This window comes from Cetorhinus maximus, chromosome 22, assembly GCF_964194155.1.
Source record: "Cetorhinus maximus chromosome 22, sCetMax3.hap1.1, whole genome shotgun sequence".
NCBI lineage: Eukaryota > Metazoa > Chordata > Chondrichthyes > Lamniformes > Cetorhinidae > Cetorhinus > Cetorhinus maximus.
The window spans coordinates 61,181,721-61,325,899 of NC_135900.1; the positions used below are offsets into that span (position 1 = coordinate 61,181,721).

Below are 144,179 nucleotides of genomic sequence, written 5' to 3' on the forward strand. Positions count from 1 at the left end.
TGGAAGGTTTGCGAAGAACCAAATCTAACCAGGGAATAATCTCTACTTTGAATTTATGGCTGCCCAGATTCAGAGAACTTTTAAGGTCAGAAGAGTACTGTTTGCTGCTAAAAGGGACGCTCAGGGATAATGTTATATTTTGCTATGAAAAGTACTACAGAAGTAAGGTGAGATTTATTCTAAAGGTTACTTTGTTCACTTATTTGTAAAGTATTAATTAGCCCAACACTCAAGTATTGGGATGTATATTTAGCAGCAAGATTACTGTTTTTGATCACATAACAAGCAGATTTGTTATTTTGGCTCCAGGTCACGCTATGGTAGGATGCGATATTGAACAATAAAAGTAAACATGATCATAATGCATAATACACTTGTATATAAAAACTAGTTTCGGTTGAATGGAGACATGATCTGCTTATGGGAAACTGCCTTTTGTCCTGAGCCTAAAAGCCAAGTTTTAAGTGTTGGGACAGTTCAAATGGTAGCATTTATACAGATGAATCTGGCAATTAATAATCATCACTTCTTTAGCTATTTTACTTTCAAGTCATCACTTCTCTATCTCATTTACAACATAACACTACCACTTAGGGTTGCCAGCTGTGATTAAGTGCATTCTTGGCGGTTTCATTACATAACTTGCCCCCACTCCAGCATTAGTCGGTCAACATATCCATCTTTGTGACACACGGCCTTCCTACAACAATTGGAAAGCAAAAAAACTCATTACCCAATTGGATGATGCTCAACTGTCAGGCAAACAGGCTCCATCCCGCACCCCCCCAACCACCAAACATATCTGGTAAAGAGAAATGTTTATAGAAAATGACCAAAAAAAATCCAGTGTCCTGGAGATTCACCTTTAATTCCTGGAGACTCCAGGCCAATCCTGGAGGGTTGGCAACTTAGTACCACCTCTTAATTCTTACTTCCTCCCTCACTCAATTCAATATTCTCAGCCTCGTTCTGACCCCTCCTTAAACATATGCACTCCTTCACATCATTATCTTGTTCCTTCATCAATTGTAGCCTTTCCAACTCCTTGATGTGCTTGCTTCACAGTGCCCCTCTTAGTGACCTTCAAATACTAGCACTTCCCACTTTTTTCATACTATTGACTCTAGTATCTCAGCCTCCCATCACTATCCTACACCACTCCCTTGCACCAATTTTCTTGTGTTTTGTGCACTTGAGGGAGTAAAACCATGACAACTTCCCTACCCCGCCCCCACATCACATTTTCGACATAGTTCGAGACCTTTACATCAGCTCTCACTTTGAAAACCAGCAATATAGACAGCAGCATCAGAGCCAGTCCACAATGCTACACTGCTAAAGTTTTGAACAACCACTGAGAACAAAAACATTAAAATGTTCTTATATTTTATAATGAAACAACCCTCCCAAAATATTCACTTTAAAAAGTTATCCATGTAACAGAGATCCTGAGCCTAAAAGGTCTTTTGCCTTTCCCAAGTGCAGAGGGAGGAAGGGGAAGGGGGAGGGGAGATGTTTAGTTATAATGCTCCAGCCTTCATGAGGTGTGGGGCAGGTTTAATATGTCAACGGGTCTTTTCCTGCCCACTAATTTTGTATGTTCAGAAATAGAAGCTTTGAAAATAGCAAGTGCTGTACTCTCTGGATATGTTAATATTTGGGAATTCAGTTTGGAAATTGGGACAGGATTGAAACTATGAGTAAAATTCCATCAGCTGGGGGTTAGCTGGGTCTTTCGGATGGGAGAGCAAAGCCATCTGTCCTATTGATGCCTTCATTGTTTGTTCCACATACAGAAGATAGATACACTTCCTTTCTGGTGTAGCTGGAAGGAGTGTAGAAATAACACAGCAGTGCCAGTACCTTCCTCCAGAAATTAATCTGCAAAACTAAAATCTTGCCAAGAGCTGGCACCTTCTGTTCACTGGTGTAACCCCATTTCAAATTGGAAACCAAACTGCAAGAATTTCTAAGCCATTCATTGCATTCAATTTAAAGGTGATCAAATTTATGAAATTCAAGCTTTTTTAAAGGAAAAAAACACTTGGCCAATCCAGAAATTGCCTATACAAAACAAAATATTGTGCAAAAGATTTATAATTCAGGTATCATTTTCACTGGCAAACCACATTCAACATTCGAACAATTCAAAACTTGAAATGGGAGAAACAGGATTCTCTTGTAAATTAAGTACAGATGTTTCTTAAAAAATAATTAACGATAGTAAAACTCAGATGGCCTTAAGTTATAAAAATGTTTATGGTACAAATTAAGTTTGCCTGTGTGCAATCCACTGTTTTATTTCAGCAACATTTTATATATATATATATATATATAAAAAAAAGTCATCAACAGAAAATCTTTTATTTATTTTTACTGAATTCTTAAACAGAGGCCGTTAACATCAGAACAGACCATTTCACGAGGCCAAAACATTTACCAAGTTTGGCAAAATACTTGACACAGCTTTGAGGTGATAGAATGTCCTTCAGCAGCACCAACCAAATACATGGACTGTTCTGAGGATCTCATTTTCAAAGTACAAGCCAGTGTCTGATGAGGAAAAGGCACTTAAGTTCAGTGAAAATCTGGAATTATTACATTGATCTTTTGACAACGGCTATGAAGCAAATCAATTTTTTCCTCTTTTTTTGCCCTGCCCCTCCTTAAGCTTCTAACGAGGTGAAGGATTAACTGCAAAAAGCATAGTTGCAAAATCAAAAATGGGGAGGCAGTTTATATACGTGTATACATATATCTATATAAAAAAGCTCAAATACATTTGGTAATTTACCACATCATGCGGACAGCCCTTAACCATTGAATACAGCATCAGTCAGAAACCAATACATTTTAAGACTGCGAAATAAAGCAAGCAAGGACTTAGAAACATAAATATTTTCAAGCTTATACCAAACAACCTTCATTTTACAAAAGATGTAATTTACAATGAAAGTGGGTCATTATGACAATTAGGATTTCTACTTTTCTGAACTGGAAAGCCAAATCAGGCAAGCCTAGAGTGGAGCCACATAAAACTTGAGAAAGTGCTATTCATCAAGTGCTGCACCAAAGAAACTAATGATTTCACACCACTGTGAAAAAAGCAAGTGCAGATTTGGCTAACAGAAATAATTTCTTTAACACTCTTTCCACAATTTCTGTACAAGAAAACAAAAAGCAACAAAAAAAAACAAAACTGATGCGTTTTCAGTAAGGTAATAAAAATGCTTTCATTCTGATGGCTTGAATTGTGTAGTACAGCACAGCCCATTAAAAATCAACATCTTTCACATACCAAGCTATTTGTATTCAGTACAATGTAAATCAAGTGCGAGACTAACCATACAAAAGACAAAAAAAATCAAAACCATGCATCCTATTCAGCTGAAAGAGGTTCAAGAGCAATCCCCTACTTTTTATATTCCAGAATAGCTTGTTAATATATGCAAATCATGTCTTTTATACTTCCCATCAGGATGAGAGATGGGGAGAGAGTAAATTTAGCAGGTAGTCAGTTACTGATCATTTAGAGGTTTTAAGCATACATGATAAATACTCTTGTAGTAAACACCACCTGAGGCAGAAAATAGCTGGCTTGTTAGATGGATCTTGAAAGGGCTTCACTGTGTTATATATATGTTGTTTAACAGATTAAGAACACTATTATTGACAATGTCGGCACATTCTTTCATTGTAAACCCCAACTTAAATGGGACTACACACATTCATCTTTTTCCACCCCCACCTCCCAAAAAGGCATATGACACAACAGCACAAATAGTAAATACAACAGACACATTTTCCCAACAAGCTAATGCAGTGTTATGAGTAATTATGAAACCTACTGTATGCTTTAGTGAGTTTGCAAACACATGCCTCAACAATTTTTCAACTACACCATTATGGATTTTGAGGTGGTGCTGCCACATTCCCTGGATCCTGCTGAGGTGGTTCTGGTGGAGCATGCCAGCTGGTTTCCTTGTACACGAACCATGCATTTCCACACCACAGGATCAGGTTGAGGAAACCAAACACCTGCAAAGGAGAAACAAAACATATAAAATTTCATCAACTGAAGTGGTGCAGAATGGGCCATAACTCAGCCTAAGGATGCTTAAAAGCTTTTTCTGTGAAAGAAAAAGATGCTTTGCAAGCCACCATAGGCTCCTGATCAGGAGTCATGGGAGAAGAATCAATGACTATGTGGTCCTCAGGGCTAAAGTGGAGTACAAAAGAACAAAAGAAAACTCCAGTAGCCTCTAGATCTCAGGACACCAAACAAGAAAGTCCAAAGTCCTGCCAACACTGAGGAATCTACATGACCCTGCATGTTGGGAATCTCATCTTCCACAAGTTAGGCTTCAAGCATTCTCTTTGTCAAAAGGCCGAGAGCCCCAAACCCTGGACATAGTTGAACAAGATGAGGCACTACTTCCCTCCCCCAATGCCTGGTGCCTGTGGCACCACACCTCTCCCAGGCAGAGAGATGGAGGGCTTGTGACATCAGGAGAAATACACTTCCTATAGACTGTATCCATGGTTAATTCTGGATGACACGGAGTGGTGTCTCTTCCTCAGCTTGTGCCAACCAGTGTTGACTGACATGAAGTACAAATGGTGAGGGGGTTACAACTTGCTTTCAGCTGGCAACGAACCTCCTGTTCCCAGCACCAACAGGATTTTTGTTCCATTTCGATACATTCATGGGATATGGGTATCACTCGCTAGGCAATCATTTGTTGAAAATCCCTAATTGCCCTTAAGGTGGTGGTGAGCTACCACCTTGAACTGCTGCAGTCCATGTTGTGTAGGTACACCCTGGTGCTGTTAGGAAGGGAGTTCCAGGATTTTGACCCAGAGATGATAAAGTCACGATAGTGTGGGGCTTGGTGGGGAATTTACAGGTGGTGGTCCCATGGGTTTCTGCCCTTGTCCTTCTGAGCAGTAGAGGTTGCAGGTTTGGAAGGTACTGTCAAAAGGAACCTGAGCAAGTTTCCACAGTGCATCTTGCAGATGGTACACAATGCTGCCACCATTAGTAGGTGGTGGACAGAGTGCATGTTTAAGATGGTGGATGGGATGCCGATCAAGCGGGCTGCTTTGTCCTGAATGGTGTCAAACTTAGTGTTGAGGGAGCTGCACTCATCCAGGCAAGAGTATTCCATCACACTCCTGACTTGTGCCATGTAGATGATGGACAGGCTTTGGGGAGTCGGGAGGTGAGTTACTCGCCACGGGACTCTCAGCCTCTGACCTGCTCTTGTAGCTATACTATTTATGTGGCTTGTCCAGTTTAGTTTCTGGTCAGTGGTAAACTCCAGTACATTGATCGTTTGGTGGTAGGGGATTCAACTACGATAATAACATTTAATGTCAAGCAGAGATGGTCACTGCCTGGTACTCGTGTGTCATGAATGTTACTTGCCATTCATCAGCCCAAGCCTGAATGCTGTCGAGCTCTTGCGGCATGCAAACATTGACTGTTTCAGTATCTGAGGAATTAAGTGATACTGAACACTGTAATCAATAACACCCCCACTTGACCTAATGATGGAAGGATGGTCATTGATGCAGTGAAGATGGTTGGGCCTAGGGCACTGCCCTGAGGAACTCGTGATGATACCCTGGGGTTGAGATGATTGGCTTCCAACAATCACAATCATCTTACATGCTAGATAGGACTTTAACCCATGGAGAGTTTCACCCACTGATTCCCAATAATTTCAATTTTATGACTGAAACCCCACACAGCCAAACGCTGCTTCGATGTCAAGAGCAGTCACTCTCGTCTTAACTCTGGACTTCAGATCTTTTGTCCATGTTTTAACAAAGGCTGCAATGAGGCCAGGAGCCAAATGATTCTGGCGGAACCCAACCTCAGCTCAACGAGCAGGTTATTGCTATGTAAGTGCCAAGTGATAGCACTGTTGATATCACCTCCACTTTGCTGATGATCGAGTGTAGACTGATGGATCAGTAATTGGATAGATTGGATTTGACTTTTTTTTTGTGGACTGCCCAGGTATGCGCTACCCACAAAAAAAAAGGACAAATCCAATCTGGCTAACCTTCCTCTATCAGGTAGATGCCAGCAACGTTAATTGTACAGGGTCAGCTTGTTCGAGGTCACAAGGCTTCAGTAGTGTGGTCAGGTTGTTGTCAGGAATCTCAGCCTTTGCTGTATCTAGTGCCTTCAGCCATTTCTTGATATTATATGAACCAAATTAGCTGAAGACTGGCGTGTGTGATGTAGGGGACCTCAGGAGGTTGAGAAGATTCATACACTCAGCACTCCTGGCTGAAGATGGTTGCCAAATGCCCGATTTTTGCAATCCCCATCATTGAGGGTAGGTATGTTCGTGAAACCACCTCCTGCTCCTCAGTTGTTTAATTGTGCATCATTGACAACTGGATGTGGTAGGACTGCAAAGCTTTGATCTGATCTTGGCTCTGCATATCATATGCTGCTTTTGTTGTTCATTGTTTGTAATCCTGAGTTGTTGCTTCACCAGGTTGGTACCTCTTTTTTTAAAATTATATATATGACTGCCCAGTGGCACTCCTTGCACATTGTCCTCCACTCCTCATTGAACCAGGGTTGGGCCCTTGGCTTAATGATGAGGGTGTGGGATATGCCGGGCCATGGGGTTATAGTTGAACACAATTTTAATGCTCTTCATGGCTCACAGATCCTCATGAACGCCCAGTTTTGAACTACTAGATCTGATCAGAATCTATCCCATTTAACATGGTGGTACAGCCACACAACTCAATCGAGGGTGTCCTTGGTGTGAATACAGGCTTTAACTCCACAAGGACTGTGCAGTAGTCATTCCTACCAATACTGTCATGGACAGATGAATTGACATCAAGTAGACTGGCGAGAGCAAGGTCAAGTAGGTTTTGCCCTCATGTAGATTCTCTCAGCGTCCATCAAAGGCCAAATGTGGTAGCTATGTCCTTCAGGACTCTGCAAGCTCAGTCAGTAGTGGTGCTACTGAGCCACTCTTGGTGATTAGAATTGAAGTTTCCTACACTGAGTACATTCTGTTCCGTTACTACAACTCAGTTTCTTCCAAGTAGTGTGTGTTCAACATGGAGCAACACTGATTCAACAGCTGAGGGAAACGCTAAGTGGTAATCAGCAAGTTTCCTTGACCATGTTTGACCTGATGCCATGAGACTTCTTCACATAAATGTCAGGTAATGACAATGCAAAAACAAGGGAGTATCTAATCATCTCCCCTTGACATTCAATGGCATTACCATCGCTGAATCTCCAAATATCAACATCCTGGGGGTTACCATTGACCAGAAACTGAACTGGACCAGCCATATAAATACTGTGGCTACAAGGGCAGGGGTCAGAAGGTGGCAATTCTGCAGTGAGTAACTCACCTCCTGACTCCCCAAAGCCTGTCCACCACCTACAAGGTGCAAGTCAGGAATGTGATGGAATACTCTCCACTTGACTGGCTGAGTTCAGCTCCAGTTACACTTGAAGCTCGACACTATTCAAAACAAAGCAGCCCGCTTGATTAGCCCCCCATCCACAAACATTTATTCCCTCCACCACTGACGCACAGTAGCGGCAGTGTGTACCATTATCAAGATGCACTGCAGGAACTCACTAAGCCTCCTTAGACAGCACCTTCCAAACCCACGACCACTACCATCTAGAAGGACAAAGATAGCAGGTGTAAATGAACACCTTTATCTTCAAGCTCCCTCCAAGACACATACCAAGGTGACTTGCAACTATATGACCATTCCTTCACTGTCACTAGTTGGTAGCCAAACAGTTACTTTATGGGAGAAGTAACCTAGCGGTTATATTACTGGACTAGTAATCCAATAATGATCCGGAGGGCTAAGTCACTGGGTCAAAATCCTGGAACTCCCTAACAGCACTGTGGGGGTACCTACACCACACGGACTGCAGTGGCTCAAGGTGGCTCACCAACACCTTCAAGGGCAATTAGGAATGGCAACTAATGCTGACCCTGCCAGCAATGTTCACGTATCATGAAAGGATTAAAAAGAATTTGTGGGTTGGAGACAAAATTAAGGAGATCCAGGCCCACTCTTCCCCTAGCTGTATACCCCTGCACTCCACATCTGGTGATTTGTCCTGCTGATGGGCCAAGTCATTCTTGGGGATGGAAGAGTTTGGAACATTGGCTGAAAGCTAGGATTCGGTGCGTATAATTATGTCTGGCTGTTTCTGTCCCAACTTTGGCACCTGTTCCTGGATGCTGTTAGAGGACTTGGCAAGGTGGACTAGGCAGAGTGTACCTTTGTTGTGTCTGGTGTCTTGGTTGATGCCAGGCGGTCCATCTGGCTTTATTGTCATTAGACATTTTTGTAGTGGCTTGATAAGCCAGTTTGGAGGGCAGTTAAAAGTGAACCACAATGATGAGAGTGTTGAGCCAGACCAGATAAAGACAGCAGATTTCCTTTCCTAAAGGACATTAGTGAGCCAGATGAATTTTTACAATAATCCAATAATTTGATGATCACCGTTACTGAGATAAGGTTTTTATTTTTGATTTATTTAATTAATTGAATTTAAACCCCATAGCTGCTATATTGGGACTTAGCCCTCATCTCCGGATTATTGGATTACTAGTCCAGTAATATAACTGCTAGGTTACTTCTCCCATAAAGTAACTGTTTGGCTACCAACTAGTAGTAATGCCTCTTATATGAACGTGGTGAAGGTCTGCAGCCCTGTTAAGTGGGATCTGCTCTTGCAATGGATCTAGTTCTTCCGCAGTGCTCCCAGGCCCTGAAAATGTCATGGTGCAAAACTATATACTAATTTGTCACATGGCCAGAACACATGATATGCTGGAGGCATCTGCTGTGAGTAATAGTTACAGCAGAATCCCACAGCCCTCAGGGTGCAGAGCCAGACATAACCAATAGGATTTGAAAATAGTATTTTTGAAGTTTTCAGATTGAAAGGCACACCCAAAGATTTTTAAGTGCACAATAGGAGCAACACAACAAACCGGTATTACAAACAAGTGAAGGGACATCGCATATGAAGTGCCGCAAAAAAATTATCCCAAAGTGCTTCTCCTTCCACTACCCCCTCCAACCCCATGTGCGCACCAATAATTTTCTTAGCCTATGCATCATTTAAGCCTTAACACAATGTCGAATTTAAATGCAATGACATTCAACCAATTACTGCGGAGAAATAATTTAACCACAAGATAGACAGAGATAGAGGATTAAATAAAGCCAAGTGCACATACCACAGAAACATTCAAGCTTCCCATGCCAGACACGCCTGCTGAAGAACATTCTGCCAATCCAGTGCAAACTGCAACACTTTTTATGATGGTTTCTGGATTTGTAGAGTATTTGAGATCAGTGAGGCCTTTCCCCCAAGCTGAAGAGGAGACCAACCACAAGAAGGCAAAAATAACTGTCACAACGAAGTCCTGGAAAACAATGAGGAAATAAAAGTACAATTCAAAACACTGAAAAAACATTGACCTCAAACTTTCCACGATGTGGTTTATTCACAGAAGAGATGTGATGAAACAAAGTGTCAGTGTTCTCATCTTAAATAAATGCAGCTTTCACAAAGATAATAAAAGACAAAAGGAGATGAACCCATTGTATATACCCTGGATCGATTCTGGGACTTAATTTCTGCTCATGAAGGATGGCACCAGAACTGAGAGGTTATACATATTAGGAAAGATTGAAGAGGCTGAGGCTTTTATCTCCAGATAAAGGCAACTGAGGGGTGACCTGAAAGGAGATCTTTAAAATGATGAAAAGATTAGATAGGGGATTACGTTGAGAAAATGTTCTAATTGTGGCAGGCACAAAATCTAAGGACCATAAATATAATATAGTCACTAAGAAATCCAATAGGCACTTGAGGAAAAAAACCTCTTCACCAAAGGAGTGGTTAGAATACGGAACCTGCTACCACAGGGCATGGTTGAGGCCAATATAGGGGAGGTTTAATGAGAGAGAAAGAAATAAATATTAAACGTTAGGCTGACACATGAGGTGGAGGGGGCTTGGAAGGAGGCTGAGTGGCACATAGAATTTTCAGCATAGAAATAGGCAATGCAATAATGAACAGATAAAGATTTTAGCCCATTTGCTAAACTTAATCTAGGTCACCCAGTAACTAACTGGCAGCTATAGACTGAAATTAAAGACTGGGTTTGCCACAACACTTTCATTACCATAAGAAAACCACAGGAAATCCCAGAACATGTGTATTTGCAAAACAGAGAACCACAATTAAATCAAACAGATGAGACCTTTCTCAGTCTAGCTTTAATTGGTGGTCCAGGGAAAAGTGAGGGACGCAGGAAAGGAAAGTACTGATAAACACAAAGCCTTTCCTCACTATCAATCTAGTAGCCAAATGGCAGATTATAAACCAGTTTGCAGCCCAAAAGTGATCAATTCTTACTGCCTGAGCCATAGTGACCGTACAAATATATTGAAACATTCTTTTGTGTGCATCATTTAAATCTGTTGGACATGGTCATTCATAATTAATTTCTGGTTGATCCCATACGTATGCAAGAATAAACAGTTTAAAAAGTCAACATCTGGGGAAGGGAAAGGATACTGTGCCAGTCTAAGCTTTTGGGAAAGGATAACTAGAAAGTCTTTTGAATGGGGTATTGAATGTTTGGTGGCTGATCAAAAATAATCAGACACGTTTGTTGCTTGCCTTACACAGTTCAAGCCTCAGCGCAGGCAACTGCTAGGTAAACAAGTCCACAGTAGTTCCACACATGGCTTGAGAACTTTTGTTTCATCCCCTTCAGTTCACTTTCTTTTCCCTCTCACTCTTCACAAAACAGAGTCAACTTTGGTTCAACTTTCGATTGGTCAAAATGCCACACCAAGCCATGCAGCCAATTATTCTACTGCCCTACTGTCGAAAGGATTTTATACAGTAAATGGGAGACGCAGTAGGAAAGATAGATCAGCCAACCTGCAAATTGAATTTATATAGTGCCTTTAATGTAGTAAAGTGATGCTTTCAGTAGCATTAAGGAAAAGTGACCAAAGGTTTGGTTGGAGAGATAAATTTTGAGAGCTTTAAAGGAAAAGAGAGGTCGAGGCGGAGGGCTTTACAGAGGGACTTCTAGGGCTTAGCACCTGGGCAGTTGAAGACATGGCTGCCGATGACGGAGCCAAGCAGTGATGGCCTAACCATTCAACTGGTAACTTGGGGTCAGGGTGTGGATAAATTCAAGATCTCTCAAGAATTTAGCCATAGCTGCAGTGGGGAAAGAGTTAAGTTTCCAGCCCTCACTACCAAAACCTAGACATCTTGGGGGGAAAAAAGGATAGGGAATTTGTACTATTAATTTCACCCATACCTTTACCAAATAATACATCTGAATTAAGAAATAGTCATATTATAAACCACTCCATACAGGCCAAAATAAGCACTTTTCATCTCTACCCTGCACCATACAGCAGTTAAGAGATTTCTGCAACTACTGACATTGTCTATGATCACATACAGACAAATGCAACTTGCTCCAGCAGTGTCACTTCATATTTGAGACCCAGCAATTGAAGCAACATTCTAGTTGAAAACTGCAGCAATCTCCCTCCCAGATGGGATACAGAAGTAACGAGTATCACCAGGGAAATGGAACATCAACACTGCACATAAAAGGTGGTGGAAAAAGACCCCCACATGCTGGAAATCAAATAAACAAAAATAGAAAAAATGCTGCACTCAGCTTGTCAGACAGCAGATGCGGCAAACATATAGGAGTTAACTTTTGGGTTGTGGACCCTTAGACAAAGCTTGAGGTCATTACAAACAAACAGCGTTTAAAGAGGGACAAACAAAAGGGAAGACGGTGAGAAATATAACACACGCACACAGAATGAAATGTAAACTGTTTAAGTGGAACACAGGAGATGGTGAAATGGAATAAGTTATATAGGCACAATATAGGCATATTGAGAGAAATTTAAAAAATATACCAAGACATTTATATAGTCAGTACGTGTGAATAATTTGAGGTAGTCGGCAGTTGGAAATGGAAACATGAGAAACTAACAATGTGAAAAGTACTCCAGCAGCCCAGAAAAATACATCAGGGAAAGCAAGTCGAGGGAAGGGAGCAGAACAATGTGCCCCATGCTGACGTCACAGTGTGCCACAGGTGTGAGCCATCAATTTCACAGCATATGGTTGTCACAGCTTTTAAGTCATTTTCGTGAGCAAAGTTTCAAATAAAATAACATGCTCCACACAACCAGCCACTCAGACAAGTTGATTGATACACACCGCCACAGGTAAAAGTTGCTTCATCAGAAAGCATGGTGACCACCTTGTTCGCTTTGATAATCTGCAAGCAGAGTTACTGCTCTCCTCACCCTTAGTATAATTATAATTAAATCCTCCCCTTCACCTCCTCCACTCCAGTTCCTGTTACAAACACGTTTTATGAAAAGGATTCCTGGGACACGAGGCCCTGGAGGCTACGTACACTGGTAGTAAATTAAAGCACACTGTTTCACAGCTGTGAGCACCAAATCACACTGACATACAACTGGTACAATGTTTCCAGCCTACCGAGCGGCTTCCCTTCTACAACGCTATTTTTGCTGGCTTCCAGAGAGCCACACATATGAACAAGTAATTTAGGAACACCCCATGAGCATAGCCTGGAAAAATACCAGATGGAAACAGATCAACCAACAATGCCTCAGCTACTTGGAAGATTTTAGTAGAACAAATTCAGTAATTACATAATAGATCCCATGAGATAAATTAGTATATCCTGAAAAGACACAACTTACCACAATTCAAATTCATCCTTTTATTTGTGCAGCAGGAAATAAAATGACAAGCCATTTTAAAATTTAAGAACCTTTCTACCCACTTTGATTCAATCATGAATGGGAATAGTAATTTAAATTTGTGAAAACTACAGGCATTAAAACAAGCAGTTCTTTAAAAATATATAACAATGGAAGATGCTCATCGCCAACATATTTGAAATATAAAATATCTCCTGGATAAATACTTGGAAGGAAAATATGCATCAGGCTATTAGGAAATTTCTGGTAGTGTATAAAAGAGATTAGCAGGGGTGAGGCTCCCCAACAATAAAGATTTAGAAATAATAAATCAGCTTTAATCTTTGAATCTTGTTCACTAAATATCACAGTGCACCATGAATACTACATTATGCATTGTAATCAAACTATTCAAATTTTTAAATGCACTTGCTACATAAGGGACTCATCTTGACAAGCTCTTCAAAATTAGATTACTTCTTGAAATGGGATTTTTCTTCTTAAATTGAATATATTTTGATCTCATTGAATGGTCGAGCAGACTCAATGGGTTGAATGGCCTACTTCTGCTCCTATGTCTTATGGTCTTATATTTGAATTGAGTGAAACATACAGCAAGCCCACTATACAGAGCTAATTAATGGCTGACAGCACGTAATTGCACCTTCCTATTCATGGCAACAGAGAACGACAGAGTCGTGTTGAATTTCATGTCAATATGACAAGTGGGTAAAGAGAAGACAGCTACAAGTTTCTTTTAATAGAAGGTCCACCCCTTCCAGCCCCAATCACAATATTTTTGTCCCTCCTCAGTTAGCACTGACATCTGTGCTGTAAGGTTCTGGAATTTAGCTGCCAAGGCAGAGGTCTGAAACCACTGGAATACTCATTTCAACATCAGCAATTAAATCTCCCTAATGCTGTGAAAATTTAGATCCCTGCTTGATCACAACACGAAGTTTATAGACACCATACTCCCAAGTGCCCATTTACAGGGAGGGGTCAGACTTGGCAAGTTATGGTACATCTTGGCTCATTCCATGTATGTAATTTGGGGAAAGGCATAACGAATAAGAGTCGAACAAAAAAAGCCACAAATCATCTACAAGTGCGTATAGGTAGTCAAACGGACCACCAAATATACAACACTGCTGATGTACAGTAAACCGTTTATTTCTGTGTCAAAGCCTATTATGGAATATCGGTTGAAATTAGGACTGAGCTCTGACACTAAACAAGCTCTTGATGTGCCATAAGACAGACAAATGCATAATAGAGATTTCTCAACATCACAATATGCTTTGAAGTATTTGCCCCTCCCCCTCGATTGATTTGCCCCTGATGGTTTATAGGTGGTAAGGACTAAAAGCACTCTAATCTGTGTCAAAAGCTACAACTCGATCACCTTCTAACTGTTATAATGATGTGTACAGTCACCCACTTGCTAGTTTCATGAAAATATTGCCTCAAGTTACTTACAATCATTGGCCCACGGCTGCCGTCACGGTAGACATGGAGGTACCCGATGTACAGAACAAGGGCGGCCATACAGTAGAGAAAGGCTAACACTCCGATTGCAACAAAAAACTCAGCAGAGGATGATAAATCTCCAACTAGGTAGGTATCTTCAGTTTGATTGCAGGCATTCTTGGGGACAATCAAAATATTGTTCAACCTGGAAAATATCAAATCCAATAATTACTTTTACACAGGAGTTATGCTTGTTTGTTCCCGCTTATCAAAATTTCTCCTCAAAAACACTGAACTGTGTAGTCATCCTCCCCAGTAAATGTGAAAGCTAGACTTGTCCAACCTGCGGCCCATGGGCTGAAGTCCCCTCTATGTGGCCCCTGGACAACTGTTAAAATTCCAGTAAGAGGGATCAGTGAGTTTGAACATTTCTGCAGGGCACTGCCCCACCAATCACAGCCTGCTTCTCTTCCATGTTTGCTGCTGATAGGCTCACTCGGCTAGCCACTGTGAGTTTGTGAAGATAGAGAGCTTTTAGAGCGTGCGAGGCCTCTGCTCAACACATGGCTCCAGCCGCTCTCACCGCCCCCCCAGGGTGTCCCTGGTTCACTCCGTGTGCCCCCAGCCATCCCCTCGGCAGGCACCTGCTTGCGGACACCGCTAGGCCTCAAGCCTTGCTCCAGGTCTCTTCTGCTCTCATCGCACTTACCACAAGCCAAACCAAGCGAGTGAGCAAGGGGATGCTGAAGGAGAGAGGGAGGGAGGCTGAGGGAGAGAGGCGGGGTGCATGCATGCATAAGAGAGGGTGGGTGGGGGGGGTGTTTGCATGTGCCTGGGTCTGGCTCGCTCCCAGTCTCGGGGTTCTTATTCACACTCACCCCCACAGACAAACAGGCACTCTCACAGGGGAGTGAGTGACACCCTGAGAATGGGAGTGAGCTGGATACACACACCCACCCTTTCACTCTCTAATGGTTGTCTTTATTTATTACTTATTTCTTTTAATTATCAATTTATTGTTGACTTTTTTTGCTCAGCAAGTTGTTTCTTTTCACACATCAGGCTTTTTTTTGAAATTCACGTAATTAATGTTGTGTCGAACCTCACCTTTCCAAAATTTGGTCATCGCCATCACCCCCCACCCCAAGCGAGAGAAAAATTGAAATGTGGCACCGCACGCAAAAAGATTGGACAAGCCTGGTGAAAACCATTGTTAATACCAAAACTGTTCTGCAACACTCAACAACAAAATGCTGTTACTAATGGGACCAGACTACCACGTTTCTTCCCTGTCTACATAGAAACAAGGAGTAGGCCATTCGGCCCTTCGAGCCTGCTCTGCCATTCATTATGATCATGGCTGATCATCCAACTCAATAGCCTGCTACCGCTTTCTCCCCATACCCTTTGATCCTTTTTGCCCCAATGTTGTGTCAAACCTCATCTCCCGTGATAGGCTGTTCCACTTATTTGCCCAGCCAGCATATAGAGGAAGGGTCTTGTCCTGGGACAGGATTGGTGGTTGTTTTTTTTTTTAAATGCACAATAAACTCGACTGCAAAGTGCAACAGACTCAAACTTTCTCTTAAAATTTTTGGAAGCTTCCATTTAATTGAAGCATTGGGACATAGAATGACAGCTAAAAGACATGGAAAGTTGACAAATTGAACTTGTTCATTAAACAGCAAAACTATGAAGCTAATTTAGGAAATGCAAAGTCATGTTCTGCACCAGTTCAAAGTTACAAAACTAATAGTATCAATAGTGTCAAGTGAAATTTTATTTCTAACAACAAAGCCCAAAATACTAACCTAAATGGGTATTGGAACATTGCAGTAAATCGATGAGTGGAATTAGCGTTCTTGCATTTCATACCCAATGCAGTTCTGCCACTGAATCCACCACATGTTGCAAATCCAAAAATTGCAAATATCTGCATTAAAAAAAAAATCCATTAAGTGATGACAGGTTTTAATTTGTCGGCAACATTTTTTAAAATAAAGAGTGGTTCTTTGTTGGTTGTTCAAATTATAATCCTCTGGTTAGCTTTTAAACGAGAGTATGTGTGTCATTTACAACTTGGAGTGTTGCTGGTAGCCCAAGAAGAACCCATCCACACCAACACGAGGAACGTGCCGGAAAGTGTGCTGAGGGCATATTCTTAGCTCAGTAAATTTTTTTGTTGTCTCATCCAGGCAAGTGGTGGGTATCCATCACTCTCTTGATTTGTGCCTTGTAGGTGGTGAACAGGCTTTGGGAGTCAGGTGGAATGTTACTCATCACAGGATTCCTAGCCCCTGACCTGCTCTTGTAGCCACAGTATTTATATGGCTAGTCCAGTTCAGTTTCTGGTCAATGGTGACCCTAGGACGTTGATAGTGGGGGATTCAGTGATGGTAATGCCATTGAACATCAAGGGGCGATGGTTGGATTCTCTCTTGTTGGAGATGGTCATTGCCTGACACTTGTGTGATGCGAATGTTATTTGCCACTTGTCAGCCCAAGCCTGGATATTGTCCAGGTCTTGCTGCATTTGGACATGGACTGCTTCAGCGTCTGAAGAGTCTTGAATGGTGCTAAACATTGTGCAATCATCCAGTGATGTCCTGGAGCTGAGATGATTGACCTCCAACAACCACAACCATCTTCCTTTGTGCTAGGTATGACTCCAACCAGTGGAGAGTTTTCCCCCCCGATTCCCACTGACTCCAGTTTTTCTAGGGCTCCTTGCTGCCACACGGTCAAATGCGGCCTTGATGTCAAGGCCGTCTCTCTCACCTCACCTCGGGAGTCAGCTCTTTTGTCCATGTTTAAACTAAGGCTGTAATGAGGTCAGGAGCTGAGTGGCCCTGGCAGAACCCAAATTGGGCACCAGTGAGCAGGTTATTGCTAAGCAAGTGCTGCTTGATAGCACTGTTGATGACCCCTTCCATTACTTTACTGATGGTGGAGAGTAGACTGATTGGGCGGTAATTGGCCGGGTTGGATTTGTCCTGCTTTTTGTGTACAGGACATACCTGGGCAATTTTCCACATAGCTGGATAGATGCCAGTGCTGTAGCTTGGCTAGGGGCACAGCAAGTTCTGGAGCATGTCTATTGCCGGAATATTGTCAGGGCCCATAGCCTTTGCAGTATCTAGTGCCTTTAGCCGTTTCTTCATATCACGTGGAGTGAATTGAATTGGTTGAAGACTGTGATGCTGGGGACCTCCGGAGGAGGTTGAGATAGATCATCCACTCGGCACTTCTGGCTGAAGATTGTTGCAAATGCTTCAGCTTTATCTTTTGCACTGATGTGCTGGGCTCCTCCATCACTGAGGATGGGGATATTTGTGGAGCATCCTCCTCCAGTGAGTTGTTTAATTATCCACCATCATTCACAACTGGATGTGGCAGGACTGCAGAACTTAGATCTGATCCGTTGGTCGTGGGATCACTTAGCCCTGTCTATCATTTGCTGCTTATGCCGTTTGGCACGCAAGTAGTCCTATTTTATAGCTTCACCAGGTTGACACCTCATTTTTAGGTATGCCTGGTGCTGCTCCTGGCATGCTCTCCTGCACTCTTCATTAAACGAGGGTTGATCCCGTCTTGATGGTAATGCTAGAGTGGGGGATATGCCAAGCTATGAGCTTACAGATTGTGTTCGAGTACAATTCTGCTGATGGACGTCTCATGGATGCCCAGTCTTGAGTTGCTAGATCTGTTCGAAATCTATCCCATTTAGCACAGTGGTAGTGCCACATAGCATGATGGAGTGTACCCTCAATGTGAAGGTGGGACTTCGGCTCCACAATGACTGTGCGGTGGTCACTCCAACCGATACTGAGTGGACAGGTGGATCTGCAGTAGGCAGATTGGTGAGGATGAGGTCAAGTATATTTTTCCCTCACCACCTGTTGCAGACCCAGTTTAGCAGCTATGGACTCGGTCAGCAGTGGTGCTGGATATTGAAGTCCCCCACCCAGAGTACATTCTTTGCCCTTGCCACCATCAGCAGTTTGACCTGATGAGGCTTCATGGGGTCCGGAGTTGATGTTGAGGACTCCCAGTGCAACTCCCTCCCGACTGTATACCACTGTGCCACCACCTCTGCTGGATGGCGATGGTAAGAGTGCCTGGGACATTATCTCTAAGGTATGATTCCGTGAGGATGACTATGTCAGGCTGTTGCTTGACTGGTCTGTAAGACAGCTCTCCCAATTTTGGCACTAGCCCCCAGATGTTACAAAGGAGGACTTTGCAGGGTTGACAGGGCTGCGATTGCTGTTTCCGGTACCTAGGTCGATGCCGGGCGGTCCGTCCGGTTTCATTCCTTTTTTGTGGCTTTTTCTTTGTAGCGGTTTGTTACAGCTGAGTGGCTTGCTCGGTCATCTCAGAGCGCATTTAAGAATCAACCACATTGCTGTGGGTCTGGAGTCACATGTAGGCCAGACTAAAGGACATTAGTGAACCAGGTGGGTTTTAACAACAATCGACAATGGTATCATGGACTTTTAATTCCAGGTTTTTAAATTCCACCATCTGCCGTGGCGGGATTCGAACCCGAGTCCCTAGAGCATTACCCTGGGTCTCTGGAATACTAGCCCAGCGACAATACCACTATCACTTCCCCAACTTCTACTGTAATGGCAAAGTGAACCACATCAATAAAGGTGGCTCAATTACACTCATGGGGCTTTACCAAAAAAAAAGACTTGCATTTATAAAGCACTTTCCATGACCATTGGACCTTACAGCCAATGAAGTAATTTTGACGCATTGTCACTGTTGTAATGTAGGAAACACGGCAGCCAATATGCACAAAGCAGAAAGGAGTGCACTAGCAACTGAGCCACAGCTGATACTACCACGTGGTGAAAATACTGTACTTAAAACTTGAGGCAAGAAAAGGCCTCTCTTATGGTACAAGAGATTAGAATAATTAAATTGTACAGCCACTATAACATTTTTCCTCGAGTTTTATTGTCCGACACAGCTAGTGGGTTTTAATCACCAAGGCAGGAGCAAACCTTTCTACAGCCAAGGGAAATGTGTGACAAATATCTAGTTCATGTTAATATTTTAAAGGTAACTTTTAGCTCTGGGAAAATTGATGTTTAGCTGTAGAAAATGGGATAAATGCAACTAAAGCAGCTTGGAGTCTATTACACTTACAAAGTTTGGGGCCTTGGGAGTCTGAAGGGGTTAACAGCTGGAAAGGCAAGATCCTAAAACAGCAGGTCGGCTTACTTAGCTGGAGACAGGATGTCTACACCGCTTGCAAAGAAGTGCAGTGAAGAGAGATGTTTTGTTTTGGGAGTTAGAGTGAAATTAGTTTAAAAGCATCCAGTGAACCCTGAAAGGCTATGTTGTCATGGAGACGGGTGGAGCTTAAGAAGGTTCTCTGGTTTCAATTTATCTGAGTGTTCTGCAGCAGGGGCGGACGCTGCGTACTGAGAAGGTGCTGCTGTGAGCAAGCTCCAGGCAGTTAGGGCTCAGAAAAGCTCTGGGAGCTGTTCGGTGCAGCAGAGAGTTGCAGTTTGGACCTGGTATGGTTTACAGCTCACGGAGAACCCTGGAAGTTGTTTGGTGCAGTCAGGGGTCAGGAGAAGTCCTGGGGAACTGAGAAGATGGCGGATAGTCACTGGTTCAGTGCAGGTAGTTAGGGCTCAGAGAAGCCTTGGGAGCCATTTATAGCTCCGTGTAGCAAGGAGATTGGAGTTCGGAGAAACCAAGGGGCAGTGCCTGCTTAGTGAAGCTAGCGGTCTGCGAAAGAGTTGGAGGTGTGCCAGTAAGTGGAGGCAGGATTGCAGCTTTGTGAATCCATCAGAGCACAGTCTCAGAAGAAGAGGTTGAAACATCAGGAGGTGAGCAGTTCCTTGAGGCAGTCAGAGGTGGATAGCTTTTGAGGAAATTCAGAGGCTAGATCTTTGAAAGTGAAGAGTTGAAAATCCCTCATGGGGGAGACAGAGTTTTAACAAGATTTTGAGATTCACAGTGATCACTGATGTCTGGGTGGGTTGCTGAGAAATCAGAGGGATCAGTCTTGGTCACTTGCCACTTAATGTGCTGCGAGCAATGGAGGCTATTTTTAAAATATTTTTGGGGAATATTGTGTTATTCTGTGAAGAGGGCTGTGTGTGTCTGTGTGTATGATTTAATTAAGCTGGGCAGAGAGTAATAGGAGACGGGGGTCTAGAACAAGGGGTCACAGCCTCAGGATACAGGGTAGGCCATTTAGGACTGAGATGAGGAGAAATCTCTCTAGAGGATGGTGAACCTGTGGAATTCTCTACCATAGAAGGCTGGGGGGGGGGGGGGGGGGGGGGGACAAGTCACTGAATATATTTAAGTGAAGGAAATGGGTATGATTTCTTGACTCGAAAGGCTACAAGGGGTATGGGGAGAGAGCGGGGGTATAGCGTTGAGATAGAGGGTCAGCCATGATGATACTGAAATGCGGAGTAGGCTCGATGGACTGAATGATCTACACTGCTCCTATTTTCAATGTTTCTAGGTTGTCTGGGCAGTTTTAAACATAAAAAGGATAAGAGGTGTTAGGTTTGAGGTACAAGTGAATAGGTTAGATCTAACATTTGCATTTTTAGATAAGTGGAGAATTTGTTTGAATGTCAAAGGGAACTCAGAGGTAGCAATAAACATGTTTGCATCTTGTAGGAGTTCCATAGGTAAACAGAAGTGGTGATATTATATCTTATTGACCTGAAAGCAAAGACAAAATAGATTCAAAGATTTTATATTTGGAAGGATTTGAGTTTCAAAGAGACATGAGAACAATGAAACCCAAGATGAAAGGGGATAAAAGATATTTTAGAGTTACTGTAGTTGTGAACTATAGCTGGAGCTGAGTTGGGAGCTGTTAGCTTTGGGCTGGGAGAAGATGCTATTTGAATCAATTATCCAGTCAAGCCAGAGAAGTCTAGGGCTGCAAAAAAGCAGCTTTGTTCTGAAGTTTGGATTTCTACAGCAGAGTAGGAGAGAGTTCAGGGGTCATGTGGCATGTCTGTATTAAAGCTATAGCAGTTTGTTTTGGGTAATATTACTGGATTTTTATAGTTAAACATCTATAAGGGAGTGTTGCCTGGAAGGCGTTTACTTGTGGCTCTGACCAAGGAGAGTGTCTTTCTGAGGGAATGCTTTGTAAGATTAAGTTTAACTGTGCAACTGTAATCTTGAGTGTTTAAGTTTCCTTATTCTTGTTAATAAAACTTTTGCTTTTAATTTTTAGAATCCCAGAGATCAGTACATCCTCTTCTTGTTTTCAGAATACAAAAAAAGGGTTATGGCCCATTAAGTCAAGGCTCCCTCTGGGATTTGGTTTGTGCAGCAATTAACATCGGCTGTGGTCAGAACAGTGGTGTGATATGTTTGACCACAGTTCGCCTGTTAATTCATATTTGCCTCATGTTAATTATGAATGTTAGAGTATAAGCTAGGTATTGTAAATTACTTTACTTTTCTGACTTTGTATAGTAAAATTTATTTTGTTTGTTTAAAACCGTGGATTCTTGTGGCTTTATTCTCTTAGTGGGAACTGGGATTACAAACTTTGTCTACTTTAACCTGATTGTAACAAGTGGCAATTCAAAAAATAAAATTTATGATACCCAAGTTAATACAGTCACATCTTGATAATTCAGAAACCTTTCTGCACCAAAAGGAATTGCTCAATTCAAATTATCGGGTAATTTAATGTAAATAATACAGCAATGTGAGAATTCAGCGACAAAAAGGTTAAATTATCATAACTTAAATGGAGGAGGCTGTAATCATAACATACCAGGGTGAGGCGGTGGTGTAGTGGTATTGCCACTGGACTCGTAATCAAGAGACCCAAGGCAATGCTCTGGAGACCTGGGTTTGAATCCCAGCATGGCAAATGGTGAAGTCAGAATTCATAGAGTCATGGAAGTCTATAGCACAGAAAAAGGTCCTTTGGCCCATCGAGTCTGCGCCGGTCAAACAAGTACCTAATTATTCTAATCCCATTTTCCATGGCATTGCAAGTGCACATCCAAATGCTTCTTAAATGTTGCGAGAGTTTCTGCCTCTACCACCTTTTCAGGCAGTAAGTTCCAGATTCCTACCATCCTCTAGGTGAAAAAAATCTGCCCCTCATCCCCTCTAAACCTCCTGCCCCTTACCTTAAATCTATGCCCCCTGGTTATTGATCCCTCCACCAAGGGGAAAAGTTCCTTCCTGTCTACCCTATCTATGCCCCTCATAATTTTATACACCTCAATCATGTCCCCCCTCAATCTCCTCTGCTCCAGGGAAAATAACCCCAGTCTATCCAATCTCTTCTCATAACTAAAACTCTCCAGCCCAGGCAACATCCTGGTAAATCTCCTCTGCACTCTCTCGAGTACAATCACATCTTTCCTATAATGCAGATTCCAGAACTGCACGCAATACTCTAGAGCTGTGGCCTAACCAGCATTTTACACAGTTCCAGCATAACCTCCCTCAAATTCAAAATGTGACCAAAGTCAAATTTCAGATCAGAATTAATTCAATTCAACAAAAATCTGGAATTAAAAGACTAATGAAGACCATGAAACCATTGTTGATTGTCGCAAAATCCCATCTGGTTCACTAATGTCCTTGAGGGAAGGAAATCTGTTGTCCTTACCTGGTCTGGCCTACATGTGACTCCAGACCCAAAGGAATGTGGTTAACTCTTAAATGCCCTCTGAAGCAGCCTAGCAAGCCAATTAGTTATAGCAAACCGCCATGAAGTTTAAAAGGATCGACACTGGATGGGCCAGCTAGCATCAAAAACGACAATGGCAAACTCAGCCCTGTTGACTCGGCAAAGTCCTCCTTACTAGCATCTGGGGGCCAGTGCCAAAATTGGGAGAGCTGTCTCACAGACTAGTTAACCAACAGCCTGACATTGTCTGTAAGGTATGATTTCCTGAGTGTGACTATGTCCCAGACACCACCTTCACCACCCTTCGGTATGTCCTGTCGCACCAGCAGGACAAGACCAGAAGAGGTGGCGGCACTGTGGAAGGAGTTGCCCTGGGAGTCCTTAACTTCGACTCCGGAACCCATGAAATCTCATGGCATCAGGTCAAACATGGACAAGGAAACCTCTTGCTGATTACCATGTACCAGCCCCCACCCTCCCCCCATCCTCAGCTGATGAATCTGCTCTCCTCCATGTTGAACACTACTTGGAGGGGAGCACAGAGGGTGGCAAGGGCTCAGAATGTGCTCCTGGCACGGTAACAAGACTACAGGCCAAGGTGGCCAAGTCCTAAAGGACATAGCTGCTAGGCTGGGTCTGGAGAGGGGAAACATACCTGACCTCTTCCTCACAAACCTGCCTGCCGCAGATGCATCTGTCCATGACAGCATTGGTTGGAGTAACCACTGTACAGTCACTGTGGAGGCAAAGTCCCGTCTTCACATTGAGGGTACCCCTCCATCGTGTCGTGTGGCACTACCACCATGTTAAATGGGATACATTTCAAACAGATTTAGCAACTCAAGACTGAGCATCCATGAGGCGCTGTGGGTCATCAGCAGCAGGATTGTACTCAACCACAATCCATAACTTCATGGCCCGGCATATCCCCCACTCTACCATTACCACTAAGCTAGGGGATCAACCTGGTTGAATGAAGAGCGCACGAGGGCATGCAAGAACAGCACCAGGTATACCTAAAAATGCAGTGTCACTCTGGTGAAGCTATAACACAGGACTACTTGCATACCAAATAGCATAAGCAGCAAGTGATAGAGAGAGCTAAGCGATTCCACAACCAACGGATCAGATCCAAGCTCTGCAGTCCTGCCACATCCAGTCGTGAATGGTGGTGGACGATTAAACAACTCACTGAAGGAGGCGGCTCCACAAACATCCCCATCCTCAATGATGGGGGAGCCCAACACATCAGTGCAAATGCTTGAGTCTTATCTTTTGCAACTATCTTCAGCCATTGCCGAGTGGCATCTTGGCCTCCTCCTGAGATTCCCAGCATCACAGGTGCCAGTCTCCAGTCAAATCGATTCACTCCATGTGATATAAAGAAATGGTTGAAGGCACTGGATCCTGCCAAGGCTATAGGCCCTGACAACATTCCAGCAATAGTACTGAAGACCTGTGCTCCAGAACTTGCCGCGCTCCTAGCCAAGCTATTTCACTACAGCTACAACACTGGCATCTACCTGGCAATGTGGAAAACTGCCCAGGATGTCCCGTACACAAAAAGTAGGGCAAATCCAACCCAGCCAATTACTGCCCCATCAGTCTACTCTCGATCATCAGTAAAGTGACGTAAAGTGTCGTCGACGGTGGTATCGAGCGGCACTTATTCAGCAATAACCTGCTCCGTGACGCTCAGTTTGGGTTCTGCCAGGGCCACTCAGCTCCTGATCTCATTACAGCCTTGGTTCAAACATGGACAAAAGAGCAGTATTCCATATGTGAGGTGAGAGTGGCTGCCCTTGACATCAAGTTAGCTTTTGACCAAGTGTGGCAAAGTTCTCCACTGGTGGAGTCATACACATCACAAAGGAAGATGGTTGTGGTTGTTGGAGGTCAACCATCGCAGTTCCAGGACATCACTGCAAGAGTTCCTCAGGGTCATGTCCTAGGCCAAACCATCTTCAGCTGCTTCTTAAAGACCTTCCTTCTATAAGGTCAGAAGTGGGGATGTTTGATGATGCACCATGTTCAGCACCATTCGCGACTCCCTCAGAAACTGAAGCAGTCCATGTCCAAATGCAGCAAGAGCTGGACAATATCCAAGCTTGGGCTGACAAGTAACATTCACGCCACAAAACTGCCAGGCAATGACCATCTCCAACAAGAGAGAATCTAACCACCGCCCCTTGATGTTCAATGGCATTACCATCACTGAATCCCCCACTATCAACACACTGAGCATTACCATTGACCAGAAATTGAACTGGACTAGCCATATAAATACTGTGGCTACAAGAGCAGGTCAGAGGCTAGGAATCCTGCAGTGAGCAACTCACCTCCTGACTCCCCAAAGTCTGTCCACCATCTACAAGGCACAAGTGATGGAATATTTTCCACTTGCCTGGATGAGTGTAGCTCCAACAACACTCAAGAAGCTCGACACCAACCAGGACAAAGCAGTCCGCTTGACTAACACCCCATCCACAAATATTCACTTCCTCCACCACTGACGCACAGTGGCAGCAGTGTGCACCATCTACAACATGCACTGGAGGAACTCACCAAGCCTTCTTAGACAGTATCTTCCAAACCCACGAGCACTGCCACCTAGAAGGAACAAAAACAAAAATAGCTGGAAAAACTCAGCAGGTCTGACAGCATCTGTGGAGAGGAAGACAGTTAACGTTTCGAGTCCGTGTGACTCTTCATCAGAACTTTCTCGAAACGTTAACTGTCTTCCTGTCCGCAGATGCTGTCAGACCTGCTGAGTTTTTCCAGCTATTTTTGTTTTTGTTTCAGATTTCCAGCATCTGCAGTATTTTGCTTTTATGTTGCCATCTAGGACATTGGCAGCAGACACATGGGAACACCATCACCTGGAAGTTCCCCTCCAAGCCACTCACCACCCTAACTTGGAAATATAATTGCTGTTCCTTCACTGTCACTGGATCTAAATCCTGGAACTCCCTCCCTAACAGCACTGTGGGTGTACCTACACCACATGGAGTGCAGCAGTTCAAGAAAGCAGCTCACCACCACCTTCTCAAGGGAAGTAAATGCTGGCCTAGCCAGCGACATCCATATCCCATGAAGGAATAAAAAAAGATACCGATAGTGATATCAGTATTTCAATTCCCGGAATCATATATAGCTGAACCACCAATTAGAAAAGCTGAAAGTGATCAATACTTTATTACTAGTTTCACAAATTCTTTCACTCGTGGCAAAAGAAAGATCTCCAATCAAGGCAATCTCTGGTTTTCTGCAGGGCTCTCTGTTCAGGAGGAACAGGAGCAGGCACCAGCAAGCTCCGACCTTGATGTCAAGCACCCTTGAGCATTCCTCCCCATTTGCTACCACTGCTTCAAACGAGAAGCCATGATGCAATTCAAAGCATTGACTTCTCTCGGGGCTGGTGCATAAAGAGCTAAGAAGCAATGATCACTTCATGGTGACTGGAACTTTTACTTGTTAGTGGAAACCTCAGCTCATTAGCTACTATGTGTTCATTTGCTAACACTCAACTATCAGCTGCACTATATTGATGTCAGATTGAGCTCTCACCCTGGTACAGCAACCACAGAGCAAACTGCCTTTTCAAAACCATAAATTAATCTGCAGTTCACTCATCCGATTGATGCAGGAAGTGCGGAGGTGAGCAGATATAGATTACACAAATATAGTGTGCCATCTGTTCTGAGGGCTCAGACACCATTCCGCAACAGGATACAGAATATAGTTGATCAGAGCATTTCAGAACTATTACTTTACATTCCTGTCACCCTCCCAAATTTAAACCGTAAGGCGGATTTTTAAAATTTCCGTCATTATTTAAGAAGTGACTTCACAAAAGTACCAGTCCTTTAAATGAGCAAGTAGACACTCAAAATGTTGTCTCTACAACCATACTCACAACCGAGAGGACTGTATGAAAAAGGACTTCACCTTTGCTGATTGAGGCTGGGAAGAAGGGTAGGAGAGCCAGGTGCAGGGTTTCAACATTACGTTTAAAAGAAACCAATACCAATAATTAAGGAAAAGAAATGGCATTTTATCAAAAAGAGCAACTGAAGAAATGGCCAGTGATTCAAGGTGCTGACCACTGGGCTGATGGTTTATAAAGTCCTTGGTAAAGATTTGAGTGTGTTCATTTCTTTATCAAACTAATTACAAAGCAACTATATAAACTCCAACTAAGTGAACCCCAGGCTGAGAATCTAAGCTATGTAGCCAAAAGATCAGTTTCAATACTTGTCTTGGTTATCAGGCCACTTTTCACAATGCTCCAATACATCATGTTGCTGAAATGATGCGACTCCACATACTGCCACTCCCCAACTTCAATCCAGCCACAACGAGGAAAACTAAAATTGGCCCTTGTAGCTTCACTGAGCTTTTCACCTGTGCAGCAGATGGAGATATGGAAACACTGAGGAAAACACACAGAATCCCAGCTGTCAAAATTCCATGCACAGAAGGGCTCTGATTGGAGACTCAGGTGTAGATCAGCACTCAAGTACCAAAGTGAAGGACAGCTGCATCTCTGCCAAGAAACACTATGTGCAGCACCAAGAAAGTCAACCAACAACTGTGTCACTTGGGATGTTTTACACATCAAGGAAATAAAAGAACTTGTATTTGTACTGCACTCAGGACGGCACAAAGCTTTACACCAATGAAGTTCTTTTGAACTATAGTCAATGCTGTAATGGAGGAAACATGGCAGTCACTTTGCACACAGCAAGCTCCCACAATCAGTAATGTGATGAAGGTAATATATAAATACATGCTATTGATTTACCTCCTGCCCTCGTGATGTAAACAGATTTGACTGAATAAACTGGTGATCCTAACTCAAAAAACCATCACAAAGATACTAAATCCAGGATGGCAATGTAGAGATACTGTTTAAAATTTAAGACCTCAAAAATACACAACCTAAAATGCAACTGGTGCCATGGTTGCTAACAAACAATACTGGGGTCCTATGGTTAACCTAGTCCTCAAGTCAACCACTGACAACAACTTGCATTTATACAGCACCTTTTAAAAATATCCCAAGGTACTTCACAGGAGTATTAAAGCAACACTGAGCCACATGAGGCAATGTTAGGGCAAATGATCAAAAGCTTGGTCAAAGAGAAAGATTTTAAGCAGCATCTTAAAAGGAAGAGAGAAGGGGTCTAGGGATGGAATTCCAGAGGTTTGGGCCTAGGCACCTGAAGGCACAGCCACCAGCTGGAGCAATTATTTCAAGTTCAAAACAGTTAAAACAACAGCTATACTTAGGCAACAATAGCCCTCAAAAGTGAGAGGTAGTTAAAACTCTATCTGGATTGGACTTGGGTAGTAATATTAAAGCAGCCCAGGGCAAATTATTGATTTCCAATCTTTTCCATCTCTTCCTCAGGCTTCAGGAATCAGGGACAAAGTTTCCCATCTCTTCTACCCAACAGTGAGAATCATACACATCGAATTTCCACAGAGAGGTGGGTGGAGGAAGGAAAGAGGAGAGACATATCGGAAGTATATGTCAGGAATTACATTTGTCTGAACACCTGCAGTGGGGGAAAAACAAGGAGGAATATGAAGTTTAAAAAAAAATTGAAAAAAGACGACTGAGGGATGGCCTCATAGAGGTCTTTAAAATTAAGATTTTGATAGAACGAAGAAAATGTTTCCTCTTGTGGGAAGAACATAACTAGATGCCATCAATATAAAATAGTCACCAAGAAATCCAATAGGGAACTTAGAAGAAACTTTTTCATCCAAAGAGAATGTGGAACTCACTATCACAGGGAGTGGTTGAAGCCAATAGTATAGATGCATTTGAGGGAAAGCTAGTCAAGCATGAGGGAGAAGGGAATAGAGGATTACAGTGATAGGTTTAAATGAGAGAAGCTGAAAGGAGGCTCGAGTGGAGCATAAACTAGTATGAACTGGTTGGGCCAAATGGCCTGTTTCTGTTGCCATATATCCTATGTAAAAATAAATGTACAACGTTTAAATTTATGAAGGTTTTTTATAGAGTTAGCAACTTTCTTGTTGGAGGGTCAGTAACCAGAGGACACTGATTTCAGACGATTGCCGACAAAGCCAGCGGGGAGAAGAGTTTAAATATTTTTACTCAGCGAGCTGTAACGTCCTGGAATTCAAAGCAGATCTAATAGTAACTTTCAAACAGGAATTGAATATATTAAAAAGGAAAAAAAATTGCAGGGCTATAGAGAGTGCGCAGGGGAGTGTGATTGACTGCTGGCTCTTTTAGAGAGCTGGCACACACACACACACACACACACACACACACACACACACACACACACGATGGGCTGAATGGCCTCCTGTGCTCTCATTCAATGAAATACAAATTCAAGCTTCAAATTGTATCGGATTTGAGCACATGCTTTGGTCTTGAAGTAATTTTTGAAAATACTAAAACAATTACCAAACAGCTTAGATAGTAAATTTTGGTTTTTAACATTCACTGGGATTTTCACCAAATTTAATAATAAGGGGAAATTAGTCTGATTAATGAGCAGTAGATTTTTTTTTTCTTTTTTTTGAAATGGAAAGAATGTAGAACCTGGCTTTTTGAAAGTCAGGCAGTAGAAAATTTTAATGAGAAGTACGAAATGTGCAGATGGCTGGCGCAATTCTAAATTCTTGAGGTTTGAAGTTCAACAACTCAGTGATCCTCATGAGATAAAGAATAGAGTTTAATAAGTAGTGTTAAATGGTTGCTTTTGCAGCAAATTAATTAACAAAGTATTTATACCCAACGTAGATGGAAGGCCATTCATGCGAGTGGTCCAATATTAGTCTACAAGGGGCATTAATGCTTCCTAATGGAGTTTCTTGTCCAGAAGAATTGAGTTCTAGGGGTGCCAAAATGACAAAATGGAGGAAAAGATGAATTACAATGACATCACAAATCTACAAGTTTATTTTTAAACAATGGCATATTTAACTCTTTCGACTTGAGCAGTTGTAGGCTTGTGGACTGTGGTTATGAAAAGCAAATCTTAAGTAAGAAGTCACCTAACCCACAAAGAGACTACAAAACCAGAAGCTGTGCAAACTGCCACAGAGCTACCCACTTCAATTTTCACCCAAATGCAACACAAACAGGACAAGCAACTTGCCTGCAGCAGTTAGCAGTTATATCCACCAAGTCGACCACTAAGTCATCAAATGCGCTTTAGTCCGCAATTCAACGTGTCCTAACACCCACAACACTGCACACTATGCATCTGATGATTTATGCCAAGTAATCCAGTCTGTGCTTCCGCTGTCATTTAAAAAAAAATTCATTCACGGGATGTGGGCTTCGCTGGCTGGGCCAGCATTTATTGCCCATCCCTAGTTACCCTTGAGAAGATGTTGGTGAGCTGCCTTCTTGAACTGCTGCAGTCCATATGGTGTGGGTACACCCACAGTGCTGTTAGGGAGGGAGTTCCAGGATTTTGACCCTGCGACACTGACGGAACGGTGATATATTTCCAAATCAGGATCGTGAATGGCTTTGAAGGGAGCTTTCATGTGGTGGTTTGCCTATGCATCTACTACCCTTGTCCTTCTAGATGGCAGTGGTTGTGGGTTTGAAAGGTGCTATCTAAAGAACCTTGGTAAATTCCTGCAGTGCATCTTGTACACACTGCTGCTACTGTGCAACAGTGGTGGAGTGAATGTTTGTGGATGTGGTGCCAATCAAGCAGGCTGCTTTGTCCTGGATGGTGTCCAGCTTCTTGAGTATTGTGGGAGCTGCACTCATCAAGGCAAGTGGGGAGTATTCCATCACACTCCTGACTTGTGCCTTGTAGATGGTGGACAGGCTTTGGGGAGTCGGGAGGTGGGTTACTCATTGCACTATTCCTTGCTTCTGACCTGTTCTTGTAGCCACAGTATTTATATGGCTAGTCCAGTTCAGTTTCTGGTCAATGGTAACCACCAGGACGTTGATAGTAGGGGATTCAGTGATGGTAATGCATCAACATCAAGGGGCTTCGGTTGGATTCTCTCTTGTTAGGGATGGTCATTGTGTGACACTTGTGTGGTGCAAATGTTACTTGCCACTTGTCAGCCCAAGCCTGGGTATTGTCAAAGTCTTGCTACATTTGGACATGGACTGTTTCTGTATCTGAGGCGGCGTGAATGGTGCTGAACATCAGCGAACATCCCCACTTCTGACCTTATGATGGAAGGAAGGTCATTGATGAAGCAGCTGAAGATGGTTGGGCCGAGGATACTACCCTGAGGAACTCCTGCAGTGATGTCCTGGAGCTGAGATGACAGACTTCCAACAACCACAACCATCTTCCTTTGTGCTAGGTATGACTCTAACCAGTGGGAGTGTTTTCCCCGATTCCCACTGACTCCAGTTTTGCTAGGGCTCCTCGATGCCACACTCGGTCAAATGCTGACTTGATGTCAAGGGCAGACACTCTCACCTCACCTCGGGAGTTCAGCTGTTTTGTCCATGTTTGAACCAAAGGCTGTAATGAGGTCAGGAGCTGAGTGGCCCTGGCGCAACCCAAACTGGGCGCCAGTGAGCAGGTTATTTCTAAGCAAGTGCCACTTGATAGCACTGTTGATGACCCCTTCCATTACTTTACTGATGATGGAGTAGACTGATGGGGCAGTAATTGGCCAGGTTGGACTTGTCCTGCTTTTTGTGTACAGGACATAACTGGGCAATTTTCTACACTGCTGGGTAGATACCAATGTTGTAGCTGTACTGGAACAGCTTGGCTAGGGGCGCGGTATCATAACCCTCATCCGCAGCTGGAGAATGCCACTTCACATTTACATTGCCGAAACATCTACCAGTCAATCCATCAGTAGAATGAGACACTCGTTTTAACTTTGATTGGGTTCACAATTCTGCCATCAGGGTCAGGGAACTACACCATAACACCTCAACTCTCAGGAATAAAAGAGCACCAAGGCTCAGCTCACACAGGAATAACATCCTCACAGAATGACTGTTACCATGAAAGCCGGCATGGGCGAGCACTTTCAATAGAGGTTACCAGTGTAACAAACCTCTCCTGACATGTACTTCCCCTCACTCACCACCCTTGGGAATATATCGCCGTTCCTTCACCGTCATTGGGTCAAAATCCTGGAACTCCCTCCCTAACAGCACTGTGGGTGTACCTACACCACATGGACTGCAGCGGTTCAAGAAGGCAGCTCATCACCCCCTTCTCAAGGGCAATTAGGAATGGGCAATAAATGGGCCTAGCCGGCGCAGCACACACCCAGTGAATGAATAAAAAAAACTTTAACAAGCAAAAAAGGTTAATTTCAATAGTTATCAAACGTTCCACCAAATAAAGGGTTAACTTCACTAGAAAAGATTAGTTACATAAATAATGAAACGCTGAATTCACTAGTAAATGGTTAATTTCACTAGTAATCTAACATTTGACAGTGAAATCAAAGTTTATTTCATTAGTGATTCAGCATTCCACAAGATAGGTTAACTTCACTCGGAAGCACTCATTTCACTAGAAGCCTAACATTAATCCCGCTAATAAAGGATTAATTTCTCATTGATAAGCCAGCTTTTGTTTCGCATCTATCTGACTCTAAGATTAAGCAGAAAAGCTGCTCCCAATTCCCCTCCTTTCCTGCAGTGAGGAGTTTGCTCTAGGAACTGGCAGCGAGCCCCCGGGGGGCTGATCACATGTGGCAGAGCCGAGCAGGGCGCAGCCCATCCCCGGGTAGCCGCGGCTCCCCGCCCCGAGCCCCGGGCCCCGGGCCACTCACTCCGCCCCGAGCCCCGGGCCCCGAGCCCCGGGCCCCTCACTCAGCCCCGAGCCCCGAGCAGCCCCGGGCCCCTCACTCAGCCCCGAGCCCCGGGCCACTCACTCAGCCCCGAGCAGCCCCGAGCAGCCCCGAGCCCCGAGCAGCCCCGGGCCCCGAGCAGCCCCGGGCCCCTCACTCAGCCCCGAGCTCCGGGCCACTCACTCAGCCCCGAGCAGCCCCGAGCCCCGAGCAGCCCCGAGCCCCGAGCAGCCCCGGGCCCCGAGCAGCCCCGGGCCCCGAGCAGCCCCGGGCCCCTCACTCAGCCCCGAGCCCCGGGCCACTCACTCAGCCCCGAGCAGCCCCGAGCCCCGAGCAGCCCCGGGCCCCGAGCAGCCCCGGGCCCCTCACTCAGCCCCGGGCCCCTCACTCAGCCCCGAGCCCCGGGCCACTCAGCCCCGAGCTGGAGTTTGCAGCGACCGCACCTCCTTCTGCCGAGCTGACAGCGCCCAGCCCGGCCCGGCCCGGCCCGGCCCTTCTTTGCCATCAATTCATGAAAAGACGTGAAGCTGCAGCTCACCCACTCCAAGATTTTGATGAAGCCGATGGGCTCCTTCAGCGGCCCCAAGTCCAGCTGCCTCCCGGCCATCCCTGCAAAGGCAACGAGAGAGATTGGGAGTAAATGGGTGAGTAAATAACTGGCCAAGGGTGAAAGTTGTGCTCCGACTCCTACCTGTCCACCGCCTCCACTTCCTGTGTGCAACTGGGCGTCAAGTTCCTCCTGAGCAGCAGCTGCAACGGAGCAATGAAATGTCGGAGAGGGAACTCAACTTCCTGCTCACAGCTCCACACACAGGGACAAACACTGAGCAACAGGTAAACTCTGCAGCTATACACCAACAGGCAGCTGCTAAAGGAGACTGAGAATTAGAATAAAACAAACTGCTGACAAACCCATTTAAATATTTGAAATAAAAGAATTTGCATTTAATATTTTTCTTGATGTATATTAATGACCCAGACTTGGGTGTGCAGGGCACAGTTTCAGAATTTGCTTATGGCACAAAACTTGGAAGTATTTGAACTGTGAGGGATAATGATAGACTTCAAGGTAGGCCGACGGCAGCCTGTTGGTGTGGGCAGACACGTGGCAGGTGAAATAGAAACTGACTCAGGAGGTCTAGCAGCATCTGTGGAAAGAGAAACAGAGTTAACGTTTTGAGTCCGTATGACCCTTCTTCAGAGCTGAATAGAAGTGTAAATGTGATGAAATTTATACTGTTTGTGGGGTGGGGTGGGGTGTGGGGGGAGGTGGGGCAGGTGGAACTGAATAGAAAGCCAGCAATGGGTGGGGACAAAGGAGGGATTGACAAAGATGTCACGAACTAAAGGACAAAGGGATTGTTAATGGTAGTGGTTAGTGCCAAAAAAAGGTGCTGATCGTGGCATAAAGGTAAGAAAGCAGAATGTGATAATAGCAGAACAGGGGTAGCATTGTGTGAAAGAACAACATGGAACAAGTAACATGGCCTTGTAGGGGATGGGGGTGGTGGGAAAAAAAGGATAGAATATTGGATAGAAGGGGAGGGGGCAATTAAAAAGGGGAAAAAACCATGGATAAATGAATAAAAATAAAAAAGTGGATGAAAAATAAAAATGAATGTGGAAAATAGGGGGTGAGGATGGAGGAGAGAGTTCATGGTCTGAAGTTCTTGAACTCAATGTTAAGTCTGGAAGGCTGTAAAATACCTAATCGGAAGATGAGGTGCTGTTCCTCCAGTTTGCTTTGGGTTTCACTGGAACATTACAGCAGGCCAAGGATGGACATGTGGGCATGAGAGCAGGATGGTGTGTTGAAATGGCAAGCGACTGGATGGTCTGGGCCTTGTTATGCTATTATCACATTCTGCTTCCTTACCTTTATGCCACTATTAGCACCTTTTTTTTAGCACTAACCACTAAAATTAACACTCCCTTTGTCCTTTAGTTCATGACATCTTTGTCAAGCCCACCTTTGTCCCTGCCTATCGCTGGCCTTCTATCCAGCTCCACCTGCCCCACCCCCCCTTAAACAGTATAAATTTCATCACATTTCCACTTCTCTTCAGCTCTGAAGAAGGGTCATACGGACTCCAAATGTTAACTCTGTTTCTCTCTCCACAGATGCTGCTAGACCTCCTGAGTTTTTACAGCATTTTCTGCCTTTGTTTCAGATTTCCAGCATTGCAGTATTTTGCTTTTATCCACGTGGCAGGTGAAATTTGGTGCAGAGGATTGTGAAGTGGTACATTTTGCGGTTGACTTAAATGCCTTCTGAACAAGGGAAATTAGGGATGGGTCATAAATACTGGCCTGGCCAGTGATGCCCACATCCCATGAACAAATATAAAAGAAATGGCAAGCAAAACAAGGAGAGACAATGTAAAATAAAGGATACAACTCTAAAGGAGATACTTGAGCAGAGGGATCAGGAGGTATTTGTGTGTAAATCACTGAAGGTGGCAGGGCAGGTTGAGAAACTGGTTTGAAAAGGTATATGGGATCCTAGACTTTATAATAAAGGCATAGCATACAAAAAGGAAATTATAGAGAACTTTTTTAAAGTTCTAGTTTAGCCTCAACTGGATAATTGTGTCCAATTTGGGTACAATATTTTAGAGAAGGTGCAGAAAAGGTTTACAAGAATTGTTTCCAGTATGAGAAACTTCCACTATGTGGATAGATTGCAGAAGCTGGGGTTATTGTCCTTAGAGAAGGTTGAAAGGAGACTTGAAAGAAATGTTCAAAATCATGAAGGGTCTGGACAGAGTAGACACTGGGAAAAAGATCTCAACAGGAAAGGGGTCAAGAATCAGAGGACACCGATTTAAAGTGATTGGCAAAAGAACCAGTGTTGGTGTGAAAAAAAACATTTTTATGCAGCATGTGATTAAGATATGGAATGCACTGCCTGAGAGTGTGGTGAAGGCAGATACAATTAGGGTTTTCAAAAGGGAATTGGAGAAGTACCTGGAGAAAGAATTGCAGAGCTATGGGGAAAGGGAGGGAAGTGCAACTAGCTTAATGATCTCCTGCACTGTAAGATTCTAGAAACAAAGAAAAATAGAAGCAGAAGTACATCATTTGATCCCTCGAGCCTGCTCCGCCATCCAACACGACCATGGCTGATCCTCTATCTCAACGCCATACTCCCGCTCTCTCCCCATACCCCTTGATGCCCTTAGAGTCTAGAATTTATATAACTCCTTTCTGGCCTCATAATGTACCAGAGGATTTACAATCAATAAAGTACTTTTTGAAATGCAGTCACTTGAAACGTAAGAATCACTGTGACTAAATTTCATGTAGCAAAGTCCAACAAACAGCAGTGTGATAATGACCAGATAATCTGCTTTAGTGATGTTGGTTGAAGGATAAATATTAGCCACCAGATCATGGAGAACTTTCTCGCTCTCCTCCGAATAGTGCTGTGGGAACTTCTACGTCCAATTAAAAGTTTAATGCCTCATCAAAAGATGGCATTTCTGACATTGTTTCCTCAGTGGTATACTGAGGAACCTGGCTTTGTGCTCAAGTCTCTAGGGATGGGACTTGAATCCATAACTTCTGACTCAGAGGTGAGAGTGCTGCTACTGAACATAGGGACAGGAGTAGGCCTTTTAGGCCCTCAAGCTTGCCTGCTAAACAGGAAGATCACAGCTGACCTATAACCTAACTCCATATATCTTTGCTTTTGCCCCATATTCCTGAATAGGATGTATGTCTTATGGCACAATGAGTAGTGTCCCTCCCTCTGAGCCGGAAGCTCCAGGTTCGAGTCCCGCCCCAGGACTTGATAGCCCCCAGAAGGTGAATTTGTAATGTGGCCGAACAGGTTGATTATCAACCTGTAGACCCTCCCAATATGCCTCTGGCAGGTGATAGGAATGGGAGAGTTTCCTGGTCAGCCAGAACCATTAGGTGGCTGCAATGCAACAGCCTCCTCATGTTAAAAGACTCCATGTGCAAGCTCTTGCTATAGGCAGTACTCCATAGCAAATATCCTCCTTGCTTCAAGTGGCCGTGAGAGAGAGAGAGATATCATTGAATAACTTTGATTATTAATAATCTATTAAACACAGATTTAAGATTAATAATTGATCTAGCACTGATCATCATTTGCGGAAGAGAGTTCCAAACTTTCCCCATCTTTTGTGTAAATGTGTTTCCTAAATTCACCCCTGAAAGGACTGGCTCTAATTTTTAGCCTATACCCCCTCATCCTAGACTCCCCAGCCAGCATAAATAGTTCCTCTCAACATATCCTTGCAAACGTTGATCAAATCACCCCTTAACCTTCTAAATTCCAGGAATGCAACCCTAGTTTGTGTAATCTCTCCTTGTAATTTAACCCTTGGAGTAAAGGTAACATTCTGGTAAATACATGCTGCACTCACTCTGAAGCCAATATATCCTTCCTAAGGTGTGTTGCCCAGGACTACACTCAGCACCTCAGGTGTGTTATAATCAGGGCTTTGTATGGCCTTGTATCCTAGGTCTAAAAGGCCAGCATCCATTAGCCTTTTTGATTATTTTCTGCACCTGTTCATGACATTTTAATGGTCTACGTACATAGAGCTCCAAAGTCTCTGAACCTCTACTGTTTCTAGCCTTTCATCATTTAAAAAGTACTTGATCTTTTTAAGTCATTTTACCTTTTAAGTACAAAGTGGATGACCTCATTTTCCTGTTGAAATCCATTGGCCACAGTTTTACCCATTCGCTTCATCTATTAATAAGTCTTTGTAAGTTTATGCTTCCATCAACACTGCTTACAATGCCGCCTGTCTTTGTGTCATCTTGGATATGTGGCTTTCTATCCTATCATTTAAGTTATTAATAAACAGTCTGAATACTTGAGGCCCCAGCACAGATCCTTGTGGGACACCACAAGTCACATCCTGTCAATTAGAGTACCAGCTCATAAACCACTCAGTTAATTTCCTAAACTGGTCGATAATTTGCCTTCAATTCCATAAGCTTCAAGTTTAATCATCAGTCTTTTATGAACGTTGTCAAATAACGTTCTATGTTACGAGTATACTAATATTAGAAATCCCTTGTTCCCACACCATGATTCAGAATTACTTCTAGAATGGACTAGAAGTTCATTCAGATAACATCCATAGATATGCCCTTGTCCATTACTTTAGATACCTCCTCAAAAAGTTGTGAGGTTCATCAGGCATAACTTGGCTTTTACAAATTCATGCTGGCTCTCGCTGATCAGCTGAAAATATTCAAAGTGTTCATTCACTCAAACCATAATTATAGACCATGATAATTTCCCAACAACAAATGTTAGGCTAATTTGTCAAAATTACCTGGTTTCTTTCAGTCTTGAGTGACATCTTCAATTTTTCAGTTTAAAGGAGTGGTTTCCAAAATGAGAACATTTCATATGTTTATAGTTAGGGCATTGAAGGTCTTGTAGTGCATTGGGTATCACTGTACTTCTAAGCCAGAAGCTCTGGGTTCGAGTCCCACTCGTGGACTTGGCATGGCCAAGTACGTTGATTGTCAACCTGTAAATCCTTCTGATACACCTATGGTAGGTGAGAAGAGTGGGAGAGTTTCCTTGTCAGCAGAAGTGTGATAGCTGCAGCGCAATAGCATCCACACGTTAAGACTCCACGTGCAAGTTCTTGCCTTGCTTCGAGGGACTGCCAGAAAGAGTTAAGGCATCTGCAACATTGTCACCATTAGATCCTGCAACGGAAATCATCTGCTTCTGGGAATCTGTCACACTGAAGCATGTCAGATTAACAGATTAGCAGTGTGTCGGAATAGAAAGCAGCTGAGGAATGTATGTCAGGCAAGTCCAACATTTTATGGGGTTGGGTGAAATTGGATATCACTGGGGGAGAAAAAGAATCAGACATGGGGCATGGGTGGAATTTGGACATGCAGGAGAATCTCATTGAGTCCTGAACCTGAGTTTACTCTTGTAGATCTGGGCAATTTTATTCAGCAACAATTTTCGTGATTCAGAAAATATTGCTCTGCATCACTTTAAAGTGGGAAATGCCGCACATCTGCCCAGGTCAAGTACTGATGTACAAAGTAAGCCAAGGCACTTTGATGCCCTTGATTGTGTGTCAGGCTTAAGGAAATATTCGGTTTTAAATCTAATGAGGTGCTGTCACAATTTGCCCACTAACTTTAAAAGTATAGTACCAAGATCCAGCTTCCTTTGTTTATTTTACATTAGAAGCCCTCAATCCAATGACCAATTCATATGCCCATAGTTAGGTGATTCTATAACACCAGTGGTTCTTTGTACAGATAGTAATGGCTCTTTGCCAATCATTGGAATCTGCAAGCTTTGCATTCCAGCTTTTAAATGAGGGCCATTGCATGGAGCAAAATTGGTTATGGAGGCATAAAGACCTAGCCCTTCGCATCACTGTGAAAAGTATTTGTGTATTTCCATTAATTTTATTCTATGAATTTTTTCAGGTGTCCCCCACAAAGCCAACATTTTCTGTGTTACCAAAAGTACAGTAGCACTCAACACAAACATCTTGAGTTAGTGGATCAAAACCTCATTTAACACTGGCATTCAGACAATAAGTCATTGGTACAAGTTCACTCTGGAGTAATCCACTCATGTTGCAGAACAAGCAACTAGCAAGTTAAGAGATGGTAACCATTCCTCTGACAAATCTTATTTGATAAACCATGTCAGATAGTTTCCAACTTCAAAGTAGATACATCCCAACAATGAAGAGGAGGAAAGAAGCATCTATCTACAACACTAAAAAGAGATGGAAAGAAGAAATTGTTCATAAGATTTGATAATCTTTTCCCAGAACTAAACAAACTGGACTTGAGTTAGAGTATCCTTGTGGAATCCACTGGATCAGATGAAGTTCAAATTGTAGCCAGTAGTTGAGGCTTAAATATGTTTGGCAAATATCACCAAATGACATAGTACAATTCAACAGCTTCAGACAACAATCACCACATCCCTTTATATGCTGTAAGTTTCTTGCCTCCAATTGAGGCTGGTGTAATGTGCAGATTGTGCAACCTCCTGAAACGAATCTCCAGAAAATATAATGGCCAAGAAATTTTAAGATTTTGTTCAATGTTTATAACTTAATACACTTTCGTGACAAAAAAATTATTGGGAAAACTGTTGTAACTGAGGTATGAAACTAATTCCTAGCCAGTTCCTTGAAGGGGAGACCTAAGGAGATGTATACTTAGCTCACTATCTTCATTGCAAAATATCCTGAAGTTTTAGCAATCTCAAATTGGGACACACATCTATGAGGAAGTACTTTAAGAAACCCAAGTTAACTCCGATGGCTAGAGCATGATGCTTAATGTCAGCATTTAGGGGAGGTGGTGGCATAGTGGTTTTGTCACTGGACTGGTATTCCAGAGACCCAGGGTAATGCTCTGGGGACCCAGGTTCAGATCCACCACAGCAGATGATGAAATTTGAATTCAATAAAAATCTGGAATTAAAAATCTGATGACGACAATAATATCCTTTAGGGAAGGACTCCAATGTGGTTGACTCTTAAAATGTCCTCTGAGCAAGGGGAAATTAGGGATGGGGCAATAAATGTTGGCCTAGCCAGCGATGCCCACATCCTGTGAACGACTGAGTAGGTTTCTTACGTGTAAGCATGGAGGGAGCGAGCGAGAGGTTAATCTTTTGTTAACCTCTGCTTGAAAACTAACAGCAAGGGGAAATAAATCAATGTTACCAAACTAGCGCAAAAGGATGACCAAAAAGTTATTCCACCAGGATTAAAACCTGTTTGACGGCTTTATAAGACAGAGAATCTACAGGACTTCCTGATTATTGCTTAGGTTTACATCTATAAAGTGATAGCTCCTCCTCCAATTGGTTGACTAGCACCATTTTGTTCAGCACACAGCCAAGGTTCCTCTAATGGGGCATATGCAAAAGCCAACAAACAACACCTGGATGAACTGTGTCCGCCCAATATTCATGAGGCAGTAGTGAAGCAAAGTAATTCACCCATCACTGAAATGGCACTGGCATGTGAGACAGGCTACTTCCAGTGAGCATTAAATCAAGATTTAAAGGGTCAAGAGGGTGCCCAACTACCAGAATTCCATACAGGTGTATCAAGAAACACATGATCTGTCATACCCACTTTCCAATGTTTGAGCAACAGTGACCTATTCCTCCAAACAACTGCAAAACATGAAGCTTCCACTGCTCATGCACTACATTGTTATAAAGACTTGACAGTGGTAAACAGTCAAAAGCTTTGAAAAAAAAGAATGTTATTGGGAAAGAGATGTAGGGCAGAGCTCTTTCAGAGTTGGGTTAAATGACGGCCTCCTGCGCTTTAAATGCTATGCTGTGAAACCAATTTAAACAGGGAGAACTAATTTTCAAGCAGGCACTTTAAAAAAATGTGCATCACCATATTTCGGAATACTAAAGCATAGAATTTTGCAGTATATCAGGCCATTTGGCCCATCGTGCATGTGCTAGTTCTGAAAGAGGTATTCAATTAGGCCGACTCCCTTGCTGTTTCTCCATGGCCCATTTTTCACTTTCAAGCATATTCCCTTTTGAAATTTACAATTTAATCTGCTTCAACCACTCTTTCATATAGTGGAACCTAGATCATAATTCATCACATTAAAAAAATATTCTCATCTCGCTCTCTTTCCTCACCCTCCTCCACCCCAGTACTTTTGGCATCTATCTTAAATGTGTCCTCTGGTTATCAATTTTCCTGCCAATGGAAATGGTTTCTCCCAATGTACAGGAATCACGTTTGAATGTTTGAATCCAGCAACCCTCACTTAAAAGCTCGCATTTGCAGTCAGCAATGAAGCGAAGTGAAGATATTCCTCTGACCTCATAGAAAGCTGCTCAGAAAGATCTAGCTCTCTGTGGTCTGGCCTTCAGCTTTCCAGATGTTGAATTCAATCTGGTGCCAAGTGAAACGGGTCTCCAGGTGTCCAACAAGCGATGAAATCAAGCAGGGTAAACAGCCAATCACATTGAAGAGTTCTCAGACAAAAAAACCAGAAGTAAAATGCACTGATTATCCTTCATTTTAATTTATTTTTAACGAGAGCTAAATCAAGAGGCATACACATCAGAAGCGGAAATATCATTTAAAATGGAGTAAAAACAGATATTACACAAAACGTAATATTAGTTTTCTAAAGCCAGGGGAGATGTTCAGAAGTAATTATGGCTCGGTATGCCATTAAAAACCCATTCCAAAGGGAATGACACTGCTGGTAGTGGGATAGGGTTGTTGGGGGGTGGGGTGGGGGGGGGGGTGTTAAACAGTGATACTACAGCATAAAAAGGACAAGTTCTCGGTAGCTCAGTGATTTCTAAGAGATTGTCATCTGCGAAACATTAACAGCGGACACTGTGGAGGAGCAGGGAATTACTGACAGCAGCTTTCTGGATTTCTATGCTTAATTGAACGTGTGCAGACACCACACGTTGCTGTCAGTTTCACTTACGATGGCAAATGCAGAGTTTCACTATTATTTCAGCCATAAAATTTAGACGTTTTAACTTTTTAATTTGCCACCCAACCTCCAACTGTTCTTGCACATTGTACAAATAAAGCTCTCACGGCTAGCATTAATGTTGATCGTCCTATTGGTTTAGAAACTGAGTTTTTTTTCTTCGTCGTATGCCTCATTAGTATTTTATGTAATTTTAAACTGTTGATTTCTAGATTTATAGCTCTTCCCAGTTTTATATGGGCAACATGTCATGAATTTGAAAAAAAAGTTTTTAATTCAGCTAAGGTTTATTTCCCATTTTGACTGGGCTCTTAGAAGCTCCAATTCTTATCCAGCTCCATTCTACAGCACTGTACCCCTTAATCCTGTAGTCCCACTAGTTTTAATTCTGGAGAAGTATAATCTGATTAAATTAAAACAGAAAATACTGAAAACATTCGTCAGGTCTGGCAGTATCTGCAGAGAGAAACATTTCAAGGTAATGGAGCTGAAATGTTAGAATTGGGGAGCGGGAGGTGGAAGTCCCCCTGGAAGACTTTTCCCATTTCTGATGAAAGGTTCTCAACCTACAATGCTAACTCACTCCAGTTTTTTTTTTTGATTTTACTTGTTTCCCAACATCTGCAATGTTTTACTTTTGTAAAAATATGACTATTAAATTGTTGATTTATAAACAGATGTTATTTTTGAACGAAATGTAAATCCATTCGCTAATAAGGGACTGGCCTGGGTTTTGCACTTGCCACTGACCTCCAAGAAAGCTGCCAAAGATTCAATGTTTTTCTCCTCCCCCACCCACCCACCAATCCCAAAGGGAGTTGAAATCTGGCACCAAGTCAAGGCAATATCTTGGGCCAGAATTTTCTGGTCCTGCCACGGCAGGACCCGCCACAGGGGATGCAGTGAGCCAGCCAAAAGTCCATTGACTTTCAGCGGGACTGGAAGATCCCAGTGGCAGCTGGGGCTGGAAAATCCCAGCTTTGGTGTGCAGCAGCAGGAATGTCAATAAGCAGGTAAAGTATCAAAACACATCAAATTGTGCGCACACAGCAGACCATGAAGTTAGAATCACCTAATACCTTCACCTTTAAATTTTCAAATAGTGAAATAAATGGATAAATGAGGTTCTTTTAAACATATGGATTATGGAGATATTTGACAATCTGCAAATACATCAGCTTTTCAGGGCCAGGGATTGTGTGTTTAGCAGTAACTCTGAAGTTAGTACGCCATTAAAAACCTAGTTACACCTCAACAAGGTGCAACTTTTTCAAGGACTTTTACAGCGAGACCAACAGTGTAAAAATGCAAGTTTTTTGTTAAATCACAATTACCATGAAAATTTCAGTCTGTAGGAATCTCTACAGCACAACACATGGAGCAGCATAGACTCAGATAGAAACTTCTGGATTTCCATGTTATTCTGCTCATCTGTGGACTTCCAAAGTAGTTATCAGTTTCAATGACAGTGATCACTGACAGTTTCACCGTCATTACCACAGCAAAATCCAGGCTGTTTTTTTTTTAAGATAGAGCAGAGAAATGGGCATTATTTATGATCATTAATGAAACAGTCAATTAAGTCCAGTGACCAAGCAGCATACGTACTATTGCTTTTGTAACTAACCAGACAGTAATTGTTCACAACTGAACCCAATTTTAAGGACAATGCAGTCCATGATAACCTATAACTCATTAACTGAGGATAATAGTGCTCACTGTTATTAAGGGGTAAATCAGTCAGCAACTTCTGGAGTCCCCAAGCTCACAGTTAAACACAGAAGTCCTATTTGCCCTGCTCCTCCACAAGTTTTGCTACAGTGGTATCTTGTCAGAGACTCAGCTTTGAAATGGACCCGAGGACATGAAGTTGCTATTACTTAAGTTACACACTAGAAAATGTTAGAGTTGGTATATTTGTGTGAAAGTTATTTTTTAAATTGCATGTTAAGTCTTGCTGCCAACCAACCTGCCATTGAAAGTTTAATTTTACAAGTGCGAATTATCATATCTTTAGAACTTAATTGGAGTTTTTAAAAAACTTTTGGTCTCAGCTCTTAAACCTCTCCTCTATATTTCTCTTTCTTTACATGAGTTTACAATCAAGTTAGATATTTTGATGAGGCATGCAGTTGCTTGCCCTGTTCACATGCAACATCCCCTGTAGAGGGAGCCACACTAAATCAGATGCCTGGTGACAATTGTCGCTCAAAAGCCTGCAAATGTAGTGAATGGCAAGTGTAGTGAATGGCAAGTGCCGATCACTTGCCGCTGATTGCACAAATTGGATATTAATATCTGTATTTTGACTGAGCTTAATTCTTCTGCTAATGAAGAGGACATGATGCTTTTGTTTTATGGGACTTCACCTGAATTTCATTATGAAGACAGAAAACTGAATATTTCACTTGTGTTTTTAGAGAACATATGGCTCATAGTAAATCCAAACGTAACAGAGTTGTATTGACAGCAAGTAGAATTAAAAGTAGTGTTTTTACTATTGTCCAGAAGAGACCGATAGAATTTATAGAAGTCAAAAAACTTAAAAGTTCTTCAGCGATACATAACTGTCCATGAATTATAGATGCGGTAACATTGGTTTGCTGATCTAAAAGCAGTAAGCATACATTGTGTAAAAACAAAACCATAGAAATTTATTCAAAACTCCTCAGACATAATATACACCATGGAATATTCATGAAATCAAAGGATTATATTTTTAAAAATTTTAAAAGGAGCTATGCAGGACAACTAAGCTCCAAATGTAGGTGTGGAGTAAAACACTAAGGAATTGCAGATCAGTTTATACACATTAGTGGAAGGGCAGATGCTTAGAATTATACTGATGCAACCAATATCCCGACTAACCATGATTTAAAACTATATAGGAAACGGGTTGTCACAGAAATCTACAAGAATTCTTCAAGGATAGGCAAGAAGGTATTCAGTAATATTCCAGTTAAGAGCTTTAAATGGTTCATTCAACCGATACCAATTTTAACTACCAACACTGAAAATAGGGATAACAAAACCCACTTGGAAACCATCCCCAGTAAGAGATGTTTCTTGATCAGGTGAAGGTATGTTGCTTTGTTAATTAACTCATTTAAAAGGTGAGCAGCATCATCAGGTAGCTAACACAATTCAAAATAAAACGGCTTGCATCAATAATGCTACAACTCTTCAGGCCTGTTGGGCCTGTGGAAGAGTCCAAAATGAAACATAAAATGAAATATTTTGTTGGTATGCTGGAAGTTTTACTCACTTGATTATTATAACCACTGACATATACTTTTTTTTGTCTCTCAGGCAGTTTCTTCCTATGGTTATTCAACACTCAGATCAAGTTGGATTGCGAAGATTTATATCACTTATCCAATTCCATGACTTAACTTTGAAATTAATTAATCAAAACCTGAAACCAAAATTGTTGGCAAACTGTTGAACTCATTCTTCAAGATTACCTGATGCCAATAACGGATCTTCAAGGAGCATTAACTCCAAAGTTTTCATTTAACACAATTACTCACACATTAAATTCTTTAAATCTGAAGGGCAAAGATCGTAACATTCTTCAATTTGGAATAATCCAAACTGAACTACTTCATGTAAAGCGGTCCAGTTTGGAAACAGAAACTGGGCATTTAAAAGTCTTTTTTTAAAAAAACATTTTAAATGGTGGGTTTTTGTGTAAAACAAACTTAAAACAGTGTATGATCATTTTGAATGTTCCAGTGACAACCCATCATTTCACTTCCCCTATCATTTGATGTCAGAGTTGCTTTTGAACAGCTGGATAATATTCTTCACACTTTTCTTTCTGGTATCTGTGATCACTAGCAAATGATATTATTCATGCCTGTTCAAATTTGATGAACCATTTAAGATTAAATCATCTTGTCTGTAGCTTGAACCATAGCAAATGTACTTCTATGGTGGACAAAAACAAAACTAAATTTCAGGATCTAGTCCTCAAAGTTCTGCTCCAGTTATTTCACAGATGTATGGATTCAATACGTTCACTTGATATGTTAAAAAAGAATCCTATTGCATAGTCTAACAATCTGTTTTACTGTTCAGGTATATTGCTACATAAGGAATATCAAGAAACAGTAAAAGCAACACCCAGATCTGGGGACATGAAACAGTGGTACAGAATACAGGTAACATACAACATACCGCTGGTGCATACAACAGTCACAGGATTTGAATTTTCTATCGAAAACTACAACACGATGAAAGGTTTTAAAGGGTGATTCTACACTTGAATTATAAAATTTATATTTTTATTGCCTCCTCCCCTCATTGTAAGAAAAGTTAGGTTTACTTCAATGTTCTACTGGGATACTAATTGACTTAATCTAGAGACTTTTTTTAGGGTGATTAGCTGAATTTAAAATGCACTAAGGAAAAAGGCAAAACAAACTTGGCATCTCAAAGAAAGTGTCCTTCCCCATCTTGGAAGCATGAAGAAATAGAAGGCTGGACCTCAACAAGTGCAACGCAAGTCTAATCAAAATTAATGAATATACTTGACAAACTCCAAAGTCCTTCAACAATAAATTTATTTTTTATTCTTCCATCAAACTGCAAATTTAGTTGTGGTTAGATACTTTTCTTTCCTCAGTGTTTATGTTCTTTAAAAGCCTACATTTTTCAGCACACAAATAGGTCTATAAAAAGTGCACTATTAACTACCCATCCCCTCAAAATTTAAACACATTTGTGTGCAAAAAGATTTTGTTCACTATAATACCGAATGGTTGTACCATCACAACTGTATTCTTTCCTATTCAGCAAACTGTCTTAAGTCACAAACCAGAACAAAGTCTGTAATTATAAAATAGAACCCCATTAAGAGAAAAAAAAATTCATAAAATAGGAAGATTGAAAAGGAGTTTGGTATATATGTACACAAAATATATATTTAAATTACTTCCAATATTGGCCAACATTTTTCACTGTGAAGTAGGTTATCCAGTTCAAACACATGACCAACATTTGCACATCTTCATAATTTCTAGTTACCACTATTATACCCCACAATTTACATATTACAGCACAAGCAGCAGCTGTTCAAAGCAACACATTTTTAAAATTTGTGTACAGCAAGCGTTAGTTAAAAATGCAAACTGCACTAGATGATCAGGGTATGGTGGCTGTCATTTGCTGTTTTATGTGGTACAGCATTTTTATAAATTTTTTCAACTTTATAGGTAAATTTTAAAACAGCTATGATACATACATCTGTGCATTGAACCCGCAGCAGACTTGCCATCATTGTGTACATATATATATATATTTGACATGAACTTGAATTTATGGAAGGTCTCCCCATTCACTCGTCTGCAGCTGAGCATTTTCCCTCACTTCATCAAAGGTGTAGCTCTTTATAACTTTGCCATTCTTGAAAACCGTATGCAGCAGATCCTGTAAAAAAAAAAGTCAGATACAACAATAGCAGATTCCAAGTTAAGAAAAAAAAACGCTGCCTTTCGAAATGTGGATCAAACAATTATCAAAGGCAGAAACAGTCACAAGCTGGTAATGTACAAATTGCTATGTGTCTGAATCTTAAGGAACGAGAGACTCACTTCAATCAACTCTTCCTGACAGTGAGATTCAGTTGGTAGCATTCTCACCCCTTCTCGCACAAGGTTCTGATTGTGGTTTCAAGTTCCACTTCAGGACTTGTACTGACCAAATGCTGCACTATTGGAGATGCTGTCTTTTGGATGAGACATTAAACTGAGGGCCCATCTGCCCTCTCATGTGGGCATAAAAGATCCTATTTCAAAGAGCAGGGAGTTATCCCTGCCAATATTTATCCCTCAATCAACATCACAAAAACAGATTATCTAGTCATTGTCACATTGCTGTTTGTGGCAGCTCACTGTGTGCAATTGGCTGCCACGTTTCCTTCATCGCAACTGTGACTCCACTGCAAAAGTATTTCATTGGCTGAAAATTGCTGAGAAATCGAGTAGTTATGAAGGGCATTATATAAATGCAAGTTTTTCTTCTCACTAATGCTCCATCTAAACTCAGTTCTTATCCACTTTATTTGCACATTCTCTAACATGCAACACAAAGTTATGTCATTCTTGCAATACCTTCCTGTTCATTAGATTTTTAAAAATTTGTTCTCAGGACCTGAATATTGCTGTCAAGGCCCCATTAATCAATCACCGAGTCGCCAAAGTGGTGGCAGGGGACAGTTTGCTTGAACTGTTGCAATTCTTCATTTCACTCCTACAATTGTGCAAGGAATTACAGGACATTGACAAAGGAATAACGTATTCAAGTCAGATGTGAAACTTGGAGAGAGCTTGGGAGATTGTGTTTCCCTGACATTACTGCTCTCATTCTTCCTTCTCATTCCACATCTTTTCTAAGTTAACTGAGCATTAAGAATTCACCATGCCACTTCTTTGCAAGCTACTACCTTGCCATAGCCACTTCCTTATGGACAATTACGCTTTACTCTTGGTTGTGCATTAGCAGTACCTCACAGAAGGAATCTGTAATAACTTTACCACAGTCACAGTGGTCTTTGAAATGAAGCATACAGACAACTACTCTGTACTCTAACAGGTAAGCAGAACAGCAAAATGTTCAAGGGGATTTATTTACCCAGAATGAGCAATTTTGCAATAGTGATCACTAATTCTACTTGAAGGAGAAAACCAGATAGAGGCCTTCATAAGCACATTATCTGTTTAAAACCTTTTTGCAAATTTAGAAAGTTGTTTCTGAATAGGAGGAAGGAGGACTTATTGGTGGTTAGGTGTGTCCTGTGCTTGAAATGATGAAACCCCATCACTGGACACATCTACTAAAACAATCCACAGCCATGGAAGGGTCAAGCCATTGAGAAACTACAATGTTTGTCAAAGAGTAAAAGAGAAACTGCATCTGTGGAATTGCTAATTTTTTTAATGGCCCCTCCAAGGGACTAAAAAGTACACTTCTCAGCAAACTCTACATTGTTGTTGTGTAAACAAATAAGCCATAAACTTGCATCCAAACCTTTGCTAATGCAATGATGTGATCCATATGAATAGTCCGATGAATAGTCCTGCATTATAACATTTGTAATGCAACTTCACTGTGGATTTCACTGTGTCTGCCAAGCATTACTTAGGAGGGAGGTGATCTATGGCACTTTGAAAGCAATTAAATCAAATGCTTGTTCTTTTAAAACAGGTTTATAATTTTGTTAGATGCAGTGCAAAGAAACTCGATCATGTGTTTTCATTTTAAATGATCTAACAAAATACATTAGTAAGGAGCAGGACACAAAGTACATTTTAGAAAAGCTGACTTGTACGAAAGGAGGCTGGAATTTAAATCTGGAAAACATTTGAAAAATCTCAGTTAACAATATGTATATTCAAAGCAGAGTTAAATCGATTTTTGATAGACAAGGAAGTCAAGGGTTACAAGGGAGCTGACAGGAAGGTGAAGTTGGGGGTCACAATTGGATCAGCCATTATGCGGGACAGGTTTCAAGAGGCTGAATGGCTTACTCCTGCTCCTAGTTCTTGTAAGGAAAAGCAGAAGATTGTCAAAGCCAGGTTGGCTTTAAGATAAATATTAAGCTATCCAAGCAATCTTCAAGAGAGATGGAAAATAAACATCTAAAAGGTCTGCCTTTGAAGACTTTATAAAACAGGGTTTTTCTTGACAGTGATCAAGATGTCAACCATACACAAATCTACATATTGTAAGTTTGACACAAGCTTCCTTACACATTATTTTGTTGTGCCAATACTTAAGAGTGAAAATTCCCATTGTGAAGATTAATAATTGTGAAAACCTTAGCTATTCAGAGGTCTGGGCACCTATTCCCAAATTATATGTTAAGTAAGTAAAGTGCTTTGCTTGAGATCAATAGATTCAGAGTGTCCATTCAGATACCAACCATGTTCTATTTTTGAAAATAGCCTCTGTTCATCTTTTGTGACACTCACCAGGCTTCTAAATAAACCGACAATGTCTTGCTCTCTGGGTACTACTCTATGTGCACAGAGCTTTGTCAGACTTCCCAGCAATTGGATGAGGCAACATTTCCTGAAGAGGATCTCAGTTATTTTTGAAAGACAGACATTTCAAAGTTCATCAACAGGGGCACCTCCAAAATAACAGGGAAGCCTCCCACACTTAAAAAGCCACTAGAAACATCTTTTAATTTGCAGCAATGGGTTACCTTGAAAGTTTAGCCATAACTAAAAGAAAACCTGTTAGTTAAACAGCAAAGGCTTTAAACAGGAGCTTCTCCAAAATCAGAAGCAGCAAGGACAATGACGAATTCCTGCTCTAAACATGCATCCCGAACCACCATTCTTCTGTTGATGTGAAACATGTGTCTTTTCCCACTCATCATCCTAACCCTCTAACTACTGAACATTCCTAACTTCTCTCTCCTCAATTCCCACTCCTGTTGCTCCCTCACCTGCAAAACATTATGTTGTTCAAGCTTGCCACTAATGTACAGGCAAACAGGAAATTGCCTAAGGGCCATGACAATTCTTAGTTGGATACATTACTGCCCCAACATTCTTGCGATTCGTCCAGTCCTGCTCCTATTGATGTTCCTCCCTCAGTCCATCCCATTTTTGCTGGAAAGCTGGGGTCTCAGCTTTTCAACAGATATAATAATGATTTGAATGAAGGGGTTATAGATACAAGTATGCAGATAACACTATATTAGGAGGCACAAGAAATTAAGATGGGAGTAGGATGTTATGAACAGACACAGAGACTAAGTTAGTGAACCAAACTATGCCATGTGTGGGAGGGAAGTGTGAGGGCATCCAAATTAGAATATTCTCTTAATGGTGAAAGACCGGGGGGATCGGAGGAGTAAAAAGGTATCCATTTGTACCAATTACTCAAAAAGTAATCAAAATAGAATATTGACCTTTACCTTATGAAAAGTGAGCAAGAGATGCTTCAGTTGTATAGCACCTAGTTAAACTTCATTTGAAATAGTGTGTGCAGTTTTGGACATTAAACTTAGCAAAAACATGTTGAGTCTTGGAGGAGGTACTGCACAGATTCATCCGAAGGAGCTACAATGTTTAAGCGTGGTTTGTATTTTTGTGAATTTAGATTGTTGAGTTGATCTAATCAACAGAGAATTGAGAACAAATGAGTAAAACCTGAAAATTAAATGCAACAAAAACAGAAAATGTTGGAAAAACTCAGCAGGTCGAGCAGCATTTGTGGAGAAAGGAACAGAGTTAACGTTTCGAGTCCGTATGACCCTTTTTCAGGGTCTTCAAAATTAAATGGCTTGGTTCTAAGAGTGAACTTGGAGGAAAATGTAACTGGGCTAATTAGTAAGTTTACATACGACACTAAGGTTGGAAGAGTTGCAGATAGTGAAGAGGATTGTCAAAGGATACAACGGGATATAGATTGGTTGGAGACTTGGGCGGAGAAATGGCAGATGGAGTTTAATCTGGACAAATGCGAGGTAATGCATTTTGGAAGGTCTAATACAGGCAGGAATTATACAGTAAATGGCAGAACCCTTAAGTGCATTGACGGGCAGAAGGATCCGGGCGTACAGGTCCACAGGTCACTGAAAGTGGCAACGCAGGTGGATAAGGTAGTCAGGAAGGTGTATGGTATGCTTGCCTTCATTGGCAGGGGTATTGAGTATAAAAGCTGGGAAGTCATGTTGCAGCTGTATAGAACCTTGGTTAGGCCATACTTGGAATATTGCGTGCAATTCTGGTCGCCACATTACCAGAAGGATATGGAGGCATTGGAGAGGGTCCAGAGGAGGTTTACCAGGATGCTGCCTGGTCTGGAGGTTATTAGTTATGAGGAGAGGTTGGAGAAACTCGGATTGTTCTCACTAGAGCGACGGAGATTGAGAGGCGACTTGATAGAAGTTTACAAAATTATGAGTGGCATGGACAGAATAGATAGTCAGAAGCTTTTTCCCAGGGTGGAAGAGTCAATTACATGGGGACATAGATTTAAGGTAGAGGAGAAAACTATAGAAGAGATGTGCGGGGCAAGTTTTTTTACGCAGAGGGTAGTGAGTGTCTGGAATTCGCTGCCAGAGGAGGTGGTGGAAGCAGGTACGATAGAGGTGTTTAAGAGGCAGCTTGACAAATACATGAATAGGATGGGAATAGAGGGATACGGACCCTGGAAGTGCAAAATGTTTTAGTTGACGGGCAATATGATCGGCGCAAGCTTGGAGGGCCGAAGGGCCTGTTCCTGTGCTGTACTTTCTTTGTTCTTTGAAATCAAAAAGCATCTTCACACACATTCCCACCACCAACTGTTAGGTCAATTTAACTTCCAAGACAAAGAAAGAAGGATATGGAGCAAAGATGGGTAAATGAAGTGGAGGTACAAATCAGCTATAATCCAATTGAACGACAGATTAGGCTTGAGGGACCCATGTTGCTAATTTATTTTTAAAGCACTTCAGTGCCATGATCTGCTTATGCTGATATATGTAGTTTAAAACCCATTGCCAGTTTAGCAAACTGGACCAGGACTGAAAACAGATCGACAACGGAGCAAGGGCATGAGTCGATGATAAGAGCAAGATTCTCATTTCAGGATTCTGTGCAGAAGAAGGTGAATTTGACAGGGGTAAATAAGGCACTCACATTCAGAGAGGCAAGGGTACCATAGCGCAGAGGAAGGTGGATACAGCAGTAAGGACAGCAGATACAGGGGTGAAGAGGGAAGGTGAGGGAATAGGAGGTATTTGGCATGCAATGGGAATGCTGTATTGTGGTGCGGGCGTTTGGTTTGTGGTCCATCTTAGGAAGGAAACTATGCAAGTGGTGAAACAGGGGCCGGGATTTTCCGGCCCCATCGCGGGCATGACGGCGCCCCAGCCAGAAGTCCATTGACTTGCGGCGGGACCGGAAGATCCCGGCGGCAGGTTGGTGCAGAAAATCCCGCTCAGGGAATGGGGGTGGAGGAATGAAATTTATGCCCACCATCTCTCCCCACACATTACTAATTCACCTACCAGCGGAGATATTCACAGTTTATACTTAAAAAAAAACATTTAGAATGGTTGATCTCCCCTTATTTATTCATCAAAAGAGAGGAAGTTAAGAAAAGTAAATTTGCTTTTCATTCTTGGAATGCAAGCAGGAAAGATATTGGAGCCATGGAATCAGGTGCCCAAAGCTCCTGATAATATTTAAAGTCTCAAATTCAGTATCACTTGTTTGCTTTTGTATTTAATACCATCATATATAAAAATGCAGAATCCAATTGGTTCCCCCCTGCCCCAACTCCATCCTGTCCCTCACCTTTCTGCTTGCACTCTCACCTTTAAAGATCCATGCATCTGCCTCCCTGATTCTCTGTTCCATTTTGTTAATAGAAATTTCCAATAATTCTATCCCACCTCCCAAATTACTATTTCACATTTCTCTGCATTAAACTGCCTCTATAACCCATTTTCCTGTCTACTAATCTAGGTGCTCCTGTGCTTTTCCTCACACTTTATTTAATACCAGCATCAACCATCTTGCACCTATACTCAAGTAATTTAACAGGAGCACACCACGACTTGTGTCAGCCAACCTGAATATTCCTTGTTCATTTACCCCTGCTTTTTGCATTCCCATCCCCAAATTACTTGTCTACATTCCCTGTTATATCATTTGCAACAAGTCTTTGTTCCCTCAACACCTACTCAAAATTCACATTTGAATATGCTGCATAACCTTTATGCATACACTTTAAGAGAAACGCTGCCTGTACATTTACTGCCATTTGGTTTGTACATAAATTTTCCACAAAATAATTAAGTTCACCTTGTGATACAGTTCAAGGTTCAGACTGATTTTTGGCAAAGCTCCTCAAATTAATAATTTCCTTAAATCAACAGGAATCGCGGGTACAATACTGGACTGGTTTTCTTGATTTTTTTTAAACTGGCATCGTTACTTAACAGTGGTAGAATACTGGAATGGGGAAGAAGTGTAGAATTCCACAAACGTCAACACTTTCTTCTAATCTACTGAATTAACCTTGGTATTCAGGTCATGTTAAGCTTTCCATGTTTTCGTGGCAGTAGAAAAAGGTACAAATTTACTTACAGGACTATTTTCTTCCAGCTCTCCTTTACCCTCTTCAAGTGTAACATAATCTCCTGAAGGAGTACAGTGCAAAGACAGACGCCCTTTCTTAGATCGCTTGTTTGGATCCATAACTGGATCTTTGAAAACATTTACCTAAAAATGAGTAAAGTCAATTTATAGACATGAAGTAGTACCATTTATAAACTGTAACTGTTTTCTAGTTCAAGTAATGAAAACATCCACACAAAAACCACTACTCAAAGATACATTTATGATATTACATCACAAGGATCAGCAAAGGTTGCAGGTTCATAAATGCTGTCCAATAACCAGCATTAAAAAATACATCTGTGAATCAGTCTGCCAACACTCCCTGTCTGCTGTCATATTGAAGAAAGGTAATATAGGGATGCTTTTTAAAAAATCACACTTTAGGTGAGCATTAGCAATAGGAGAAAACTGTTGTAGCTGTGAAGCACAACAGTGAATTAGATAGCTGTTTCAAATAGGCCGATTAAAAGGGCATCGAAAGTGAGGAGAGTGGCTTAGATTAGGTGCCATATGGAGGGGCAAAAACTGGCCTAGATGTTTCTGTGATTACGTTCTATGAAGTACCTAGTTTTACTGTTATAGCTTGATCAGCAGAATTGTGCAAAGTCAAGTCCAAAGTTTTAGTCTGCAATATTGAAGAGAAATGACATTTAGTGAACTGAGAACTCAAAGGTTACGTACAGTGCAATCAGCCGGAGTGAGCACTAAAGATATTAGCTTACTTATAGTTTTCAGTAGAGCAGTCCAAAGCATGCTTATATTTGATTGGATAGGGATTTGATTCATACACTGGATATATTGGCAAGTGTATGGATATCAAACCCAGAGTAATTTCTCTACCTAAACCTATAATTGTTTAAAATACAGTCCAACAACTCAATACAGCATGACATACCCCAAGTCCATTGGTTACCACGTAACTGCATTTGAAGGAACAATTCAGAAGATCTCTCGTCATCTTCTGCAGCAAAGCACCACCAGATCCAAAGGTAATGTTCTCAATACTCCATCTATGTTCTTTCATGCCTTGTACAATCTGAAAAACAATGCATACAACTTTTAGCCATTTACAGATAGCATGCTGCAAAATACCTCCTGATGAAGACAAGCATTCTGCCCATCTTAATTCAGCTACCTCTAACAATCCTGCACCCCTCCCATAGCTGCATCTAGTTGTTTCTTAAAGGCAAGAAGGTTTTTACTTCCATCATCCTAAGCAGAAGTCCTTTCTAAGTTAATTGTTCAGTATAAAGAAACTTCTGATGTCACTTTCAAGTTACTTTGATTGTTTGAAAACATGTTCTATTGTCTCTTTCCATGGTTTAATTTAAAATCATATTCTGGATCAACTTTTTCCATACCATTTACGATCCACACCTGAAAGAAGCCATTTTACCAGTACTTTAATGTCACCCTTATTTCCCCAACAACCAGAACAGGACGGAGTATTCAACGTATATCCTGACCAGGTTATAGTTTGACCAATATTTCCTTTGATCTGAAGTCTCCTGTTTTAGCTATGTAGTTCAATTGGTTTGTTCCCATTTCATTCTGCAAAAAATAAAAAAGCCTAAGAAATCATTGATTCTAAATAGTAAAAAGGTGCACAAAATCCACACTGCTGCCAAAGAATATGTTAAACTAAACATGGGCATGTAAATACAATAAAATGTACAGGAGCTAGTTTAAAACATGCACAAAGTTCCACTCACCCACTACCACTGCCCTTGCTTGCTTACTTTGGCTCCTATCCCAATGGTACAAGTTCAAAAATCAGTGTTTAAATTCCTCAATCTCACCAGTCTCCCCTCCACTCTCCTCCCTTAAAGTCCTTCTTAAAACCAATCAAGCCTTTTCGTCATCCGTCCCATCAACATCTGCTTTGGTGTGAAATAGATGTTGTTGCAGTATATTTAGCTTTGAGTGGTCATCTTTCAATCATGCAAATAGTTTCCGTAAAAACTCAGCCATTAGTATCTCTTGAAAAAATAACTGGATAGCAAAATCCGGTACGAGCTGGGCTGTGCACTCTTACCTCTTGCAGAGTGTTTATATCCACACCATCTCCCTGAATAATTCTCAAGTAAGGGGGAAGCACTTTATAACCTTTACAGTTCTCAGTTGGTGGAAATTTCCTTCCAAGGATCTCAAGAACCTGTTGGCCAGAAAATTGACAATTTGATAATTCAGCAACACAATACCAAAGATCAGTTATTTGACAGATCAGTTATTTGACTAGTTACTTCAAGATCAATCACAGCATCAAAATATCTCTTGCAAAACAATGAATTACGTATTATATTCAACAGTCTAATTCTTCTCTCCAATCTAAATTGAACCAGACCTGCCATTGACGCGGGTCCGGAACAGACCAATACAATTTGTAGGGGTGGAGCTGGGAACTGGGTTCCATAAATTCACATCTCTGGGGTCAAATCCAGCAAGTGATGAGATTCAAAACTTTCATAATCTGTTGGCACTATTTGAAAAATCTTAATCCAGATCAGAGTTGGCAAAATGACTTTCTCATCATGAGTGCCAACACTTAACAGTTTTCATCCTTTGTATCAGCATGAAACAAGAGACAACATTAGTTATGACATTTTAGGTTGATCCCAATGCTATTTTTTTTTTAGATCTTTTGGTAAATGAACCCCTGTAGGAAATCCTTGCAAATAATACCAGTAATTTAGTTTCACTTTATAGGCAAGATATGTACAAACCCACAAAGTAATGCTAATCTGATTTTCTGCTTAAAAATTTGAGGGGGAGGTATTTGGTTTAGAATACTCCCATCTCATTCTGAAGAAAATATGGTAACATTCATATTGTTACATGCCAGAAAAAGTCTCAGCAGTTTCACGTGTGCATAGTTTTGGTTTGCTTTCCTACAGTCCTAGGTCAATTCCAACACTTAAAGAAACCCCTAATTTTAGTGTCTAACTTCAGGTGCAATTGGAACTAATCAACTGGAGGAATTAGGTCAGCCTGAGCCACTGAAGAGTTGGAATTCTGTTAAAATAAACACTGAATATAAGTGAGAAGTTCCCATACAAGTATATTAAACTTGCACTTTTAAAAAAATATATACATCAACACTTGTCATATTTTAACAGAGGGAATTATAAACAAGGAACTATACTCTAAACAGGAGATAAACATATTACCTGTAAAACTGTATCAAGTGGATTTCCTGAATCTGGCCGAATAATAAGTGGGGCTCCAGGGCTTCTTGCTTCTATTGAACTTTTCAAGTACTCACCCCAGATTTTTTCACAAGCATTATAAATGTCATAACTATCACTGACAATTGATACAGGAACAGTGGAAAACTTCTTCATTATGTGTTCAAAGGCATCTTTTTCACAGTCTTTTCCCCATGCTGTAATTGTACTGCTCAAAGAAACAAAATACAGAAACCATTCAAGAAACATCCAAATGACAGACCAACATATGATTGTTATGGCACAGCTGATGGTAAATGCTGAGCTGCTCAAATCCCAAAGGGAAGCCTGAAACAGCTACCACAACTCAGAATCAGAGTGCAGAAGAGGCCCTTCGGCCCATCGAATCTGTACCGACATGAGAGAAATACCTGACCTACCTACCTAATCCCATTTACCAGCACTCGGCCCATAGCCTTGAATGTTATGACGTGCCAAGTGCTCATCCAGGTACTATTTAAAGGATGTGAGGCAACCCGCCTCCACCACCCTCCCAGGCAGTGCATTCCAGACCGTCACCACCCTCTGGGTAAAAAAGTTTTTCTTCACATTCCCCCTAAACCTCCTGCCTCTCACCTTGAACTTATGCCCCTTCGTGACTGACCCTTCAACTAAGGGGAACAGCTGCTCCCTATCCACCCTGTCCATGCCCCTCATAATCTTGTACACCTCGATCAGGTTGCCCCCTCAGTCTTCTCTGCTCCAACAAAAACAACCCAAGTCTATACGACCTCTCTACAGAACTTAAATGTTTCATCCCAGGCAATATCCTGGTGAATCTCCTCTGCACCCCCTCCAGTGCAATCACATCCTTCCGATAATGTGGCGAACACAACTGCACACACTACTGCAGCTGTGGCCTCACCAAGGTTCTATACAACTCCAACATGATCTCCCTACTTTTGTAATCTATGCCTCGATTGATAAAGGCAAGTGTCCCATATGCCTTTTTCACCACCCCACTAACATGCCCCTCCGCCTTCAGAGACCTATGGACACACACGCTTTGTTCCTCAGAACTTCCTAGTGTCATGCCGTTCATTGATTACTTCCTTGTCAAATTGCTCCTTCCAAAGTGTATCACCTCACACTTTTCAGGGTTAAATTCCATCTGCCACTTATCTGCCCATTTGACCATCTCGTCTATATCTTCCTGTAGCCCAAGACACTCAACCTCACTGTTAAACACATGGCCAATCTTTGTGTCATCCGCAAACTTACTAATCATAGCCCCCCCCAGAATCAAATATGTTGTTTATATAAATGACGAATAATAGGGGACCCAGCACAGATCCCTGTGGTATGCCACTCGACGCTGGCTTCCAATCACTAAAGCATTCTTCTGTCATCACCCTCTGTCTCCTACAACTAAGCCAATTTTGAATCCACCTTATCAAATTACCCTGTATCCCACATGCATTTACCTTCTTTATAAGTCTCCCATGTGGGACCTTGTCAAAGGCTTTGCTGAAATCCATATAAACTACATCAACTTCACTACCCTCATCTGCACACCTGGTCACCTACTCAAAATATTCAATCAAATTAGTTAGGTATGACCTCCCTCTGACAAAGCCATGCTGACTATCCCTGATCAAACCTTGCCTCTCCAAGTGGAGATAGATTCTCTCCTTCAGAATTTTCTCCAATAGTTTCCCTACCACCGACGTGAGACTCAACTATTTTGCAACTTCTACATACTTCGAGATGCGGGCTTTGAATTCAATAAAAAGGCCACCAAGTCTTATAGGTTTCTTACAAAACTAAATTAAACCTTTATTAAACAAAAAAATATCTTTAAGCTCATACAGGTTTACAAATTAGTACCATAATAACTTCTAGTTCTGCTGATTAATCTAACTCCCAAATACACTTCTGTTAAGGCAACAGTAAAACAGATTTAAACAGACCCAGACAAAGTGCACACCCTGGACAGTCGAATTCAGAGTGAGTGTTCTCAGCTTCGGTTCCTTGTGGACAGCAGCTTGAGGCTTTTCACACTTGTGTTTGATCTTAAAATGCCTTGTCTTACACACAACCTTTTCTCCTTTATACATATTTTCCCCATTGAATGCAAATTCCCATTGTTTCACTATGTCTTTGGACTTTACCTCTCTAATAATAAAAATCTATCATAGTACCAATTTTACCAGTAATCTTTGGGAAAAATAAGCACACGGTTTCTTAACTTCTTCTGGCTAGGTGAAACATTTCACCCCCTCTTTTGAATTCAAGCTAGTCTGGTTTATTTAAAAGTTGCAAATGTTCCCTTTACACCTCACTCTAAAACTTTCCCCATGTTTACCTACTTAACGTTTCAAACGTAGCCTATCTTCTGATACAAAGCCTTCAGACCAGCTGCCTTTAATTCAATTAAGTCACACACACAGACCCCACTATTACTCTACAATAAATTCCAATAACATTATGAAAATTATTATATCTTCCTGACAATGATGCAAGCTGGTATAGTTGTAAAAAAGGACAAGTTCAAGATTTAATAAATCATCAGAATTAAGTCAACAAAGCTCCTCAAAACAATAATGTGGAGAACAAGTATTTTTAAGCAATCTCAATGACTCATTGCTCTCATCAGCTCTTCAGTACAGAAACAAGTAAAATCACAGGAAACTTTGTAAGATGAAGTTTACAGTAAGATAGAGAATGAAACAATAGTACAGCAAGGTGATATGAAGATTGAAACTTCTGTAAGATGAATTAAGGGCAGGTAGCAGTTGGAGAACCCTGAGGATTTATATATTTAAAATGTAAAAAGTTTCAGTCAGTCTGTCCTGCAAAGAGTAAGTGATAGATGTGCAAAGGGGTTCAGATCATAGACCTTTATTCAGACTATCATCGTGATTAGTATCATATCTGGCTTGTGTTTAAAAATATAAAACGGGGGACATAAACAAATTCTTGCATTCTCAGAATGAAGAACTATGCAGAGTTAAGAACTTCTCTTCTACTCCCAGATAAGTAAAATAAACTTTTTCAATCAGAATATAAATGAGAATTCAAAATAGGAGACTTACAAACCGTTCTTTGAGATAAAGATAAAGATTAAATAGAATGAGGTTTTGTTAAAAAGCAAGGGGTGTTTACAGATTCAGTTGTCTCCAAAAGTGATCACAACATTCATTTATTCATATAAGATGCATCAAATTAGGTTTAAGGGAATCGTAGTAACATTCCTATGTGGAAATGTGATTTTCCAAGTTACAAGTCCTACTCACGACTGCTTCGTAAAATGTTTCTCATAGCATTGTGTGCGAAATTTACTGCCTTAAAATTCGAATGCAGCTTCCCAATTCTAAGTTAAATTATGGAAATGCTCACCTGTGTTCTGCTGCTGGTACTGAAAAGCCTGGCACTGGGTCCTTTGTTCCATAATACTTCTTGATGACCGTGATCCCTGCAACAGTGTCTGTTCCTTTGAAGTTTACTAGATGAGAAGATGCCCCAATTCCTGCCGTCTAAAAGAAATATTAAATTATGACATGCAGGAGATTAAATTGAGCTGTACGAAATTTAATCATGGTTTTGGAATAAATGCCTATTCAAACTACATTATCTCAGCACAGCTCAATTAATTAATTTATTTATCATTATTTTTTTTTAAAACAGGCACCATTAGTTTTAATTCAGCTAATTTAGCTTTTCACCAAGCCCCATGTGTCCTGATCATGCAATCTTTCCAACAGTAGCAAGGTGGGTGATCATAATTTTCCACAAGATTCAGATCCCAACCATTCATCTCATTACGCAAACACATTGTGTATAACTCCAGAGCAGTGTTAACACAGGACTGCAACTAAGTCACCAATTGTTCTGTTAGACAGAGAATCACAAGTAAAAAGAGGTTTTATGAACTTAAGACCTCTGCTTTCTTAATCTAGCTCTTAGCCAAGCCATCATGTATATTCAGTTAAAGTTCTACTGATAAAACACATGGGTCATTGCACAAAGTCTTTACCTCTTGTGATGAAACCCCTCTGTAACCAAAGTCATGAAGCTTGTACTCCAGGCCATCTAAATTACCAGCAGTCTGCATCAAGTACTTGGCTAAAATTTTCTTCTGTTCTCTGGAATTCGTGGCCACAGAGATTGGATACCAAGTTTGAACAAGAATTGTCTGGAAGCAAAAATAAAAAGGAAGTGCAATGTCACTGTTGCCAGGACTGATTCTGTCCACATCCAAATCATGGAGATTAAGGGCAAAACTGCATAAAATTAGATGAGACTGAATATCCTGCAAATATTTTACTTACTTTCCATAGAAACAGAAGGGCATACATACCTCAACCCAGTTAGTCAGCCAATAGCATTCTGGATCTGTATTTTCAACCGTAAAAAGGACATTTCCCCGAGGGATGACACTTCCTTCAGGAACAGCCTTTATTTCTATTGGAAGGTGACCATCATGTTTCTAAATACAGAATCAAAATCCAAAACAACATATTTTCAACATTTTTGTATAATTTTGAAAAAGAGAGTTATAATTTTCATATACTTTGAAAAATTGGTGAAAATCATAGGAAAACTATCCAAATTCACGTACATTTTACTCCATCAAGAACACCACCCTATTTATTAAGCTAAGGAAGGCAATTAATTTGAATGTGTTTTAAATTGCTTACTCAAAAGGGTGAAGGAAAAATACTGGTTCAAAACCTTACAGCCTTGCTCAGAAGAAATGTCATTTTAATAGCCCCAGCAGCATGGTACAAAATATTCAATCGACCTACATCTTTAAAACACCTGCATTTTTCTTTGGGGGTGGGTGGGAATGGAGGGGAGAAACAGGGAAAAGCATAATTTATTGCATTACATACTTAAAATCTTGTTGTGAAATATCCTACCAAGTGGAAGGCAAAGGTCATAATGGCAATAGGAAAATCACATCAAACATGTGTTCAGTAAAGCAATGAATGGTCTTTTGGCTAACATGGATACTTTAAATGTGTCATTGTTGTTGTAGAAGCCAAGGTTTACTAAACTGGCTTTTGGCTGGATTATACAATTGCCATTTTGGCCAGTGTCTCATAAGAAGCTGGCCCAATCTAAGCAGCTTATTAAATTGAGCAATCGGAACGTCAGAATACAGTACATCCAACTTTTAAATATTACAACTTAGCTGTTTAAAAAGCACATCTGTGACCTTCAGCATCTCTTTGGAAGGGAAGGTAACAATGTCCAAGGAAAGTTGTTATAGAACAATTGCTCCCCATTTCAATTTCCAGTACATGTCTGTCTGTGGGACTTCAGTCTTTTTTTTGAGGGCTTTTAGTCCAATGATAGAAAGGTTTATGCATGTTAAGCCTGGTTTACCTAATTTTTTAACCAAATCTCTACCTTATTCCTAACTTGGTATTAATACAGAAAAAGAAAATTCACAGCACAATCTACATTTGCCAAGAGTCTACTCTCTTTATTGAGGAAAATTTCTAATCCATCTAATGAGAAAAATGGCCTCCAACTCGGGGGAAAGAACTTTTCTGTGGCTTTCATTGTGAACATAAAATAGGAGTAGACCAAACAGCCCATTGAGCCCTGTCTGCCATTCAATACGATCATGACTGATGATCTGCCTCATTGTATAATCTGAATCCACTTTCCCACCCACTTACTATAGCCCCAGATTCCGAGACACCAAAAATCTGCCTATCTCAGCCTCCAATGCAATCAATGACCCACAACACTCTGGGAAGAGAATTCCAAAGTTTCACAACCCTCCAAGTGAAGAAGTTTCTCCTAGTCTCAGTCCTAAATGATCGACTCTTTACCCTGAGACTGTGCCCCAGTGTTCTTGATTCGCCACCAAGGGAAACGATGTTGCAGTATCTACCCTGTGCAGCCCCTTCAGAATGTTGTATGTTTCAATGAGATCACCTCATTCTTTTAAAGTCCAGACAACATAGGGCCAATTTACTCAGGCTCTTATCATAGGACAACAACCTCATCCCAGGACAACACCCTCATTCCAGGAACCAATCTAGTGAACCTTTGTTGCACCACCTTCAGTGTGGGTATATCCTTCCTTAAATAGGGAGACCAAAACTGAGTACAGTACTCCAAATGTGGTCTCATCAAAGCCCCATACAATTTTAGCAAGACTTCTTTGCAATAAAGGCCAACATGCCATTTACCTCTCTAATAGCTTGCTGTACTTGTATGCTATTTTTTGCATTCCTTGTATGAGTACATTAAAGTCTCTCAACATCAACTTTACAAGTTTCACATCTTTTAAAAATATTCTGCATTTTTGTTCTTACTACCAAAGTGAATATCCTCACATTTCCCCAATATATACTCCATTCATTTATTCTATCTATATCTCTTTGTAGTTTCTGTCCTCCTCATAGCTTATAGATTCCTACCTAGGTTTGTATCATAAACAAACTTAGATACATGACTCTGTCTCTTTGTCTAAGTTGGCCCCAGCACTGACACTTGCGGCACTCCACTAGTCACAGCCTGCCACATTAAAAGTACTTCTTTCATCCCCGCTTCCTGTCAGTTAACCAATCCTCTATCAATGCTAATAGATTGCCCTCAACTCCATGCACCCTTATCTTGTATATTAGCCTTTTGGAAATCCAAGCATACTGCATCTGGGTTCACCTTTATCTACCCTACTAGTTACGTCCTCAAAGAACTCTTAATAAGTTTGTCAAACATGATTTTCCTTTCATATAACCACCTTGACTTTGTCTGATCATAACTATGTACTTAGAAAATCATAGTATGTCTTTTTTAATAATGGATTCCAGCATTTTTCTGATGACTGATGTCAGGTTAACATGCCTGTAGTTCCTTCTTGAATAGCTGTGTTACATTCGCTAACAACAAATCTGCTAATCTAGGGAACTTTAGAAAATAATAACATCCATTATCTGTGCAGCTACTTCTTTCAGAATCCTAGGATGTACGTCAACAGGTCCTAGGGATTTGCTGGATTTTAGTCCTGGTTCCTCAAGCTTCTATAATACTTTTTCTCTGTTGTTATTATCTTAAGTTTCTCACTCTTGGCTGCCCTCTATTTATCCTATGTAATGTTTGTCTTCCACCGTGAAGACAGACAAAATATTTGCTCAATGTCTGCCTTTTCATCATTCTCTATCAATTTCATCCCAATTATGTTGGTCCACAATTGGGACCAACATTTACTTTTAATTACGCTCTTTTTAATAGGTTTGTAAGAGCTTTCACAATTGTTTTTTTTTATATTCCTGGCTACTTTCCTCCCATATTCTATTTTTTCCCCTCATCTTCAACTTTTTGGTCACCCTTTGTTGAATTCTAAAATACTCCCAATCCTCAGGCTTCTTTGCAATATTATTATAAGCCTCTTCTTTCAAACTAATACTATCAATAACATCCTTAATAAGGTACTGATGGTTCTTTTGCGCTGAGTTTTTGTTTTTCAATGGAATGTATTTTTGTTGAACATTTTGAATTGCTTCTTTAAATGTTTCCCAATGTTTATTTACCACCATACCTTTTAGTCATTTACCCAATCAATCTTAGCCAGCTTTCTCCTCATACCTTTCTAATTGGCTTTAAGTTTAAGATTCTTGTTTGTGATTGGAGTATGTTTTATTTAAACTTAATATGGAATTCATTTGTATTATGATCCGTTTTCCCCAGAGGATCTTTTTACTATGAGATTACGAACTAACCCTGCCTCATTGCACAACACTGGGGTTAAAATAGTTTTATCGATGGTTGGTTCCACTATTGCAAGAGCATTCTACAATCTTATTCTCCAGACTATCTTTGCCAATTCTTTTGTCTAGTCTATAAGAAGATTAATGTCCCCTACAATTATCACTATGCCTGTTACAAGCTCCAATTATTTCTTGCTAAATATTCTGTCAAATGATATAACTGCTGTTCAGGAGTCTATAGACTACTCAAACCAGTGGTTCCTGATCTTTTTATTTCTAATCGCCACTGATATGTATTCTACTTCTTGATCTTCTGGGCCAAGATTCTTTCTTACTACTGTGCTTATGTTGTCCTTTGGTATGAGGGCTGACCCTCCTCCTCTTCTATTCTGCCTGTCTTTTCATAACGTTTTGTACTCTAGAATATTCATTTCCCAAATTTGGTCACCTTGTAATCATGTGTCTGCAATGGCAATTAGATCTAAACTATTTATCTGGATTTGTGCCGCTAGTTCATCTACCTTATTGTAATGCCTTGGGCAATCAGCTCAATGGCCTTTAATTTTTTTTAATACTATCCCTTATATGGATCTTAGTCACTGATGCACTATTATTGTTAAACTCTGTCTTTCAGAACATAACTTGTATGCTTTCCAGTATATTGCACATAATAGACTTAGCTCCATTGGACCTCTCTTCCGTCAAAATTGTCAACTTATCTAATATTATCCTGGAGGGCAAAGCTAACCCAGCTTCTTTTTGCAATCAACACCAATATCTTTAAACCCCTTTCCACTGCTCTATGTTGCTAACAAGTGTAAAAAGCTCATGGATCTATCACCAAGATAGGACGGAGGCAGTAGAATGGATGGTCTCTATTTCTTACCCAAGCTAAACCTAACTCCAGTCTGCTTTGAACTCCCATCTCTAGTTTTGTTCCCATCCTATGTCCTTTCAGTCTTACCTAGTGCAGGAGATCCACTTCTCAGCCCCATTCCAAATACTTACCAACTTGCCTTCTTGGCCCCAAAGTAACTATCGTGATAAGTGGTTCGTGCTAAACAACTACTGTTTCCCTCTTTCAAAATCACTGTCATTCAGCCCCCTCCAAAAAACAAAAGCCCTTTCGACCCCTTCAGTTCTTGCAAACTACTGCACCATCTAGAACCTCCCTTTCTAAAAGGTCTTAAATAATTGTTGCCTCCTTTAAGATTCTCCTTAAGACCTACCTCTTTAAGGAAGTCTTAAAACCATCCCTCCTAATGTCTCCTTCGGTTCAGCATTTTTTTTTAAACAACTGACAGCTTAGAACATTTTTGCACATTAAAAAACACTCTATAATTGCAAGTTGTTTATACTGTTTATTAAAAAGACTATAGTCTCAAATATAGTTTTCAAATTCTCTTCATAAGGTCTATGCAGAGTTTTAATGCTATACTGGTAAACTCTCAGGAATTCAATTATAGCAATTGAATTTGACTAATTGCCTGCACCAATTCTACCCAAGTCCAAATAAGTTGGCTCTAAACAGAGAAGCACCACATGTGCTCCTACTTGGTAGCAGGAGCTAACAATGTGCCAGAATTCAATACACTCATTCAGCCTTTACTCTGCACCTAACTACCACAAGCTGGATACATAATGGTCAAGCTGATTTAATGCCAGCATAGAAATGTTGAATGAGGTACTATTATTCAACATGTCTCACCCAAGCCAGGTAACCACTCACTTCTTCCCTCTCAAATGCAAGATTATCTTTTTGAAGATGCAATACTCACCACTGCATATAACATTCTAAATAGGCACAAAAGCTAAAAATGTTCCATTTAAATCCAGGCCTTTATTTGTATTCTAATTTTAGCCTCTCACTAACTTAATGGAGTGACTGGTGAATCACTCCAAGATCTTAACCATCCTCCACTTTTACTGATGCCGACCGATTTGTTGCGTGTGCATTCAAATGTTTCATGTTCAATGTTGATTACTTGACACTTAGCCCGTTAAAGAATTAACCATAATCCAGAAGATTTTCCCCTCTACAATACACTTATGAAAAAGCAAGCCTCTAAACTTTATCACTATAATAGTGGAACAAATGGCTTCAGCACCCTGGAGTGAAGAGATGATTATTAATTAAAGTAATATCAGGAAATCTAACTGCTATCCAGAAACCATATTCAGAAATGCATGCATAACAGGAGATAGTATTGATTGGACTGTGAAGTCTCTTGTGGTCAAAGTGCCCACAATCTTTACCAAGGCTCTGGCATAATTAGTCACAAGGGTAAGAGATCAATGTAGGACTCAAACCATGGCCTAGTAATAAGTAAATGCTTTGGCAACGGTGTGAGAGGGAAAGCCAAAACCATCTGGTTCAAGGGAATAAAATCAATAGTTCCTGACACTTATAATTCCTGCAGCAGACAAAATCTTAAATCTCCTACCTCAAGAATATAATTCCAACCACTCTCATTAAATACATCATGTTGAAAATGTTCTCTGTAGACCTCTTTGGCCTCTTGAATTTTCTCCTTTGTTGCAACTCTGCCTGTTTAAAATTTAGAGGAAGCAATTTTCATTTAGAGATTAAACAATTAATCCATGTTTGAGCTACTCAGACCCAACCTTTATAAATATTGTTATTTATAAAAAGATAAGTAGTAACGGCACTTATTTCCTGAAAACGTTCTTTTGGAAAAGCTTGTTCATACTCCAGTTTACTACTGCTAATTGGCAAAGGAATTTTATCATACCAATTTTGTATCATTGAAGTATGTCATGATAAATCAGACACTCAACATTTTGTAATGAATAGGTAACCAAACAATTTCTTTCACCCAAATAAAGACAGTGATTTCTGTACAGCTGAAAGCAAAGCATCATATAGGTTCAAACTAATGTTAGTGAATGGGTAATTAGATTAAAGTTTCCAGCTGATACAAAGCTAGAAGACCTGTGGATTCAGAGGTGGCAGCTAAGAAAGGAAGAGGTCAGCAGGCTTTATCCGGGAATGAACATTTGTCAATGATCAGCTAAGTTGCTTTATTCCAAACTAACAGGAGGCATTTGTATTCTATGGGCAAGAAAGCATTTATGATAATAAAGTTGATTCAAACATGAAAGTTCACACTCCCAGAAATCATGTTGAAGCCGTACAGTGATCTGATCAGGCTGTATCTGGAGTACTATACATAATTCTGGTCACCGTAATATTCATGGAACATCTATGCTCTAGAGGCTGTGCAGAAGGGTGAACTTAATTGCACTCCAGTGTCAAAGGCAACAGCTATGAACACTACTAGATAAGCTGAATGTCTTCAGCCTCAAAAGATGTGTCTGCATTAAGCCTTTGGGGATACACAAAATTCTTAATGGGATAGAAAATGCAAACCGGAAACAAAACTTCCATATGCCCAGGAGGGTACTGGTTCAGGGGTTTGAAGTGTAAAATTTAAGATAGATGTCAGTAAGAGGGTGGCAAGAACAAACAGTGGCTCAGATTTTACATTGAGCATAGGGGGAGGCTATTATTGTTCACTGTTATAACATAAATCAGATAGCAACTTCCAGCATCTGCACATTTTAAAAGCATAAATCCCGAACTGCTGTCAAAAATACCCTGCTCTTCTATAGGGTGCACTGCAACAGTTCTTGCTGATAGACCTGGCATTTAAGTTAATGCAATGGTGACAAGTTTGTGGTACTTAATTGCCAAGTTGCCCAATACCAAAAAAACAAGTTGTTACTTGTCCTGTTCTCAGAAACCCTGAAGGTGATGCAGGACTGGGTGAGATGCCTGACTGGAGCTGCCGTGGAAAGCTGCCAGCAGGTTAACAGCAACCACAGTTCCTTTGGCCCAGATTTTGCTGTCAGTGTCAAAGTTTGTAAAGAGTTAACTGCATAAAACAGTACCAATACAAACAGCTGTACACACACACCTGCCCTATTGTCTAGGAAAAATCCTAGAACACTGGATTATAGCTGAAGTTTGCATTGAGGCTTTTATATTCTTTAATGTCTGAATGAACCCACATTATCATTACATACATCTACACCTCAAACTGAGTGATTCCATTTTTCATCAACAGAGTACAACTGAGAACGAGCATCAAGAAATATTGATAGCAATTATGTTGCAGTAGAGATAACAATACTAAAAGTGATCTATATACCAACTTTTAAAATATTTGATTCACATGCAAGACAGTAAGTAGTTTAAAAAATCACCTGCTAAATATTTCTTGAGAATGTACTGTAAACCGTAGAACACAGTTTCATTATATTGCACCTTCTTGGATTTGATATCTTCCTTCCTCTTCTCACGACATTCGAAATAAGAATATACCTTGCTTGTATTAGGTGGATACAGCAGATAGTGAGTCACCTTTGTAAATGGAGGAAGTGTAAGACAGTAAATACAGTAAAAAGTTTAATCGAAAGCTTATTTCAAAATACACCAAGTGGCACTAAAGGAAGTGAGGTACACAAAAAATTAAATTCAGCCAGACTAGTTTACAACTGTCAACAGAATGTAATAAATTGCTGGTAGAAAATCATTCAAAGCAATATTAGGTTTACATTTCCTAGTTTAAGGACAAAGGATTCAGAGCTAGCAATCCATGCAACTTCCCACTACACAAAGTCTGTAAGCATCACACGGAATTTCCAACAGAAATTGAAGTCCAAAAGCACCAACAGTTCATCTAATCTCAAATCAATGATTCATCAGATCAAAATAATATGCTAATAACGTGCCAATTAACGAGATCAAGAAATTATTTTACAAAATAACACCTTTATTTGGCAACACATGGATGGTGCAATAGTGATTCAAAACCTGGGCAGAGAAAACAAATGAAAAGTGGGTAACAGCAGTTACAGTTGGAATGCAACTTTCCATTATAACCGAAAGTACAAAGAACAAAGAAAAGTACAGCACAGGGACAGGCCCTTCGGCCCTCCAAGCCTGCGCTGATCGTATTGCCCGTCAACTAAAACATTTTGCACTTCCGGGGTCCGTATCCCTCTATTCCCATCCTATTCATGTATTTGTCAAGCTGCCTCTTAAACACCACTATCATACTTGCTTCCACCACCTCCTCTGGCAGCGAATTCCAAACACTCACTGCCCTCTGCGTAAAAAACTTGACCCGCACATCTCCTCTATAGTTTTCTCCTCTCACCTTAAATCTATGCCCCCTAGTAATTGACTCTTCCACCCTGGGAAAAAGCTTCTGACTATCTACTCAGTCCATGCCACTCATAATTTTGTAAACTTCTATCAAGTCGCCTCTCAATCTCCGTCGCTCTAGTGAGAACAATCCGAGTTTCTCCAACCTCTCCTCATAGCTAATAACCTCCAGACAGGCAGCATCCTGGTAAACCTCCTCTGCACCTTCTCCAATGCCTCCATATCCTTCTGGTAATGTGGCGACCAGAATTGCACGCAATATTCCAAGTGTGGCCTAACCAAGGTTCTATACAGCTGCAGCATGACTTCCCAGCTTTTATACTCAATACCTGCCGATGAAGGCAAGCATGCCATATGCCTTCCTGACTACCTTATCCACCTGCGTTGCCACTTTCAGTGACCTGTACACCCAGATCCCTCTGCCCGTCAATGCACTTAAGGGTTCTGCCATTTACTGTATAATTCCTGCCTGTATTAGACCTTCCAAAATGCATTGCCTCGCATTTGCCCAGATTAAACTCCATTTGCCATTTCTCCACCCAAGTCTCCAACCGATCTATATCCCGTTGTATCCTTTGACAATCCTCTTCACTATCTGCAACTCCTCCAACCTTACTACAAACAGCAAAGGTCCCAGCACTGATCCCTGCAGAACTCCACTAGTCACAGCTCTCCATTCAGAAAAGCACCCTTCCACTGCTACCCTCTGTCTTCTATGACCAAACCAATTCCGTATCCAGCTTGCCAGCTCACCTCTGATCCCGTGAGACTTTACCTTCTGTACCAGTCTGCCATGAGGGACCTTGTCAAAGGCCTTACTGAAATCCATGTATATAACTTCCACTGCCCTTCCATCATCTTTGTCACTTCCTCGAAAAACTCGATCAAGTTAGTGAGACACGACCTCCCCTTCACAAAACCATGCTGCCTCTCACTAATATGCCCATTTGCTTCCAAGTGATAGTAAATCCTGTCACGAAGAATCTTCTCCAATAATTTCCCTACCACTGACATAAGGCTCACCGGCCTGTAATTTCCTGGATTATCCCTGCTACCCTTCTTAAACAATGGAACAACATTGGCCATTCTTTAGTCCTCTGGGACCTCACCTGTAGCCAGTGAGGATACAAAGATTTCTGTCAAGGCCCCACCAATCTCCTCTCTTGCCTCCCTCAGTACTCTGGGTAGATCCCACCTGGCCCTGGGGACTTATCCACCTGGCCCTGGGGACTTATCCACCTTAATATTCTTCAAGATGCCTAACACCTCTTTTTTGATCTCAACATGATCCAGGCTATCTACACACTCTTCCCTAGACAAATCGATTGCTAAGTCCTTCTCGTTGGTGAATACCGATGAGAAGTATTCATTTAGTATCTCTCCCATTTCTTCTGGCTCCACACACAGATTCCCACCTATGTCCCTGAGTGGGCCTACCCTTTCCCTGGCTACCCTCTTGCTAGTAGCTGTATATAATGGGGCCATAAACTCTGCTGAGCTTCCGTTACTGTAATACCCATCTCAGGGTGAAATATGTTAAACATTAATTTGTATGCCTTGATAACAATGCCTATTTGGGCATGTCAGAAGATTTGCTTTTCATCATTTTTTTTTGAGACATCAAGAATCTTTCAGTCCTTGGCATTACTACTATTTGCTGCGTTGATAAAAGTATCCATTAGCTAAAATACAGAATTTTAAAAACCACTAGACATAAGCCAAGTGCGCTTCTTTGGTATCACCTTTTCTTGACTATGAATCGATTTTCCTTTGGTCAATTTATGAAGCATGATGGAAAGGATCCTTTTGGGCTAATGCCCATGATCAACAGGACCTGTCTTCACATTGTTGTGATTTGGATAAAAATTATATAAAGTTACCAGATGATCCAACAGACAGTATGCATGTAGGACTAGCTGGCTACATGTTTCACAGATCCAAAGATTAATGAAGCAGTTTGCCAGAGTGTTAACTGATGCCACAACCTTCCAGCTAATTGTAGGGCAAAAGGCATGAATGGGATTCACAATAAGTTCCTAAAAGCTGAGCTAGACCTCAGGTTGGGGAAGAGAGTAGTGACGACCTTGGGAGAGCCAATGAATGGGATTCTGCTTATACAAGCCAGTCTCTTCTAATGAGCCCCAAAACAACCAATAAAATCAGTCACTCTTGACACAGTGCCAGACACTTGAGGTACACGTAATTAAAAAGGAGCAGGCAGTATTTTACTCATGAGGAACAGGTTTTGAATTTTATGCAAGATTGCAGAGAATTGCAAACTTCAGAGGAAGCCTGTTTATATTGCTTTCACTAATTTTTATAGACTTTTGACCTTATGGCTCATGAAGAAGCTGGACTCTATGGGGCAGCAGGGCCAAATCTTTGACTTCACAGCTATATAACCCAGCATCACAATCCACGTAGTGGTAATTTCACCAAATCTATCTTTCTTCAGATGGAAAAGTCACACAAAATTGTCTAGTCATCTATCTATTGTCTTCAAGTGGTCAGCACTATATGCGATCGACATTTCTAAAAGGATTGCAATGTAGCTTTTTGAAAGTGAAATTTGCTTCTTGGCAAACTCACCTGGGGATCAGATGCACCCTACTCTATTTAATTCTTTCACAGGTTACAGGCGTCACTAAATAGGCCAGCATTTATTGCCCATCTGTAATTGCCCTCGAGGTGGTGGTGATCAGCCACCTTTGTGAACCGCTACAGTCCATGTGGTGTAGCGACCCTCAGAGTACTGTTAGGAAGGGAGTTCCAGGATTTTGACCCAGCAATCATGAAGGAACGGCAACACAGTGCCAAGTCAGGATAATGTGTGGCTTAGAGAGGAACCAGGTGATGCTTCCATGCATCTGCTGCCCTTGTCCCTCTTTGAGGTCGAGGGTTTGGAAGGCGATGTCAAAGAAATCTTGGTGAGTTGCGCCAGTGCATCTTGCAAAGGGTACACAATGCTGTCACTGTGTGTTGGTGGAGGGAGGGATTATTTAAGGTGGATGGAGTGCCAATCAAGTAGGCTGCTTTATTCTACTCATCTTCTTGAATCAATGGAAGAGTGCTGGTACTACAATGGCTGCACCCTCGGTTACTGAGGCCCAGAATCCTGTAATTCCCTCCCTAAACCACTCACCATCCTCCTTTAAAACACTGCTTAAAATCGATCTCTGATCATCTGCCTTAATATCCCCTTATGTGGCAAACATTATAACTGTCAGGAAGATAATGTCATTTCATAATGTTACTGGAATTTATTGTAGAGTAATAGTGGTGTGTGTGTGCGTGTGCCTTAATTGAATTAAAGGCAGCTGGCCTGAAGGCTTTGATATATAAGATAAGCTAGGTTTGAAATGTTAAGTAGGTAGACACAGGTGTAAAGGGAGCAGCTTGCGGTGGAGCTCACTAGGGAACAGGCAATTCTAGATTTAGTGATGTGTAATGAGGCAGATTTGATAAGGGAGCTTAAGGTGAAGGAACCCTTAGGAGGAACTGACCATAATATGATAGAGTTTACCCTGCAATTTGAGAGAAAAAACCGGAATCAGATATTACGGTATTACTGTTGAATAAAGGCAACTACAGAGACATGAGGGAGGAGCTGGCCAGAATTGACTGGGAGATGAGCCTAGCAGGAAAGACAGTGGAACAGCAATGGCAGGAGTTTCTGGGAGTAATTTGGGAGACACAGCAAAAATTCATCCCTAGGAAGAAGAAGCATACTAAAGGGAGGACGAGGCAACCATGGCTGACAAGGGAAGTCAGGGACAGCATAAAAGCTAAAGAAAAAGCATACAATGCGGCGAAGAGCAGTGGGATTGGGAAGCCTACAAAGACCAACAGAGGACAACTAAAAAAGAAATGAGGGAGAAGATTAAATATGAGGGTAAACTAGCCAGTAATATAAATGAAGATTGCAAGAGTTTTTTTTAGATATATAAAGGGTAAGAGAAAGGCAAAAGTGGACATTGGACCGCTGGAAAATGACGCTGGAGAAGTAGTATGGGGAACAAAGAAATGGCAGAGGAACTGAATAGGTACTTTCGTGTCTTCCATTGTGAAGACTGACGCAGTGACATCCCCAAAGTTCAAGAGAGTCGGGGGGGGCAGAGGTGAGTATGGTGGCCATTACCAAGGAGAAGGTGCTAGGAAAACTGAAAGGCCTGAAGGTGGATAAATCACCTGGACTAGATGGATTACACCCCAGAGTTCTGAAGGAGATAGCTGAAGAGATAGTGGAGGCGTTAGTGGTCATCTTTCAGGAATTACTGGAGTCAGGGAGGGTCCCAGAGGACTGGAAAATCGCTAATGTAACCCCCCTGTTTAAAAAGGGAGTGAGGCAAAAGACGGGAAATTACAGGCCGATTAGCCTGACCTCAGGTGTTGGTAAGATTTTAGAGTCCATTATTAAGGATGAGATTTCAGAATACTTGGAAGTGCATGGTAAAATCGGGCAAAGTCAGCATGGTTTCATCAAGGGGGCTGACAAATCTGTTAGAATTCTTTGAGGAGGTAACGAGTAGTTTGGACAAAGGAGAGCCAATGGATGTTATCTACTTGGACTTCCAGAAGGCCTTTGACAAGGTGCCGCACAGGAGGCTGCTCAGTAAGATAAGAGCCCATGGTGTTAGAGGCAACGTGCTAGCATGGATAGAAGATTGGCTGTCTGGCAGGAGGCAGAGAGTGGGGATAAGGGGGTCCTTCTCAGGATGGCGGCCGGTGACTAGTGGAGTTCCGCAGGGGTCAGTGTTGGGACAACTTTTCACCTTATACATTAATGATCTAGATGAAGGAACTGAGGGCATCCTGGCTAAGTTTGCCGATGATACAAAGTTAGGTGGAGGGACAGGTAGTATTGAGGAGGCGGGGAGGCTGCAGAAGGATTTGGACAGGTTAGGAGAATGGGCAAAGAACTGGCAGATGGAATACAACATGGGGAAGTGTGAGGTCATGCACTTTGGTAGGAAGAATAGATGCATAGACTATTTTCTAAATGGGGAGAGAATTCAGAAATCTGGAGTGCAAAGGGACTTGGGAGTCCTAGTCTAGGATTCTCTTAAGGTTAACTTGCAGGTTGAGTCGGTGGTTAGGAAGGCAAATGCAATGTTGGCATTTATTTCGAGAGGACTGGGATATAAAAGCAGGGATGTGCTGCTGAGGCTTTATAAGGCTCTGGTCAGACCACATTTCGAACATTGTGAGCAATTTTGGGCTCCGTATCTCAGGAAGGATGTGCTGGCCCTGGAGAGGGTCCAGAGGAGGTTCACGAGAATGATCCCAGGAATGAAAGGCTTAACATATGAGGAACGTTTGAGGACTCTGTGTCTATACTCGATGGAGTTTAGAAGGATGAGGGGGGATCTGATTGAAACTTACAGAATACTGAAAGGCCTGGGTAGAGTGGACGTGGGGAAGTTGTTTCCATTAGTAGGAGAGACTAGGACCTGAGGGCACAGCCTCAGAGTAAAGGAAAGACCTTTTAGAACAGATGAGGAGAAACTTCTTTAACCAGAGAGTGGTGAATCTATGGAATTCATTGCCACAGAAGGCTGTGGAGGCCAGGTCATTGAGCGTATTTAAGACCGAGATAGATAGGTTCTTGATTGGTAAGAGGATCAAAGGTTACGGGGTGAAGGCGGGAGAATGGGGTTGAGAAACTTATCAGCCATGATTGAATGGCGGAGCAGACTCGATGGGCCGAATGGCCGAATTTCTGCTTCTATGTCTTATGGTCTTATGATGGAAGTGAAGGCAGGCAGGAAAGCTACAGCTCGTAGTTTTGTTGCTGGGGAGAAAGTGCTAGCTCTGTTACCAGTACTGGTTGATTCATTAAAAGGCAAGATTTAGTGGGCCTTACAGGACTGAAAAGAAATCGAGTGAAGTAAGTTATTTAGTAAATATTCCAGATAGAAGAAGAGGGTGTGTCATGTAAATATGCTTAAAAAGTACGCTGACAGGGAAGAAGAACAAAAGGACGTATTAGTGGTGGTGGATAACGAGAAAGAAGTAGGATTCTGAAATTGATTTTCCTCTAATCAAATTGGATAATGAGGGGATGCTTGAAAATTTAAGTGTAATATTGAGTTACCTACCAGACAAGTGTCAAAGTGATTTAGAGAAGCTACTGCGGTCACACAAAGATATTTGTGGGAATAAGTTGGGGAGGATGAATTTAGCTATACATGATAAGTGTCGAAGTTTCATTGTTGACAAGGCAATATCCTTATAGATTAAATCCGGCAAAGATATCACAAGCACAGAAAGAAATTGAATTCTTGCTTCAAAATAATATCATTGAGTCTAGTTGCAGTAACTGGAGCTCGCCTACTGTGCTGGTACCGAAACCAGATGGAACACAAAGGCTGTGTGTGGACTATTGAAAGGTGAATGCGGTGACAAGAGTAGATTCATATCCGATACCAAGATTGTATTGAGAAAGTGGGACATTCAAAATTTATCACAAAGATTGACTTGCTAAGAGGATATTGGCAAGTACCATTATCGGAGCGAGCAAAGGAGATATCAGCTTTTGAGACGCCAGATAGACTATATCAGTTTAAAGTCATGCCATTTGTTTTGAAAAATTCACCTGCAACATTTCTAAGACAAAGTAATTGCAGATCCGAGCAATTGTGCTGTGTATATTGATGACTTGATAGTTTTCAGTCAGACGTGGGAGCATTTACAACATCTGGAAGAATTATTTACTCAATTACAGGAAGCTAATTTTGAGATGAACTTGGCTAAAAGTGAATTTGCAAAAGCACAAGTCACATATCTAAGCCATACCATTGGACATGGTAAGGTGGCTCCGAGAGTTGTGAAAGTCAAGGCTATCGTGGATTTCCCCGTGCCTACAACTAAACGAGATGTTTTGAGATTTCTGGGTATGAATGGGTTTTATCAGAAATTTGTACCAAATTTTAGTCTGATTGCTCCACTGACTGAACTATTGAAAAAAGAACAAGAAGTTTCAATGGAGTTTTAATGAAACAATGAAGTTTCAATGGACACATTTTGGCTGAACCCAAGTATGCCAATCAATTTAAGTTGGCCATTGACGCAAGCAATATAGGCATTGGGGCCGTAATGTTACAAGATGACGACACCAGAATTGAAAAACCAACAGGGTATTTTTCATGGAAGGTGAATGTACAACAGAGAAGATGTTCAACAGCTGAAAAGGAGACTTTGGGGTTGGTGTTAGCATTGCAGCATTTTGAAATTTATATTGCAACTAATTCATCAGAAACAATTGTTTATACAGGCCACAATCCTTTAAAGTTCCTGGACAAATTTTGAGACAGAAATGCAAGTCTATTCAGGTGGAGTTTATTACTGCAACCATTTAATCTACAGATTAGGCATGTGACGGGCTGAGAAAATCTGACTGCTGATGCGTTGTCAAGAGTTTGAAGCTTAAGGGAAAATTGGACATTTAAAAACCTGTACACTGGACAGGAATGATTTCTGTTGATAATATATACACAAATCCTTGATATGTTAATGCATGCATCTGGTAATGTAATCGTGTAATAAGTATAGGAGATTATGTAAGATGTGTTAAGAAAATGAAACCATCTTTTTAAATTATGACAGTTCATTTTTTAATGAGGGGGATGTCAGGAAGATATAACGATTTTAATAATGTTATTGAAATTTATTGTAGAGTAACAGTGGGGTGTCTATGAGTCTATGTATGTGTGTGTATGTATGTGTGACTTAATTGAATTAAAGGTAGCTGTTCTGAAGGCTTTGATGTGTTAGAAGATAAGCTAGGTTTGAAATGTTAAGTAGGTAGACATAGGTGTCAAGGGAACATTTGCATTTTTAAATAAACCGGACTATCTTGAATTCAAAAGAATGTGAAATGTTTCACCTAGCCAGGAGAAGTTAAAAAAGTGTGTTTGTTTTTCCCAAAAGATTGGTAAAACTTAGTACTATGAGAGATTTTTATTATTAGAGAGGTAAAGTCCAAAGACATGGTGAAACAATGGGAATTTGCATTCAAAGGGGGGAAAAATGTATAAAGGAGTTAAAGGTTGTATGTAAGGGGAGATCTTACAAGTGTGAAAAGCCTCCAGCAACTAAGCCTCAAGCTGCTGTCTACAAAGAACTGAAGTTAAGAAAACTCACTTTGAATTGGATTACTCAGGATATCGTGTTTCTTTGCCTGGGTCTTTTAAAATGTGTCTTACTGTTGCCTTAATGAAGTGTAATTGGGAGTTAGATTAACTAGGGGATTTAGAAGTTATCATAGTAGTAATTTGTAGATCTATGTATGTACTTAAAATCATTTCTTGCATTAAAAATGGTTTAATTTAGTTTTGTAAGAAACCTATAAGACTCTGTGGTCTTATTACTACTGAATTCTAGGCACGCATCCAAAATTTATACAAATTGCAAAACAGTTGTAACAATTTCAAGTTTCCCTTTGGGATTTGAGCAGTTCAGCACTTATTATCGGCTGTGCCATAACATAACACTCCTGTGAAGCACCTGGGATGTTTTAGTACATCAAAAGCACTATATAAATTGTTGTATTATAGTTTTGTACAGCAAGGGGAGTTCCTGAAAGTTATTGATTAGAAGGTAAAATGAAAACTTCTCCAATTGTTGATTCATATGGGAATGAACTGGGAATCCTGGCAAATACCAACTTCAGCTTGGACAATCTTTGAGCATCCAAAGAAGAGAAGCAGGCAACATCTATCAATAGCAGAAAAGTCCCAATGAACATTAAAATTGCGACATGAAATTTGTCAAAACAGTTTTCCTTCTTGAATCTATGCTCAAGGTTACAATGACTGGGCTTTTTCTAGCCCACGTGCATCATCAGGGGTGTGAGTTATGCACTGTGAGGTGCACAAGTGAGAAGAGAGAGAAGAGGGTTACACATTGGAAGGTAAAGGCAGCTCCAGCTTACAAAAAATTGTCATTAGGTAGCTTGGAGAGGGTGCAAGCCTTATCAGGTAGATTTCTTTGCCAAAGTTTTCAATGGGACAGCTAGACTAAGCAGTTGGTGTCAAGTAAGACCGATAAGAGACTTTAGCATCAGATACCCAGAACACCAAGCTAAGATTCTCAGTGTTGGCCTGTGACACCAAATGCTCTGTTCCATGGCTGGTGGGGAAACTTAACTTAGGAAAACTGGTGGAAAGCATTACTGCGAGACCAGTTATAAGTCTATGTGCTTGCATAAGCTGAGTTCAGACAATATCATCTGCTCAAGTTCCACCCCAACTCTGGGATCACCACATGGAGTATGCCAAGAGTCCATGTAAAGGAGGACAATGACAATGGTCTCCCATAGTTCTGATGTTGTTGTGACACAGCCAATGGTAAAGGCTCAGTTGTTCAAATCCCAAAGGGAAACTTGAAACAATTGCAAAACAAGCTTGTATAAATTTTGAGATGCATGCCTTGAATTCAGTAGTAATAAGACCACCAAGTCTTATAGATTTTACAAAACTAGATTAACATTTATTAAGAGAAATGGTTTTTAAATACAAACATAGATCTACAAATTACTACTATGATAACTTCTAAATCCCCATACCAATCTAATGCCCAGTACACTTTCATTAGGGCAACAGTAAGACACAGATTTTATAAGAAACATGGTATTCTGAACAAGTCGAATTCCAAGTGAGTTTTCTGAACTTCAGTCCTTTGAAGACAGCAGCTTGATGCACAAATGCTGAAGGCTTTTTCACACTTGTAAGATCTTAAAATGCCTTCCCTCACAAGCTTCTCTCCTTTATACATATTTTCCTCTTTGAATGCAAATACCCATTGTTTCAATACGTCTTTGGACTTTATTATCAGTGAGATAAAACCCTCTCCATAGCACTGAGTTTTACTAGTAACCTTTGGGAAAAATAAACACTTTGTAAACTTCATCTGGCGAGGTGAAGTTTTGAAAAGAATCTAGTCTGGTTTATCTCAAAATGCAAATATTCCCCTGACACCTATGTTTCTAAACTTCCAATTAACATTTCAAACCTAACTTTTCTTCTTAGATCAAAGCACCCAAGTTAGCTGCCTTAAAGTCAATTAAGTCTTACACACGCACACAGATACAGATAGACACATCCCAATATTACTCTATTTTACAATAAATTACGATAACATTATGAGAATTATATCTTTTTGACAGATGTGCTTACCACACCACTCGTGGGGTGTCCTGGTACCTGTTGTATGGCAGGAAGGGTTTGAACCCACATCCACCTGTTAGATCAACTTCCTAAGGGTTGGAGATGAAACAGAGACAGGTAGAACCAGTGTCTCTTTGGAATCTAGTTACCTCCAGATGACACGCCTGACAAAAGTTTCAAACAAACAGAGTAATAAAAACAGAAAATGTTGGAAATACTCATCAGGTTTGGTGGCATCTGTGGAGAGAGAAACAGAGGTAACATTTCAAGGCAATGACCTTTTGTCTGACAGCTCTGACAAAAAAAATAATCAACATGGAATGTGACCTCTTCTCTCTTCAGAGGCTGCCAGGCCTGATTAGTATTTCCAACATTTTCTCTTTTAAATTTAAACTTTTAGAGTCCACAGTGTTTTGCTTGTGTCTCGGAGTTAACAATTTCTGGGAAACTTAGATCTAATACCTCAGCCAGATGTCACAGCATTCACAGACACCACTGATGTTTTAGAAGGCTATTCACGAGTAGAGCCTCTTCAGAGTAAATCTGGAAATTGTCCCACTCCCCTGATGAGTAGGGTAGTTTTGGACACATTTTCTAATGTTCTCTACTCATCAAACTCCAGTGGGATGCCATGAGAATCCTAATTCCTTGACTCCAGCAACAGGCACTTAAGCTTTCTGTAAATATTTGTGTATCCTCCCACTGTATACGAGGAACTACTTGTACACATTTCAAAGTAGCTTAATTTGGAGAACATGGTGATGAGATTCTACCCATATCAGGTGTTTGATATGACACTCTTCATGTTGTTTTTTAAAAAGTGGGCAAAAATTAGAAACAAGTCTAACTGGCTGAGAGTTAAGTCAATATTGCCAGGATGTGATTACAGGTGGACATCAAAAGGCTGGCTAGCAAAGAATGCATTTCAAGCATTTAACAGCTGGTGAGCAATCTCTTTTTAGCTTTCGGAACTTGTAAAAGGTACTTTCAACAGAAAAGCAGTGAATCTCATCATAATCATCAATATAATAAGATAAACTTAACACGTTTTTTTGTCTGAACGCATTCCTTCCTGGAGATGAATGTGTCAATCGCATCTCTATAACGATTAACTATAGAGCAGTTTCACGGTGAAACGCTGCCTCCTTTCGGTTGAAACGGCCGAAATTTTAATGAAAAAAATTGGTACAGGAAGAATTAAACCTAACCAATTTTAGTACGCAGATAATACAAGAAAACCCAGCCAGAAAGCTAGAGCAGTTGTTACATTGCACACAATTCAATTTCGCCTAAATCACAAAGACGGTCTAAGGTAGCTAAAGGGCCAAGCCCTACGTGAGCAATGACAGGTACAAAATGCTAAGAGTGGAAAGTTCCCAAATTATCATTCAGCGCAACTCACGGGATTGACTTATGTTTTCTCTCATTAGAAATTCGGAGCATTAAGTGTTGGTCTCTTCAAACAACTCATAACGCATATAAAATCGCATTCCTTTTTAAAATTATGCAACCTTGACATCTATAACAGACAGCGCAAAGAATGGCAGGCAGGGTATACATCTTTTTAAATAAATGTTAAATTAGTGAGTGTGCAACTTGAGTCACATCATCAAAAAATCCCCACAAGTAACCCTGAGCTTTCAGTTTCATTTCCCAGTTTCAGGGTCGATGTTGAAACGAATCGAAAAAATGCTCCGTCTGCAGTAAGGGAATACATCTTATCTCCCAACTGAATTGTTATTTAACCTCAGGTTTGCAATCGTCAGGGATTATGAAATAGATGGCTGGAGGGTAGGGAGGGAAAGAGAAAGACTCTTCTCTGTATTTACAGGTGGAAAGCGGTTTTATAACATATTTGAAAAGAAATAAGAAACCTCCCCTCTTACGTAGGACATTATAGCAAACACTAGCGGCAGGGTAGAGTTTTTCCAGGTATTTTTATTTTTGTTTTGGGTAGAGAACGTAACGGGTGAGCAGGCGGTCAGTTTAACTGATCGGAGGAGCCAAATGGCAAATCAGAGCTGGGCTTCAGGGAGCGGATCCACCCATGAAGCAGCAGCTCCTCGCACTCTGTCCCCTCCATCAATGAAAGCCCAGGCTGAGCAGCAAATCTGGACCAGCACGCGTGCCCATTTGGACTGTAGGCGGCGGCGGCGGGAAGGGTTTGAACCCACATCCACCTGTTAGATCAACTTCCTAAGGGTTGGAGATGAAACGGAGAAAGGTAGAACCAGTAAGATAGAAGCAAAATACTGCAGATGCTGGAAATCTGAGATAAAAACAAAAATAGCTGGAAAAACTCAGCAGGTCTGACAGCATCTGTGGAGAGGAAGACAGAGTTAACGTTTCGAGTCCGTATGACTTTTCATCAGAACTAAAGAGAAATAGAAATGTGGAGAAATATAAACTGGTTGAGGGCGGTGGGACAGTTAGAGCTGGATAGAGGACTAGTGATAGGTGGAGGCAAAGGAGAGATTGCCAAAGATGTCATAGGCAAAAGGTCAAAGGGGTGTTGACGATGGTGATATTAGCTAAAGGATGTGCTAATGGTGACATTAAGGGTAGAAAGCAGGATGAGCGAGTGACAAATGGCCCTAGTCGGGGTGAGGTGGGGGGGAAGCATTGAAATAGGCTAAAAGGTGGAGATAAAACAATGGATGGAACCAAATTTAAAAATAATAGAAATAGGCGGGAAAAGAAAAATATATAATAATTATTAGAAAAAAGGGGATAGAAAAGGGGGTGAGGATGGAGGAGAGAGTTCATGATCTGAAGTTGTTGAACTCAATATTCAGTCCGAAGGCTGTAAAGTGCCTAGTCGGCAGATGAGGTGCTGTTCGTCCAGCTGGAACATTGCAGCAGGCCAAGGACGGACATGTGGGCATGAGCGCAGGGTAGAGTGATGAAATGGCAAGCGACAGGGAGGTCTGGGTCATGCTTGCGGACAAACCGAAGGTGTTCTGCAAAGCGGTCACCCAGTCTGCGTTTGGTCTCTCCATGTAGAGGAAACCGCATTGGGAGCAATGAATGCAGTAGATTCAATTGAGGGAAGTGCAAGTGAAGTGCTGCTTCACTTGAAAGGAGTATTTGGGCCCTTGGATGGTGAGGAGGGGGGAAGTAAGGGGCAGGTGTTGCTCCTTCTGCGGTTGCATGGGAAGGTGCCGTGGGAGGGGGTTGAGGTGTAGGGGGTGATGGAGGAGTGGACCAGGGTGTCCCGGAGGGAGTGGTCCCTACAGAATGCCGACGGGGGGGTGAAGGGAAGATGTGTTTGGTGGTGGCATCATGCTGGAGTTGGTGGAGGATGATCCTTTGAATGTGGAGGCTGGTGGGGTGATAAGTGAGGACAAGGGGAACCTATCATGGTTCTGGGAGGGAGAGGAAGGTGTGAAGGCAGATGCCCGGGAGATGGGCTGGACCCGGTTGAGGGCCCTATCAACCACCGTGGGTAGAAAACCCTGGTTATGGAAGAAGGAAGACATGTCAGAAGAACTATTTTGGAAAGTGGTATCATCGGAACAGATGCGACGGAGGCAAAGGAACTGAGAGAATGGGATGGGGTCCTTACAGAAAACAGGGTGTGAGGAGCTGTAGTTGAGGTAGCTGTGGGAGTCGGTGGGCTTGTAATGAATATTGGTGGACAGTCTATCACCAGAAATTGAGACAGAGAGGTCAAGGAAGGGAAGTGTCAGTGATGGACCATGTGAAAATGATGGAGCGGTGGAAATTGGAAGCAAAATTAATAAATTTTTCCAGGTCCAGACGAGTGCATGAAGTGGCACCGAAGCAGTCATCGATGTACCAGAGAAAGAGTTGTGGGAGGGGGCCAGAGTAGGACCGGAACAAGCAATGTTCCACAAAACCCATAATGAGACAGGCATAACTGGGGCCCATTCGGGTACCCATAGCCACACCTTTTATTAGGAGGAAGTGAGACGAGTTTAAGGAGAAATTGTTCAGTGAGAACACAAGTTTGGCCAGACGAAGGAGAGTGGTGGTGGATGGGGATTGTTCAGGCCTCTGTTCGAGAAAGAAGCGGAGAGCCCTCAGACCATCCCGGTAGGGGATGGAGGTGTAGAGGGATTGGACGTCCATGGTGAAGAGGTGGCGGTTGGGGCCAGGGAACTGGAAATTGTTGATATGATGTAGGGCGTCAGAGGAATCGCGGATGTAGGTGGGAAGAGACTGGACAAGGGGAGAGAGAATGGAGTAAAGATAGGAAGAAATTAGTTCTGTGCGGCAAGAACAGGCTGACACAAACCTGCCTCTTTGGAATCTAGTCACCTTCAGATGACACGCCTGACAAAAGTTTCAAACAAACAGAGTAATAAAAACAGAAAATGTTGGAAATACTCATCAGGTTTGGTGGCATCTGTGGAGAGAGAAACAAAGGTAACATTTCAAGTCGATGACCTTTTGTCTGACAGCTCTGACAAAAAAATAATCAACATGAAATGTGACCTCTTCTCTCTTCAGAGGCTGCCAGGCCTGATTAGTATTTCCAACATTTTCTCTTTTAAATTTAAACTTTTAGAGTCCACAGTGTTTTGCTTGTGTCTCAGAGTTAACAATTTCTGGGAAACTTAGATCTAATACCTCAGCCAGATGTCACAGCATTCACAGACACCACTGATGTTTTAGAAGGCTATTCACGAGTAGAGCCTCTTCAGAGTAAATCTGGAAATTGTCCCACTCCCCTGATGAGTAGGGTAGTTTTGGACACATTTTCTAATGTTCTCTACTCATCAAACTCCAGTGGGATGCCATGAGAATCCTAATTCCTTGACTCCAGCAACAGGCACTTAAGCTTTCTGTAAATATTTGTGTATCCTCCCACTGTATACGAGGAACTACTTGTACACATTTCAAAGTAGCTTAATTTGGAGAACATGGTGATGAGATTCTACCCATATCAGGTGTTTGATATGACACTCTTCATGTTGTTTTTTAAAAAGTGGGCAAAAATTAGAAACAAGTCTAACTGGCTGAGAGTTAAGTCAATATTGCCAGGATGTGATTACAGGTGGACATCAAAAGGCTGGCTAGCAAAGAATGCATTTCAAGCATTTAACAGCTGGTGAGCAATCTCTTTTTAGCTTTCGGAACTTGTAAAAGGTACTTTCAACAGAAAAGCAGTGAATCTCATCATAATCATCAATATAATAAGATAAACTTAACACGTTTTTTTGTCTGAACGCATTCCTTCCTGGAGATGAATGTGTCAATCGCATCTCTATAACGATTAACTATAGAGCAGTTTCACGGTGAAACGCTGCCTCCTTTCGGTTGAAACGGCCGAAATTTTAATGAAAAAAATTGGTACAGGAAGAATTAAACCTAACCAATTTTAGTACGCAGATAATACAAGAAAACCCAGCCAGAAAGCTAGAGCAGTTGTTACATTGCACACAATTCAATTTCGCCTAAATCACAAAGACGGTCCAAGGTAGCTAAAGGGCCAAGCCCTACGTGAGCAATGACAGGTACAAAATGCTAAGAGTGGAAAGTTCCCAAATTATCATTCAGCGCAACTCACGGGATTGACTTTTGTTTTCTCTCATTAGAAGCTTGGAGCATTAAGTGTTGGTCTCTTCAAACACTTCATAACGCATATAAAATCGCATTCCTTTTTAAAATTATGCAACCTTGACATCTATAACAGACAGCGGAAAGAATGGCAGGCAGGGTATACATCTTTTTAAATAAATTTCCCAGTTTGAGGATCGATGTTGAAAAGAATCGAAAAAAAATGCTCCGTCTGCAGTAAGGGAATACATCTTATCTCCCAACTGAATTGTTATTTAACCTCAGGTTTGCAATTGTCAGGGATTATGAAATAGATGGCTGGAGGGTGGGGAGGGAAAGAGAAAGTAAAGACTCTTCTCTGTATTTACAGGTGGAAAGCGGTTTTATAACATATTTGAAAAGAAATAAGAAGTCTCCCCTCTTACGTAGGACATTATAGCAAACACTAGCGGCAGGGTAGAGTTTTTCCAGGTATTTTTATTTTTGTTTTGGGTAGAGAACGTAACGGGTGAGCAGGCGGTCAGTTTAACTGATCGGAGGAGCCAAATGGCAAATCAGAGCTGGGCTTCAGGGAGCGGATCCACCCATGAAGCAGCAGCTCCTCGCACTCTGTCCCCTCCATCAATGAAAGCCCAGGCTGAGCAGCAAATCTGGACCAGCACGCGTGCCCATTTGGACTGTAGGCGGCGGCGGCGGGAAGGGGGGGACGGGAGAGAACAGTTTCACATCCAGTCCCCCTCGGCCGCCATCTGAGCTACCGAGCGGACAGGCCGGCAGAGGGCTGGGCTCCCTCTTGGGGACAGCAGAGTGGGTATATAAATAGAGAGGTGAGCGCATGATGGCCGTTTAACCTTTTCCAGCTAAAGCTACCGCGGCCTACGGTGAGAATTCAGCGACAGGAGCAGCCCTGTTGTGAGGTAGTAATCGGGGGAAGAGGTGTGGTGAAAGGAGAGGGGGGGGGGGTTACCTTGTAGGAGTCGGTGGCCAACAGGATGTTGAAATCACCGTTGCGACTGTCCATCTCAAGCCGCTACAGTATCTCCGGAGCAGGTGATAAACGGTTACGAGAGGAGTGGAGCGGCGCAATAATACGTACGAACCGTTCCGACTCGCACCCTCCCACCACAGCCGAATGGCCCAGCAGCGGCGCGCGTGCCCCTTTTCCCCAGCCGCCAGGAAGCGCAGCGGCGCATGTCACTCTCGCGAGGCTGGGTGGAGAGGGAGATCTTTCCCCGCCCCCTTCCCTGGGCCTCACCGGCTGCGGCTCCGACTACGGCCCCGCCCCCTTTCTTTAGCCTCACCGGCTCTGGCTCTGGCTCCGGTCCCGCCCCCTTCCCTGGAGCCTCACCGGCCCTGGCCCCGCCTACTTCCGCTGGCCTCACCGGCCCCGCCCATTCCTTTGGCTCCACGATGAAGTAAGAGAAGGTCCGATCACATGATCAGGTGGGCCTATGAGTGGATGGTGGAGGGATGTGGGGAGGACTTATATTAATATAGCGACATTCAGGACGTTTGAAAGCGCTTTTCAGCTATTGAGGTACTTTTGAAGTGTCATGTCGGAAAGCTAGCGGTTAATATGCGTACAACAAACTCTCACTATGTGATAATAAGCAGATAATCTATTTTTGTGATGTTGACCGAGGATTAAAGCCAGGGTAAAAGCAAAAAATTGCGGATGCTGGAAATCCAAAACAAAACTACAAATACCTGGAAAAACTCAGCAGGTCCGGCAGCATCTGCCGGGAGGCACACAGTTAACGTTTCGAGTCTGTATGACTCTTCCACAGAACTAAGGAAAAATAGAAAAGAGGTGAAATATAAGCTGGTTTTGGGGGCGGGGGGGGGACAGATAGAGCTGGATAGAGGGCCAGTGATAGGTGGAGATAACCAAAAGATTCACAGACAAAAGGACAAAGAGGTGTTGAAGCTATTGATATTATATAAGGAATGTGCTAATTAAGGGTAGAAAGCAGGACAAGCAAGGCACATATAGCTCTAGTGGGGGTGGGGTGGGGTGAAAGAATCGAAATAGGCTAAAAGGTAGAGATAAAACAATGGATGGAAATACATTTAAAAATAATGGAAATAGGTGGGAAAAGAAAAATATATATAAATAATTGGAAAAAAAACAGGGGGATCGGAAAGGGGGTGGGGATGGAGGAGAGAGTTTATGATCTAAAATTGTTGAACTCAATATTCAGTCCGGAAGGCTGTAAAGTGCCTAGTTGGAAGATGAGGTGCTGTTCCTCCAGTTTATGTTGAGCTTCACTGGAACAATGCAGCAGGCCAAGGACGGACATATGGGCATAGGAGCAGGGTGGAGTGATGATATGGCAAGCAACAGGGAGGTCTGGGTCATGCTTGCGGACAGACTGAAGGTGTACTGCAAAGCGGTCACCCAGTCTGCGTTTGGTCTCTCCAATGTAGAGGAAACCACATTGGGAGCATCGAATGCAGCAGACTAAATTGAGGGAAGTGCAAGTGAAAAGCTTCACTTGAAAGGAGTGTTTGGGCCCTTGGACGGCGAGGAGAGGGGAAGCAAAAGGGCAGGTGTTGCACCTTCTGCGGTTGCATGGGGAGGTGCCGTGGGAGGGGCTTGAGGAGTAGGGGGTGATGGAGGAGTGGACCAGGGTGTCCCGGAGGGAACGATCCCTGCGGAATGCCGACAGGGGGGAGGTGAAGGGAAGATGTGTTTGGTGGTGGCATCATTCTGGAGTTGGCAGAAATGGCGAAGGATGATCCTTTGGATGCGGAGGCTGGTGGGGTGATAAGTGAGGACAAGGGGGACCCTATCATGGTTCTGGGAGGGAGAGGAAGGTGTGAGGGCGGATGCGCGGGAGATGGGCTGGACACGGTTGAGGGCCCCGTCAACCACCGTGGGTGGAAAACCTCAGTTAAGGAAGAAGGAAGACATGTCAGAGGGACTGTTTTTGAAAGTGGCATCATCAGAACAGATGCGACGGAGGCAAAGGAACTGAGAGAATGGGATGGAGTCCTTACAGGAAGCGGGGTGTGAGGAGCTGTAGTCGAGGTAGCTGTGGGAGTCGGTAGGCTTGTAATGAATATTGGTGGACAGTCTATCACCAGAAATTGAGACAGAGAGGTCAAGGAAGAGAAGGGAAGTGTCAGAGATGGACCATGTGAAAATGATGGAGGGGTGGAAATTGGAAGCAAAATTAATAAATTTTTCCAGGACCAGACGAGAGCATGAAGCAGCACCGAAGCAATCATCGATGTACCGGAGGAAGAGTTGTGGGAGGGGGCCAGAGTAGGACTGGAACAAGGAATGTTCCACATACCCCATAAAGAGACAGGCATAGCTGGGGCCCATGCGGGTACCCATAGCTACACCTTTTATTTGGAGGAAGTGAGAGGAGTTTAAGGAGAAATTGTTCAGTGTGAGAACAAGTTCAGCCAGACGGAGGAGAGTAGTGGTGGATGGGGATTGTTCGGGCCTCTGTTTAAGGAAGAAGCAGAGAGCCGTCAGACCATCTCGGTGGGAGATGGAGGGTAGAGGGATTGGATGTCCAAGGTGAAGAGGAGGCGGTTGGGGCCAGGGAACTGGAAATTGTTGATATGATGTAGGATGTCAGAGGAATCACGGATATTGGTGGGAAGGGACTGGGCAAGGGGAGAGAGAATAGAGTCAAGATAGCAAGAAATGAGTTTTGTGGGGCAGGAACAGGCTGACACGGCCAGGGCACGGGGCGGGCCGAATACTCCCCTTTTGGAGATAGTGGTATGGGATCTTTTAAGTTTACTTGGGAAGGCAGATGGATGGATTGATAGATTTTTCTTAGCCCCCGGTATTAAGGGATGTGGGGTAAAGATGAGTATTTGAAGTTAAGTAGAGTACAGTTGCATTAATAAATGATTAAATCATAATATCATTATGAGTATCAACTATTGCCTCTACACTCTTCATTGTCTCAAATTCTTTAAGATCTTTCATTTTGAGTGAATCAAATAAAGGTGACTCTGAATTAAAATAAGAAGTCATAATGGACTTGAAACGTTAACTTTGTTTCTCTTTATACAACTGCTGAGTTTTTCCAACACTTTTTTTGTTTTTATTTTAGATCTCCAGCATCCACAGTATTTTGCTTTAATTTAAGGGTGATCCTGGTTTGCTCTAGTGTCATTATCAGGAAAACAAACTTAATCTTATAAGGTGGCATAGCTAAAAGAAGAATTTAAACATAAAGCCTAATTTGAACAAAGCCCAAAGGACACATAATCTATATCCTAATCTCATTACCCATGTCCATCAGACACTTCCTTGTGATGCTCACCACCTGTGGAACCTGTTCAGGTACTGTCTCTGGGTTCTTGTGTGAAGAGGTCATATTCATGGTCCATTAACCCATATCTTGAAGGCGGGAAAACCATTTTGATACATACTTCCAAATTCAAGAGCCAAAGAGAAAATAACAAAAAAGAAACACAAACTCATCTATAAATGAAAACAAAAGGAAATCTGAAATATAAAGTTGATCAGCTCCACAGGCGCATATACAGGAAAACAATCACCACAAAAAGTAACTACTGTCTTTGTCAGTATAGCAGAAAGCTACAGAAGATTTTTTAAAGCTCATTTGCCAAGTATCCTGAAAGGGAATCAGCGATTAACAGTAACTATTTTTAATTACTATCCTTTAAAGTAATGTTCCTACATCTATACCTGTACAATTTTTATCCCTTTATTTTCTGAAGGTAGTGATTCCTGCTGGGGCACAGACACAGAGCAGTCATCCAGGATCTCACCCACTGGTTCTTCGTGTGTGAATCTAGGCAGTGAGTTATTAAATCAAATGGATCATCATAATAACGTCCAGTCCTTTTGTGACCCAGTTACTGTACATGTGCATTTTCAAATGCACTTGCACTTAGGAACATGGTACCTGGCCAGTTCTCTGCTCCCTATTTTTTGCGACTGAAGCCAGTTCGACTAAGGTTGGCAATTGTGGCATCACCCACTCTGGCCAGCCAAAGTACAGTCCCATGACAGCTTAGCAATGCCATGCTCAATCGCCGAAACTTCATGTGTGACTGCTGACAGTGAGTGTCTGCAGAGCGTTCAATTGTGGAAGATGTTACAGCTAAAACTAATGTAACATCCACATATACACACACTAACAGCTAGATAATGACTAGTTGTTGCAGCTGAGATCAGTTAATTCAGACCAGGGATTTATTTCTGATCCCTGGTCTGTATGCCTTGGTGCATAATTAATAGAGCAACAATAAAATATTTAATAAATTATACACCATTTTCATTTTTAAAACATATGGTCACAGTGTAACAATTGAAATTAAACATATTTTACTGAAAGTTTAATTTCAGTAAAATATGTTTAATTTCAATTGTTACACTGCGCATTATTGTTGACAAACTGTATAAAATATTGAAAGTAGCTTGTTGTGTATAAAGAGCCAATCTTCTTTCTTTTACACAGTCCCTTTTATATGATTTGACAGCAATGTTGCACAGGGATAGCTGTTGGAATTAAAGATATTTCACTAAAAAATAGGAGAGCGGATTTTGGTAAAATAAGGCAGGATCTGGCCAAGGTAGACTGGGAACAGCTACTTGTGGGAAAATCTACAGAAGAGCAGTTGGGGGGCGTTCAAAAAGGAAATGGGGAGGGTACAGGCTCAACATGTTCCCTCCAGGGTGATAGGAAGGAGTAACAAGCCCAGTGAACCATGGATGACCAGAGATATTCAGGATATGATGAGAAGGAAAAGAGAGGCATTTAGCAGGTATAAGCGGAGCAAATCAGTGGAGGCATTAGTGGAGTACAGAAAGTGCAGGGTGGAGCTTAAGAAAGCAATTAGGACAGCAAAGAGGGGATATGACTGGTTGGTAAAAGTGGGGAAAATCCCAAGATATGCTATAAGTATATCAATGGGAAGAGGATAACCAGGGAAAGAGTTGGGCCCATTAGGGACTAAGGGGGCAATCTATGGGTGAAGCCAGAGGACATTGGTAGAGTGTTGAATGAATACTTCACATCCGTTTTCACCCAAGAGAATGAGGATGAAGGTATGGAACTCAGGGAGAGAGACTGCGAGGTTCTTAAGCAAATTGATATAGGGAGTGACAAGGTATTGGAGGTGTTGGCAGGCTTAAAAGTGGACAAATCTCCAGGTCTGGATGATTTGTGTCCCATACTGCTGAGGGAGGCGAGGGAGGCAAGGGAGGCGATCGCAGGGGCCCTGATCCAAATTTTTAATTCCTCTTTGGCCACGGGGGAGGTGCCAGAGGACTGGAGAACAGCTAATGTGGTTCCGCTATTTAAGAAGGGTTGTAGAGAGAAGCCAGGGAACTACAGGCCAATGAGTCTCACGTCAGTGGTAGGGAAACTATTGGAGAAAATTCTGAAGGAGAGAATCTATCTCCACTTGGAGAGGCAAGTTTTGATCAGGGATAGTCAGCATGGTTTTGTCAGAAGGAGGTCATGCCTAACAAATTTGTTTGAATTTTTTGAGGAGGTGACCAGGTGTGTAGATGAGGGTAGTGCAGTTGATGTAGTTTATATGGATTTCAGCAAAGCCTTTGACAAGGTCCCACATGGGAGACTTATAAAGAAGGCAAATGCACATGGGATACAGGGTAATTTGATGAGGTGGATTCAAAATTGGTTTAGTTGTAGGAGGCAGAGGGTGATGACAGAAGGATGCTTTAGTGACTGGAAGCCAGTGTCCAGTGGCGTACCACAGGGATCTGTGCTGGGTCCCTATTCTTTGTCATTTATATAAACAAAATATTTGACTATAAGTGGGGTATGATTATTAAGTTTGCGGATGACACAAAGATTGGCCGGTTGGTTAACAGAGAGGTTGAGGGTCTTGGGCTACAGGAAGATATAGATGAGATGGTCAAATGGGCAGATAAGTGGCAGATGGAATTTAACCCTGAAAAGTGTGAGATGATACACTTTGGAAGGAGTAATTTGACAAGGAGGTATTCAATGTACGGCATGACACTGGGAAGTTCTGAGGAACAAAGGGACCTCGGCGTGTGTGTCCATAGGTCTCTGAAAGTGGAGGGGCATGTTAATGGGGTGGTGAAAAAGGCATATGGGACACTTGCCTTTATCAGTCGAGGCATAGATTACAAAAGTAGGGAGATCGTGTTGGAGTTGTATAGAACCTTGGTGAGGCCACAGCTGGAGTACTGTGTGCAGTTGTGTTCGCCACATTATAGGAAGGATGTGATTGCACTGGAGGGGGTGCAGAGGAGATTCACCAGGATATTGCCTGGGATGAAACATTTAAGTTATGTAGAGAGGTTGGATAGACTTGGGTTGTTTTTGTTGGAGCAGAGAAGACTGAGGGGCGACCTGATCGAGGTGTACAAGATTATGAGGGGCATGGACAGGGTGGATAGGGAGCTGTCCCCTTAGTTGAAGGGTCAGTCACAAGGGGATATAAGTTCAAGGTGAGGGGCAGGAGGTTTGGGGGGGATGTGAGGAAAAATCTTTTTACCCAGAGGGTGGTGACGGCCTGGTATGCGCAACCTGGGAGGGTGGTGGAGGCAGGTTGCCTCACATCATTTAAAAAGTACCTGGATGAGCTCTTGGCACGTCATAACATTCAAGGCAATGGGCCAAGTGCTGGTAAATGAGAGTAGGTAGGTCAGGTGCTTCTCACGTGTCGGTGCAGACTTGATGGGCCGAAGGGCCTCTTCTGCACTGTGATTCTGAAAAGTTCAAAGCTAACTATATTCTGCATATGGTTTAATAACTTAATTAATAAGTAATATTATTAATGGAGAGCATTCACAGAAAAACGGATATTGGTTATGAATATATGAGGAACAATGGATTCTTAAGTGAGTCAAGAATTTCAAAAAACTGTGGGAGTGAACTTTCAATAATTTAGCACTGTCATCATGACTGTTGAAGTAGTTAGTAACACTTTCAGTTTTGATTTCCTAGTCAAACAGAAGTGAAACTCTGCCAACATTTAGAATGTTCTGACTCAGTGTTACATATAATTTCATTTATTCTTTCATGTGGGCATCATGGCAAGGATAGCATTTGTTGCCCATCCCTAACTGCCGTTGAACTGAGTGTCTAGCTAGGCCAGATAAGGATAACAAATTTCCTTCCCTAAAGGGAACCAGATGGGTTTTTATATCAATGATAGTTGTCATGGTCACCATCACTGAGACTCACTTTCAATCCAGATTTATTAATTGAATTTAAATTCCACCAGCTGCCATGGTGGGATTTGAACCCGTGTCCCCAAACTGGGATTCTGGATCACTAGTCCAGTGACAATACCACTACACCACCATCTACCCCATCTTTTCTTCCTTGTTTTTTTTTCTTGGCCCTGTGTCAATGTAATTGGCTCCCAGTCAGACACCTGCAATTCAGCCACAACTAATTTCTTCACTGCCTAAGTTTTGTGACAAGGTAATGACTTGTTCCTTGGTTTGTGCAATGGATGTTTGTGCTATGATTTAGGAAAGCACATGTAATGTCCTGTGTGTGCGTTCATTTCCTTGTTGTCTTGGGCAGCAGCAAGAGGGGTTTTGGAGCATTGCTTATTGTCACTACATTATTGCGGAGGCTATGATATATGGCATGTGTGGTGGTGTCTGCAGAGCTGGTATGTGGTTGAGTCCAAAGCTAGACCACTGAGAGTTTTATTATTGATGAGAATTACTGTTTGAACCCACTGGCAATTATTGTTACCCATCCTATATCTTTTACTCTCCTTTTCAAGTTATTTAATATTTACATGTTGCAGAATCAAAAATAGTTACAATCTCATTTTTCAAAGCATTGTAGAATAGCAATGATAAAATAGAAAACTATATTTAAGAAAAAGCAACAATTTGGGGAAACTGAGCAGAAATATGGAATGAAGGGGCGGCAACAGTAACAGTGAGGAGACTAACAAAAGGGGGAATCCAAGCTGCTACTCCTTACTTGAGTCCAGAGAGTCAGTGGTTTCAGGATAGTCAGCATTTGGGAGTCCAGCAAATCAAACAAAATGTGAACATACGAACTGGGAGCAGGAGTAGGCCACTTGGCCCCTCAAGCCTGCTCCGCCATTCAATAAGATCATGGCTGATCTGATTGTAACCTCAGCCCCACAATCCTGCCTGTCCCTGATAACCTTTCACCCCCTTGTTAATCAAGAATCTATCTAGCTTTGACCTAGAAATATTGAAAGACTCTGCTTCCACCGCCTTTTGAGGAAGAGAGTTCCAAAGACTCACAACCCTTTGAGAGAAAAAATTTCTCCTCATCTGCCTTAAATGAGCGACCATTTATTTTTAAACAGTGACCCCTAGTTCTGGATTGCGCCACAAGAAGAAATATCCTCTCGACATCCAACCTGTCAAGGCCCCTCAGGATCTTAAAGGTTTCAATGAAGTTGCCTATTACTCTTCTAAACTCCAGTGTATACAAGCCTAACCTGTCCAACCTTTCCTCATAAGACAACCTGCCCATTCCTGGTATTAGTCTAGTAAACGTTCTCTAAATTGCTTCTAACACATTTACATCTTTCTTTAAATAAGGAGACCAGTACTGTACACAATACTCCAGATGTGGTCTCACCAGTGCCCTGTACAACTGAAGCATAACATCCTTACTTTTGTAATCAATTCACTCACAATAAATGATAACATTCTATTAGCTTTCCTAATTACTTGCTGTACCAGCATACTAATCTTTTGTGATTCATGCACTGGGATACCCAGATCCCTCTGAATCTCAGAGCCCTGTAATCTCTCACCATTTAGATAATAAGCTTTTTTATTCTTCCTGCCAAAGTGGACAATTTCACATTTGCCCACATTATACTCCATTTGCCAGATCTTTGCCCACTTACTTAACCTATCTATGTTGAAAAAAGAGACATGTCTAAGCTTTTCGTCTTGCACTCATCAGGGCACTTGCAAGAATACCAATATAAGGGGAAGACAACAGTTTATACTGTATGTGAAGAGAAAACTGATTTGTTGGCATGTGGCATTGCCATGGAGAATGCATTGATGGTGACTCACAGTTAACTGCCAAGCATTGTTTGAAATTTAAACCAGGCAGCTTTACCCTGGTTGCTCAAGGCATTACGCTGAGGAATGAATCAGCGAATGGCCGTCACTTATTTTGTTTAGCTGAAACAGACGCAATGTATGTACATGTTCTTTCTATCTGCAAAGAACAGGGCCCTGTCTACTAATATATGTAGTTTCCAGCATTAATTTGCAAACAAAAAGAATATATACATATATTGCACCTGTCCTCTTCACAACTTACTTTCCTACCTATCTTTGTGTCATCAGCAAACTTAGCAACCAGAACTTCAGTCCCTCTATCCAAGCCATTTATATAAAATGTAAAAAGCTGAGGACCCAGCATTGATCCCTGTGGCACACCACTTGTCACATCTTGCCAACCAGAAAAGGACCCATTTATGCCAACTCTCTGCTTCCTGTTAGCTGACTCATCTTCTATCCATGCCAATATGTTAACCCTACATCATGAGCTTTTATTTTATGCAATAACCTTTGATGTGGCACATCAAATGCTTTCTGGGAATCTAAGTACAGTACATCAAGTTCCCCCTTATCCACAGCACATGTGACTTCTTCAAAGAACTCCAATAAATTGGTTAAACATGATTTCCCATTCACAAAAACCATGTTGACTCTGCCTGATTGCCTTGAATTTTCCTAAGTGTCCTGTTATAACATCTTTAATAATGGCTTCCAACATTTTCCCTATGACAGATGTTGGGCTAACTGGCCTGTAGTTTCCTGGTCTCTGTCCCTCTCCCTTTTTGAATAAAGGAGTTACATTTGCTATTTTCCAATCTGATAGAACCTTCCCCGAATCTAGGGAATTTTGGAAAATTAAAAACGATGCATCAACTTTCTCACTAGCCACTTCTTTCAAGATCTTAGGATGAAGTCCATCCGGAACTAGGGATTTGTCAGCCCGTAGCCCCAACAATTTGCTCAATACCACTTCCCTGGTAATTGTAATTTTGCTGAGTTCCTCCCTGCCTTCCATTTCCTGATTTACAGCTATTTCTGGGATGTTACATTTTATAGCTTTTTACATTTTATATAAATGACTTGGATGAAGGGACCGAACTTACATGTCTCTTCTATAGTGAAGAGCGATGCAAAATACCTGTTCAATTCAACCGTCATCTCCCTGCTTTCCATTATTAATTCCCCAGATGCACTTTCTATAGGACCAACTTTGTTGACTCTTATTTAAATATCGATAGAAACTCTTACTACCCATCTTTTTATTACTAGTTAGCTTTCTCTCATTTTCTTATTTTTCTCTCCTTATTAATTTTTTTTATCGTTCTTTGCTGTTCTTAATATTCTTTCCAATCTTCTGACCTGCCACCTGTCTTTGTGTCTCACCCCTGATGTTCCACAGAAGCGTATTTTCAGCAGGGTTACAGGATGGCAATTTAAAAAATTGATCTCACTGATGAATTCTCCCCAATACTTGAGGTTGCTGAGGCCAAATATTTTCCCCACCGGTGCTCAATAAAGATCAGCTAACTGAGTGAAAATCCACAAGTGACTGTGGATCCTCCTCATCTGCATAGTTTATGATCATTGAACCATGTGGCTGACCTGAAACTGATTTCTAATGTGCGTGCTGCCAACTTTGTCCGTTACAAATGCTAACAATTCCATTTTCTTAAGGTATATGTAAATGGGAAACCTGTTTCTGTAATGTGTAAAGTGTAATAAAGTTGAAATGTTTTTTATACGTTTGTTTCAGAGATGCAGTCCGTTCAAGAGCCAGAGCAGAAAGGAATGTTTGAATGCCGTTTGTGTGGACTCAGAGCTCCATACAGCTACCATGGACAGAAACCACCAAATGCATGCTCTGTTGTGTTAGTGACTTTTGGCATTTATAATAACATGTCATACACTGGCAGATAGTACAGACTCCCTAGTACCTATTTCATAGACTCATAGAAACTTACAGCACAGCAGGAGGCCATTTGGATCATTTTGCCTGCGCTGATTCTTTAAAGGAGCAAGCATGCTTAACCTCTGATGTTTATATTTAAAGTATACAATGACTATTTAAATATTATGGTCTGAAATTCCCTCCACATTTGCACCCAGATATACTCATAATCTGGGTGCAAACCCAGTTATGTGGCTTAGGAGATCGTGGAATTTTGGGCATATGTAAGTTACCCACGTACCTACAATAAGCCCAACTCTCCTTGACCGTCATCCATCAAACTCTCCATTAAAACACAATTACCGCCCACATAACTGGCCACATCCTAAACTCTCAAACTGGAGTATCTGAACTGTGCCTGTTCAGTAGGGTCTCTCAACATTTTCAGGTGCAGCAAGAAGCAAAGTTAATTTTCTGATTGTTTAATTGCAACATCTTGAGGGTGTTCTTCACCAATTTGTTTACCTTAATTTATACTTATTTTAATGAGTATAATCTTACTCTTAATGATATTGGGCAGGATACTTGGATGTACCTTGACATCGGCAAAATGAGGGCAAAATTGTGCACATTTTCGGATCTAAATTACCTGTTGCACCCAAGGCTTCAGGCCTACATGTTCATTCTTAAACCAGAATGATATTTGGACACCAAGGGTTAAATTATGAGGAGAGATGACACAAACTAGGGCTGTGTTCCTGGAATTTAGAAATTAGAAGTGATTTAATCAAAGCTTTGAAGATATTAAAGGGAATTGATAGGGAACATGGGATAAAGCTATTTATGATGTTTGGATAGTCTTGAACGAGCAGACATAGCTTAAGGATCAGAGCCAGACCTTTCAGGAGTGAATTGAGCAAAGACTTATACACTCAAAGGGTGGTAGAAGTTTGGAACCCTCTTACAGAAATGGCAGTTGATGCTAGACCACTTTGTTAATTTTAAATCTGAGATTGATAGATTTTTGTTATCCAAAGGTATTAAGAGCAAAGGCAGACATATGGAGTTACATCACAGATCCACTATGAACTCATTGAATGATGAAAGAAACTCGCAGGGCTAAATGGCCTACTCTTGTTCCGATATTGAATCATAAATGTAAAGATAAAGACCATTGGTTCCATCTGCTTGATAATGTTTCCATTAAAAGGCTTGGACTGCTCATGATCCAAAGTTATTCCTTCAGACTGCAAGGAAAAGTCCAGGCCATCTTTAGAAATCTCCTAATAGTTCGTTGGTTATGTAATATAATTGACAGAGGTCCAGGAGTATGTCATGTGTCTGCTCTCTAGGTGTGTGACAATGGCAGATAAGCAAGTCAAATGCCCAAAAAGAGCGATGAAATGCTTGATGGAAAAGATGAGACAGACCTGGCAGACCATGCATCTTTATATTATATTTGAGAAGAATTCCTTTACCGAACCATGCTATCTTTGTAAATAAAGTGTGGGAGCTACATGACCATGCTGATTTGACAGAAGAATTGTCAAGATCTTGCGGTTGATTGTAACAGTGATATGTCCCTTCAGTATTGGGGGCTCCTTGTCTTTTCTCAGTTTTATAATTAATGCTTTATTTTAAGTTAGAAATTTAAAACTTCAAGTAACATCTGACCAAAAGCTGTTTTAGTTCAGGGCTGCTTTCAGTGATAGTTTGTGCATTCCTGTGGTCCTGAGTCTTCCCACTTTCATTAAATTAATTTTGCATTCATTCTATAGAAACTTAATTAAATAGGCGTGTTTTTTTTCATAGACTGTTAGAGGAGTGCTACACCATGAATGATCCATTCACCCCTCAAAAGGACAAGTTTCTCATCCTTGGTTCTCACTGTTGTCTGTGCAACAGTGCTGTGTGCGTTGGGCAGGTATGTTTGTCAAATAATTGCTTATATATCAGTAACTTAGGAGCAAAACCACTTGGTTCACAAACAAAGTAGACAACAGTATGCAATGTATCTTACTCCCTCTTGGTACTGATGCCAGGGCAAGTCAGATTGCAGTCATCCCCTTCCATTTTCTCCTTTGCCTTTTTTTGTACTGCCTTGCCCTGGTGTGGCAAAGAGCCTTCCCCATCCTTAGTTTGCCATGCTGCCACCCCATCATTTTGTTTTAGAATTCCTAAATTATCTTTGCTGTGCCTTACTCTCACAGGCCTTACTTGACTATGTTCTCTTTCAGACTGTTGCACTGCTTCATCTTACACTATTTTCCAGTGGCTTCTCCTATTGAATCATTGCTTACCTCTCTATTTTACTTCCTTGTTTCATATCCTATTCTGTATTTACATGTGCTCCCTACTGCTCGCTGACCTGATCATACATTCCATTAAGTTTATTTGCTTGCTGTCCCCAATTGACTTCCCCTCCCTCATCTTGCCTTGACTTGTTTGGATTCACAAGCCTCCTCCTTTGCCCATTTCTTCTCAAGACCAGACATGTGATCAAGATACTACAGCACCTTTTGAGATACAGGTATAATACCTCAAATTTGGGTAATCAAAAACTGGCGGTGTCCGAAACTGGACATTTTCTTAAGTGGGCCATGCATGGAGGAGTGCCAAGTAGTTATCCACTTCGTCTGTCTGACATTTTGAGTGGCTTAGCGACCCATGACCCCACCCAACCCAGCTTGAAAAAGTTTGGGGAGTTGTTGCACTGGTGTGGCTTCACACACCTGTCGTCTCTCGTGCTCCTCGTGGCCGGAGATATGGCAGAGATGGTTAAACTCACCCAAGATGAACAAAAGACTTGCAGAATACAGTGAGGTAGAATATTTAGCTATGTATTGTTCTTGGAATCAGGACACATGCCTATTCTTGCAACAGTATTGAGTTTTAATGCCATTAAGGCCACCCAAATATAACCCCACAGGCTTAAATTCAAATTTTGCACTTGATTCACAAAAGCCTTTAAGTTCCATGGGTTGCTTTTGCAGCTGGCCGAAGTCAGTTCAAAGATAGCTGTTAAAGAGTACTGTTAAATCTTGCATAAACATAAAAAAATTCAGTTACAACAGTATTTAACATCATTTCATTTTGATTGTTGTAGGGAAGTGGGGAGGCATGAGACAGTTGTTAAATCCAATGCGTGAGAAGTGAATTAATATAAGCAGAGAACTGGCTTTAACATAAAATGCTTTGCAATCCTATCAGTTGGTTTGTCATGAGTCCCCTATTCACGAATTAAGACTGATATTTTTTTCCAAAAACCGGCAAGTTTTGAAATCTGGCACAGACTTGGTCCTGAGGTTGCCAATTTTGAGACATCTTACCTGTACCTCTAGTTCTCAAAATCTTAACTTTAACTACTTTTGTCTGATGCATTGTAAAGTATGAGTTGTAATTTGAAGCGCTCAGAAGAATGCACATGGTTGGCATATGGTAGTGCAGCAAGAGGAGTTTTTCAGTAAAATATTGAAAAAACTAAATGCCATGAAGGGAGATGGAGACAGTTGTGATAGAGAGTACGTGGGGGAGGGACATGGGATCACAAACATACCCATGCATTAGAAAGATATATTTTTTCTTAACTTAATACTTTTCTCCCTTCCCTTTTTAAAAAATAATCCTTTTAGGATTGCAGTCTTTTCTATACAAAGCGATTCTGCATTCCCTGTGTGAAGGAGCACATAGACAAATTCCCTGAAGATATTCAGTCGGACCTGCAGAAGAAAAAGCAGCAACAAAACCTTTACACCCCCCAGGTGAACACAGCACAGAGTCAGCCTGAAGGAGAAAATGTGGGGGTCAAACATTCACAATGACCTGGACAATCGAAAGAGGATATTTTTTTCCCAGAAGTGAAGTTAAAGACAATAGTTTATTTACAATTGAATTCTCTGCCATTTCGTTCGGAAACACTTGCTGTAAAGCAAGAAGTTCAGTAAATTTACCCCATTTAAGAAGCAAAATATTGGCTTCGTCTGCAGACATCCTGTTTTAAATGGTTTGTAGGAAAGCACATTGAAAAAATGAAGCAGTCTTAAGAACAAATAAACATTTTTACTTGGTTGTAAGATTGTTGCGAAGACATTTATTCTGTTGTGAACGTAAGAAGCTTTGGAAATCATAGATCAATTTGAATTGGTGGGCTATTAGAAACTGCAGTGCTAACCGACAGAAGTATTGGCCTACAAGAGGAACAAGATGGTCCCATTGCTCAGTCACCTTTTTAATCCTCAACACACGTTTCACAACATTGAAGCACTCTTCTTTCTGCTCATAGTCCTTTCCTGGTACCACTCCTGACCAGAACTGTATGAGAAAGACCTTCACTGATTTAGATGTTTATTCTGACAGAACACCCATCGCTTCTGTTGTACACATCCCCATGACATAACTGCTGTTATCAGGGACTCGCTGCATAGTAAGCTGGTGGTGAAGTCCATTACTACTGCTGTGAAGAAAAGCATGTTGGAGGATAGACATCGCCAAAGCCACTTTAGATGAGTGCATCGCTCACTTACAACATTTTGACCTGTTGGCAAAATTGATAAACATTGCAGCACTGAAAATTTTGTATTCCTTTGATAATAATAAGACTTTTGTATCTGAAAACATGTTGGCTAGGGCTGTAAAGCTAGAGGAAGGGAAATATCAGACATCATGCATGTTTTTTTCAGCAGCTTCATATTTTAACAGCTTACGATACTGTAGTGATTCTTTAATAACAATAATTGTAAGCATACTTCTAGTTGCTACGTGTTGTAACATTATTTATGAAGAATGGTCACTATTTGTAGCAAAACTTCACTCACAGCGAAGATCTTTTGTCCATCTAATACATCTGTCCACATTATTCCCTTGCAATTCTAATGAGAGAGGCAGTGGAGGTAGATGGGATCATCCATATTTTCAAATGCTCCAGGGATCAACTGGAACAAAGAGAAATAACAAGCCACAGTCACAGAGTGGGTCACTTAAGAGCCGCATAAATGCAGGATGAAGGGACTGAAACACATGATTTGAAAGACAGTGTAAGGTGGGTTTGAGTGGGCTAAAACACAATCAAGAGGAAAGGCAGATTGTGGATTGTTGGTATTATAACCCCTCCATCTGCAAGGGGGTAAACTCCAGCTTGTGATGAAAGCATAATAATTTTCATAATATTTTTCTGGTTATTGTGAAGTAGGTTTATAGGGGTAAGTATAGGTGGTTCTGTCTGTGTGATTATAGAGGAGAGTGTGAGAGGAGGACCCTGGGACAGGCAGTCAGCAGCACCTAGAGGATCTAGTCTATCTAGAGGATCTAGCATCTAGTCTATACTCAAGTAGGAGTAAGGATAAAATAAAAACAAGAGTTAAGATATGTCTGGGGAGCTCAGTCCAGCGATTTGCTCATCCTGCGCTATGTGAGAAACCCTAGACGCTCCTGGCGGTCTGGGTGACCATGTGTGTAGGAGGTGCCTCCAACTGGAGCAACTCGTGCTCTGGGTTTTGGAGCTTGAGTGGCAGCTGGAGGCACTACAGTGCATTCAGGAGGCTGAGAGGTTCGTGGAAAGCATGTTTCAGGATGTGGTCACCCCGCAGCTTAACAAAGTGCAAGCAGAGAGGGTGACCGCCAGATAGAAGAAGGGGACCAGGCAAGTGGTGAGGGAAACCCCCCAGTGCATCTCACTCGCGAACCATTTTTCGACCTTGGAAAACGGTGAGAGTGAAAGTTCCTCTGTGGAGCCCAACCAGAGCCAAGGCCATGGCACTGTAGGTGGTCCAGCTGCTCGGGGTGGTGGGGGTTGGGGGGCAGGAAGAAGTTTGGAAGGGCAATAGTGCTGGGGGATTTGTCTGTGAGGGGAGTACACAGGTGCTTCTGCAGCCGTAGAGGTGACTCCAGGATGGTATGTTGCCTCCTGGGTACTGGGGTCATGGTGTCACGAACGGCTGCAGGGCATTCTGAAGGGGGAGGGTGAACAGCCAGAGGTCGTGGTCCATTTTGGGACCAATGACATAGGAAGAAAGAGAAATTAGGTCCTGCAAGCTGACTTTAGGGAGTGAGGTAGGAAATTGAAAAGCAGGACTTTCAATCTCCAGATTACTCCCAGTGCCATGCAGTAGTGAGTATAGAAACAGAAGGATAGAGCAGATGAATGCGTGGCTGGAGAGATGGTGCAGGAGAGAGGGCTTTAGATTCCTGGGGCATTGGGACCGTTTTTGTGGGAGATGGGACCTGTACAAGTTGGACGGGTTACATCTGAACAGGAACAGGACCAACATCCTCGCGGAGAGGTTCGCTAATGCTGTTGGGGCGGATTTAAACTAAATTGGCAGGGGGATGGGATCCTGAAAAGTAGTTCAGAGGGGCGAGAAGCTGAGATGGAATTAGAAGTTAAAACGCTAGTAAGTGAGTCTGGAAGACAGAGGAAACATAGGCTAGATAAGAAAGAAGTGAGTTTAGCAAGGAAAAATGGAATATATTTTAATGCAAGGTGCCTGAGGGATAAGCCAGACAAGCTGAGGACACAGATAGGCATGTGGGAGTATGAGATCATGATATGTGACCGAGACTTGGCTAAAAGAAGGGCAGAATTGGCAGCTCAACATTCCTGGTTATAGGATATTCAGACAAGATAGAGAGGGGGATAGAAGAGGAGGAGGGGGGTTGCAATATTCATCAAGGAATCAATTATAGCAGTGAGGAGGGATGATACCTTGGAAGGATCATCAAATGAAGCCATATGGGTAGAAGTAAAAAAACACAAAAGGGGCAAACACGCTGTTGGGTGTGTACTATAGGCCCCCAAACAGTCAGGGAGAGATAGAGGATCAAATATGCTATCAAATTTCAGAGAAGTGTAAGAATAATAAGGCAGTAATAGTAGGGGATTTTAACTACCCAAATATTAACTGGGATAGTTTTAGTGTGCAAGGTAGGGAGGGAGCAAAATTCTTAACTTGCATCCAGGAGAACTTTGTTAGCCAGTACGTAGAAAGTCCAACAAGGGAGAGGGCAGTTCTGGTCCTAATATTTGGAAATGAGCCCAGGCAGGTGGAAGGCATATCAGAAGGGGAGCATTTTGGAGATAGTGACCATAACTCAGTTAGATTTAGGATAGTTATGGAAAAGGATAAGGTTGGATCGGAAATAAAAGTTCTAAACTGGGGAAAGGCTAGTTTAACTAGGATGCGATACGATTTGGCCTAAATGGACTGGGAGCAGCTACTTGTAGATAAAACTGTGTCAGAGCAGTGGGAGGCATTCAAGGAGGAAATAGTGAGAGTACAGGGCAAATATGTTTCTGTAAGGACAAAGGCGGGGACCAAGTCCGGAGAACCCTGGATGTCAAGGGACATAAAGGTTAGGATTAAGAAAAAAAGAGAAGCTTATGCAGATACTGAGGGCTCAATACGGTAAAGTCCCTAGAGGGGTATAAGAAGTGCAGTGTGGAACTTAAAAAGGAAATTAGGAAAGCTAAGAGAGTGCATGAGAAAGCATTGGTGGGTAGAATAAAGGAAAACCCAAAGGGTTTTTTCAAATATACAAAGAGCAAGAGAATAACTAGGGAAAAAGCAGGGCCAGTTAGGGACCATAAAGGACCATAATCTGTGTGTAGACCTAGAAGACGTGGGTACAATCCTCAATGAATACTTTGCGTTGGTCTTCACAATAGAGAAGGACAACACAGGTATAGACATCAGGGTAGAGAACTGTGAAATACTAGAGGAAATTAACATAGAGAGGAGGTACTAGCGGATTTAGCAGCCTTAAAAGTGGATAAATCCGCAGGCCCAGATGAGATATATCACAGGCTATTGAGGGAGGAAAGGGAAGAGATATGAGGGGCCCTGGCAATAATTTTCAAATCCTCTGTGGCCTCAGGTGAGGTGTCAGAGGACTGCTAACATTGTCCTATTATTAGAAAAGGGAGGAAGGGGTAGACCAGGAAATTACAGGCTAGTCAGTCTAACTTCGGTGGTGGGGAAGTTACTAGAAAGAATTCTGAGGGACAGAACATATCTAGACTTGGAGAGACAGATTAATCAGGGATAGACAGCATGGATTTATTAAGAGAAGGTTGTGTTTGACAAATTTGAATTTTTTGAGGAGGTAACCAGGAGTGTTGATGAGGGTAATGCATTTGATGTGGTCTATATGGACTTTAGCAAGGCTTTTGATAAGGTTCCCCATGGCAGACTAGTCAAGAAAGTAAGAGCCCATGGGATCCAAGGCAAAGTGGCACATTGGATCCAAAATTAGCTGAGAGGCAGGAAGCAGAGGGTGATGGTAGAGGGATGTTTCTGTGACTGGAAGTCTGTTTCCACTGGGGTTCCGCAGGGCTCAGTGCTGGAGCCCTTGCTGTTTGTGGTGTATGTAAATAATTTGGACTTAAATGTAGGGGGTATGATCAAGAAGTTCGTGGATGACACGAAAATTGGTAGGGTGGTAAATAGTGAGGAGGATAACCGTAAACTGCAGGAGGATATCAATGGACTGGTCAGGTAGGCAGAGCAATGGCAAATGGAATTCAACCTGGAAAAGTGTGAGGTAATGCACTTGGGGAGGGCTAACAAGGCAAGGGATTAAACTATGAATGGTAGGACCCTGCAAAGTACTGAAGATCAGGGGATCCTTGGTGTGCAGGTAGCAGGGCAAGTAGATAAGGTGGTTAAGAAGGCATATGGGATATTTGCCTTTATTAGCCAAGGCATAGAATACAAGAGCAGGCAGTTTACATTGGAACTATATGAAACGCTGGTTAAGCCACAACTGGAATACTGCGTGCAGTTCTGGTCACCGCATTATAGGAAGGATGTGATTGCACTGGAGAGGGTGCAGAGGAGATTTACCAGGATGCTTCCTGGGCTGGAGGATCTAAGCTATGCGGAAAGATTGGATAGGTCAGGTTGTTTTCCTTGGAGCAGTGAAGGTTGAGAGAGGACCTGATAGAGATGTATAAGATTATGAGGGACTTAGATAGGGCGGATAGGAAAGCACTTTGTCCATTAATGGAGGGGTCAATAGCCAGGGGGAATTGATTTAAGTTAAGAGGTAGAAGGCTAAGAGGAGTTGAGAAATTTTTTCACCGAGAGTGTGATGGGAGTCTGGAACTCACTGCCTGAATGGGTGGTTGAGTCAGAAACTCTGGTAAGATTTAAGAAGTATTTGGATATTCACTTGCGTTGCCATAGCCTCCAGGGCTATGGGTCAAGCGCTGGAAAATGGGATTAGTGTAGTCAGATCTTTGTTGACCGGTGCGGACATGATGGGCTGAATGACTTCCTTCCCTGTTGTAAATGTCTATGATTTAATTACATTTGGAGTCAAGTAGACTACAAGCTTGAAATCATCAAAATAAGCTAGGTAAAGAAATGTGCTTGACATACTAATGAGTAAACGTGGATGCTGGGCTTAGCATGTAAGGTGTGAAGGGGGTTTGCATTTTTAGATAAGTTAAGGGATTGTTTGGATTTCAAATGGATGTTGGTCTGTTTACAACTAGCTAGATAAGCAAGGCTAAGGAATGTGTTTATTTTTCCCGAAGGTTACTGGCAATATTGACAACATGAAAGTTTTAACATTATGAGGAAGATACAGTTCAAAGACATGTGGAACAATAGACTTTACATATTAAAAAGAGACAAATATATATAAAGGAGAATGAAAGGCTATGTGAGAGAAGGCCATGTAAGATCTGACAGGAGTGCGTGAAACAGCCTTCAAGAAACCTCCAGCCATTTGTACAAAAGTCTGCTATGTAAAGTAACTGAAGTTGGACAAAAACCATTTGGAATTCCACTGTTAAGTGTTGACCTGCTGGTTTGTTTTTAAATCTAAAATCTATTTTGGACTGATGCCTTAAAGGGAGTGCGTAGCTGGGAGTCAGGTCAATTAGGAATTTTAGGTAAGTAATTGTAGTCTTATGTATGTGCTTGAAATATTTTATTTTGTTAATAAATATTTTAATTAAATTTTTTAAAATCTCAAGTTCTGGGTGGACTCATTACTTCTGAATTCAGTGTACACATCTCATCATAAATGTAAATTGCACAACTATTGTGATAAGCGACCAAGTTTCCCCCGTGGATTTGGTCTGCTTGGCACACATCATCTGCTATGTCATAACAAATTCACTTGGTTAAAATACTGGAGGAGCCAATATCCGCCAAGGGGGAGGTTTGCATTGGACTGTACTACTAATAACTTTCCCCAGACTTGGGCTTAAATTGCAACGGTCTTCCTCCATCAGTGGTTCTCTCTGTACTATCCCAAATTAACACCCTCTTTTCTCCCACCCTCAGTCAAAATGTTCCAGGCAGTTTCAGTTGATGCGTTTAGTTGAGCATTTTCAATCTCTAGCTCTTTATCTTTCTGTTCCATTGCAAGCCATAGTGGATAGTTTACTGTCCCTTTACAAGCATCTCTGATAACATCCAAGGCATTACACTATTCTCTGCTCTGCATCCAAATATGGCCCAGTTAACCAACAGCTGTTTAGGATAACATTTTCACAAAACCTTGATTTATTTAATCAGAACCTATAAAATGATTAAGCTCCTTAATTTCCTTTTGGGCTTGGTTATATCCAATCTCTGATTCCTGCTGCCTTTACCGGTCATCTAAATCTCCTGAGCCTTGTTCTTTCACCCTGCTGTTTAAAACTGAAGCACTATGCCACTGCCTGATGCTGTTTTCATTGGACTGTAGTATTTTTGACTTTTGATTGTAACAACACAAACTCCCCTTATCCTATTAGCACATCTTTATATTAGCACTGCTCGACTTTGTTTGATTTGCTGGTCTCAATAGTGAGAAATTGTTCCCACTTAAGGGAGCATCAATAACTAGAGGGCATTGATGAAAAATAATTGGCAAAAGGATGTGAAGAAAAACTTTTTTCACCGAGAGTGCGGTTGGAGTCTGGAACGAACTTCCTCAGAAGGTGGTGAACACAGGTTCAATCGAGGTATTCAAAAGGGAATTAGATTGCTATCTGAAAAGAAAGAATGTACAAGGTTATGGAGATAAAGGAGGGGAGTGGGACTAGATAGAATGCTCTTTCAGAGAGCCAGTGCAGACTTGATGGGCTGAATGGCCTCCTTTTGCCTGTAAAAATCCTGTGATGCTTTTCCCCTCCCTTCCACTCCCTTGCGCGTGAGCTCTTTCTGGACACTTAAAAAAAATTGACACTACAACAGCAACAAGAAAACTTGTATTTGTTTAGCACATTTAGAAGTACCAAGATGCTTCACAGGACTGTTCTTTGACATAGGAAATAAAGTAACCAACAGCTTGGACAAAGAGGTACGTTTTAAGGAACATTGGAAAGGTGAAAGAAAAGCAGGGATTCAGGGAGGGTATTCCTGAGCTAAGGGCCTAGACTATTGAAGCCACAGCTCCTCTCTCCAGCTTTAAGATGTTCCGATATGACGGGGGCGGAAGTGGGCGGTATGATGATGGAGCGATTAAATGGCCAAATCAGACACTGAGGTTGTGAATATTCTAAGTTTCGCTTTCTTCTACTGACTAGTTAACATCCTCTTGCCCTGCTTCTTTTTGAGTTCAATCCCTTTTTCACTGACAAATCTTCAAGCAGTTTATCTTATTAACCATTTGCTTTAGCATGACTTTCATTCTCAGCTTGGCTTAAATCGAACACTTCTGTTCCTGATTTTCAGCAAGCGTTCAAATTTTAACTCAATTGCAATTTACAAAATCTTTCATTTAAATTCATTTAAGGGGATCATAAAATGCAAGTGAAGCTAATTACAATGGGGCTCAGGTAATAAGAGCAAAATGCAGCAGATGCTGGAAATCTGAAATATAAACAGAAAGTGCTGGAAAATCTCAATGGATCTGGCAACATCTGTGGGGAGAGAAACAGTTAACATTTCAAGTCCAATATTACTCTTCTTCGAAACTGGGCTCAGGTATTGTTATTTGATTGCCCATCAAGTATATCAATCCGCAACTTTCCACATATGTACTATTTCTAACCATTGTAGGAGATGGTACTACATCAAAGCAATTGATTGCTGAAGGCAGGAAGTGAGGCAAATTTTGCCTTTTTACCATTTTTTCCCCCTTTGACCTTATTTGCTGATTTTTTAAATGTTTGTACACTCTGTCCCTTCCTGTCACACTCTGGGTATCATTACCTAAATAGCTGCCCTGCAAGGCTGCCATATCTTTTTGCTTTTTAAGCCTACGTATCCCTTCGCCAGAATCCCCTACCCCTCCAATTTACTTTAAAGCTCTCTCTGCAGCCCTAGTCATTCGATTCGCCAGGACATTGGTCCCAGCATGATTCAAGTGAAGCCCATCCCACCAGAACAGCTCCCACCAGAACAGCACAAAGGCCTGTGCAAATGTAATCCCAGAGTTAAAAAGCCGGGATAGTCAATATGAAACCTCAAAAGACCTAAAGGAGTTAATGTAGCTCATTGATTTTGCCTCCTCCCTGCTCTCTTCTTCCCTATCTCTCTCCTCACCCACTCTCCCCCCAGCTCCGCTAAGGTACAATGGCATTGAAAGCCATACATATTAAAGGCTGATTGTAGCTTAAGAATGGCCTCCATATCTTGGGCATCAGCGTCTTCAATGTATAAAACTGATCAAATAATAAGTCCATAAGTTGCTAAAATTTTGTGTACAAAATGCCAATTGGCAGTTGCTGAAATGGCATCAGACAAATCTTTTTCTCCATTTTCTAATGTGCACACATCAGAGAATTTCATTGTAATTTTCCATCCATAAGATACCTTAACTCGTTTGGCTTTGGACCATCTTGCATTACCTAGCCCAAATTAATAGCTATCAAACCAAGCCAATCAGCCCAAGGATGGAGTATAAGACTAAACAAATTGTGGTTAGCTCCTCATTGCTAAAAATCAAAGATGAAGTCAGATGCATCAATTAACAATACTTTATTTAACATCTTTGATAAGACAATTCATAACATTACAAGGTTAAACTTTAAAGAGTACGTAAACAAGTATTAAGTAATAGAGTATAAATCATCATAGACAAAAACATAGTTTGCATGTTCTGCAGTATTTCAGCATTAGCTGGGTTTTGCTTAATGGCGATGTAACATTAAGTCCATTGTCAGATTACAGCGCAGTTTAGCAAGGTTACGTTTATGGTTTGCTTTCAATGTGTGATTGAGATATTTCCAGTATTTACATAATCCCTCAGTAATGTGAGACAAAGAACGTTGTCCTCATCATTTGGCCTTTGCACCATTGAGTAGTTTTGCTGCCTTCTAGAATGTTCTGCATCCCACAGAGATCACCTGTGGTGATTTGAGTCAGGGATTTTTATCTTCCTCATCAGCCATCCTCTCACTTTTGCTTAACTAATTCAGCATCTAGAAGTTCTATTATTAGAATGCTATTTTACCAGTGATAGAGTGTTCTGTCATTTGAGCTGACAACTAATAGAAGTTTACAAGTTCTGTTTGATTAAACATTCAATCTTTCCATTTTCACTCTCGACTCCCTGCTTAGGGGACATACCTGCAAAGTTCTTCAAAATTTTCCTTAGGCTTCTAACATTCTTAAATGCAGTCCTAAAGTAAAGTTCTGCTTTCGAGTAGATAAAGTATTTTTCACCTTATAAATAACGAAGCAAATCCCACTTAAGGATATATCATTGTTGGTGACCAAACAAGGTGATTAATCATATTACTGCCATTCAGCTGAATAGACACAGTCAGAGCTTATAATGGCCAGATTTAAGTGGTCTAGCGAAATCCAAGCCTGCATTAGATACTAAACTCATTACCTTTTCCTGGTGTGTCAATCAAAATTAACATTTCTCTTCTTATTAGCAGTTTCCAAAAGTTTGAGGTAGATCATGACTTGGTGCGAAAGTGTAAAAGGAGTGATAACGAGTCAAAGCCAGTGTTATATCTCTCAATTTTGACTTCAATGGAAATATAAATCAGGGGAGATGTAAAATAAGCTGCTGGCTCATTATCAACCATTTTACATTATTGCAAAAAAAATACAATATCTACAACTTTATGTTTACTCAAAGGAGGCCAAATACAGACTGGACGACCACTTTGCGGATCAGCACCGTTCAGTCCGTAAGCCTGATGCTTAGCTTCCAATCGCTTGTCATTTCAGTTGTCCATCTTGCTCCCACTCTGACCGTTCTATTCTTGGCCTGCTAAGGTGTTCCAGCTTGAGGAACAAACCTCATCTTCCAATTTGGCACTTTACAGTTTTCTGGACTCAACATTGTTCAACAATTTTGGATCATAACACTGCTTTCATTTTGTTCTGTGTTTTTTTTTTGCTGGTTCATTCTTTTCCTTTCACTTTGCATTCAGATAGCTCCTATCCAGTCATTCACACTCATCTAGACACATCTTTTTTTCTTTACCCATTGCCACTTCCTTTGGCTTTCGTACTATGAAACCTTTTGTCATTTAATCTCTGCTGTCTTCCACCCTATCACAGACCTTTCCATTTGTTCTTCTCCCCTCCCCACAACACCGTGGCCCCCTCCCCACCACCACCACCACCCCCCCACCTTAAATATCCGTTTTTACTTGCTCAAAACCTTTTACATTTCTAAAATAAAAACAGAAAATGCTGGAAAAACTCAGCATGTCTGGCAGCATCTGGTTCAGAGCTCTGACCAAAATGTTAACCCTGTTTCTCTTGCCACAGATGCTGCCAGATCTGCTGAGTTTTTCCAGCGTTTTCTGGTTTTATTTCAGATTTCCAGGATCCGCAGTATTTTGCTGTTACATTTCTAGCTCTCCTCAGTTCCAATGAAGGATCACAGACCTGAAACATTAACTCTGTTTCTCTTTACACAGATGCTGCCTAACCTGCTGGGTGTTTACAGCATTTTCTGTTCTGATATGATGTATTACTATAGCCTCCCCCCCGCCCCAAACACATCCCCCACCCTCCACCCCCCCCACCACACAGCTGGTCAAATGAGCATACCTCCAGTATACCTCCAGCACTAACTCCAAACTCAGAGCAAAATTCAAGCTTCCTCTTTTGAGAATCTCCTGACTGAGTTGTGAGTAGTTTGATAATGCATGCAACAAGACTGCACATGTTAAAGTAGAGACGTTTCCACAAAAAGAGAAACAATCCCTTCTTTTGAATATCTCATGATTGGCTATAGAGCAGAGCTGTCAGTCACTTGGGACCATGTTGCAGGACAATGTAAAAGTGCAGGGGCCAGAGGAATGGTGAAAAAATTAATTTTAGAAACCTTCAAAAATAACATTGAAACATTTTCAGGGTGTCTGGTGATTCAATGTATGTGGGTGCGACAGAGCAGACGAACATGAGTTTGTGCCCATCAGAACCTGCATGGGGAGTTGCTGCTCATCAAATGCCATCAAAGGAGACCAAGTACTTCCTCATTAAAAATGAGGGAAATTTCAGCTGTTCGTCCACTGAGCCTGTTGTGTCTTGTGAACCATGAAGAGGCTTGAAAGGAAAATAAGTTTTAAAATTGAATCCCTAACCATTGATAAACTGATTGATAGATATGCTCCAAACTGGACAGTGTGTGATGGTTTCCCACGAACAATACCTGGGTTGAATTTTCAGGGTCCCCAAAGGCAGGAATGGAGACAGAGGGCCCTCAAAAATAATGGTATGGGCGGAGTGTCACTTTCAAGGCATCAGCCCCGCTGCCAGGGACTGTAATCACCAGGGACCTGCAAAGGACAAGAATCCCACTCTCCCCTTTGAGGCCAAATAAACGTGTTGTTTCAAAGCTAATTTAAAACTTGTTGTGGGGGGGTGGGGTGATAAATAAAGGGTGCATGGGTTTCAGAAGCTGTTTTTGAACAGCTAGGGGGTGGCTACACAGTGGGGAGCCAGTCATGGCTGCCCCAGGGCATCACCTCGATGCTCACAGATGTGTCAGGGGACTCGGCACTTAGGAAGGGGATTCCCTTGGTGCTGTACAGCTGGCAGGCAAAGTGGATGTTCAGGACCTGGGTTTCGAACGGGGTTGGAATCCATCCCCCATTTCCCCCCCTCCCCCCTCCAGCATCACAGGAAAGGCAGACCCCAGGCACCAGGAGGGCATAGGGGAGGAAAGATGGAAAGCAACAGAGGCTAAAACCTCAACGTTCAATCAGCTGCCAAAGACAGAACTACCTGTTGATGATCAAGAACCAGTGCAGCAGGATTTGCAATTCTCCAGGCAGAATGTCACAGACATCTATGACCTCATCACCAAAGACCTCGCACCTTGCAGCACAGGTCACCATACCCTGTCAGTAACCATCAAAGTCACTGTGGCCCTGAACTTCTTTGCTTCTGACATCCCAAAGATCAGCTGAGGGCCTCGGTGGCATCTCTGAAATGGCTGCACACCATTGCTTCTCGCTGGTCACTACTGCCCTCTTTGCTAGAGCTGGACAGTACATTCACTTCACGACAGACACAGCCTTGCAGGAAAAGAGGACATTGGGTTTTGCCTCCATCACTGAATTCCCCCAGGTGAAATGCATCATCAATTGCACCCATGTGGCCATCAAAGCACCCAGCGACCAGCCAGTGAGGTCCATCAACAGGAAGGGTTACAATCCCTCAACATCCAACTGGTTTGTGACCACAAGAGCTTCCTCAGATTTTCGCTCTAACCCCCAAAGAGTGTGGATAGACCCCAAGGGATAAGGGAAATCCCCTGAAGTAGTGCTATTATGACATAGCAGTTGATAAAGGCTGAGTTGTTAAAATCCCAAAGGGAAACTTGAAACAACTGTCATAATCCGTTTTTGCAATTTGTATGTTTCAAGATGCAGACTTTGAATTCAGTAGTAATAAGACCACCGAGTCTCAAGAGGTCTTTTCATAAAGCTAAAATAAACATTTATTAATACAAGAAAGATTGTAAATACATACATATGTCTACAAAATTAGTACTATAATAGCTACGAAAATCCGCTAATTAATCCGATTCTCAGTTACAACCCCGTTAAGGCAACAGTAAAACTCGTAGGTTTAAAAATAGACACCAGGCTAAGCACATTTGACTTTACAAAATCAAAACGAGGTTCTTTGCAATTTGGTTCCTTTGCAGACACAATTGTAGGCTTATAGGCTGGTTAGATCTTATATGCCTCTTACTTGCACACACAAAATTCCTTCCTGTTTATTTGCTTGCATGAATGTAAATTTTCCATTGTATCATTTAACAATAATATTTTCATCCCACTAATTTTATTAGGATATAAACACATTGCTTGGTGTCTCCCAGCTAGGTGCAACATTTTACTCCCACTCTTTAATGCTTTATTCAACAAATGCAAATTTACACTTCACCTTCTATCCTCCTTACGTTTACCTAATTGACATCTCAAAACTACTACACATCAAAGCACCCAGGCTAACTGGCTTTAATCCAATTAAGACACACACAGACACCGCTACAATTCCAATTTAAAAATAATTCCCAACAGCATTATAGACATTAATATCTCTTCATGACATGTGCCTTCTGAGCCCTTTGTGGGAGACCAAGACAGAGGCACAGAGGCAATAAAACCAATGTCACCTGCTCAGCGGGACAACCATTGAGCTTCTGAAGATGTAATTCTGTTTCCTGAACTGGTCCCTCCAATACCGTCCTACAAGGGTCTCAGTCATTGTGATGATCTGCTGTGTTCTCCTTAACATGGACATTCAGACAGGTGTGGACCTCGAGGATGGTGAGGCCTTGGAAGGAGACAGCCCATCGGGGGAGGAGCAGGAGGTAAGAGAGGGGGAGGAATTAGAGGCAGGGGTGGATGTGGCTGAAGAGAGAGGTGCCCCTGCTGTACGACAAAGCAGCCTCCTCCTGCCACCCTCCAGGAGGGGTCCTGACATTCTATGGAGGTCCTGATGTTCTCCAGCATTAGATCCAGGTCAGCATCAATTAAACAAGGAGCAGCCCTGACCCCGGTGCCAGGTATCTGGCTCCCCTGTAAAATATTGCTTCCCTCCGATGCTATGGAAGGCTTTATAGCACAAACCACAGATTTCTCCTTCAGAATGACCAACAGCTTCAGTGGTGGCTGCTGTGGGTGTCCAAATAAGTTCCCACATTTCATCTGACCAACCGCCATCCCTGGCCCCATTGGCTGCAAGTGGATAGGAAAATCTATATATCAATTAAGGACTTGTAGTATTCAGTGGTTTGTTTAATCTGTTTTTTTTATGCTAGTCTGGTAACTAATCCTTGTAATACTTGCTTGATTGCTTTAGTCTGTAGGTGGAGTTGGTGTGTTAAGTACTGACACTGCACAGGAAATGTTCTAGAAAGGATCTGGGCTTTGACATGTGAACATGTGTATGTTGGAAATCCAAGTTCTGAGATATTTTGAAGTTCTGTGAATGAACTGTTTTGATTTAGAACTAAAGTCATCTCTGCATTGCTCTGAAATAAATAAGATATACAACAACCCAGCAAAACATAACAGCCCAGTGAAAATTTTAGCTTTAATTATTTCCCCCAGAGGTGGGTTTCTGACCCAAAAACAACCACATATTCTGTTTTCCACCTACATGGCGAAAATTCAAGCCTTGGTTTTAAATATATTACTCAGTAAATTTAAAAAATATAAAAAGTGTCATTGCAATGCATACCATTAGGTGGCAGCAAAGCTACTCCACATTTTTGTTGTTTCATTTCCCCCAAAACACTCAACAGGTAATATGTAGGTTAGTGGTTACATTGGAACTGAACTCCTCCAAAGCTACATCTAGAGCTGTAAATAGTTATACCATTGTGCCAGAAAATAGATTGCCTGTTAGCATATGAGATTTTAAAAACTTATATTCACCCTTGGGATATGGGCGTTGCTGACAAAGCTGGTTTTTATTGTCAATCCCAATTGATTGCCTAGAGTAGTTGCCTGGTCAAACACTTAAAAGACAGTAAACAGTCAATCATGTTAATGGGGGCGGTGGGGCTGGGGGGTGTGGGGGTGGCATTGGGCTGACTTATATGCCAGACTGGGTAAGGTTTCCTTCCCCAAAAAAAATTACTGAAATGTTTTTTTTAAACGACAATCTGACTGCTTCATGGTCATTTTTACTGATACCAGGGAATGGATGCACACTTTGAAAATAGCGCTCCCTGATGGAGTGTCAGTATTCCAACACCTCTAGAGCACACTGCAATTTTCAAAGCAAGGGCAGGGAGGGGGAAGCTGCCAACCCACATGCCACCAAATAACTGCCTGTCAAGCTCCTTGTAGCACTAGTTAATGGGCTGGAGAGGGACAGAATGAATTTTTCAAAGCTGAGAACAGGAAGAGCGAATAGTCAGGAGCATAGCAGTGTGTATTATTGCTGCTGATTTCAAGTTTTAAAAAGAAGGGGATCTAACAGATGCTGCAAGCAGTGGCACAAAGTTTCCATTACTTGAGCAGAATGGATCAAGAATCTGACCGACCATTTGGACACTTGTCTCGTCCAATGAGGCTGTCGACCCTCTGCCCACCTGCCTACTTCAATTTGCAAGTCAACAGCAAGCTCAATCATGTCATATGTCTTTCAAATTCACTCTCCAGAGCCAATTCCTGCTTCCAGGCAGTGCCCCGCCACCAATTATGGGACTCAAATATAAAATAGCATCGCATGAGCAATGGGGCATGGGGTTGGGACCTGGAAATTATCCAAGCACTGGTTTTCCAACCCTGGACTGAAAATCCAGGATTTCAGGGCTTTTAAAAATCAAGCTGCCATAGTGGAATCTGAACTCATATTCCTTGGATTACTCACCCACTAATTTAAGCAGTACATTACTGTATCCAATCTCCACAATTTCTCAATGATTTAAAACTAACTTACACTAATATATGAAAATCAGTTTGAATCTGAATTCACCCCTGAGAAAAGGGATGGGTTTAACCACTTGGAGGAACAAATAACAAGTGACGGTTGCCATGGTCCACGTGGGAACCAACAACATACATAGAAACAGCAATGATGTTCTGCAAAGAGAATTTGAAGAGTTATGGACCAAATTAAAACCTAGAACACCAAAGGTAGTCATCCCTGGAGTGTTACATGTGCCATTGGCATAGGGTCAAGCAGGTTAGAGAATTAAATGTGTGGCTCAAAGTGTGATGTGGGGAAAAAGGGTTTCAATTCATGGGGCACTGGCATCAGTACTCGGGGAAGAGTGAGCTATTACATTGGGCTGGGCTCCACCTACACCAGTGTCCTGGTCAATTGTATAGCTAGGGCTGTGGACAGGTCTTTAAACTAACAGAAGTGGGGGAAGGTTTGGGTGAAGGGAGATTTAGAAATCCAAAGAGAAAAGTCAAGGTATCAGAAGAGTATAGTGATATGGCTAAAGACGAGCAGAGTGGGACAGGAAGGGACAGAGAGTTTAATAAAAATTGTACATTGACAAATGAGGATATTGCAGAAAAGAGAAGTAAAAAAATGAAATTAAGGTCCTATATTTGTATGCATGAAGCACCTGCAATAATAAGATAGACAAACTAGTGGCATAAATAGAGATAAATGATTTAGATTTAATCACCATTACAGAAACATGGTTACAAGGTGATCAAGAATGGGAAATAATTTTCTTTTTTATTCATTCAAGGGGTGTGGCCTGTGCTGGCTAGGCCAGCATTTATTGCCCATCCCTAATTGCCCTTGAGTAGGTGGTGGTGAGCTGCCTTCTTGAACCGCTGCAGTCCTTGTGGCGTAGGTACACTCACAGTGATGTTAGGGAGGGAGTTCCAGGATTTAGATCCAGTGACAGTGAAGGAACAGCAATTATATCTCCAAGTCAGGAGGTGAGTGGCTTGGAGGGGAACTTCCAGGTGGTGGTGTTCCCATGTGTCTGCTGCCCTTGTCCTCGTAGATGACAGTGGTCGTGGGTTTGGAAGGTGCTGCCTAAGGAGCCTTGTTGAGTTTCTGAAGTGCATCTTGTAGATGGTACACACTGCTGCTACTGTGCGCCGGTGGTGGAGGGAGTGAATGTTTGTGGATGTGGTGCCAATCAAGCGGGCTGCTTCTTCCTGGATGGTTTCAAGCTTCTTGAGTGTTGTTGGAGTTGCACTCATCCAGGCAAGGGGAGAGTATTCCATCACATCCCTGACTTGTGCCTTATAGTTGGTGGACAGGCTTTGGGGAGTCAGGAGGTGAGTTACTCACTACTGGATTCTTAACCTCTGACCTATTCTTGTAGCCACAGTATTTATAGCCCAGTTTAGTTTCTGGTCAATAGTAAGCCCCCAGGATGTTGATAGTGGGGAATTCAATGATAGTAATGCCATTGAATGCCAAGGAGCGATGGTTAGATTCTCTCTTGTTAGAGATGATCATTGCCTGGCACTTGTGTGGTGTGAATGTTATTTGCCACTTGTCAACCCAAGCCTAGATATTGTCCAGATCTTGCTGCAGTTGGACACAGACTGCTCCAGTATCCGAGGAGTCATGAATGGTGCTGAACATTGTGCAATCATCAGCGAACATCCCCACTTTTGACCTTATGATGGAAGGAAGGTCATTGAGGAAGCAGCTGAAGATGGTTGTGCTGAGGACACTACCCTGAGGAACTCCAGCAGTGATGTCCTGGAGCTGAGATGACCAAGCTCCAACAACCACATTGACTCCAGTTTTGCTAGGGCTCCTTGATGCCACATTCGGTCAAATGTGGCCTTGATGTCTTCATCTCTGGAATTCAGCAGTTTTGTCCATGTTTTAATCAAGGCCGTAATAAGGTCAGGAGCTGAGTGGCCCTGGAGGATCCCAAACTGAGCGTCAGTGATTAGGTTGTTGCTAAGCAAGTGCCGCTTGATAGCACTGTTGATGACCCCTTCCATCGCTTTACTGATGATTGAGAGTAGACTGATGAGGCAGTAATTGTCCAGTTGGATTTGTCCTGCTTTTTGTGTACAGGACATACCTGGGCAATTTTTCACATTGCTGGGTAGATGCCAGTGTTGTAGCTGTACTGGAACAGCTTGGCTAGGGGTGTGGCAAATTCTGGAACATAAGTTTCAGTACTATTGCTGGAATATTGTCAGGCCCCATAGCCTTTGCGGTATCCAGTGCCTTCAGCCATTTCTTGACACCAAGTGGAGTGAATCAAATTGGCTGAAGACTGGTATCTGTGATGTTGGGGATCTCTGAAGGAGGCCGAGATGGATCATCCACTCGGCACTTCTGGCTGAATGTTGTAGCAAATGCTTCAGCCTTGCCTTTTGCACTGATGTGCTGGGCTTCCCCAAAATTGAGGATGGGGATATTTGTGGAACCTCCTCCTCCAGTGTGTTGTTTAATTGTCCACCACCATTCATGACTGGATGTGGCAGGACTGCAGAGCTTAGATCTGACCCATTGGTTGTGGAATCACTTAGCTCTGTTTATCTCATGCTGCTTTCGCTGTTGGGCATGCAAGTAGTTCTGTGTTGTAACTTCACCAGTTTGATACCTCAGTTCTAGGTATGCCTGGTGCTGCTCCTGGCATGCCCTCCTGCACTCTTCATTGAACCCGGGTTGATTCCCTGGTGTGATGGTAATGATAGAGTGGGGGAAATGTGGGCCATGAGGTTACAGATTGTGTTCGAGTACAATTCTGTTGCTGCTGATGGCACCCAGTGCCTCATGGTTGCCCAGTCTTGAGTTGCTAGATCTGTTCAAAATCTATCCCATTTAGCCTGGTGGTAGTGCCACACAACATGATAGAGGGTATCCTCAATGTGAAAATGGGACTTTTTCAACAGAAGAACTGTGCGGTGGTCACTCCTACTGACACTGTCATGGACAGATGCATCTGCGGCAGGCAGGTTGGTGAGGATGAGGTCAAGTATGTTCAAGTATATTTCAGGGTACACATTATTTCAGAAAGACAGACAGAAAAGCAAAGTAGGAGGGGTAGCCCTGATATTAAAAGATGACACGAGGACATTAGTGAGAAAGAATCTAGCCTCAGAAGATCATGAAGTAGAATCAATATGGGTGGAAAGTAGGAACAGCAAGAGTTGGAAAACATTCGTGGGAGTAGCTTACAACAGTAACAATAGTTATACTGTTAGACAAATCATTGAACAAGAAGTTATTGAAGCTTGTAAAAAGGAAATGTAATAATTGTGGTGGACTTTTATCTTCATAAAGACTGGGTCAATCAAATTCACAAGAGTGGTCTGGAAGATGAGTTTGTAGAATGTTTGCATGACAGTTTCTTGCTGCAATACATTGTGGAACTGACTAGGGATAAAGCTGTCTTAGGTCTAGTATTGTGTAATGAAGCAGTGTTAATTAGTAATGTCATAGTAAAAGATCCACTAGGAAATAGTGATCATAATACCATTAAATTCCATGTTAATTTTGAAAGTGACACACTTCATTTGCAAACAAGAATCTTAAACTTAAACAAAGCCAAAAGGTATGAGGCAAAACTAGCTAAGGTTAATTGGGTAAATAGACTAAAAGCTATGCAGGTAAATAAACAGTGGGAAGCATTTAAAGAAACAATTCAAAATCTTCAACAAAAATATATTACATTGAAAAACAAAAACTCGCTAAGAAAGACCCATCCGTGGCTCACTCAGGAAGTTAAGTATAACAGAATGAAAGAAAAGCCTTACAATGTTGAAAAAAACAGTAGCAAATTTGAGGACTGAGAATATTTTAGAAACCAGCAGAGGGCCACCAAAAAGTTGATTTTAAGGGAAAAAAATAGAATGAGAGTAAACTAGCCAGAAATATAAAAACAGATTATAAGAGCTTTTATAAGTATATAAAGAGAGAGTAGCTAAAGTAAACATTGGTCCCTTAGAAGCAGAGACAGGACAAATTACCTTGGGGAAAGAGGAAATGGTAGGGGCATTGAACAAATATTTTGTCTGTCTTCACAATAAAACACACAAGTTTCATACCAGAAATAGACGGTAACCTAGGAGCTAAAAGAATGAAGAAATTAAAGAAATCAATATCAGCAGGCGAAGGAACTAAAATCCAACAAATCCCTAGGACCTGATGGCCTAGGGTTCTAAAAGAGATAGCTGCATAGATAGTGAATGTGCTGGCTATGATTTTCCAAAATTCCTTACATTTAGGAACATTAGATTGGAAGTTGGCAAATGTTACACTGCTTTTCAAGAAAGAGGGAGAGAGAAAAGAGTGAACTACAGGTCAGTTAGTCTAACATCAGTTGTTGGGAAAAACACTGGAATCTATTATTAAGGAAGTCTTAACAATGCCCTTAGAAAAACATATTACGATTAGAACAAATCAACATGGTTTTTCTAAAGGAAAATCCTGTTTGACAAATTTCTTAGAGATTTTTGATGATGTAACTATTAAGGTAGATAAAGGAGAACCAGCAGATGTACCACACAAAAGGTTAATAGGCAAGATAAGGGCTCATGGAATTAGGGGTAATATTTTAGCATGGATAGAGGATTGGTTAATGGATAGAAAGCAGAGATTGGGCATAAATGGGGCTTTTTCAAGTTGGTAGCAGTGAATAGTGGAGTGCAGCAAGGGTCAGTGTTAGGGCCTCAGCTATTTACAATCTCTATTAATGACGGATGAAGAGACAGAGAGTAATGTATCAAAGCTTGCTGATGATACCAAGCTAGGTAGGAAAGTAAGCTATGGGATGGAGCCAGAGAGGCTGCAAAGAGATATAGACAGGTTAAGTAAGTGGGCAACAGCATGCCAGATTGAGTCTATTGTTGGAAACTGTGAAGTTATTTGCTTTGTTCGTAAGAAAAGGAGAATAGTTTTTAAAAAGTGTTAAACTTGTAAGTGTTGATATTCAAAGAGACATGGTGTGCTTGTACAAGGAATGCAGAAAGTTAGCATGCAGGTGCAGCAAGCAATTAGGAATGCAAATGGGATGTTGGTTTTTATTGCATGGGAAATGGAGCACAAGAATGCTGCTGTTGTACAGGGTTTTGGTGAGACCACATCTGGAATACTGTGCAGTTTTGGTCTCTACAGTTAAGAAAGGATATATTTCCGTTGGAGGATGTACAGCGAAGGTTCACTAAATTGGTCCCTGGGACCACCCCCCCACAACTCCCAAGAGGGTTGTCCTATGATGAAAGGCTAAGTAAATCAGGCTTATATTCCCTAGAGCTTAGAAGAATGAGAGGCAATCTCATTGAAACCTACAAAATTCTGAAGGGGATTGATAGGGTGGACACTGAGAGATTGTTTCTGCTGGCTGGGGAATCTAGAACGCGGGGGCACAGACTCAGGATAAGGGGCTGATCATTTAGGACTGAGATGCAGAGAAACTACTTCACTTAAAGGGTTGTGAATCTTTGGAATTCTCTACCCCAGAGGGTTGTGGATGCTCCATCAATGATTACATTTAAGGCTGGGATAGACAGTTGAGGAGTAGGTGAGAAAATGGAGTTGAAGCCCAAGGTCAGCCATGATAGTATGGAATGGCGGAGGAGGCTCGATGGGCCATATGGCCTACTCCTGCTCCTATCTCTTGTGTTCTTGTGGCCTGAGATTTTCTGTGTATACCTATATCTTGGGCAAGTTAAGGCTTGCTTGTTAGCCTTCCTAAAATTGTATTGCAATAAATTAAATTAGCCTTATTTTCAATGCTTTTCATAATTATTAACTTAACCTAATATACTTTATACTTTGCCCTTTTAATGTCTCCTCATTTAATTGGAATTTAAAGGTTTGAGACTTACAACACTGGATAAGCCAATGACCCTACTTCTGCAGAATGGAATCAACAATTATTGACTAAGACTAAAATTTTGACTGCAACTTTAAGTGTTTCAAAATCCCTGTTACTGGAATGTAAATCTGGGGCACACCAGCTTGTAATTACATAGAAGTAGTTATATTTATACAGAATCTGTCATTATCCCAAGATGTCCCAAAGTGCTTTAAGCTAACGAGGTACTTACGAAGCGCAGTCTTTGTTGAACTGTAAGGAAAGGTGGCAGTAATTTGCAAACAGCAATCTCCCACCAATAGCATTGTGATAATGCCTAGGTAATCTGTTTTGATGATGTTAGCTAAATATTGGCCAGCAACCGTTTAGAAAACAATGGCTTGGATTTCCTGTGCCCATCAGCGTCGGGCGTGTTTGGTGGCATGAGATGACAATATGGCACGATCAGTTTCACAACAGCGTGAAACCAGTTCGCAATTATGCGTTCAGCCCGCTGATGGCGGGCCACTTTTCCTACCATCGGGCTTTGGGAACCTCATTGTAATACATCTGCATATCATTATTAGGACAGCCCGCCGGAATCATCCCGCCCCCCCCCCCGCCCCAGCTGGATCGTCCGTCCATGACGGCGGGAAAGCACGCCGACGTGTTTCATGACAGCACATAAAAGGCATGCACTTGACAGGCTGCACTTTGAGGGGAACTCGGAGATGAGTGCACAGTAACAATGTGCAGCACTCACCAGGGTCACCTGTTGGACTTCAAGCTTGAGGGATGTTAGGGTGGGGACGGTGGTTAAGAGCAGCCCTGCAATTGATGTGACTTGTGGACAGGGTGGTGGTGGCAAGGGCTGTCTTGCGGTTGAGACGACTTGTGGTGGTGGGGGTGGCGCGCAAGGCCTGGCTTGCCATTGAATATAGCGCATAAACATTCGGGGTGGGGGTAGGGTGGGCGAGAGAAGTGACCACTTATATGAAGTGACTATTCCTCTGCAACTGAGACAGTACAAGCGCAGCCACGTTGATATGATTGGAAAGGGGCTTTTAGCTTATCTGCCCACTCAAGCAATGCAGAGGCATCAAAGTGCCACCAAGTGCTCCAAAGCTTTTCACCCCCACCACCCCCCCGGCACAGACTGCAAACTAATGAGCATTTTAGTGGACTGCAGAACAGTTGGACGACTGGGCACATTGTACAATCTCCTTGCTAAAGCTGGCCATGGAGCAGTCACTGGTGGAGGTGCTCACAACCCTTTGCAATGTCAGCATCCCGGTGTGGACCAGTCTCCCCCATGGTTTAAGCTAACAGTGCAGCCTTGCAGTGCGGGTTAGGAGAATGCCTGTGCCTGAGCTGAGAGCACAGCATGCAGTCCAGTGGGCAAAGCTGCCGCCAATCGGTCGGGTGGAGTGGGGTGGAAGTGGGTGGGGTTTCAGGCAGCCATGCAGCGCACTAAACTCTGGCCATCCAAGTGGTGACCAGCACTCTCTGGGAAGCATTAAGGGGTGTTCACACTTAACTAGGATAGGTTCTTAGTACACCCATGCTAACCACATGTCTCTCTCTTTCATCCTGCAGGATGACTACATCAGAATCATGGAGACTGGTGAGCTAGCTGTATGCCTGTTGGCCTACAGAGAGCAAAGGCGATGGAGGAGAGAGCGAATGAGGCGCCTGGCTGCGCAGAAGCAGGAGCAGCACCCTCAGGAAGAAGAGGTGGCTGGGACTCTCGCATATATTGCTGAAGAGCCACTGAGAGCCGTCGCTGGTCGGTGCCTAGTAACACCCAAGGTCTATAGAACCACTGTTGCTGAAAACTGCGCATTTCTAGGGAACTGGTCGGTCACATCTGCCAGCTACTGCAGGATTTGATGCCATGGGGACATGGAGGGCATCCACTCCCAGTGGCCGTGATGCTCAATTTCTGTGCCATTGGCTATCAGGGCTCCGCAGGTGACCTCTGTGGGATCCTACAAGCCACCACCCACAAACACATCCATGAGGTCATGGATGCTAGCTTCAGGAGGGCACATAACTTTGTGCTTTTTGCCCACTGTGATGGGGGCCAGCCCCTCCTTAAAGGTGCTGAGAGCACACAGAGAGGATGAGAGAACTCTGTGGCACCCGCCCACTACATTCTGGCAGCAATGAGAAGCACTGCCGAGGTGCAGGCATCAGTAATGTTTCCAGGGAGTGTGAGGCTGGACCATCACTTTGGTCTGAAGGCCGCACAGAGCCAGGGAAGAGGCCCTGGACTGAGAATCCTGCCTTTACCTTGTGCAGAAAGGTCTCACATCTGAGTGACAAGAACACTGCTCATCAGAACATAGGCAGGGAGGCATTCTTGAGAGATTATTGACAATAGTGAACATTATGTACAAGTGATTAACACCCGTGCCCAAGCTGTGAAACTAGTTCTCCCAAATTGCTCTCAGCTGTAGCTTGTTTGCTGTTGCAGCCTGACAGCAGGGAGAGTTGGATGCTGGTGTGGACTACTCCTGCTGTTGGATTCCTATTCTTCTGACTGCCTGCCAGCCTCAAGAAGCCTTCTGTTTTTCCATCAACATCCTTCATCCTCCATTGACTGGGGACTTGGAGCCTGGAAGGCCTGCTGCGAGGCCTGCAAGAGAGAGAGAGAGAGTCGAGAGACACACAGAGAGACACGGAGAGAGAGAGAGACAGATAGACAGAGAGAGAGAGAGAGGAAGAGCTGCTGTTGCTGTTGTTTGCTACTGGACAGGGAGGCCAGGACTGTGTTGTAAACATCCTAGGTGGGTGTCTGGACTTGTGTTTGTTCAGGTAGGGGCTGAACAAGAACTGTGCTTTGTAGGGGGAGGGCAGAAGCCTTCATTTAGAGACTTGGGGAAGGAAAAAGGGTGTGTGTGTGTGTGTGTGTAAAATCTTGCCACCACCCCTCCCCCACCCCCCCGTTCCATCACTGCTGCTTGTCAGCCCTAAGCCCAGGTAGTTGGTGCTGCCTGGTGAAGAGGGACAGGCCTCACTCCTGTGTGCCAGGCAGTACCGGTTACCTAGTGAAGACGTCGCCCTCCCCCTACTGGAAGATCATCTAGGCCCCCACCCATCGTCCATTTTCCATCAAGACACCCACCTACACCTTTCCCTCCTGTGTCTCCCTGTCCTCTACCCCTCCCTCCTCTCCTTCTATTAACATCTGAGGAGGAGGTCATTCCATTTTTCTCCCTCTCTCCCTCGGGGAGGGATATCATTATACCATTATTTTATTTCTCGGGGTGGGTGTAGCTCAGTCCCTGTGGCTGCTTTACAGTCACCTGTAGCTGGGCCTTCAGGGGCAAATGTGGAGGCAGTACTGTCACCGGTGGCGGGGCCCTCCAAAGAGACCTATGCGGGAGCAGCTGCTCCTGCGGCCCTGTCACCTTTCCGCCTCCTCACAAGGGCCCTGGGGGGTGAAGAGCTACACCGGCCCCAAAATGACCATCGAAGCCTGCGTGAAGGCGATGGCCGGGGTGGTCGGCCCCTCGGCCATTGTTGCGGCTTCCAAAATGTACGGCAAAGCTGTGTTTTTTCTGAGGTCCGAGCGGGCGGTGCACCTGGCCCTGGAAAAGGGGCTCACTGTGGACGGGACCTTTCTGGCGGTGGACCCCCTTGAGGCCACCGCCCAGAGGCTCATTATTTCCAACGTCCCGCCCCATGTCCCCATTGAGCTCCTCTTCCCCCACCTCCATCAAATGGGGGAGGTCAGGTCCGGGATTGCACCAATCCTGCTCGGCCTCAAGGACGCGACCCTCCGCGTGAGCTATTCTTCCGCCTGGCCCGGGAGGAGTGCGTGGAGGGGGCCTTTTCAGTAAATTTCGAGGGGACCGCTTACCGGGTTTTTTGGACCGTGGATGGCGTGCGGTGCCAGGACTGTAAGGAGGTGAGGCATGTAAGGAAGAACTGCCCCCGCCTCTAAGGCCGCCAGTACCACCCAAGCGGCCGCGGCTGGCACTGCCGCTCCTCCCCCCTGGCACCACTCCATCTCCCTCCCCGCAAGGAGAGGTGTCGCCGGCAGCTACCGCCATCTCGGCTGCCTGTGAGGCGTGGAGGAAGACCAGCAACCTGGGGGCGGCCATGAGACTCCCCAGACCCCACCCCCCCCACCCAAAACACCCAGGACCACCAGCCCCCTGAAGACACCGGCTCGGGGGAAACAGTAACATCCGGCCCCGGCGTTGTGGCTATGCGTGATCCCAGGCCCGTGTGTGCCTCAGCGCCATGTGCTGGGCCCGGCGTCCTCCCTGCGCGGGTTCCCGTGGTCGGCGGCGTTGAGGCATGCGACCCTGAGCCGGTGGTGCTGTTAAAAAGGGTGGACCAGCCCAAGCCCCAGAGGGTGGAGCATCCGGGAGGGCTGGACAAGGTAGAGGGGGCCTTGCAAAGGAGGTCTCCCCAGTCCCCAGCTTACCCCGGAAGAGATGTCACCCCTCGGAGGAGGAGGAGGAGGAGGGGGACATCCCAGTTGAAGAGGTTGGATGTGCCCCCTCCCCCGATGAAGAGGTGCTGGCGTCTCTGCCTTTGGAATCCTCGCTCTGCCCTCTGGGGGTAGCCTGTAACCCTTGTCACCCCTATTCTCCCCATAACCTTGCTGCAGCCCCCTGTGCAGGGCCCCTCAGGGGGTCGCTGAGGGTGCCTCCCTTGAGGAGGTGCCCCACCCAGACCCACCTTATACCCCTGAGATATCATCTGGCCTGTCAGGAGACTGTGGCACCCCGTTTTTAAAGCAGACAACCGGGTCATTGGGCGGCGGTGCTGAAGAAGGCCTTCCTGCTCCCTCCCAACCTTTAGCACCGGGCGTCCTCGTTTCAGGTCAGCAGCTCCTCCTGAGCTCACCGGACGACCCGGTACCTGGGGGGGAGCGGGAATCTGAGATGCCGCCGCCACTTGACCCAAATCCCATAGTAGAGACCAGAGAGGACCCCTCTGGCCTTGATCCTGGGGGTGGGATCAAGGTGGAGGTGGAGCCGACTGGTAGCTCTGAACAAGCCCCCATACTCAATACAGGGGAGGGGTTGGAAGCTGGAGTCGACGACCTGGAGGAGGACGGAGTTTCGGTGGTGAGCACCGGGGACGACTTAGAGTTGTTATTGGGTGAGGTGGTGGATCACCTGGTGCCCCCCGCCGACTCTCCCAGACTGTTCCAGGAGACAAAGCTACGTAGCTCCTGGAGTGGCGAGGGGGGGTCTATGTGAGTCACCTAGCCTCCAATTCTGGTGGGGTGGCTATCTTGTTGGCCCCACATTTTCAGCCAGGGATCTTGGGGGTCAAGGAGCTGGTGCCAGGTCGGTTGCTGCACCTGACTGTGCGCCTGGGGGGTGCGGCGCTTCACTGTGTGAATGTGTACGCTCCCCTGGGCGCACAGCAGCAAGCGAGACTCTTTGAGGAAGTGTCCACTCATCTGGGCTCCATCGACGCGGGCGAGTGCATTGTCCTCGGGGGGGATTTTCACTGTACCCTCGAGGCCCAGGACCCGTCACGGTACCCAGTACTGCTCACTAGGTGTGAGTAAGTTCCAAGACCTGGTCGGGCCATTCAACTTGGTGGACGTCTGGTGAAATCTCCACCCCAACTCCAGCGTTTTCCCCTTTATGTCACCTGGAGTCGGAGCGTCCAGACTCGACCACCTTCACGTTTTGAGGGCGTACGTGTCCTGCGTTCTGTTTGCTTCTGTGCGGTGGGCGCTATGCATGGACCACTGTCTGGTGTGGGCGGACCTCACTTCATTTTGTGCTCGGACAGGGTCCACGCACTGGCACCTTATAAACCTGTTGCTGGAGGACGAGCGGTTCCTGGACTCGTTCCGTCGCTTCTGGGCCGGCTGGAGAAGGAAGCGGGAAGGCTTCCCCTCCTTGAGGCTATGGTGGGACGTGGGCAAGACTCACGTCTGCATTTTCTGTCAGGAGTACGCGAAGGGGTCGACAAAGAGGCGGAAATCCAGGGTCGAGGAGTTGGAGAAGGAGGTGCTCGACCTGGAGACACGTCTCCGTCAGCCCGACGTGGACCTGTCCCTGCGGCTGGTGTACGATGAGAAAGGCGCGCTGCGGGACCTGCAACTCGTCGGGTCCTGTGGCGTACATGAGGTCGTGGATCCGGTTCCTCCAGGACCTGGACTGCGGCTCCCTCTTCTTCTACTCACTGGAAAAAAGGCACGGGGTCCGTCAGCAGCTCTTTACGCTGCTGGCCGACGACGGATCCCTTGTCTCGGATCCGGAGGGCATCAGGGCCATTGCCCGAGACTATTACACTGCCCTGTTCTCTCCGGATCCGTCCAGCGAGGATGCTTGCAGAGTTTTGTGGGAGGACCTGCCGCAGGTCAGCCCAGAGGGCACCGGAAAGTTTGACTCCCCCATAAGTCTGGGGGAGCTGACCGGCACCCTCGACAGTCTCCCCATGGGGAAGTCCCCGGGGCTGGATGGGCTGACCGCGAAGTTCTTCAGGGAATTCTGGGACGTCCTGGGGAACGACTACGCGGGGGTCCTGGGGGAGAGTATCGCTACCGGGGAGATGCCCCTCTCGTGGTGCAGGGCCGTGATTGCCCTGTTGCCAAAAAAGGGGGTTCTCCGCCAACTTAAGACCTGATGCCCAGTCTCCCTCCTCAGCACGGATTATAAAATCTTTGCCAGGGCCATAGCTTCTCGCCTTGGCACTGTGCTGGACCACATGATCCACCCTGACCAGTCCTACACCGTCCCGGACCACACAATTTTTGATAACATCCATCTGGTCCGGGATACCATCCATTATTCCCAGAGGGCTGGTCTGTCGAGCGCCTTCCTGTCTCTTGACCAGGAGAAGGCGTTCGACAGGGTGGATCACGAATATTTATTCGGGACTCTGCGAACATTCGGGTTCAGGACGCACTTCGTCACCCGGATCTGACTTCTGTACACTGCTGCAGAGTGTCTAGTGAAGGTTAACGGGTCCCTGACGGCGCCCCTTCACTTTTGGAGGGGAGTGCGTCAAGGCTGCCCCCTGTCTGGCCAATTATATTCTATCTGTGTGGACCCTTTCCTGCGCCTCTTGCGGAGGAGGTTGTTGGGATTGGTTCTGCGCGGGCCGGGCATCGGGGTGGTCCTCTCGGCTTACACCGATGACGTGCTTCTTATGTTTAGTGACCCGCCTGACCTGCGGAAGATGCGCGAGTGGCAGGAGGACTACTCTCCCGCGTCCTCTGCCAGTATCAACTGGGGTAAATGTTCTGGACTCCTGGACGGTCTGTGGCAGATGGATCCCCTACCCGAGGAGCTCAGGCCTTTCACCTGGAGCAGGACCAGCCTCCTCTACCTGGGGGTCCATCTCTGCCCTGCTGAGGAATCCTGGCCGGTGAATTGGCAGGAGCTGGAGAGCAAAGTCGCCACTTGCCTGCGGCGCTGGACAGGACTGTTCCGAGTGCTGTCTTACCGGGTACAAGTTCTGGTCATAAACCAGCCGATTGCTGCCATGTTGTGGTACCAGCTGGTCACTTTGACTCCACCCCTGGACATTGTCACAAAAATCCAGAGAATCCTCATTGACTTCTTCTGGGACAAAAGGCTGCACTGGGTCGCTGCTGAGGTTCTGAGTCTCCCGCTTAGGGAGGGCCGTCAGGCGCTGGTGTGCCTACGCACCCAGGTCGCAACTTTACGCCTTCAGGCCCTGCTTAACCTTTAGGTTGGGCTCCCTCCGAGATGCTGTGTCCTGGCGACGTATTTCCTCTGCCAGGTGCACGGCCTGAATTATGACATTCAGCTCCTGTTTATAGAGCTGAGGGGCCTTTATGGCTCCTTGCAGGCATTGCCCGTCTTTTACCAGGACCTGATCAAAGTCTGGAACATGGTCGCCTCGTGACGCAGCTCTCCCCCGTCAAGAGTAGCGGCTGTCATCAGAGAGCCGCTACTCAGGAATCCGCCCCTCCATCCTTTTCAGTGGCTGGTGGAGAGGAGGGCTGTGGCTGCCGGGGTGACCAGGATCGGGGACGTGCTGGGTGGCGGAGGAGTGGGCCGGATGCTTCCGCAGGAGTTGGCGCGTTGCACGTCCGTGGATGTCTGGCTCATGGCCAATGCCATTCAAGACCCTCAGGATGGTCGTGTTCGGACCCGAAGTCAGACTGGGCCTCGAGGTGGTGCAGGTGCGCGGTGGTCTTCCGTCTGAGCGTTCCCTTGTATGGACGGAATTCTGCATTGGTCCCAAGCCCCAAACCCTCCCTCGGGAGCCAGTGCCCAGCAACCTGAGTCGCTTCGCGGAAATGCGCTCCGTGCCCTTTAGCACGGTGCGGAGGGGTTTCCTGTACGGGCTGCTGCTGCACACCCTTCACTTCCTTGCCCTCGCCCGCCGCCCGGACATGCCCTGGTGTGCCTTGTTGCTGTCTGGCGGCAGAGGTCCCGGTTGGGGGCCCTCTACGGAGGGGTCCTCCTGCTTTCCATCGGGGACCTGGGGTGGAGGGTGTTGCACGCAGCAGTCCCCTACAATCGGAGAATGTGTAGGTTCACGGACTCCCAAGATACCTTCCCCTTTTGCGGCCTTGTGGAGTCCGTGGACCACATTTATATAGGGTGTTGTAGGCTGCACTCCCTTTTCAGTTATTTAAAGAACCTTTTGTTGATGTTTTGTTTGCACTTCAGCTCCATGCTCCTGATCTACGGGCACCCAGTGCGGAGGGGGGCTGGGAGGGGGGAGTGGGCCATTAACAGGTCCAGGCAGTGGGCAATCGAGGGGGTTGTCCAACCCGACTGTCTGCCCCTCTACTGCGGCTACGTTCACGGCCGGGTGTCCCTGGAGAGGGAGCACGCGGTGTCTGCTGGCACTGTCGAGTCCTTCCATACCCGGTGGGCACCGCGGGGTCTGGGGTGCTTTATCGACCCTCTTAATCACATTTTGATTTGATGTTGGTAAGTTTCCTTTAAAATTTGTCTTTGGTTTTACGGTTCCCTAATTTTGTGGCTGGGTTTATTTTGTCCCTGATTTTGTTAATTTAGTTTAATTGGTTGACTCCAAAAGAGTTAACTTGCCTAACCCTGCCGCTACACCTTGGTGCTCCCCATATATCCACAGTGTAGGTGGAGGCAGCCTGCTGACTGTGATGACCTTGGCGGGCATCCTCTGGAGGGCTGAGCCTTGGATGGGCCCCGGCCTGCTTTCGAGGTCCTGCTGTTTGGCAGTGGCACCCTCCTTGGCCCGTGGGACTGGAGCTGCTGAGGTCACAGGAAGAGAGGATTCAGATGGGCCGGTCACTCCCAGTCACCCGGTGGATGGCCCGGGGGTGTGCACCTGCCGATCCTCCTCCCTATCGGTGCCTGAGGGCGCCTGGCTGACCCATTGAGGAGAAGGGGTAGCTGAAGGGGGGAGATCAAGCTGCCCGCACACCTCATGTGTACAGACTGTTGGAGGCCAACTATGGCATCAGTGATGGAGTTGAGCCCATGCAGCACTGCAGTAGTGACATCCTGGACCAAGGTCTCCATGGCAGCTGCAATCCTACCAGTGTTGACCTCAGTGCGTTGGCATGCCGGCACCATCACCTCAGCCTGAGGATGGACGGACTCCTCCATCTTGCCTTGCAATCTGAGGAGTGCAGCGGACATCCCTTCCTGATGTTCCTGAGCTTGCCTCTGCAGCTCCAGCAACTGTGACATGACCAAGTCCAGGGGCTCATCATCTGACTTGGACTCAGCAAATTTCTGACCTCCAGCAATCCTCCAAATGCCGGGGACCTGAGAAGCCTCTGCATCGCCTGCTGTGGACCAGGCAGTGTGATGTGATCACCAGATTGTGATTCCGAGGCTACTCTAAAGCTAGGTCCCACCAAGGTGTGTGTCTCTGCGCTGGTGGAGGGTGTGGGTGAGCCCTGTGATGTCAACTTCAAGGAGGCTGCCTCCAGATTCCACTCCAGAGGTTTCTTTGGGGCTTGGTTGGAGGCCCTGGGCCATGGACTCTGTCGGCTGTTTGGCAGACGTGCCTGTGGAAGCAAAGAGAGATAATTAGTGCATGGCAGTGGCCTGTGAAACAGGACACATCACTCACAGTATGGTTGTCTGATGGATGTTGCATTACTGGATCCTCACTTGGTAGAGCAGCACCGACCTCACTGTCAGCACAGGACCGGTCCATATCCTCGCCGGCCAGCTGGATGGCTCTGTTTTCAAAGTCTGTGAGGACCTTGATTTCAGGCATTCCTCCACCGGTCTGCGACCTCTCCCTCTTGTTGTGTGCCAGCTTGTCCTGCATGAATAGAGATGGAGAGAGTGTGAGCAAGATGCCTGCCAGGCCAGATGATAAATATGCCTGGCCCGTGTGGCTGGTGAGTGGTCCCATGGATGGGATGAGGACATTGACAGTGAATGTGAGAGAGTGAATGGTGATGGCAGTGAATGGGCGAGTTGAGAGTGATGAGAAGAATGACTTACCCTGGCAGAACGGAGGAGGTCATTCATCCTCTTGTGGCACTGGGTGGCTGTCCTCTTTTGAAGGGCATTACTGCTTACCACCCCTGCTACTGCCTCCCAAGCCTAGGTGGTCAGGCCGCTGCCCATCTTTCAGCAGGGGTAGAGGACATCCCGGTGGGACTGCACGGCATCCAAAAGGCATTCCAGTGATGCGTCATTGAAACTGGGGGCTGCAGTCTATTTGCCTTTCAGGGCCGTGTCTTCCCTGCAGCAGTGGCGGTCTGGAAGCACTGAGATATGTACATGCAGCTGGACTTTAAATATGGCGCCCAGCATGATGAAGCGGCAAAGTGATGGTGGGCAGGCGAATGAGAGCCCGCCTGCCATGGAAATGGCATGTTTCCCGGGAATGCACAAATAATGTGGCGAGAAAATGTCGTTTTAGCTGCCCACTACCGCACTTAGTGCAGATCTGGGACAATTCCAACCAATGTTATCAGAGGCTCATATCACAACAAACAATAAGTTACTAATATTGGAATCATGTAAATTCTTGATCACAGAAAGACCTTTCCAGCATTATACAAATCAGCTCCTGACCTAACAAGCAGGCCTTAACCTGTCCAATATGTAGGTGAACACAGAACCTCAGAATATCAGGGTGTTTCTCCATGCTGAAATTCAAAATGAAACTGGCCCTTCACCCATTTATCTTATTTGGCAGAGCCTTTGGCCAGCTCCCAGTTTCTCTTTGCTTCAGGCTGACTGCTTCCTTGGTAAAAGTCAGCTCCAAGCTGTGCTTCCAAATTGCTTCAAGATGTCACAGAAGAAAGGGCATGAAAGTTGTTTTCCCTTCAAATCAGACAGAGCTGCTAATCAAGTATATATTTTAAAAAGATCCACAGGATATCAAATACAAAAGAAAGTTAATTCTGAATCTGAGAGTGATAGATTTTTGTTAACCAAGGGATATGGGGCAATGCTGGCATGTGGGGTTAGGTCACAGATGATCTCATTGAATGGTGGAAAAGGTTCGAGGGGCTAAATGGCCCACTTCTGCCCCTATACTTGCGGACCAGCGGAATCGCTATCACTCTGCAAAGCTCAGGAGTCATCATTGCCGAAAACTTGCACTTACCCAGACTTCAATTAGGGAAGTTGTGGGTCACAATGGCTATAAAGACTCTGTACTCAGTCATAGAAAAATAAAATACCATTTGTTCAATAACAGCAATAAATGGATGCCTTGTCTCTGTTCCGGCAGAAATGTGCAGTCAGATTGACGTAATTTTTATTTTAAAAAAGAGAAATTGTGTGCAGAAAAAAGTAAAATGTAATAAACCACAATGATAAAAGCTTTAATTATGTCATGCTATGTTGACTGATTTTTGACCCTGAAAACAGGAAATTTGATTTTTAGCTATCACCAAGCCCTTCAAACAACTGGATATTCAACCATTAATATTCCATGGTGTTGGGCAAACTCGGAGTATGTCGTTCCATGCCACTGAACAGCGTAATGTTTGCACAAACACAGATAAGGAATAATTCAAATAAATTGACCTCAGATTGTGGGGAGGAACAATATCAAAAGAAACAGTTGGTTTCTATGTTCATAATTACAGTTCGAAAATCATTTAATATCTTACGCCTCGGATGACAGACAGAAGGGAGTTATCTATTCTAATCTCATCGTGGAAAACCTCACCCAACGACGCCGGAGTACAATCTCGAAATGAAATTCTTAGTGACCTTTTAAACTCATTCTCCTACAGCTGAGAATCATGTTACAGAGCTCAAGTTCATGATGGGCACCAGAATGATTTGGTACACAAAACCTTTCATGTGGATTGTGGTAATATGAGTTACTGTGTCGCCTGTCCCTTTATCTCTCATTGTAAAAGAAAATAACTGGTGGCGGTGTTAACAGCTTCAACAACTCAATACATAGATTGCTTCTACTTGATTTATTGTTCTGAACAGATGCAGAAATCCTCTTCAAAGCATTGTTATGAAGGTTTTGTCTGTACCTTTTATTCTGTGTTGGTGGTGAGTCGGTTGAAAACAGGGTAAAATATTGTTTTGTTAACTGAAATCTTCCACAAACCTTAATCTCCGTGTCCTTTAATGATTCGTTTAAGGAAAACCTGTTGAACTTTTAAAATTAACATGACCATTGACTGCACAAATCGTGCACCTCTTGTGAATATTCCCTGGTGGAAAATGACGGAGGGAAATCTTACCAAGTGCCGAGAAATAATGTTATTAAAATAATCATTATTCAGCTTTAAAATAAAAAAAACTCACCTATATTTCTAACAGTATCTAAGAGCGAAATTTTCTGTGCCCGTTGGCATCGGGCATCATGGTGGGTGTGACCTGACAATATGGCGAGAAGGCCAAAAATTGGTTTCAGGACATTGTGAAACCAGTTTGCAATCGTCTGCTCTGCCCATCATGCCGGCTGCCTTTCCCACTACTGCACGTCGGGAACTTCATGTTAATATATCTGCATATCATTATAAGCCCAGCCTGCTGGAATCATCACCCCATGCTGGATCATCCGGGCACATCGGCCTGATTGCACATAGCATGTATAAGGCTTGCACCTGGCGAGGTGCACGTCGAGGGGAACTCGGAGGTGAGTGCACAGTAACATTGCGCAGCACTGACAAGGGTTGCCTGTTGGACCTTGAGGCTGAGGCGCCGTGCATTCATGTGAAGGCACAGGCAAGTCGCTTTTTCCTGGCTGGTTGACTGTGCGGTGCCAGGGCAAGGGCTACCCTGCGGTTGAGACAAGCTGGGGGGGGTGGTGCAAGGGCTGCCCTGTGGTTGAGACAAGCTGGGGGGGGTGGTGCAAGGGCTGCCCTGTGGTTGAGACAAGCTGGGGGAGGTGGTGCAAGGGCTGCACTGTAGTTGATGGTACTGCACACTAGCATGTGCTGGGGGGGACGGTGGTGGTGGAAGCGGCCATGCATTAGGGAAACTTTGTATAAAGTGACCATTCCTCCGCAGCTGAGACAGTTCAGGTGCAGCCACGTTGCCATGATTGGAGTCGGGCCTCTAGTTTCTCTGCCCACTCAAGCAACACAGAGGCCTGAAAGTGCCACCTAGTGCTCCATGGCTTTTCACCCCTTGGGCACAGACTGCAAACTAATGTGCATTTTAGTGGACTGCAGAACAATTGGATGACTGGGCACATTGTACAATCTCCTCGCTAAAGCTGGCCATGGAGCAGTCACTGGTGGAGGTGCTCACAGCCCCTTGCAATGTCAGCATCCTGGTTTGGACCAGTGTCCCCCATGGTTCAAGCTAACAGTGCAGCCTTGCAGTGTGGGTTAGGAAAATGCCTGTGCTTGAGCTGAGAGCACAGCATGCAGTCCAGTGGGTAAAGCTGCCACCAATTGGTCAGGTGGAGGTGGGTGGGGTTTTGGGCAGCCATGCAGTGCACTAAACTCTGGCCATCCAAATGGTGGCCAGCACTCTCCGGAATGCGTTAAGGGGCCTTCAGATTAACCAAGAGAGGTTCTTAGTACACCCAAGCTAACCCATGTGTGTCTCCCTTTCATCCTGCAGCAGGAGTACACCAGGAGCATGGAACGTGATGACCTAGCTGTATGCCTCATAGCTTACAGAGAACAGAAACAAAGGAGGAGAGAGTGATGGAGGAGCCTAGCTAGGCAGAGGGAGGAGCAGCACCCTCAGAAAGAAGGGGTGGCTGGGGGTTTCGTGCACATTGCTGAAGAGCCACAGTGAGCCTTCATTGGTTAGTGCCTAGCTAGACCCAGAGTTGCTAGATGGTGCTTGCCATTCCTGTAGAATTAGTGTCGCCGAAGACTGCGCTTGTCCAGGGAACTTGTTAGTCACAACTGCCACCTGCTGTAGTTTGACACCATGGGGACATGGAGGGCATCCACCGCCAATAGCCGTGAAACTGAATGCGGTACTCAATTTTTACGCCAGTGGCTCCTTTCAGGGCTCCACCCTGTGACCTCTGTGGGACATCACAAGCCTCCACACACAAATGCATCCATGAGGTCAGGGACGTAGTCTTTGTGAAGGCACACAACTTTATGTATTCCACCCAGGATCAAGAAAGTAAGGAAGCAAGAGTGCTGGGATTTGCCCAGATCTCAGGTTTCCCACAGGTGCAGGTGCATGACAAATAATAGGGGACCGAGCACAGATCCCTGTGGTATACCACTGCACACTGGCTTCCAGTCACTAAAGCATCAGTCATCATCCCACAGTCATCAACTGCACTCACATGTCATATCTCCATCACAACAAGCGGTCAACTACGTCAACTGCAAGGGTTTCCACTCTCTGAATTTTCAGCTGGTGTGCGCCAACCACAAACTCATCCTACAGGTCTGTATATGGTTCCCAGAGAGTGTCCACGACTCCTACATTCTCAGTAGGTCTCAGATCCCTAACATTTTCCAGGGTTCAGAGAGGTTGCTCCTCAGGGACAAGGGCCACCCGCAGAGGGCGTGGCTGATGACACCCATGTAGTAGCTACAGAGCACAGCACAGAGAAGGTATAATGCTCATGCTGTAACTCACACTTTGGTGAAGTAAACCATCGGAATGTTGAAAATGAGGTTACGTTGCCTGGACACCGGTCCTGTTCAGTTTCACGGACACTGGTGGAGCCCTGCAATGTAGTCCACAGAGGGTGTCACGCATTGTTGTCACCTGCTGTGCCCTTCACAACCTGGTACTGCAATGGGGGGAGGAGCTGCACGTCTCCTCCAATGAAGAGGACATCAACAGGAATGAGGGTGAGGTGGTCCTCGAAGGTGAGGATGACAGCCATGAGGCCACTACACTGGCCAGATGAGGCAGGTGTGCTCAGCTGGCCCTCATAGCTGCTAGGTTCGTAGAAGATGATGACGACATGCAATGAGGAGACACCAGAAATCCTCACATTGCATCTGTGAATATTTGACTCCAGCCTGGCTGATGGCGGCACACATACCCTCAGTGATAAGACTCCCCTCATGGAGATGCAGCGGTTGCCTATAGTCTGTACATTCCAGGAGGATGATGACGACATGCAGTGGAGACACTCCATAGATCCTCATATAGCTTATATGAATGGCTGACTCCTGTCTGGCTTGCACTCTATGAACAGGGCCATATCATGGAGATGCAGCAAGGAAACTTTAACTTCTCCTGATTCTATGGCATCCTTCATGAGCTGAACCCTCCAAGATCATGCTGTTACCAGACACAGATGCTGTTGAGATGGGGGGCCAGCCGCACCTCAAAGATGCTGGGAGCACACAGAGAATGAGGGAACTCTGTGCCACCGACCCAGGACATTCTGGCAGCAATGATAAGCCCCAACAAGGGATGGCACAGTGCTGGATCTAATTCTGAGGAATGAAGCTGGACAGGTGGCTGAGATGGTGGGGGAGCATTTTAGTGATAGCGACCACAAAATGGTACAATTTAAGCTTGTTACGGACAAAGAAATAGACAAGTTGCAAAAAAATGTTTTGGATTGGTGGATTCAAAATTGGCTGAGTTGTAGGAGACAGAGGGTGATGACAGAAGGATGCTTTAGTGACTGGAAGCCAGTGTCCAGTGGTGTACCACAGGGATCTGTGCTGAGTCCCCTATTATTTGTCATTTATATAAACAACATAGATGACTATGTGGGGGTTAGGATTAGTAAGTTTGCAGATGACACAAAGATTGGCCGGGTGGTTAACAGTGAGGTTGAGTGTCTTGGGCTACAGGAAGATATAGACGAGATGGTCAAATGGGCAGATAAGTGGCAGATGGAATTTAACCCTGAAAAGTATGAGGTGATACACGTTGGAAGGAGTAATTCGACAAGGAAGTATTCAATGAACGGCATGACACTAAGAAGTTCTGAGGAACAAAGGGACCTTGGCGTGTGTGTCCATAAATCTCTGAAGGCGGAGGGGCATGTTAGTGGAGTGGTGAAAAAGGCATATGGGACACTTGCCTTTATCAACCAAGGCATAGATTACTAAAGTAGGGAGGTCATGTTGGAGTTGTATAGAACCTTGGTGAGGCCACAGCTGGAATACTGCGTGTAGTTCTGGTCGCCACATTATAGGAAGGATGTGATTGCACTGGAGGGGGTGCAGAGGAGATTCACCAGGATGTTGCCAGGAATGAAACATTTAAGTTATGAAGAGAAGTTGGATAGACTTGGGTTGTTTTTGTTGGAGCAGAGAAGACTGAGGGGCGACCTGATCGAGGTGTACAAGATTATGAGGGGCATGGACATGGTGGATAGGGAGCAGCTGTTCCCTTTAGTTGAAGAGTCAGTCACGAGGGGACATAAGTTCAAGGTGAGGGGCAGGATGTTTAGGGGGGATGTGAGGAAAAACTTTTTTACCCAAAGAGTGGTGACGGTCTGTAATGCACTGCCTGGGAGGGTGCTGGAGGCGGGTTGCCTCACATCCTTTAAAAAGTACCTGGATGAGCATTTGGCACATCATAATATTCAAGGCTATGGGCCAAGTGTTGGTAAATGGGATTAGGTAGATAGGTCAGGTGTTTCTCATGTGTCGGTGCAGACTCGATGGGCTGAAGGGCCTATTTGCACTGTGTGATTCTGTGATAAGCCCCATCGAGATGCAGGCATGACCGATGTGACCAGTGACAGTGAAGGTGCACCATCATTGTGCTGCGAAGGTTGCACAAAGCACAGGGAAAAGGTCCTGGACTGAGACCCCTGCCTGTATCTTGTGCAGGGACCAAGGTTTCACATCTGAGTGACACAAACACTGCTCATCAGAACAAGGAGCTATAGGCAGGGAGACATTTTTGGGAGTTTATTGACAAAGTGAACATTATATACAAGTGATTAACACCCATGCCCAGGCTGTGCAAATTACAGCTTCCTGGAGGTGTCAGCAGTGGCTCAGTTCATAGCACCCTCGCCTTTGAATCAGAGGGTTGTGGGTTCATGTCCCACTCCTGGAAACCAAGAACTGTGATTGTACTCGAAAGAGTTGCAATCTGTGACTGTTGATAACTTGAAAGAGTTTCATACTTCACCAACTAGCTTGGGATAGGAGTAATATGGTAGCAGAGAATGGTTACCTAAAAGTGAAGAATAGAAATGAAGAATTAGAGGTGTCAGCTGTGGCTCAGTTCATAGCACCCTCGCCTTTGAATCAGAGGGTTGTGGGTTCATGTCCCACTCCCGGAAACCAAGAACTGTGATTGTACTCGAAAGAGTTGTAATCTGTGACTGTTGATAACTTGAAAGAATTTTACAGCTTCCTGATTGGGCTCAGGTACAGCTTGTTCCTGCCTGAGTGGGAGCTGGTGCTGTGTGCTGGCTGTGGCTGTTCCTGCTGCTTTTCCTGTGTTGTTGCTGTTATTACTTTGGAGTTTATTTGCTCACCTTCACCTGGAAGAAGAAGACTACTGCTCATACAGAGGAAAAAAGGAGTTCGGGGAGTTGGACTTTTTCTTTCTGGGGACCCCTACAACCTGCTGCTGCTGCAGGGTGGGGCCTTGCAAGGCCTGAAGCTCCTGGGAGTGGGAGTCTGGAGAGAGCTGGAGGGGAGAGGATGCAACTCCAGCCAGAGGGGGGAGGACTTTTGCTGTGCCAGAGGTGGGTGCCTGGGGGAGAAAAGAACTGCATTGATTTTCTGCAGGGGGAGGGAAGGAGGACCTGTTTTATTCAGAAGGGAGGGCAGTGACTGACTGAGTTTTAAAAGGGGGAAAGAAAACCTCCCCGGTCTGCCGTCCCTTGCCTCGCCTGGGCTAGCTGGTGCTGCCCAGAGCCAGCTGCATCCAAGGGCATTTACCATCATCCCTGAACTCTGCCTGGGCAGTACTAGCTGCCCAGGATAAGACTCCTCCGCCTGCAGCAGAAGATTGGACCCCCCCACCTCAAGAAACATCGGGGCATCTGCCTGCCTTTGTCCATTCTGCTTCCCCCTCCTCCTCTCCCTCTCACTCCCCCTGCTCCCACTCTCCATTCGCTCTGTTTGTTCTGTGTATTTTGCCTGCAGTGGGGTGGGTTTAGCGCTCCCCGATGGTGGCAGCACCATCTTCGCCGATGGCGGGGCCTGCCCGGGCCACCTATGCAGGGGGCGGTGGCCTCTTCGGTCCCAGCACCTCCTGCAACCCTGTCATCATTTAAATTGTTGACACGTCAGCTTGGGGTGAACTGCTACACCCACCCCACAATGACCATCGAGGCCTGCGTGAAGGGTCTTGCCGGGATTGTTGGCCCTTCGGCCATAGTCACAGCCTCGAAAATGTTCAGGAAGGCTGTATTCTTTTTGAAGGCCGAGCGGGCAGTGCCCCTCGCCCTTGAAAAGTGGCTTACAGTGGGATGTACCTGGCGGTGGACCCTCTGGAGGCCACCGTCCAGAGGCTCATGTTATCATCCCTGGTGAGCTCCTCCTCCCCCATCTTTGTCATCTGAGGGAGGTGAGGTCGGGAATGGGCCGATCCCGCTTAGCCTGAAGGACGCGAGCCTTTGTCATGTGTACCCCTGTGGGCGGCAGGTCTTTGTTTGCCTGGCCCGGGAGGAGTGCACCGAGGGGAGCTTTGATATTACCCTTGAGGGGGCTGTCTACTGCATCTTTTGGTCGGCGGGTGACATGCGATGGCATGCCTGCAAGAGGGTGGGGCACTTGAGGAAGAACTGCCCCACCTCCAAGGCTGCCCGCAGCATCCAGGTGGCTGCAGCTGGCACCGCCACTCCTCCCTCCGCCACCACCCCATCTTCCTCCCCGCGAGGGGAGGAGCCGCCAGCAGCCACCACCAGCTCGGCTGCCAGCAAGGCACTGGGAGAGACCCCAAGCCAGAAGAAGGTGCAGAGGAAGACCCGCCACCTGGAGAAGGCCTCCCAAGCCCCCCAGACCCCCAAGACCCCCCAAACCCACCTTGAACCCCAAACCCCTGAAGACACCGGCTCAAGGGAAACAACATCAGCGGGCCCCGGTGTTATGAATGCGCATGCTCCCGGGCCGTGTGTGCCTCAGCGCCATGTGCTGGGCCCGGCGTCGTCCTTGCGCGGGTTCGGCAGTGGTGGGCTGTGTGACCCCGAGCCAGTGGTCCTCCTCAAACCCCAGAGGGCGAAGTGTCTGGGAGGCTGGATGAGGCAGTGAAGGCCTTGCAGATGGAGGTCTCCCCAGCCCCCAGCCTGCCCCAGAAGAGGCGCCACACCTCGGATTGGGAGGATCTCATGACTCATGAGGTATATTGTGTTTCGTCCCCCAGTGAAGTGGTAGTGGCATCTCCACAGCGTAAGTCCTTGCTCTGACCTCCCCAACTCCCTGATTCTTTGCCATGGTCCCCTTGACAGGGCCCCTCAGAGGTCAGTGACCCACCCTATACCCCCGAGATGTCATCTGGCCTGCTGGGGGACTGTGGTGATTCCCTAATTGCTGGGTTATTGGGTGGCGGTGGCAGGGAGGGCCTCCCTGCTCCGTCTCAGCCTTTGGCGCTGGGAACTACTGTTTTGGGCCCAGGACGTTTTCTGGATTCACCTGACGACCTGGTGCCTGAGGCGGAGAGCGTCTCAGAGCCGCTGCCACCTTCTGACCCGGAGTCCTGAGAGGACGCTTCTGCCCTTGAACCTGGGGGAGTGGGATTGAGGCGGAGGTGGAGCTGACTGGCAGCTCCGAAGCAGCCCCCGTACTGAACACAGGAATTGGAAGGTGGAGGCGATGACTTGGAGGAGGATGGGGTTTCGGTGGTGGGCACTGGGGACAACTTAGAGTCATTGTCGGGCGAGATTCCCCTCTCTACGCTACTGGGGAGATGCCCCTTCCGTGGCGCAGGGCGGTCATTGCCCTGCTGCTTAAGAGAGGGGATCTCCATTAGCTTAAGAACTGATGCCCGGTCTCCCTCCTCAACACTGATTATAAAATCTTTGCCAGGGGAATGTCTTCTTACCTTGGCACCGTGCTGGGCCACATGATCCACCCTGACCAGTTCTACACCAACCTGGTCGTACTATCTTTGATAATATCCATCAAGTCCGGGACATCTTCCACTTTTCCCACAGGGCTGGCCTTCCCGTCTCTTGACCAGGAAAAGGCATTTGACAGGGTGGATCACGGATATTTATTCAGGACCCTGTGAGCTTTCGGGTTCGGGACACATTTCATCGCC

The 144,179-nt window shown here is 43.4% G+C and overlaps 3 protein-coding genes across 7 annotated transcripts; 1 reads left to right on the top strand and 2 right to left on the bottom strand.

Moving 5' to 3' along the window:
- Nucleotides 1-2,348: 2,348 nt before the first annotated feature.
- On the bottom strand, nucleotides 2,349-33,568 carry LOC144696737 (synaptophysin-like protein 1). 3 transcript variants are annotated; one of them, XR_013580234.1, is made up of 6 exons: nucleotides 33,279-33,425; nucleotides 16,104-16,225; nucleotides 14,302-14,497; nucleotides 9,267-9,455; nucleotides 3,849-4,038; nucleotides 2,349-2,553 (listed from the first exon to the last, which is right to left on the bottom strand). XR_013580234.1 is itself a non-coding variant. In XM_078568408.1 (6 exons), exons 2-6 carry the CDS (start codon nucleotides 33,345-33,347, stop codon nucleotides 3,904-3,906), a joined length of 711 nt encoding a protein of 236 aa, XP_078424534.1. In that variant the 5' UTR covers nucleotides 33,348-33,349; nucleotides 33,432-33,568; the 3' UTR covers nucleotides 2,349-3,903. The 3 variants fall into 3 exon arrangements, 2 of the variants coding, with proteins under 2 accessions (XP_078424534.1, XP_078424533.1); XM_078568408.1 differs by adding an exon at nucleotides 33,432-33,568 and having other exon boundaries at nucleotides 2,349-4,038; nucleotides 33,279-33,349; XM_078568407.1 differs by having other exon boundaries at nucleotides 2,349-4,038.
- cdpf1 (cysteine rich DPF motif domain containing 1) lies at nucleotides 33,456-102,093 on the top strand. 3 transcript variants are annotated; one of them, XM_078568411.1, is made up of 4 exons: nucleotides 33,456-33,574; nucleotides 97,909-98,023; nucleotides 99,856-99,967; nucleotides 101,676-102,093. In XM_078568411.1, exons 2-4 carry the CDS (start codon nucleotides 97,911-97,913, stop codon nucleotides 101,862-101,864), a joined length of 414 nt encoding a protein of 137 aa, XP_078424537.1. In that variant the 5' UTR covers nucleotides 33,456-33,574; nucleotides 97,909-97,910; the 3' UTR covers nucleotides 101,865-102,093. The 3 variants fall into 3 exon arrangements, with proteins under 3 accessions (XP_078424537.1, XP_078424536.1, XP_078424535.1); XM_078568410.1 differs by lacking the exon at nucleotides 33,456-33,574 and adding an exon at nucleotides 87,473-87,574; XM_078568409.1 differs by lacking the exon at nucleotides 33,456-33,574 and adding an exon at nucleotides 87,541-87,668.
- On the bottom strand, nucleotides 46,271-87,298 carry nampt1 (nicotinamide phosphoribosyltransferase 1). The gene is made up of 11 exons (XM_078568405.1): nucleotides 87,099-87,298; nucleotides 69,479-69,635; nucleotides 67,696-67,799; nucleotides 61,882-62,010; nucleotides 61,558-61,716; nucleotides 60,921-61,057; nucleotides 57,525-57,750; nucleotides 56,393-56,512; nucleotides 55,253-55,393; nucleotides 54,325-54,459; nucleotides 46,271-47,659 (listed from the first exon to the last, which is right to left on the bottom strand). Exons 1-11 carry the CDS (start codon nucleotides 87,150-87,152, stop codon nucleotides 47,549-47,551), a joined length of 1,473 nt encoding a protein of 490 aa, XP_078424531.1. The 5' UTR covers nucleotides 87,153-87,298; the 3' UTR covers nucleotides 46,271-47,548.
- Nucleotides 102,094-144,179: the final 42,086 nt, after the last annotated feature.

Coding starts and splice junctions, on each gene's coding strand:
- nampt1 (XM_078568405.1), bottom strand. CDS start 87,152: ATGGACAGTCGCAACGGTGATTTCAACATCCTGTTGGCCACCGACTCC. Junction 67,800..69,478: donor TCTCAAGAAATATTTAGCAG/GTGATTTTTTAA, acceptor AATTTTAAACAG/GCAGAGTTGCAACAAAGGAG. Junction 61,058..61,557: donor GAGGGGTTTCATCACAAGAG/GTAAAGACTTTG, acceptor TATTTCTTTTAG/ACGGCAGGAATTGGGGCATC.
- cdpf1 (XM_078568411.1), top strand. CDS start 97,911: ATGCAGTCCGTTCAAGAGCCAGAGCAGAAAGGAATGTTTGAATGCCGT. Junction 98,024..99,855: donor CCAAATGCATGCTCTGTTGT/GTTAGTGACTTT, acceptor TTTTTTTCATAG/ACTGTTAGAGGAGTGCTACA. Junction 99,968..101,675: donor GTGCTGTGTGCGTTGGGCAG/GTATGTTTGTCA, acceptor TAATCCTTTTAG/GATTGCAGTCTTTTCTATAC.
- LOC144696737 (XM_078568408.1), bottom strand. CDS start 33,347: ATGGCCGGGAGGCAGCTGGACTTGGGGCCGCTGAAGGAGCCCATCGGC. Junction 9,456..14,301: donor GCAGCCGTGGGCCAATGATT/GTAAGTAACTTG, acceptor ATTGTTTTCCAG/GACTTCGTTGTGACAGTTAT. Junction 4,039..9,266: donor GAAGCTTGAATGTTTCTGTG/GTATGTGCACTT, acceptor TCTCCTTTGCAG/GTGTTTGGTTTCCTCAACCT.